We start from the raw sequence: 121896 nt of genomic DNA on the forward strand, positions 1-121896 counted from the left end.
AAACCCAAAAATATAATAGCTGAAAACTTCCCTAACATGGAAGCACAACAAATACCATACAAAATAAACCCAAGGAGGAACACTGTGAGACACATACTAATCAAGCTGACCAAAATTAAAGAAAAAGAGAAAATATTGAAATCAGCTAGGGAAAAGAAACAAATAACATACAAGGGAACCCTGATAAGGTTATTGGCAGATTTTTCAGCAGAAACTGCAGGCAGGAAGGGTGTGGCATAATATACTTAACATGATGAAAGGAAAAAAAACTACAACCAAGATTACTTTACCCAACAAGGCTCTTGTTCAGATTTGAAGGAGAAATCAAAAGCTTTACAGATAAGCAAAAGCTAAGAGATTTCAGCAACACTAAACCAGCTTTACAACAAATACTAAAGGAACTTCTCTAGATAGAAAAGAAAAGGCCACAACCAGAAACAAAAATACCACAAATGACAAGGCTCACCAGTAAAGGCATATATACAGTAAAGATACGAAATATTCCATGCATAATTATGCTACCAAAATCGGAAATCGTGAGGAGAGTACAAATGCAGGACAATGGAGATGCACTTGCAATTAAGAGACCAACAACTTAAAACAATCATATATATATATATATATATATATATATATATATATACACACACACACACACATATATATATATATATATACAGACTCCTATATCAAAACTTCAGGGTAACTGCAAATACCTACAATTGATACATAAACAAATTTAAAAAATCAACTCAAATACAACACTAAAGATAGTCATCGAACCACAAGAGGAAAGAACAAGAGAAGAGGGGAAGAAAAAAGAGCAACAAAAACAAATCCAAAACAGTTAATAAAATGGCAATAGGAACAAACATATCAAAATTACTTTAAATGTTAATGGACTAAACGCCCCAACCGAAAGACACAGGCTGGCTGAATGGATACAAAAACAAGACCCATATATATACTGTCTCGAAGAGACCCACCTCACTTCTAGGGACACATACAAATTGAAAGTGAGAGGAAGGAAGAAAATATTCCACACAAACTGGAATCAAAAAAAGCTGGAGTAGCAATACACATATCAGACAAAATAGACCTTAAAATGAATATTTTAAGAGACAAGGAAGGACATTACATAATGATCAAAGGATCAATCCAAGAAGAAGATATAACAATTTAAAATATTTATGCAGCCAACATAGGATCACCACAATGTATAAGACAACTGCTAACAACCTTAAAAGGAGAAATCAATAATAACACAATAATAATGGGGGATTTGTATGGTTGATGTCAGAGAATGTTTTGCCCATGTTCTCTTCTAGATGTTTGATGGTGTCTTGTCTTATGTTTAAGTCTTTAAGCTGTTTTGAGTTTATTTTTGTGCATGGTGTGTGGGCATGTTCCAGTTTTGTTGACTGACATACGGCCATCTAGTTCTACCTGTACCACCTGCTGAAGAGACTGTCTTTTTCCCATTTTATATTCTTGCCTCCTTTATCAAAGATTAATTGACCATAGGTCTGGGTTTATTTCTGGGTTTGCTACTCTGTTCCATTGGTCTGTATGTCTGTTTTTGTACCAGTCCTATACTGTCTTGATTACTGTAGCTTTGTAATATTATCTGAAGTCTAGGAGAGCTCTTCCTCCTGCTTGGTTTTTGTTCCTCAGGATTTCTTTAGCAATTCTGGGTCTTCTATGATTCCACATAAATTTTTGGATTGTCTGTTCTAGTTCTGTGAAAAATGTCATGGGTCTTTGATAGGGCTTGCATTGAATCTGTAGATTGCTCTGTGAAGTATGGCCATTTTAACATTAATTCTTTCAATCCAGGAGTATGTAATATCTTTCCATTTCTCTGAATCCTCTTTAATTTCCTTCACTAAAATTTTTTAGTTCTCAGCATATAAGTTTTTCATCTCTGGTCAGGTTTATTCCTAGGTATTTAATTTTGGGGAGTGTAATTTTAAGACTTTACATCTAAAAAAATCAGAATATATATTCATTTCAAGTGCACTTAGAACATTCTCTGGGACTGACCATATACTGTGGCACAAAACTAACCTCAACAAATTTAAGAGTATAGAAATTATTTCAGATATCTTCTCTGACCACAATGGCATGAAACTGGAAATCAACCACAGGAAAAAAATAAAATAAAATAAAAAACTACATGGAGACTAAGTAACATCCTACTAAAAAACTAAAGGGTCAATGAGGAAATCCAAAAGGAGATTAAAAAATACCTCCAGACAAATTATAATGAAAACACAATCAATCAAAATCTATGGGATGTGGCAAAAGAAGTGCTTAGAGGGAAGTTCATCACAATACAGGACTTCCTCAAAAAGAAGAAAAATCTCAAATTGACAACTTAACCCACCACCTAAAAGGATTAGAAAAATAAGAACAAACTTTTAGGTTTTCCTAAAGCCAGCAGAAGGAAGGAAATCATAAAGATCAGGGAGGAATTCAATAAAATAGAGATTCAAAAACCAATACCAAAAAAAAAAAAAAAAAAAAATCAATAAAGCCAAGAGCTGGTTCTTTGAAAGGGAAAACAAAATTGACACCCTCTGGCCAGATTCACCAAGAAGAGGAATGAAAGAACTCAAATAAAATAAGAAATGAAAAATGAGAAATCTCAACAGATACTGCAGAAATACAAAAATACCATAAGAGAATACTCTGAACAATTATATGATAACAAATCTGACAACCTAGAAGAAATGGACAGCTTTCTAGAGACATACAGCCCACCCAAACTGAATCAGGAAGAAATAGATCAATTGAACAGACCAATCACTAGAAATTAAATTGAGTGTCATTAAAAAAAACTCCCTACAAACAAAAATCCAGGACCAGATGGTTTCACAGGTGAATTCTACCAAACATACAAAAAAGAACTTAGAGATCTTTCTTAAACTTTTCCAAAAGGTTGAAGAAGGAATAATCCCAGACTCACAGACTTTAAAAAATTTATGGTTACCAAAAGGGACAGTTTTCGGGGTGAGGACAGTAGATGGACTGGGAGTTTGGGATTGGCATATGCCCACTGAGGTATACGGAATGAAGTCTGGCCAAAGGGGACTTGCTGTATAGCACAGAGAACTCCACCCAATGTTCTGTGATAATCTATGCAGTAAAAGAATCTAAAAGAGAATGTATGTACATATATGTGTAAGTGGATCACTTTGTTGTACAGCATAAATTATCATAAAATTGTAAATCCCCCTATTGGTTGCTCTGAAAAGACATCTTCGCATTGTTCCCGTGTCTGGCTCTCTATTGGCTCTCTCTAAGGTCTGGCTCTCTCTAAGGTCTCCTCTGCCACCTTGGACTCTGGCAGCTTTATTGTCAGAGTCCTTGGACTCCTGCTCCTTTTCAATCTGCTGCATTGTATCACCAGCATGCCCCATCATGTCAGATGCAGCCATGGACACCAGCTCCGAGATCACCACCAAGGACTTAAAAAAGGAGGATGTTGCAGATGAGGTGGAGAATGAGAGAGAGGCACATGCTAATGGGAATGCTAATGAGGAAAATGGTGAGCAGGAGGCTGACAATGAGGTAGAGGAATAAGGTGGGGAGGAAGAGGAGGAGGAGGAAGGTGATGGTGAAGAAGAGGATGGAGATAAGGATGAGGAGGCTGAGGCAGCTACAGACAAACGGGCAGCTGAAGATGATGAGGATGACAATGTTGACACCAAAAAGCAAAAGACTGATGAGGATGACCAGATAGCAAAAAAGGAAAAGCTAAAAAAAAAAAAAAAAAAAAAAAAAAAGCCACTGCGACCCATTCACCCTCCACTTCCCATCTCAGAAGAATCCTAACCCTGGTCACCTTCAAGTAGAGAGTCCTGCCTGCCCACCCACTGCAGGCAGTGTCACCTGCAGATGACATACGCTCTCTACCACCTGACCAAAACTACATGTGAATTTGCAACAGGGGAGGAAAAAAAAAACCCAAACTTACAAGGCTGTACTTTTTTTCTTAAAGTACTTTAGAAAGGAAAATTTGTATTTTTTATTTGCATTTTATATTTTTGTACATATTGTTAGGGGTCAGCCATTTTTAATGATCTCAGATGACCAAACCAGCCTTTGGAGCATTTGCTGCCCTACTTCTAACTTTTCTTGTGGTGTGACTATGTTCATTATTATCTCAAAGGAGAAAAAAAAAAAAAACTTGTAAAAAAGCAAAAACAACAAAAATCTTATTCTGAGCATTCCAGTAAATTTTTTTGTGTATGTACTTAGCTGTATTATAAGAGGCTGGTTTGCATGACATGCTTAAAAAGACCAAAGATAAAAAGTTTCATTTTTTTTCCTTTTTTGTCTCTGAAGTTGATGTTTATTTATTTATTTATTTATTTTTGGCTAGTTTGATATGCGTGAAACAATGTTGTCCAACAATAAACTGGAATTTTATTTTGCTTGAGTTGTTCTAACAAAAACAAACAACCCTAAAAAACTTGCCAATTAACTATACTTCAATAAACCTTAAAAAAAAATCTATTGCATTTCTGTATACTAACAATGAAATAATAGAAACAGAATGTAAAAAAAAAACTCTACCTTTTAAAATGGCACCCCCAAAATAAAATATCTAGAAATAAAACTAAGGTGAAAATTTTATACTTCTGAGAACTATAAAATATTAATTGAGGAAATTAAAGAGGATTCAAAGAAATGGTAACATACCCCATGCTCCTGGTTTGAAGAATTTACTTTTTAAAATGGCTGTACTACCCAAAACAGTCTATAGATTGGCATAACACTCCCAGACTTCAGACAATATTACAAAACTACAGTAATCAAGACTGTGTGGGACTGGTATAGACAGATCAATGGAACAGAACAGAAAACCCAGAAATGAACTCAGATACCTATTATTAATCTTTGACAAAGGAGGCAAGAATATAAAATGAGAAAATGATGGTCTTTTCAGCAAGCAGTGCTAGCAAAACTGGACAGTTGCATGTAAATCAATGAAACTAGAACACACCCTCACACATTCACAAAAATAAACATAAAAAAACATAAAAACTCCTAGAAGAGAACATATGCAAAACATTATCAGGCAAAACATTCTTTGACATCAACTCTAAAAATGCTTTCTTAGGTCAGTCTCCCAAGGCAATAGAAATAAAAACAAAAATAAACAAATGGTACCTAATCAAACTTAAAGGTTTTTGCACAGCAAAAGATACAATGAAAAAAATGAAAATAACAATCTACAGAATGGGAGAATATAGCTGTAGACAATGCAACCAATAAGGGCTTAATCTCCAAATTATACAAACAAGTCATATAACTCAATAAAAAGAATAATCCAATCAAAAATGGGGAGAAGACCTCAATAATTATTTCTTCAAAGAAGATATACTATGGATGGCCAGCAAGAACATGAAAAAAATGCTCATCACCAATTTTTGAAGAAATGCAAATCAAAACTACAATGAGGTATCACACACTAGTCAGAATGGCCATCATCAAAAACTCTACAATGAGAAATCCTGGAAAGAATGTGGAGAAAAGGGGACTCTCCTACACTTTGAGGGGAATGTAAACTGATGCAGCCACTACTGAGAACAGTATGAAGTTTCTTTAAAAAATTGAAAACAGAGTTACAATATGATCCAGCAATACCACTCCTGGGCATATAAGAGAAAACTATAATTTGAAAAGACACGTGCACCCCAATATTCATTGTAGCACTATTTACAATAGCCAAAACATGGAAGCAACCTAAATATCCACTGACAGATGAATGGATAAAGAATACATGGTACATATATACAATTAAACATTACTCAGCCATAAAAAAAAAGAATGAAATAACGTCATTTGCAGTAACATGGATGGAACTAGACATCATACTACGTGAGGTAATTCAGAAAGAGAAAGACAAATATCATATGATATCACTTAAATGTGTAATCTATGTTGTACATCTATGCAATGGAATATTACTCAGCCATTAAAAAGAGTGAAATAATGCCATTTGTAGCAACATGGATGGACCTAGAAATTATCATACTAAGTGAAGTTAGACTGTGAAAGACAAATATCATGGTATCTCTTACATGCAGAATCTAAGAAAAGGACACAAATGAACTTATTTTCAGAAGATAAAAAGAAAACAAATTTAGGGTTACAAAAGGGCACAAATGGGGGCAGAGGGATGGACTGGGGGTCTGGGATTATCATATCCACACTGAGTTATATAGAATGGCCAATGGGAACTGCTGTATAGGAGAGAACTCTACCCTTTATTCTGTGATATTCTATATGGAAGAAGAATCTGAAAGAGAATGGATGTATGTATATGTATCACTGAATCACTTTGTGTACAGTATAAATTAACAGAACATTATAAATCAGCTATATTTCAAAAAAATTCTTAAAAGTGAAAAATAAAATATGACACAAATATGACACTGTTTCCTGTTACATAATGGAAAAAGACTCACAGACATAGAAAACAAATTTATGGTTGCAAAAGAGGAAAGGTGTGGGGAAGTGAGGGATAAATTAGGAGTCTATATTAGCAGATATAAATTACCATATATAAAACAGGTAAATAACAAGGTCCTACTGTATAGTACAGGGAATTATATTCAATATGCTGTAATAAACCATAATGGAAAAGAATATATAAAAAAGTATATATATATATATGTATATATATATATATATGTATGCATAACTGAATCACTTTGCTGTACATTATAAACTAACAAAACACTATAAATCAACTATATTTCAAATAAAAACGTAACTAAAATAAGGTGGCATTTCATTCAGCATCTTCTTCTGTCATTGTTCGCTGTTGTCGAGAACATTTTAAAAGCAACATCTACCAGTTGAGAAGGATTCATTCCAAACACATCATCTAATTTTTACAACTTTCTTCTGAAAGTTATCTGAGTCACTTTGTCCAAAAAAGGTCAAATTTACCATTTCCTTACTTTCAAGTGCCCCTGGATCTGCATCAGTATAACTTGCATAGGCCTGAGAGACCATCACCAAAAATTCAGAAGAGCCTTCATTTGGTTTTTGCTGAATTTCTTGACTTTTTTTTCATACTCTTTTGCTTTTGTACCTCTTTTCAAAGCCCTGCCAAGATGCATTGACGGTAGAGCTTTATTAAGGGCATTCCTCCTTGATGGGGTCCTGATTTGTTTAAACTGTGGGTACTGCCAAATGGGCTTCAGCTGTATTATTTGGCCCTGTTAGCTGGAGCTGGTACACTTCTTCCCTGGCCTATCAATGACCATTTTCCTTTCATCTCTTGTAAGCATATCCTCCCTATAAGGAGGGCTGTGATCTTTAATTCAGTAAGTCTGAGGTGAAGAAAGGATTATGCATCCAGAGAAACCCAGCTAGATGGCCATTTGCATGAACGCCTGCCACAGGATATGGGCACAAAGGAAATTGCCCTGCTCCAGAAGTGGCTACAGGTTCAACTTGAGTGCCTTATTAGGTCTAAAATGACAATATCTAAGTCTTTGTGCCCCAGGAGCTAACACAGGTCTTTCTAATTAATTCTTAAAAGCCGGGGTTAGACCACTTCTTGATTCCCAGTGTCAGGAATTGGGGCTGGGTAGAAACAGGAAGTGGTGGATGTAATGACTAGAGTAGCCGGGTGGAGGCTGAAGCAACATACCCTCACCCTCATTCCTTTTCATCCTGTGTGATAGATTTCCCTTGGTTTCTTTTATCTTAATGTGACACCTGTCTTTTTTCCACCCTCATGTCATAGCACAAATGCTTGCACATAGAGGCACATAGAGGATTTCATCATTCTTCCCTTCCTCACAAGATGGCTATAGAGCCATTCAAAGACCACAGTAAAACCATAAATAGCAAGTGATCAAATCAAACCATTAAAAGGATGCCCTTTTCTCTTGGCATCAACTAAGTGGGCTTAATTCTGGGAAGGGGCTTTGGGTGATTTGTAGGAACCAAGAGGAAACTTTCTCTTCTCCTGGGACTGTCCAACTTGCAGGCAAGTGAAGACAGGTTGTTGTTGTTCCTCTCCTCCATTTAACATCAGACTGTTAACAGAGAAATGGTACCAAGACAAAAAGAAATGAAGAAACCAAAGAACAAACAAAAAACTCTAAATAGACCCTTAAAGTTTGGTCTTGAGGTTTTACATATCCCAAAAACAATCAACTCAACCCCAATGCAATGTGACCCCTTGGAGAGCTGTTGCACCCAGACCATTTTTGGAGACCAAAAATGATATACTTAACAGAGTAAGGGTGATAATATATGGTGCACAGGGTCCCAAGATAATCCTGCCTATGTGGAGATCCTATCAGGTACTGTGGCCACACATTCTTACAATAAAGTATCTTCTCCTCAGACATGGATTCACAGCTGTAATCAAATCACTTATCCAAAATGCACTTCAGGGAGTTCCTGTTGTGGTGCAGTGGAAATGAATCCGACTACTATCCATGAAGGTGTGGGTTTGATCCCTGACTTCACTCAGTGGGTCGGGGATCCAACATTGCTGTGGTGTAGGTCACAGACGTGGCTTGGATTCTGCCGCTGAGGCTGTGGCATAGGCTGGCAGCTGCATCAGAAGTAAGAGAGGCTACAATTCTATTGTCTGCAAAAAGGACACCACACCAAAAACCTATAGCCTAATCGACCCTGGCTTGGGAACTTCCATATGCCTCAGATGCAGCCCTAAAAAGCAAAACAAAACAAAAACGAAAACACAAAAGCAAGAAACACTCAGAGGACTTTAGAAAGTTAAAACATTCCCCATTTTTTAAAGACAGAAATATCAAACAAAACACAAACGGCACACATAAATGCCCAAAGAAACAAAGGAACCAATTTACAGATGGGGTAAAAGTCCAGGAACTATTTCCCGTCTTCAGCAGTCACCTCACTCAAATACAAAACAAACTGACTTATTCCCGAGGAAAAAGCTCCAAAGAGAGGAATGAGTTTCTGGCTAAACGCACTATAGTGACTTACCCAACTGTATTGAGCCCATCATTTCCTAGATGACCATTCTGTGCTCCAACTGCCAAGCCCTGGGGCAATCAGTCCCACCTCAGGGGAATCTTGAAGGGAAGCTTCTCAAGACAAGGGGTCCGGGAAGCTACTAGGGTCTTACCTGAAAATTCCCTGAGGCCAGCTGACCACCAGCAGCACGGATCCTAGCTGATTTTGTCAAAATTTGTCAAAGTCCAAGCTCATACTGCTCACCACACAACAGGCCAATAAATCAAGAGATGAGTTGTTGGGACAAGGAATAGTGACTTTATTTGGAAAGCCAGCAGAGTGAGAAGATGGTGGGCTAGCGCCCCAAAGAACCATCTTCCCTGAGTTAGAAATCAGGCTTCTTTTGCTCTAAAAGGGGAGGGGTTAAAGGCCTAGTTCCCGCCTTACTCCAGAAACCACATGTTAATTTCTTCCTGCAGCCATTCACAGGTGGACCTGATCAGGGTGTTTGAGCTAAACAAAGGCATTTTAGCTTAATTCTCATTACCTGGGTGGCAGGGTTCCCAGAGATGGGCCATTACATAAAATTTAAGTTTATAGGCAACATCCCATTAGTGATTAACTTGTAATAGAAAGCAAGTCTCTTCCTTATCAAGATGAGAAAAGACCTATGAAAGAAAAAGCCAAAGATAAAGCCAGAATTGTTCCATTCCGTTATATAAAAATTTAAAACAAATATACCAAAAGATATTAACAGAAAAAATAAAAGCCAGAACATTTTAGAATATGGCTATTTGATGAAAGTTTAATATCCTGAGTATATACAGAGCTCTTGGAGTTTTGAAAAACCAAGATATTTTTCAAATTTCAGTTGATTCCTAATTAATTCTATACAGAAGATCACTTCATGCAGATACCTTGATGTACATTATGCAAATAATGTAACTTGGAAGAACATCAGGAAATCACAGTACTCAAAGCTCAGCTTTCTATGGATGTTTTTTGGGAATCAGGGGAGGGGAGGATTAATTTTAATGGCCCCTATGTTTGGTTATGCCTTCTTTACACATTTTCCACACTAATATTAATTAAGACTAGGTTATACTGAGCAGAAATTTGGAACCTAAGTGGCCCATCTGTCTCAGAGTGCATATTCAATTTTATTTTTCTAAAGAGAAACTTGGCCAAGCTCTAGAGTACTCCCTCAGAAACTCAGGATTATTAGACATCTAAATTTTCCCAAAAGATATCGCTCCTACACTTACTCAGTGTCCTCTATTGTCTTACTACTTTTTCCCCCTAGATCTCGGGAATAGAACTCCAGGTGTAGGATATCCAGTTCTGAACTCCCAGATACCTAACATCTATCAGCCATGGGTTTGGCTGGGGCAAATAGTATTCAGAAAGGAATATTAAGAATTTGTTTTTTACCACTTCCTCAGACCCTTTAAAATGTACCTCAGAATTAAGTCAGGCAAGCACGCAGAAAAGACCACCTGTGCAATATCTCTTTCTATACCCCTAGGATTTCCCTTTGGTTTGGAGCCTTTGATCAGCATTGCTGAACACTCTACAAAACTGCCTCATGAAAGTTATCATGTCAGCTGTGAGAATGTTGTTGATTAGGTAACACAATAGCCTCTTTATGTGGACTCTCAAGAGTTATTTCATTCTGGGAATTCCTGTCGTGGTGCAGTGGTTAACGAATCCGACTAGGAACCATGAGGTTGCGGGTTCGGTCCCTGCCCTTGCTCAGCGGGTTGAGGGTCCAGCGTTACCGTGAGCTGTGGTGTAGGTTGCAGACACGGTTCGGATCCTGCGTTGCTGTGGCTCTGGCGTAGGCCGGTGGCAACAGCTCCGATTCAACCCCTAGCCTGGGAACCTCCATATGCCGCGGGAGCGGCCCAAGAAATAGCAAAAAGACAAAAAATAAATAAATAAATAAAAATAAAAATAAATAAATGAAAAGAGTTATTTCATTCTGGCCTTAGCATTGGATATCTGTGCTTCTCCTGAACAGTTAGTTCATTTGCTGCTATCGTATGGACACTGTGGGCTGGGTTTTCAAATTTGCTACTAAAAAACAAGAGCTAAATTTGTGCTCCATTAGGGCACTTTGGTCTTTGTTATTCTACGTTAGCCTCATTCTTGGCCCCCTTTTCTTTCTCATCTACTTCAAATGATGTTATCTGGCTGTATTTTGTCTAACTTTATAAATCATCTTACATCCTTTTCTGGAACAAGGCAGTGTGGTGGTCATAAGTGTTTCTTCAGACCACATCATCAAGGATAGCAACAGAGGCATACCTGGAGTAGCTCATAAAATGCCCCAAGAGCAAACGTTCAAGTTTACAGTTCTCCATTTAACTCTTCAAAACACAAGGCTGAGAGTTTTTCTCACCCCTTTACCTTGTTTCTTCTTTCTCAGCCCATATCGTTTCCTCTCACTTTTTTTTATTTACCAAAAATTCTAGTGGTATCTGTGATCTTCCTTTCCTAACTGCCAGATCTGTTTTCCTTTTGGGGATTACATCTGTGAGGACCAAATGCCTGGCCACAGCCTCCAGATGTTGGTAAACATTTGCCCTTGTAATCTTTTCTGTGGATATTTGCTTCTCTGATGGCAACTGGCTCCAGCAAGTGGCTTCATTTTACACCATAAATCAGATGCTCTCCCTTCACTAGAATGTGGTCTTAATGGTCTTCTTTTCCCTGTATCCCTGAGGATGCTGGAGGATTCAGGAAAATTCTTCTCTTTCCTGTGGCTTTAGTTTTCCTGGCCCTTCAGAAAAATTTGAGATAATGTAACAACCTGATATGATCTTGACTGAAAGGAGAGTCAGGTGTGCCCCATGCTTAACCCCACCGAACAGAGGCCTTGAGAGAAATAGCAGTGCTGCCTTTGGAGGTGTTCTAATCCAGGAATTCCCATTCTGCAATCTACTTCAGAGTAAGCCATGACCCTTGGCAGAGAAGAGACTAACGAAGGAATAGGGGACTTGGAGAAGGTGACTAGACCACTCAAGAGAGGAGATAACACTATTTCCCTCCTTTCTCCCTTTCCCATATATTTTAAAAGGAGACAATGTTAAAAAGGCTTCTTTCATACAAAGGTCAGAAAAGGCCTCTCTGAGGAGATAATATTTAAGCTCTGGAAAACTCATACATAGTTAAAGAATTCTTGAGGTAAGGTGTCTTCTTAAAATGGTTGGGCCAATAGGAGAATCAAGTCATAATTATTCATTTTCAGCTTTCAATTTTGTCTTAATAAAATGCCTATTGATTTCCTCTATCCATATGTAATTAAAAGCTTGCCTTTCTCTTGGTAATCTGTAAGCAGCATTCTTTGTATAATAGGATAATAACCCTTTGTCTAATTTTGCAAATACTTTCCCCAGTACCCATTTGTCTTCTATTTTGACTGCTTCTAATTTTTTACATAAAATGTTCAAGCTCAACATTTATTAGACACTTTAATTACCCTCTTTCCTTCAAACCATGATGCATTTCTGATACCTGTGAAAGGGAGGGGAAAGGAGAGACATTTGGGTAAGGGGAGCTTCAGAGTGCATGAAACCTTGAGAAAGTCTCCACCAGCCATTGAGGAACCCTGAAGCAAAGATCACCCATTCAGAGGAGTCCTGCATCAGAGAGGAATTACTTGGCTAAAAAATCCCCATCATGCTCATTGTGGGTGGGGGGCAGACCAGGGAGATTAAGATCTCAGCCTGAAAAATGAGGCAGTTGCAGAGGTGCCATATCCATAGACTGTGTGCTCTGACTTTCTTCACAATGGATTCTCCTGAAGGGAGAGATGAACAGGGAGATAGGCACCTTCATAGCCACCACAATTCACCCCTGGTGTTGTACACGAATCCACACTCCCGTATTTTCAGGGGATTTGTCCTCCATGATTTCCATGGGCCACTTTTATAAAGATAAATTTTCAAAAGAGGGTTAATAGGCCAAACTATAGTCCTTGTGTCTGAAATTAGCCTTTGGTCCACAACTCCAATTGCCTTCATCTCCCTCCTCCACTACCAGTTCCAAATCCATTTTGCTCTTAGCCACACAGCTCTTGGTGGCTCATCTGGAGTTTTGATCCAAAGGCTCCTTCTGGAAGGGTGTGAGCTCTTGGTAATCACACTCTTATTAGGCTGGGGTTGATGCATTATTAGTTCATTCACAGTTATGGTAGGATCAGGGAATACTGAGTAAAACCCAACCTACCTGAGTTCCACACACATTCTTTCTACCCTCCATCATGCGAAAGCAGCCCTACCTCTAATGCTGATCAGGATCCTTTGTCCCTTCCAAAATATTGACTCCTTTTCTCACATGCTGTTTCACACAGTGGGTTTCTGAGGGGAGATCTGAGAGCACCTCCATGGCCACCACACAGAATAATAAGAGAAATAGTCACACTCAACAGTAATAAAGAAATCCAGAAAATTACAACGAAATTCATGGGCTACATCAAAGGACTGGATGAAAAAACTGGGAAAAGAGTCTCACATACAGGAGGGTTCATAACTTAGTGAACACAGAATTCTACATAAGCAAGGGCTGCACTGGTGGCATATGGAAGTTCGCAGGCTAGGGGTTGAATCAGAGCTACAACTGCCAGCCTATGCCACAGCCACAGCCACAGCCACAGCAATGTGGAATCCGAGCTGCATCTGTGACCTACATCACAGCTCACGGCAATGCCAGATCCTTAACCCACTGAGTGAGGCCAGGGATCAAACCCACATCCCCATGGGTCCTAGTGGGGTTTGTTAACCACTGAGCCATGAAGGGAACTCCCACAACTTAATTTTGATTTAATCTCTGATACTGAAAGAATAGCTTAAACACAGACACTAAAGAAGAAAGCAAAATGCATAGGATCGTGATACTCATTTTTAAAAAAGAAGTATTTCTCTTGGTTAAAGGAAGTGCCATAAGTAAATTAAAAGGCAAATTGAAAAGATGTTTTTAAGATAACTACAACTACTTTTAATATCCTTATATCAAAAACTTACAATTTTATTTTTTTAAAACAAGATTTTCTCCAACATATGGCTGGTTTATGGTTTATAATTCCATGCAGTACATCACTCCATTTCATTACTTGGACTCCATTACATAAATAGTTTAACTTGGAGGGTACACCAGGAAGCAATAGTGCTCAAACCTGGTCATTCTATGGGAGCTTTATTGAGTTTTTCTTTTTCCTTTTCCTTTTTTTTTTTTTTTTTTTGTTTTTTTTTTTAATGTGCTGCACTGGGCTTTTAGTTACACCTTCCTTAAACATTTCACAGAATGAAATTATTGAGTCTGTGCTATATGGAGCAGAAACATGGGCCCTCAATGGCCCATCTGTTTGTGATTAAAGGCAAATTCCAAGTTTGCTCCTAAGGAGCATCTTGGCCCGATTTTTACTCCCCCCATGGCTCATCCCTGTGTGGCCCAATGATGGTTTAAATTTTCACTCTGAATCAACCAAGCAGCATAGCTGTGTGCCAAATATTTCCAGAGAGATTTTACAGTTTCCTATTTATTCTGTTGACTATAATTTTTAGTCTTACAACTTCCACCCTGTTTTATAGTATTACTCTTTATTGTTGTGATTTATTTTTCTCTGTTCTAACATATTGCAGTCATCAGTTTGTTTGTTTGTTTGTTTTCTTTTCTACTGATTTAAACCTTTGGTACCTTGCTTCTACCAGACCAGTCATTATCTTTAATTCTTTCCTTGGAGTTCTAATTTTATCTGAGTGCGGACATGTATAAGGAACAAGCATACTATTGGAACAAAAATTAAAATTGACCATCACTTCCCGCCTGAAGCATGTGTACACTTCATTTCTGGCAAGGTGCTAGCTTTGAAAATACCAATGGAGTTAAAAGGGGTGGTTAGAAAGAAGACACCAGAAGATCGGTAAGCTTCTCTCTCAGCATTCTGGTCATCTTTAAAATACCAGGGGAGATGTGTGGTGATAACAGAAATAGGAATGTTACTGGCACTGGCTGTGCCCTCTAGCTTTTTCTTTCAAGTTCAACTTCCTTTATTATTTATTTTCATTAATTTATTTTTGAATACACAATATAGTTGGATGGCTCAAAAATAAAAAAATATTAAAAGTAAAGTTTTATTTTCCCTCCACAGTCCCTTTCTTATCTGCCTAATTCTAATGACTTCTACTTTCCCACTTTGACTAGATTTTTGAGATATTCTTATAAAGCTCTTTATACATCACAAGGATATATATACTCTCATTTCTTTAAAGCATATGTACTATATTATCCAGGTTTCTGTACTTTTTTTTTTTTTTGTCTTTTTGCCTTTTCTAGGGCTGCTCCCATGGCACATGGAGGTTCCCAGGCTAGAGGCTCAATCAAAGCTGTGGCCACCAGCCTACGCCAGAGCCACAGCAACACGGGATCCAAGCCGCATCTGCAACCTACACCACAGCTCACGGCAATGCCAGATCCTTAACCCACTGAGCAAGGCCAGGGATCAAACCCGCAACTTCATGGTTCCTAGTTGGATTTGTTAACCACTGAGCCATGACAGGAACTCCTGTACTTTTTTTTTTTTTCACTTAGCAAAATTCCTTGGAGATATTTCCCTATCAATATATAGTTTTCCCATTCCTGGCTACCACTGCATAGGGTTATATTGCATCTTGTCATATATTTAAAAGCAATTAATATTTCCATTTCTGTGAATAATTTGCCACTATACAGAACTAAATAAGCCACTATACAGAACTAAAAGAAAAAAAAAACTATTGTAAAAGTGATGAAAAACAAAAGGGATAGCAAAAGGATAAATATGAAGTTGTTAAAAAAGGACCTCAAAATCATAAAATGTGGGGGGAGAAAGTGAGAAAATCTAGATTATTTTTTTCTAGAATGTGTTTGAGCCTATATAACTATCAGGTTAAAGCAAGCAGATATAAGAAGGGGTTAACATACTTGAAAAACAGGGCAACCACAAATCAAAACCAAAGCATACATACACAAAAACTAAAAAGAAGACACAAGCATAAAATAAAAGGAAATCATCCAACCAAAATAAGAAAGGAACAAAAGAGAAACATAGAATCAACTGGAAAACAAGGTTTAAATTGTCAATAAATACAAATTTATCGATAATTACCATAAGCATCAATGGACCAAAAGATATAGAGTGGCAGACTGGACTAAAAAAAAAACAAGAGCCTGCAATACTTGCCTGCAAGAGACTCACCTTAGGGCAAAGGACTCATATAAATTGCAAGTGAGGGGATGGAAAAAGGTATTTGATGCAAGAGAAAAAGGCAGGAAGGCAGAAGTTGCAATACTCATATCAGACAAAATAGACTTTAAAATGAAGGCCATAAAAAAAGACAATGAAGGACACTATTTAATGATAAAAGGATCTATTCAAGAAGAAGATATGACACTTGTCAATATATATGAATCTTTGGGAATCAGAGAGAATTATGATAGGCAGAATCCTAAGATAACTCCCAATATTCATACTTCTGGTAAAACTATACACCCTGTATAATCCCCTCTCATCGAGTATAGAAGGGACTAAGAAATAGGGTGTGATTAGGTTACTAATCAGTTGACTTTGAGGGTTTTTTTAAAAAAGAGATTATCCCCAAGTCTAGCCTAACCAAGTGAGCTCTAAAAGAATGATTGAGCCTTTCCTAAAGGGAGGATTCAAAATGAGAGTCCCCTGCTGATCTTAAGAAAGAAAATACCACTGTTGTGAACAACTATGTATGGGGCTATACGGCAAGGAACTGAGAGCAACATCTAGGTGGTGAGAGCAGTCTCCAGCCTACAGCCACCGAGAGGGCAGGATTTCAGTACTATAATCACCAGGAGTTGAATTCTTCCAAAAATCAGTGAACTTGGAAGGGCACCCTGCAACTTAAATGAGATCGTAACCCAACCCAATGCCTTGAGTTCAGCCTGGTGAGACCTTGAGTGGAGGACTCACCTAATTCATACCCAGACTCTTGACGCATGGAAACTGTGAGGTAGCTTGTATGTGTTGTTCTAAGATGCTAAGTATGTGATAATTTCTATGCAGCAGCTGAAAACAAATCAATGACTGTTATACGTCTCCAATGCTAAAAGTATCTATTGTATTTATCAAGTCTCTGTCTCACCAGTCCATGTGGAACTGTAGGAGTGAGGTAGATACTCACAGTTTAATGTATGTCTCCATACAAGAGGGGGCCACACCCAAGGTGAAGCATCTGAATCTCCTGGAGATCATAAATCTTGTATTTTCAGTCTGTTGCCATGTTTTGATGAGAATTTGGAGTCTTGAAAGGGGTTTAAGTGTATTCTGCATGTGGAAGGAACATAAATAAACAGGGCCAGTGATCAGACTAAGGTAGACTGATTGCATTAATGGTCCCAGTTAATAGCTGCTGCCGTATTTAGTATGCCCTGTAATCTTATAGTCTCTCCTACTCTGATTTATGGCTCAGTCAGTTTAGTTGGATTTACCAAAGATATTTTAGCAAGTGTGTAACAAAGGTGGCTTGAAAGAAGATATACATTTTCTTATAACTTTTTGTGTTTATGCCATGCTACAAGAACATGCCCATGCCAGCCCAATTAAATGAAACAAACTTGAAGGAAACCAAGTTTTCCCACCACACCAATTGAGACAGTAGTTAGGCAACGTAACTACACATGAGGAAATTTAGCTGAGGTGAGGAAAAAACTTCTAATCAAACCCAGCCTAAATAGTTGATCCAAGGTGAGCTTTAAAAATGCTCATCATTTTGGGGGGTAATTTGTTACACAGAAGAATTGTAACTATAGATAAATGACACATCAAGAAGTAAGCTACTTAGCATAATATAGTTGAATGACACATCTTCCACTGCATTTAAAAATTTTTTGGCACTTGGCATTTCATACAAAATAGACTATTTCTCACAAAATAGGCTTGTGAGTCACTCTGATGCAGAATTAGTAGACATGAGAGATCCAAGCTCTTTTAAGAAAGACCTCACATGCCTAATTCATGATTTTCAGCTGTCAAGATATAGGACCAAAACCACTGTTATGTCTTATTAGAAATTCCATGTACAGTCAATAAAGAATTTGTCTGTTTCAATGACCCTGACTATTTGGCTCAGCCTGGAGGCTGTTGATCTCAACATTCAGATCCTGGAACACAGAAAGGAAGCAATTTTAACTATTCATTTTAATTTTTCAATACTTTTCAGAGATAAGGAATCACTGCAGATAAATTAGGCCATAACTCTATTTACTTATGAAATGTGTTTGTTCTTCTTTAGGTTTGTCTAAGATAGCTCTGTGTTACACATTCACCTGAAAAAAGAACCCTGAACTTCATTATCTATATCCATGACAGAACCTTTGGACACTTTGTACTGATATAGACATGAACACGCATTAGTATACATATCTAGTTAACGTTTTACTATCTGCTGTAGCCAATAAAATTTGTTTCAGAGGCTTACCACAAATTTATATACACAAAAATTTGGCAAATGGCACAGAAAATTCCTGAGATGGCACATCTACCCTGCTCTTGCCCTAGTAAGAGTTGGCCTTTGTCACTAGAAAAAAAATCAAAACTAAACTCTTGGTTTTATCCTTAATATATATTCTTTGCTCAGCCTTCTCAAACTCAGTAAAATAGATCAAAAATATACCCAGGAAGCAAGGCCATGCTCTGGAAATTATTTTCATTCCTCCTTTCCCCACATTTCCAAATAATCAGCAGATCCTGTCAATTCTATGTATAAAATATTTCTCGAAGACAAATAGTTCTATCCATTTTTTCTTCCTCATCTTACTCTCAAAAGTTGCTCTTCTTTCCTCTGCATTAACTCCTTTCCCTTCTATCAATTCTTAATATTTTAATTAGAGTGCTATTTTTAAGAATTTTTATTTTGAGATAATTTCAGACTTGTAAAACATTTTAAATATATAGCACAACTATTACCCTATACTCACACTTACCAAATGTTAACATTTTATCATACTTGATTTTTTATTTCTATCTGTATATCTATCCATTTCTCTATCTATACAATTTATTTTCTAAAACAGCTGATAATTTCAGCTCAGCATCATACACCTGCATTTGATTGTAGTGTCTCTTTAGTCATTTTAAATCTGGAGTTCCTTGGTCCAGCTTCATAAGCTTCATATTTTTGAACAATAAGGCCAGTAATTTTGTATAACGTCTCTCAGTTTGCTTTTATCAGATATTTCTTCTTGTTTAGATTTGAGACATGATTTTAGGCAGGAACATCACAGTATTGGTGGTTCTTTCTGATGCATCATATCAAGAGGCATGTGGTATCAACTTGTTCCATTACTGGTGATGGAAACTTTGATTGTTTGGTGAAAGTAGTGTTTTCCAGGTTTCTGCACAATAAAGTTACTGTTTTTCCCTATGTATTTATTATAATATGTAGATCAAAGCAGGACATTGAAGAGGCATTTACACACCCATGTTCACCGCTCCATTATTTACAATAGCCAAGAGGTAGAAGCAACCCAAATGTTTATCAGTGGATGAATGGATAAAGAAAATGTGATACACAAAAATAAACTCAAAATGGATTAAAGACCTAAATATAAAACTAAATACTATGAAACTCTTAGAGGGAAAACATAGGCAGAATACTCTTTGACATAAATTGTAGAAATATCTTTTTTGATCCACATCCTATGAAAATAAAAACAAAAATAAACAAAACAGACCTAATTAAACTTAAAAATTTTTGCACAGCAAAGGAAACCATAAAAAAAATGGAAAGACAACCCTCAGAATGGGAGAAAATATTTGCAAATAAAGCAAATGACAAGGGATTAATCTTCAAAATACACAAACCTTTCATAAAGCTTTACACCAAAAAAAACAAAGAACCCAATTAAAAAAGGGTCAGAAGATCTAAACAAACATTTCTCCACAGAACATATGAAGATGGCCAAAAAGCACATGAAAAGATGCTCAACATCACTAATTATTAGAGAAATGTAAATCAAAACTGCAATGAGGTATCTCCTCACACCAGTCAGAATGGCCATCATCAAAAAGTCTACAAACAAAAATGCTGAGGAGGGTGTGGAGAAAAAGGAACATTCCTACACTGTTGGTGAGAATATGAATTGGTGCAACTACTATGCAGAACAGTATGGAGGTTCCTCAAAAAACTAAAAATATAACTACCATATCATACAGCAATCTCACTCCTGGACAGCTATCCAGAGAAAACCATAATTTGAAAATATCCACCCCAATGTTCACTGCAGCATTATTTACAATAGCCTAGGCATGGAAGCAACCTAATGTCCATCAACAGAGGAACAGATAAAGAAGATGTGGTACATATACACACTGGAATATTACTCAGCCACAAAGAACATGAAATAATGCCATTTCCAGCAACATGGATGGACCTAGAAATTATCATACTAAGTGAAGTGAGACAGAGAAAGACATCTATCATATGAGATCACTAATATATGGATTCTTAAAAAAAAGATACAAAAGAACTTACAAAATAGAAACAGACTCAAAGATTTTGACACCAAATTTATGGTTATCAAAGGTGAAACATGGGGAGAATGATAAATTAGGGTGTTGAGACTGACATATATACAATACTATATATAAAATAGGTAACAAGGACCTATAGTATAGCACAGGGAAATCTACTTAATACTCTATAATAACCTATATGGGAAAATAATCTGAAAATGAATGGATATATGTTTATGTATAACTGATTTACTTTGCTTTACACCTGAAACTAACACAACTTTATAAGCCAATTATACTCCAATAAAATAAAATTTTAAAAATGAAAATGTGATACAGTTATACAATGAAATATGCCACCTTAAAAAAGGAAGGAAATCCTGTCATATGCTACAACATGGATGACTGAAAGAAGCCAGTCATAAAAGAACAGATACTGCATGATTCTACTTCATATGCAGTAACTAAAGTAGTCAAAAATCACAGAAAGTAGAAAGGTGGTTGCTAAGGACTGGGATAAGTGGGAAGAGAAATTAGTGTTTAATGAGTATACAGTTTCAATTTTGCAAGATGAAAGTTCTAGAGATCTGTTGCACAACAATGTGAATACAGTGTACTTAACTGTACACTTTAAAATGGTTAAGATGGTAAATTCAACATTATGTGCGGTTTTTTTACAACAGTAAGAAGAAAAAAAGATGGCCAGAACACTATGTAAAAAACATTCCTTTTTAGTGGTAATCAAAGAAATATTAATTAGAACCAGTATCAGCAATGAATATTACTATTTTTGTCATCTATGCCAACTTGTCTTTGCATAGATTAGGGTGTAAATTGGTGTTACCTTCTTAAAAGCATTTTAGAAATAAATGCATTAAACATGGGCAAATAAGAGGATATGCTGAAGTCCTAGCTCTCTGTAGCTAGGAAGTGAATTTATTTGGAAATAGGGTTGTTGTAGATGCACTAGTTAAGAACTCACACTGAAATAGCGTCTGCCCTTAATGCAATTTGACTGGTGTCCTTATGAGAAGAAGAGCCACAGAGCCACAGACACACAGGGAGAAATGCCATGTGATGACAGAGATGGAAGGCTTCACTGCAATCCAGGGCATGCCAAAGATGGCCAGCAAACCACTGGAAATTAGGAAGAGGTCAGGGAGGATTCTCCCCTAAGGTTATAGAGGGAGCATGGCCCTACTGATATGTTGATTTCAGACTGCTAGCCTCCAGAGCTGTGAGACAATGCATTCTGTTTTAACGCACCCAAAGCATGATACTTTATTACAGCAGCCTTAGGAAACTAATACAGTAATTACTCCCTGCGATGTAATGCACTAACACATTACATAGCAGGGAGATATTTGGAAACTATGTAAATATCCTATTTTACTATAGAGAGATGTGTGTGTTTACATACAGACACCTATACATTTTCTGGCTTTGTTTACTAGGATGACTTAGAAGCAACAACAGCCTAGAATGTTTAGTACCCAGGTGTTGGTTTCTACTTAATTTATGATTCTTGTGTTAAGCAGTTATTTCTATGGTAGCTGCAAAATGATTTTTCTAATTCTCATATTTTCTACATTAGTGGGTATTCTACTGTAAGTAAGCACACATTAATTCATGCATGCATGCATTCATTTACATCAGTATAGATTCAGGGACTCTTATCTATAGTTTATAATACATTAATAATTTTGTTAACCCTATAACCCTATATTTGGCCAGTGTGAGCCCCTTCTAGCCGACGCCTAAATTCTTTTTTTTTTTGTTTTGGTCTTTTTAGGGCCTCACCCGTGGCATATGGAGGTTCCCAGGCTAGGGATCTAATTAGAGCTATAGCTACCAGCCTATGCCACAGCCACGGCAACACAGGATCCAAGCTGCGTCTGCAACCTATACCACAGCTCATGGCAACGCCGGATCCTTAACCCACTGATCGAGGCCGGGGATTGAACCCGCGTCCTCATGGATGCTAGTTGGGTTCATTAACCATTGAGCCACAGTGGGAACTCCCTGAATTCTTTTGATAAACCTCCACTATTCTTTGGGCATTAAAAATTTTACTGGCATAAGAAGATGTTCTGGGTCCATGCTCATGCAATTTCACCTGACAAAATTTTCCAAGTGGGACTGGCATGGGATCATTCTTCCAATTTTATCTCAAACGTGCAGTGTTTTCTCTTAAAATAGAACTATTTTGATCATTTAATCTAAACAGCTCCTTACCCCATCCCTTATTACAACACCCCTTTAACCTTCACAGCCTTTACTTATTGACATTAGATTAATTCACCCAACAAATATTTATTTAGCACCAACTAGTGCTAGACAGTGTACTAGACTTTGTTTATTGTCTTTCATAACACATTATGTCTGTTTTGTTTACCAGGCATAATTCAATGCCCAGAACATAACAGGCTCTAAATAAATATCCACTGAATGCATGGGTGAAATGACCTCATACCAAAGCCAATAAGATATTCTGAGAAGGTTTTGGGGGTGGGAAGGATCAAGGGTATATTATTCTATTAGACCAGTTTTTCTCAATCTTGCCTCATTGTTTTATCACTTAATTTGCTTTAGGCACACACATGGACCCCCTAAATTTAGGTAATAAAAAGAAGCTTTTCATATAAAAGTTATTAAATTTATTGTTTATAAAATTACTCATGTAAGTCCACAATACTTTACTGGAAACTCCTGGGGCCAAGTTTATTTTAATAATCAATTGCTTTAGGATTCTATTAAGTCCAATTAATATAACATTCTATTATGTAACATATTCAATAGGGAAAGGGCAATACTTTGTAATAAATGTCAAGCTTTCTAAAGGAAAACCTCATATCAAGTAGAATTAAACATCTTCATTTTTGTTCAGGTCAAGTTCTACCATTAAATGGACTTTCTATGAAGCCATGATAAAAACTGAGATCTTTGGATCTGTAAATTGCAGATAAAGGACTGACTATGAATTGAAAATCATTTTTTTTCTATAAAAATGCAACGCAATATTTCTTCAAAATTTGTGTATTTGGCTTATTATATCTAGGCAGTTTCTTTCTTGTTTATTTTGTTGTTGCTGCTGTTGTTTTTTATGGCCACACCCACAGCATATGGAAGTTCCCAGACCAGGGACTGAATTTGAGCCACAGCTGTGACCTACGCCACAGCTATGGCAACACCAGAGCCTTTAACCCAGTACTCTGGGCCAGGGACTCAACCTACACCTCTGTGGTAACTCAAGCTGCTGCAGTCAGATTCTTAACCCATTTTGCCACAGTGGGGACTCCTCTTTCTTATTTTTATTTCCACTGAATTAAAAATTCTGACAAATAACGTCACTGGAGATGACAGAACTACTTATTTGCATAAATATGTCCTTCATTTCCATATATAGCTATTAGCCTACAGGCACTGATAGCTTGTTTTGTTCAGTCCACACCTGTGGGACAATGCTTGTGTTTATCACACCATTTCCTCTTCCTGAGTACACAGAAGACTATACTTTCCAGTGCCCATGGCAATTATGTTTGGGTAATATGATATTACCAGCCAATAGAGTACAGATGAAAATGGTAGAAGTCATTTCAAAGCCCATCTCTTAGGAACATCCCACATGACCTTTCAGCTTTAATTTCCTTTTCCATAGAAATTGTGGACATCATGTGCTCCAAATTATATAGCATCCAAGAGGGGGGAAAGCTGACATAATTGCGCTGCACTGTGCTATGAGTGATTATTGTGGTAAGCCACTGTGATCTCAGGGATATATCTGTCACATCAACACAGCTCACAAAATAATTTTTCCCTAAATGAAAATAAATTCTCTCACAGCATCAGATTCCTGAGATAGAGGGGGAAAAAAAAAAAAGGAAGGAAGAAAAAGAAAAAACCATCAAGCATTTCTTCCTTATATAGGAGTCTCATGTATATCACAAGTTGACTTGTAGGCTGTGAATCAATGACTTCATCTCACTTCAGACTGAGATGTCAGCTAATAAGTGCAAGTGATAATAACTCTTTATTGACACTGTATGTCAATAATACTATGTAAAATAGTAGTGTGCCTTGATCAAGGCATTTTGCTAACAGCTTATTCAGCTTTTTCTGAGTTTCTCACCTTAAGTAAGTGTCCACTGCATCTCTGAGCCTCTCTGTCCCAGGCTTTTCTCCAAAGCACCAGGATCTCACCCAATCTACTCACAGCCAGAGCCCACAAGTGCAGGGGAGTTAACGGCCCCTGAAGCAATTCTCACCTACAGACGGTGAGTGAATGAAAGTCTAAGCCTCCTGTCTCTTGGAGGGAAAATTCTGAAGTATATGGTACACAGTTCCCTAAAGGACCCCCAGTAAGACTGAGTTCTACTTTCCAGAATAACAGACAGATCAATGACTTTTCACTGTCTTACTGTCTTTCCCTCTAACCTCTTGACTCTTTCTGCTTCTATACTCTGGTTCCTGGGATAACCTCCCCCCAAAATAACCTGTTTTAAGGGGGAACAAAACTAATTCAATACTTCTGTGGTACTGCTAACTTTCATGAATTTATCTATAAAAGCAATCGATTTCATTCCCAATTGATTTAATAGGGAGAAATTGCATATTATTTGAACATCATGCAAAAACAAACAACAGACTTGTTACTGAGGTCCTAGGGAAGAAATTTCAGATCCAATAAAATCCACTTTTAAGACTGGCACTTTTCTACTTGGGCTTCTTTTACATAAAATCCTCACCCAAAATCATGTATTCTAGTACATGGAGACATATATTCTATATTTGCAATGGGAGCCTTAAACATTCGGTCATGGCATTATTTTGAATTAAAGTATCTGTACCTACTGGTATAGTGTGCTTATTTTTATCACTTTTTTTTCTTCAGTGATCCATTTTTGAATGATTGATCCACATTCATGATTGGGAATGTAAAGCTGCTATAGTCGTCAGTGGGATCCTCTGGAAACCAGATGCTGAAATGAAGATGGAAGTGTAAAGGTTTATTGGGGGCAATAGATAAGAGGAGATGGAAGCAGGATTGGGCAAGGAAAATCTTAAACCCATGATGGCCATCAGACATCTCTGAAAGGAAAGGAGGTGGAGAGGAAGCAGGACTGGGCAAGGAGGTCGTCCAACCACAATGCAAATCTGACAAAGTCACGGCTAACCCAATAGCAAGCTCCAGAGTAAAGATTTCTCGTTAGAGGAGTCCCAGGCCCTAGTACTCAGTCCATGCTCAGTCATGGCTGGAGTGTGCTGCCCAGGAAGAGTGTTCCTCTGCTGAGAGGCAAAGGCAGATCCTAAAGGTGCTAACAACTGGACGCTGTCAGTTAACCACTCTCCTTGCCACTGAATAGTAAATTCTTTCCTGAAAAATGATCCAAGCAGCATGCCGCCATGGCTGCCACAATTTTAGCAAAGATAAACACCAATATGAAAACTCTATGGTAAATTACTTAGGATGAACTTCAGCCTATTAATGGAATGCAAAGTGAGATGATCTAACCACAGAAATTGTTGCAGCCCATGTACAACCTTTGAAAATGTGAGATTTATTAATAAAGTGGTAAGGTTTCAATAAAAATGTAAGTAATATTGCATTTTCATTTTGCAAAATGTGAACAAAATACCATCCCTGTCTTTCTCTGTCCATCAAATTCTGGCAGACACTCACCTTACATAACCTACCCTCTTGCCAGCCATTGATGGAATAACTGTAACAGAATGCAGATGATTCATACTCAGGTGACATACCAGGGACCAGATTTCTCAACAATTTTCATGGCATCAATGACTACCAACACCCAGATAACTTACCATCATATCACCGGTCCAGACCTCTACTCTGAGCCTCAAATTCATGTATCCAATGGTCTACTTCTCTTGGTCTTCTCAAAGGCCCCTCAAGTTCACCATACATACAACTGAATACATACTGTTGTCTTCAATCCCAGTTCTTATCTGGTATTTCTACTACAATGGACAGCGCCACCTTCTGCTCCCTAACCTCCATTAGAATTAGCCCTTTCTAAAAAATGTAATTGTAATGCATACATGTAAGGATAACTTGATCCCCTTGCTGTACAGCAGGGAAAGAAAAAAAAAAAAAAAGACACACACACACACACACACACACACACACAAAGAATTAGCCCTTTCTTTTCCTTGACACCATTTCCAAAGTATCCAATGTACCAAAAAAAAAAAAAAAAAAAAAAATGCTGTTTTTCCTCTTCTAAACAGCTCTTGAATCTGTCTTTTCTCTCCATCTCTTCTATCACTAATCAAAGTTATTTCTCCAACTGTGTCTATAATTGCCTCATAACTGGTCTATTCACAGACACTCTGCCCACCTCCTCTACCTTTTCTATTATAGCTGAATTGATTGCATAAAAATGTAAACTATGATCACATCACTCTTTCATTCTTAAAATGCTTTTGACTTCATGCACGGTTTGGTCCCATCTACCTCTTGGGTCTCACCTTTCACCACACTTTCCCAACACCCCCTTGCTATCCTCCATACTCTGGCTGTACTGGACTTTCTGATAGAACCACATACTCATCAGGAAGTCTTCTCCCAAAAGGACTTAGAAATGCTCTTCTGCCTCAAATATTCTTTCTTATTCTACTTCATCTTATCAATTTCTCATCCTTTTGCTATCAGAGCAAGCATCCTTAGGAAAACTTCTCTGACCCTGCTGACCAGATCAAGTATCTCTGTGATAAGCTTTTATAGCACCAATTCTACAGCACCCTCATAGCATTTATCACAATTACAATTTGATATTTATTTGTATAACTAGCTGATTAATGTCTGTATTTCCTACTAGAAAGTAAACTGGATGAGGGCAGAGTCTGTGTTTTGTTTGCTCCACTACAGTGTCCTCAGAACATATAACATGATGTGATACAGATTAACATATTGGGCATATGGTAAATGAGCAGCTAGCAGAGTGCAACATTGGAAATGCCAAAATGTAAATTTGTGAAACTGCTCCATCTTAGAATAATTTTCTTGAAAGTTTTTATCCATCCCCTCAATTGAGTATCATCATGAAAATGGGAAGCAATAGCTAAAATCTTGGTCCATTGATCCTAAAGGTTACACACCCCAACTACATGTTGTATCTGTACTTAAAGTACTCTAAGTACTCTCTTAGCCTCAAAATTTAGCCTTACACTTTTTTTTTTTTTTTTTTTTTTGGTCTTTTTAGGGCCACACCCACAGCATATGGAAGTTCCCAGGCTAGGAGTCTCATCGGAGCTGTAGCCACTGGTCTACACCACAGCCACAGCCACAGCCAAGCCAGATCCAAGCTGCTTCTGCAACCTACACCACAGCCCACAGCAACACCAGATCCTTAACCCACGGAGCGAGACCAAGGATTGAACCTGCAACCTCATGGTTCCTAGTCAGATTCTTTTCCGCTGTGCCATGACAGGAACTCCAGTCTTAACATTTTTACCTAATCTTTTCTATCATCGGTGTAGACCTACAGATGTGAACTATCCCCCCTAAAGAGGCTGCAATTTATTGGGTGGCCATAGCTTGGAGAAAAGAAAAGTCACAAACTCTTAGGGGTTATCTGGAATTTAGAGCTGACTTTTCTTGAGTTCCTGAAAGTGCAGCAACCCCTGCAACTGCTTACCAAAAAAGTGTTTTTTAGGGCAACGGCTTACCAAAAAAGTGTCCTAATTTATGTTCACCAGTGAGACCCCAAACTCCTCATGTACTCATTTACCTGCTATGAGGGTGCTTAGTTGGGAGAGAAACCCTCAGCATGAGATGGAATTCCCACTTTTTTTTTTTTTTTAACCCATAAAGTAAGGATTATTATGGTAGCAACAACCACTGGGAAAACTCTTTGGCCCTTCTTCCCCAATCAGAAACGAAGTCAGAGGCAAGATCACATTTTAGAGGGAACTGCAAGCCAGTGCTTCTTATCCCCATTCAATTCTTCAGTATGGTCAGTGATTCAATTAATCAATATGTGAAAACTGACACTAACGCCAACCACCTTTTCCAATCCTCACAGTAGTCTCTTTCCTAGCACAGATGAGTAAAGTTCCCAGCCCCTGATCTACAGTTCCTAATTCATAGATTCTGTATTATTTTTTTTTTTGTTGCTATTTAGGTCCGCACCTGTGGCATATGGACGTTCCCAGGCTAGGGGTCCAATCTGAGCTACAGCTGCCAGCCTACATCACAGCCATAGCAATGCCAGATCTGAGCCGTGTCTGCAACCTACACCACAGCTCACGGCAATGCTGGATCCTTAACCCACTGAGCAAGGCCAGGGATTGAACCCACGACCTCATGGTTACTGATCGGATTTGTTTCCACTGTGCCACGACGGGAACTTCAATCCTGGATTACTTTGTTCCTGCTCCTTTAACTACCAGAACAGCTTGATTTCACCTGGTAGGAGCAACAGTTTGTTAACTCTCTGCTTTGTGCCCCAGTCTAGTTGTCTGGAGTTGTGGCTACCTTCCCTTCCTCCTCACATGTGACCCTGACCCAATATACTTACAACCTCAAGCGGACTGGTCCAGAAGAACAGCAAGTAGCAATGCCCTAGTTGTCCTGGAAAGGAATATGAGATAAATCTTTAAGAAATCAAAGAAACTACATCCTCTGTTAAGTTCCAGGAAGGAGTGTGGTTGGGAGGGGGAGTCTCAATGTCAAGAACATGACAAAGTTTTCCCCCTAAGTTTTTTCCCTAAGTGGAAGACAAAATTGTTGCACCCAATACTAACAGAGAATCTTCTTAGATTCTGGAATCAGATTTAGAGCACATTTGCGTATCCTCTGATCAACTCATAGGTGACACAGAAATCTGACAGAGAGAAGGTTTTCCAGATAGTCTAGTCTGCAACAAAAGCACCCTGCTAGTTGGTCTGATGGCCACATAGATCCAACACTGTCCAAGATGCATGAGGCTGACCAACATGGTATAAGGAAACTCTGCTAAGCTTTGAAAGTCGTATTACCACAGGGGAGCCTGGGGTTTGGGAGCTAATTCCTGTCACCCTCAGCAGGTAACTATTCTCTTTTAAAGTAACAACTCCTGGTGTGCTTCTAAAACCAAATATCTGATTATAGATTCAGGTTAAGTATGCAGTCTAGGTGGCCATTCATGAACTGAGGATCATCAGATCCACAATCTAAAGAGCCCAAAACACACCAAGAAGTGGTATATAAATGAATAAATTTTAAGTCTCAGAGAGTTATGCCTCCTGCTTGGTTTTTGCTCTTCAGAATTGCTTTGGCAATTCTGGATCTTTTGTGGTTCCATAGAAATTTCTGGATTGTTTGTTCCAGTTCTGTGAAAAATGTCATGGGTAATTTGATAGGAATTGCATTGAATCTGTAGATTGCTTTGGGTAGTATGGCCATATTTACAATATTAATTTTTCCAACCCAGGAGCATGGAATATCATTCCATTTCTTTACATCTTCTTTAATTTCTTTGATTAATGTTTTATAGTTCTCGTCATGTAAGTCTTTTACCTCCTTGGTCAGGTGTATTCCCAGGTATTTGATTTTTTGGGGTGCAATTTTAAACGGTATTATATTTTTGTATTCCTGTTCTAACATTTTATTGTTAGTATATAGAAATGAGACTGATTTCTGAATGTTAATCTTATATACAAACAACTTATACAACTCAACAGCAAAGATGCCAACAACCCAATTGAAAATGGGCAAAAGACCTGAATAGACATTTCTCCAAGGAAGATATACAGATGACAATCATGCACATGAAAAAATGCTCAACATCACTGATTATTAGAGAAATGCAAATCAAAACTAGCACAAGATACCACCTCACACCCATCAGGATGGCCATCATTAATAAGTCTACAAATAATAAGTGCTGAAGAGGGTGTGGAGAAAGGGGAACCCTCATGCGCTGTTAGTGGGAATGTATGCTGGTACAACCACTATGGAGAGCAGTATGGAGGTACCTTAGAAATCTATACATAGAACTACCATATGACCCAGCACTCCCCCTCTTGGGCATATATCTGGACAAAACTTTCCTTGAAAAAGACGCAGGTACCCATATGTTCATTGCAGCACTATTCACAATAGCTAAGATATGGAAACAACCCAAATGTCCATCAACAGATGATTGGATTAGGAAGATGTAGTGTATATATACACAATGGAATACCACTCAGCCATTAAAAAGAATGACATAATGCCATTTGCAGCAACATGGATGGAACTAGAGACTCTTATACTGAGTGAAGTAAGTCAGAAAGAGAAAGACAAATACCATATGATATCACTTCTCTCTGGAACCTCATATATGGCACAAATGAAGCTTTCCACAGAAAAGAAAATCATGGACTTGGAGAATAGACTGGTGGTTGCCAAGGGGGAGGGGAAGGGGTGGGGGAAGCCTGGGGTTAACAGATGTAGACTATTGCCTTTGGAATGGATTAGCAATGGATCCTGCTGTGTAGCACTGGGAACTATGTCTGGTCACTTATGATGGAGCAAGGTAATAGGAGAAAAAAGAATGTATACATGTATGAGTAACTGGGTCACCAAGCTGTAAAGTAGAAAATTAACAACACTATAAACCAGCTATAAAGAAAAAAATTAAAATCATTATATAAAAAAAAATAATAAAAAAATAAAAATAAAAGAACAAGCTTTGAAAGTTTCCATCGTGGCTCAGTGGAAATGAATCTGACTAGCATCCATGAGGATGCAGGTTTGATCCCTGGCCTCGCTCAGTGGGTTAAGGATCTGGTGTCACTGTGAGCTGTGATGTAGGTTGCAGATGTGGCTTGGATCCTGCATTGCTGTGGCTGTGGTATAGGCCGGCAGCTGCAGGTCTGATTCAACCCCAGGCCTGGGAACTTCCATATGCCGTGTGTGTGGCCCTAAAAAGACCAAAAAAAAAAAAAAAAAAAAAAAGAAGCAGCAGCTTTGTAAGCCACAAGGATAAAACTATTTGGTAATGGGGTTGCTCACTTGGAGGTCAGCATAGACATTTTATACATTATATGATGTGCTTAATAAAATCTTAATAAAGAATGACCACATGAATTTGTTCCTTTCAATAAAAGATTCCCACTAAAGAGCAGGTAATCAAATACCTTCTGAAGTAAGTTTTGCCAGACACCAGGCTTCATTAATAATATTTATTTTAAAGATCACTTTTTATTGTAACAAATATAAAGTCATCAATGTTTTACAAATTGTCAAAAATGCCTTAAGTACAAAAAAAAATACATTAGTAAAATGAATGTTATACTGTATTATTTAGTATATACTTAATACTGTCAACATGCATACCATATGTCAGAAAAGCTCATGCATTACTGGAAGAGAGAAAAAATAAGATATAAGTGCTATATTGTCTGATTACAAATTCATTGCTTCAGTCAGTTTTCTTTCTTCAGGGATACCATTTACCTGCAATGTGTAAGAATGAATATGGATATGAGTTAGGTATGAACACTTTTAGGTTTTGAGAAAAAAAATTATGGCAAAGCATAATTTTCCATCTTCTTAACATTATTATAATTATGTTGCATTATTTCTCCACATTTGGTTTTTTTAAAAAAAGGAAATTCTCTATTAGTCATCCCTTCCTTGGGTCAAAGTTACAATGTTCTGTATTTCTCAAAAGGCATGGCCTGAGAATTCCTCCCACAACAAACAAAAAGAATGAGTTTGACTGCAGGACAAATGACTGTACCTTTTAATGTGGCTCTTTAGAAAATGTCGTGTGGGTTGGAAGGGCAGAGAAAATGAGAAAACCTGAAGGGGCATCAAAACTAATGGCGTGGGTCTGGTCCAAAAGGTAGGACTACCGTCCACTTTTAACTGCTCTATTATCTCAGCAAGTGCTGAAGTCCAGGATTATAACACCAACACCTGGTTCATTTCTTAAACTTCTGATGATCTTTTAAAAGAAAACAACTAAGTAAAACAAACTTCAAAATATACCCTCCCTTGACAGATTCCTTATAGGAAGCTGCAAATTCTTTGTGATACTAGGACAACCAGGATGGAGGAAGAGAAAAGCTGTGGTGCCCGTGGAAAGACATACAGAGCAGAGGATCCATGCATATGCAGAGAGAATAGAGTAACTTACACACGGAGAAACAAACTTTATTTTTTCATTCAAATGAATAGGATGGGAATAAGGAATGTAAACCTGCCCGTTTAGCTCTTCCCTCCAGGAGGCACGACTCTATTTGGTCTTTACATTTATTTATCTGAGACAGAAACACAACAATCTATCATAATTATATAAAAAAAAAAAATGCTAGGGTGGTCTCCCTCCCTTTAGCACTTAGGTACTTGGGGACTCACCAAAAACAAGGACAAGAAGAAAACAACCAAGAAGAGATAGTGCACTTTAGGCAATAATCTACTCTAAATTATAGAAAAGTATAAGAAGACAAGAAGGTAATTGGCTACAATGTTAACTAAAAAGGAGATCAAAGCTTTCCTGACTCAAGCAAAATGCTTCCTCCCCAAAACCTGTTTCAGAAAAATAACTTAGAAAATTATGTTGAACAGCCTAAAATCCCCCTAGGGAAATTTGGCTCTTATAACATTTGCTCAGGCATAAATTGTCCTTGTATTTGGAAATGCTGCCTATTACTAAAATGTAGCAAGCTAACAAGCCTACTTGCTAAAAATTTATACAAATATCAAGTAAATCTCCTTAATATCATCTACTTAGGTTTCTTTATTTCCCCCAACGAAAGGAGGAAGAAATAAAATCTTGATCTTTTTAAATCTTCAAAAGAAATATTTACTATTTTTCTAGCTATTGTCTTGCTTCACTCCTTGTCTGAAATAACTAGGAATCAAAGGAAAAACATCTCAGGAGAGATGGAAGTCTATGAGATTAGTGAGAAAGAAGTTCTAGCATTTCTACCACAGAAATTTTCTTTAAAAGTTTTTCCTCTTCAAAAAAAAAAAAAAAAAAATCATGAAATCAGTGGTAGTAGGGATTCATTTATTTCTTTGCTCTTTAGATAACACAAGTATTTATTCCTTCATCAGTCTCCTGAAGGCTCACACCGTAAAAACACCACAGCATCAATATATTGAACAATCTTGTTGAAACGTGTTTGCATTTAATTAAAACAAGCAATCTAAATTGTGGGGAAAGTTCTTATAAATGTTATTTCATAATTAAAATCTGATGAACAACTTCATGATACTTGCCTCAAATCTTTGAAAAGTTGTCAAACGAAAATCGCCTTAAATTCCCGAAAGCAGTAATAGAGAAGATAATTTTTTGAATGAAAACATGCAATAATTTTCTATACGTGCCTAAAGTTTTTAAGAGACTTAATAGCTTCCCGACCACAATACCACTATTCATACTCAGAATTCCACATCCAACTTACATTTTTAAAACTTCTCTTGCTTGTCCAAGAGAGCTACAAAGGCATTACTGGTTGCTCGGCAATTAGAACTAGGAATCAACCACTAATTGGAAGACAATCATGAATAAGTTATCTACTTGGTACTGAGATGAATGAAATAATTGGCTGTGGAAATTTTTTAGGGACACTTGAAAGAAATAAACTTAAAGAAAGCAAGTCTTAGGGAAATAGAATAGTACAGGGAGAATTGTCCACCATCTTGTTGTCACTAGTCATGTTATAACAGCTTTTTAAAGCAGCATTAAAACCAGGCCAACCCTTTCTCATTTATCCCCCTGAAGCCTCAGTGATTCGTCACAATGGTTTCCTTTTGTCAGAGTCAGTTTCAAGCTGCTCACTTACTGAGACAAATCCTGGAAGCATCCAAGCTGAGAATCTTTCATACCCAGAGGAAGAATAGAGAACTTTGCTGAAGGAAGGGGACTTTATTCAGTCTTCCTTAATTAGGCAGGACCTCCGTGGATGCTTTTGCTCTAAGATCATTTACCCTGTGTTTATCACTCTGATGCCAATCTAAGCAATAATCTAAGCTATTATTCTGAGGTTCTAACTCTGATGAAGGGATGACATAACTGCTTTGCCTTACTTGGTGAAGATAAGTTTCCTAAATTATACAGTATTGGAATTATCTTTTAACCTATTAGTTTCATCCATAAACATCAGATTATTACTTTCAGTACTCACCTGTAGTCTGCGGTTGGGGAATCTGAGTCTGGTGTGGCAAGTTCCTAGGAATGATTAACATTTTTTAGTAAAACTGTATTCGTCCACACACATGTAAATAGAAAGCAGATATGAAGTTGGGATGAAAACCTTTATCGCTAGAAAAGACCCCAGAAATCATCTAATCCAGCACAAACCTGCCCCCCCCAACACCATTCACAAGTTCATAAATGATGAAACTAAGGTCTGAGGAAGGAATAATAACAATATTTGATAATATGCATGGAGTTCCTCCTACATGCTATACTTTATCTGACAACAACATTAGACAGTAGATAATATTTTTCCCACCTCACAGATGAGGAAAGGGACTTAGAGTTCTGAGGCTACAGAACCAGCAAGTGGTGGATAAAGATGTAAACACAATGGCTCCAGGGCTTGTGGCTGTAGCCTGTACACTTTGAGATCCGGGTCTAGAACACATGCACCTTCACAGAACAACCGTCACTGACTTGCTAAACCTGGGATCCTCCATCCTCATTCCAGGGAATGACACTATCTATCTGCCCAGCTGCACTAGTCAAAACTCTGATGTCATCATCGACCTTGCCCCCTCTTTCACGTCCCACATCCAATCACTTGGGAAGTCTTCACAATTTCTTCCTCTCCCAATCCTCCCCATCTCCACTGCTATCTTGTTCGAAGTCTTCATCATTTCCCACTTGGATCTCTGCAACTGATCTGAACTGTTTCCTCATTCCCATTCTTGCTCCCTTATAATTCTTATTCTGTATACTGTGCACATTGCTGTCTGAGGGCCTTCTGAGACACTAATCTGATCATGTGGTTCCAATGAACACACTTCAGTACTTTTCTACACTAACCTGAAAATTAAATTTCAAGTTTCTTAGATGACCTAGAAGGCCACCGACATATCTGTTTCCTACACGGAGCCCTCCCTGAACTGCTTGAACAAGAACCACCACCACCATCTACTACTAGCATCTCTTGCACCCAACCAGCTCCCCTTTATTCTCGCAAACTCAACACAAAATTTGTTACAGTAGACTCGTATAACTCGTATAATTAAAAAATATTCTACAAGGAATGTTAATTAAAATAGTTAAGCTATTATTTTTAATTAAAAAATAGCATTTCAAGTACCACCTCTTCTATGCCTCTGCATGCTCTAAGCACCCCTTCCCCATTTAGGAACCACTGACCATGCTTTCATCCACATGCTGGTACTATATTTCTCCCACAGAATGTTAAATTGCCCCAAAGTGCCTTCACAGTAAGAACCTTCCTATTTTATTCAGCATGTCGAGCCATATCATGTAAAATAATTTTTGAAAGCACACATGAAAAAATGAAGATACTTAAGAATTCGCACATGATGTACCTATTTATTAACACTCACAGACACACATGCAGCTTCAAATTTTGTGTGAAAAATAGTTTAACAAAAAGTGTACAATTTCAATTCTGTGTGGAAGAAACTCTAGGAGTCAGCTCCTTGCTATAGAGTAAGGCTTGATCTAAGCCAGGGATTTTCAAGGTTTTTTGTTTCTCTTTGGCAGTGGAATTCCTTTTCATTGAAATCCTAAGCAGAACTCTTGATGTACAAAAGAGATAAATGTGAGGTTGCCTGAGTTGAAACAAGGGAGCCAGGAATCCCGCCTGCTTTGTTTCCTTTGACTCACATGCTGGCCCCTAAGGCATTTCTAAGAAACCTCCAAGAAACAAGAGTTTGAAAACCATTGATTTGAATCATCTCAGCCAGGCAAATATTATGTTCCAAATACAACGATCTAAAAAGGAAAACAGTACACACTAGTTAAATACTGTTTAAACACTTAAACTAATCCATAGGAATGTTAATGACTTTGAGTGATTTTTCTTTTTAATTTCAGTTACATTTAAAATATATGGTTAAGGAAATAAAATCAACTCTAATTTAATTTGAGGAAGTTAGTTAAAAATTTATCTTAATAATTACATTCTCTTTTTTGCTATTACTAAAAGCAGACTACTTATCCTTGTGTCATCTCAGGGAGTATTTTTCTTGTTTTATTTATTCTTTCAGTATTTCACACAACATATTTATAGTGCTTTTGATCATAAAAGTAAAAGATTAATTTACAAACCACAAAAAAGAAAATTAAGTTATAGATTCAACGTGAGAAAATAAACATCTTTACTAGCAAAGTCAAGATGCGATTTCATGTGCATTTGGGAAGCGGATATGAGTTTTGTTTTAACTTTTCAGGTACAACTACTTTGGGTCTATTCAACATGAGAAACAAACACAGCACACCTTACACACGCACACACACATGCCACGCTGTTCCTCATTTCCTATCATCTCTAGCTGGATCTAGCCTGTCAGCGGATTAAATCGATACATTTTACAAAATAAAGATACTACAGAGGACAAAGAAAGTCCTTCAAATGCCCTAGACAAAGACAACCAAATTCAAGATCAGGGATTGGAGGAAGGAGCTGGAATCCCTTCTCCTGCTGGCCAGTCCACTTTAGCTTTCTGTGGAACAGTTTTAAAACCACTAATCAATCTATGCCCTCCTATTTCTTCTCTACACTTCATTTTTTTCTTCCTTTGCCACAACGGCTACACTTTCCAAATAGCAATGAGGTTGGTTGAGAAGGTGCCACGCACACACCCCCGCAAGAAATCTGGAAGGGAGGTATGACCAATTGTGTGTGTTATACTGGTTTAGGGACATGAAAGATCTGCAGTGCATGTCCGAGTTGGTTAAGTGTGTGTTCCTTGCAATTTCAATTGAAGCTCAGATGAGTTACATACAAGTACAAAGTGTGCAGAAAGGGACTCAACAAAAAATATGTGGAGATTCAACATCCTGAATCTCCGAGGTTTGCACAGATTAACTGATTTTGTGGTTGCCCAAACTTGTAGCTACATATGTGAGCCTGTGTATGTTAAAGTGTTAGTATATCTATGATGGGCACATATGAATTATGTATTTCATTTAAAAGTTGAAGGGAGGGATCTCACTCATAAGAGTGCTGCTTCAGCCGTACCCGGAAAAAAGCCTACAACTAACTTTGCTATAGTAGAACAGAGAATGCAGTAAGAAAATGGAAACATTTCCTTCTTCGGTGAAAGCAGGCTGCTAAAGGCAATTAGAGGAGAGTGAGGGTTGACTTCAAATAAAAGTCCTATAATCCTTCAAAGAAAGGACCTTTATAAAGTCATAAAACTATTTAGGATAATTAAGTTATTAATGGACTAACTGAAAGTTTATTATGTGTAAACTGCATTACATAGAAAAAAAGACTTATGAAAACTGTAATTCTGTAAATTATTAGCATTAATTATTTTCTAATTTTACTACATTAATTACAGGCATTTAAATAGAAAATTATGTAAATTAGCCATTGCAAGAACTCTATCCTTTAAGAAAGCAAAGGTAATAACTTACAAATTTATAAATAAGTGATTTTGGGGGAGTACACAATTATTTATTATTTGTACAATCATGCTAAGGTAATTTGACATTCTTAGATATCCTGTAGAGTAATTCTATGAGTAAGGTTGATGATTATCAACTCATTATATGCTTACTTGCTTGAAAACTCAAAAGCAAAGAAAGGTTAAGTGATTTGTATAAAGCCAGAGAATCTGTGCCAGAGTTGAAAACAAATGACATTTGTTTAGTTATGTGGCATACAAAACACCTCTCTTTTGAATTACTATTGATCCAACAATAAGAAATAGCAATATCTTTTTGGAATTTCTCAATTATCAGTAAAATTGATATTACCCAAACCTTGAATTTTCTGCTCACAATTTTTTTCTACAAAAATGCTGATTTGAACCCTACGACTACTTTTACTAAAGAACTAGACCATTATTTGGGTCAGAAAAGGAAGGAAGGACATGAAGAAATTGAAAACATCATGATAGTTTCAAAGTTCAAAATCTAATTTTAATTAAAATCAATGTAAAATATACATGGAATATAAAGAAGAAAGATATTTATTTATTTTAGTTCCCCCCTCACACACACTTTTATAAAGCCAAAAGCAAGCTGATCACAGTTTTAAACTAAAGGAGTCCAAAGCTCTAGAACCAAAATTCATCAGAGATATTCCATCTATCACTTTCAGTGTATACTCACTGACTTTAAAAAAAAAAAAGTCAATGGCTCCAAAATATCTTTGGCTGCTTAACACCTCGTCAATGGGAAATCATTATCTTGATCCCCTGAAATATTCTCTTCAACTGATATTAACTTTTCTTGAAATGATTTTTTATTTATGGAATTTTACCATGAAGTTGGCTCTCACTATTACCCAAGGGGAGACAAATGGAAAAATACTTTAGATAAAAGCTAAAATGATTAGTTACTGAATATCTATAATTAGAAGACTTAATTTCTGCTTTTATACTTGTTAATTTGCAAAAGATTAAATACAACCCATCTCCTGTTTAGAGGGAGACCCAATCACCCTGGATTAAGTGTTAGGTTTAGTATAATGAATAAGGAAAATTTCTTGGATAGCCAATTAAAACCTTCCTAGAAAATGTTTGGGTACTTTCCCCTATTATTCTTTATATAAATTCCTCTATGAAGGTACCTCCCAATCAGGAAAAATCCATTAACACTGACGTTGGTTTAAGAAAAGAATGATGAGGAGGCAGATCTATCCCCAAAAGACCACATAAGCCATCACAAATTTAAGAATAAATTATTTTATTTTTTGGAAAATTGAGTATTTGGAATCCTCTTTTAATGTTTCTCATAAAGTTGCAAAATACTATAATTTCCAGGTAGTTTTTAGCTTTTCAAGGTTTACCATTTCTCTATCCCATTCAGACATTATCTTCCAATCAGCACTAATCGCTCACTTCTCCACATCATAATCGTGGGCAGTTTAAGGAAGTGTGAAAGTCTAGAGGCTGAGAAGCATGAACCAACCCACAAACAGCCCAACACTCTAGATGCCCCTTTTCACATATTCTGCACAGACCCCTCAGGGGGAATTAGGAAAAACCGGTCCCCTTTTGAAACTCTGTATGAAGGAAAGTAACAATACTTTTCCCACCTTCATCCCCAACAGAAAGATCAGAAATTCTGAATCCTAAAACCTAGGTTTTGTAAGTATTTAAATCTGGGATTCCCAATTTTTGTCTCCTACCACAACATAATATAAACATCCACCAGCTTCCAAACCCCAAAAAGTAGGGTCCTGGGATCGATACTATGAAAGCCTCACAGGGGGATGTGACCTGCAACCTGGTTTGGGAACAACCAAGCTAGTTTATCTCCCAATATTCATTTTAGGACCTAATATACATGTATGTGTAACTGGGTCACCATGCTGTAGAGTAGGAAAAAAAAATAATCTATTGGGGAAATAAATTTAAAAAAAGAAGAAAAAAAATAAATAAAATTCTATGCCTTGGAACTTGATTTTCTTAATATAAATCATTATGAATTCTTATCTCTGAGGTATAGCAGTCAAGTCAATAATATGTATAAATTTTAAGTCAATCCCCTTTTAAATATTTATTTATTTATTTACCTACTTACCACCCCTGTGACAAGTGGAAGTTCCAGGCCAGGGATGGAACCTGTACCACAGCAAGACTGCTGTGACAACATCATATCCTTAACCCACTATGTCATAAGAGAACACATGTAATGTATTTTTGATGGTTGGTAAGTTTTTGGTCAAAAACATAACCTCTGATCACAACAATGATGCTTTGGACAAAGCACATTTACTTTTAAGAGTTTGCCAAGATGGAGGTGGAGGGAATAGAAGAGACTGGGAATTTGGGGTTAATAGATGCAAACTATAGCCTTTGGAATGGATAGGCAATGGGATCCTGCTGTACAGCACTTGGAATTATGTCTTGTCACTTGTGATGGAGCATGCTAATGTGAGAAAAAAGAATGTATACATGTATGTGTGACTGGGTCACCTTGCTGTGCAGCAGAAAATTGACAGAACACTGAAATCAGCTATAATGGAAAAAAATAAAAATCATTATAAAAAATAATAAAAACACCTATATGGGTTAAAAAAAAAGAATTACTTTAGAAGTTAATTTTTAGCAATGAATTACAAGTCAGGGGACTGCCTACAGAGGAAAAAAAATATTCCTATTAATGGTAACATATATTCACTGAGCCACAAAGATGTATAAAAAGATACAGATGCAGAAAGCCTGACTATAGTATGGGATGGGCGACATTATGAATGGCGACATTATGGCTACTGTTCCTCAAGACTCTCAATGTCAGAGTTCCCTAGTGGCCTAGCGGGTTAAAGATCCAGTGATATCACTGAAATGGCTCCAAGGTCACTGCTGTGGCTCAGGTCTGATCCCTGGCTCAGGAACTTCTGTATGCCAGGGGCATGAAAAAAAAAAAAAAAAAAAAAAGATAGAGACTGTCAAGGTCACGAGAAACAAGGAAGGTCTAAGAAAATTGCATAGGGCAGAGGAGACTAAGGAGATATGCCAATTATTGCATCCTAGACAGAATCCTGGAGAAGAAAAAGGACATTAAGGGAAAAACTAGTAAAACATGAAAAAACAAAAACAACCAGTCTAAAGTCTGGTTAATAGTAAAGCAATCATGTTGCTTTCTTAGTTGTGACAAATGTACTATGGCACTATAAAATGTTACATAGGGCAGGGGATCTCTGAAACTCTGGATTATTTTTGCAACTTTTCCATACTTTGAAAATTACTCCAAAATGAAGTTTATTGAACAATATATACATTAGCAGAGATCAAACTACATTTATCTTGTATTTCTGCACTATCATCATTTTAAAAGCCTGTCTATATTGTCTCTCTAATCTGAAAAGTAGGGGGAACACTGAATGTGATGAAATCCCTCCTTTCTAACAGGTGTTGTGTCTCCTGGACCTGCTCCAGCTTTCCTTCCCACTGCCTGTTCAATCACCTTGCCTGTAACCGGAATCAGGAATCCTTCAAAGTCAATGACCACATTATCTATCCCTGATTTGATATCAAGAAAGGTAAATAATCTAATCTCGGTTTTGACCTAATTTAGCTTTGCCTCTTATCCATATCTCAGTTTTATTATCTGCAAATGATTAAACATTTTTTTCACTCTCAAATTTAAGATGCCAGTCTGGAGTCCTAGGAAGCCTTAGACCAAATAGAAAAGATTACTGTGTAATTGATAAATAACTGCAGTAGCCTCTGTTACACAACTGTTACAAATTCTCTAAATCACAATGTTATCAGGTTCACTATACCTCAGGGACTGACTCCTTTAAAAGACCCAAACAAGTTTCTCTGCAGCTTTGAATGTTCCTGAGTCTTGCTTAGAAGCCAGCATAAACGTATATCCCTATGCCTGAATATTTCTGATGCTGAGTCTGAAGAATAAACAAAACATGATGTAGCTAGCCACAGTATTTATGAATGACAAATTCAGTACCGTTTGTATGAATGTATGAAGATGGAACGCATGCCCTTTTATGAAGAGTTACTTAATAAATACTAGGCAGCATTATTCAAAGATACACCTGGTTATCAAGTACTGTGATGCCTAATCATATATAATATCTCATTTTAACATTGAGAATTCAGTTCAATCCAAATGACCAAAACATTTATATATGTGTGTGTACTTGGTGCTGAAATAAACCTTTAAAAACCGGTAAGGAGTAAAAGCTGAATTTGTTTGAAGGACAGCTGTGATGAACCTGACACAATAAATTCACTATTTTCTGGCATGGTTAGAAAATGAGGTTAATCACATATTCTGGCTTATAGGGAGTTACCATAGAGACCATGCACATATTATCCATTTCCAAGAATAAAAGAAAGATATACACACTCAACATTGAAACTACACTGAATGTAATTTAATTCTCCTCTGATGAGTCAGATGTACTTGACGATCTTGCAGTGCCTCAGAATAATCATTGTGAACATCATCAATTATCTATGTACCCTATTTAAATAGAAGTGTTAGTTAATGGACTTTTTCCATTAGCAGAAATCTGAATATTATACAGGTTTTTCTGGACTTAAAAATACATATATGGTCAAATTGTTGTAAGTTCAATAAAACAAATAGATCTGATTCATTTGCAAATAGATCTGATCAACATAATGACAGTCTTGATAGGGTTATGAAAGGATCAGGAAGATGCTTTTGGTTATAAACTAGATAGGAAATTTTATTTTCCTTGTGTATTAGTAGTAACAACACTGCAAAATCTTTTTCTTTTTTTCTTTTGTCTTTTTAGGGCCATATCATGGCATATGGAAGTTCCCAGGCTAGGGGTAGAATCAGAGCTGTAGCTGCCTGCCTACACCACAGCCACAGCAAAGCCAAACCTGAGCCACGTCTGTGACCTATGCCACTGTTCATGGAAACCTGGGTCCTTAACCCACTGAGCAAGGCCAGGGATGGAACCTGAGTCCTCATGGATACTAGTCCGGGTTCATTACCACTGAGCCACAATGGGAACTCCACAACACTGCAAAATCTTAATCACAGAGAATCAAATGTTAAGGAGTTCTTCTCAACATAATATGATTAGAAAGCATATCTGAAAAAATGACCCAGATTTTTTTCCTCCCTTAAACTTCAACAACGATAAAGTTTTACTGACTTAAAAACATATTCGAGTTTCCTTATTCATTACAATGAACATTTCTCCCTTCTAAAATTCAATAGCATTGTTATTTTGTCAATAGAAGCATTTCCCAAACTGTGTTTTTTTAAATAGAGTTACCTCTTCTGACCTTTTCCCATGGCTCAGAAAGCGTATCAACACACTAAAGGCTCTGAGAACTCATGTAGTTTAAAAACACACAAAAAAACAAAAAATCCTGCTTCTCAAATGTATTTGACCATTTCATTTTTGAAGATATATATCAACATTTGAAGAAGGTATATCAACATTTAACTAGCACTCTTGGGTAAAGAATATAAGAAACAGTAGCCTTAAAGAATTCTTTAATTTTTTTCATTTTGAAAATGAAGGATAACGCTGTTCATCATTTTCACCTAAAAAAAAGACAGGAGAGATTGCTAAATTGTAAACTATTACAATATTCTAGAATTTTTCCTAATTTTTCTCATTAGGATCTAATAATCCTGATAAAGTATGTTTCATGATAATCCAGTAACCATCAGAGAACACAGAGATCCATCAGTTCAGTTTTGTAAGAGTTTAACATTTACATCCCTGATAGAATCTTAATGTTTCCAAAACTCAAAATTTCCCCCACTGCTAACAGAAAGTGAATCAATTACTCGCACACACACATACCTTGGCAATAACAAGTAGATATTGTTAGAGGACTCCAGGAAAATATTCATAAAACTTTTAGATTGCCAAAGTGTTTTGGACAAATTTATAGTCTGATTGTCTATACTACTCATATTAATTATTTAATCTTCAAGTTACCACATGAACTTTACACAATTGCAAAATAAGCATCTGCAATGGGAAAACTTTTGCACCCAAGATGATTCCTCAAGAAATCTTTAACCAGGAAGAGGTTACTTTGTTATCATACCCTAATGTTTATGTACATACACGTTGGTGTCTGTGTATGTGGGGGGGGAGGTGTGAGAGGGTTTTCTGTATATCCACTCTATTGACAAAAGTAAACTCAAAAAGAGGAGGATCTCAAAAACAACGGTGTGACTTCCTTGGGATGTTAAATTTAAACCCGTTTTAACATACGTTTGGAAAAAAATTAAGAGCCATGTTCTTAGAAATAAATGACAGTTTTACCTACAATTTCCTTACACCAAAACTGAGCTTCTAGACATATAAATATTCTCAAGAGCAGGGGGGCAATTTTCTCCTTCAATCTCCCCCATCCCTACCCCTTACAAAAACCTCTTCTAAGCTTTCTGACCACAGTCCTTGTAGCACTACAGACAAGGTTTGCACTACGTTGTTTATAGCCAAAATTGGAACTACTCATTTTGATATATAAGCAAATCACACACACAAAAAAAAAACCCTAAAAACTCTGAGGCAGAAAATTCAAACAGATCTCTGGTAGTAACATGAAAAAAAAAAAATAAGTTAACAGAACCAAATAATTCTAATAATAACTCTAAAAAGTAATTAATTTTGTATGCTTTAGGATATGCCTCAATTTTCACAATTAACTCAGCTTTGAGCAAACATAGGTTAGTTTATTAGTAATGCCAATTTCTTAAATATTAAGGTAAATGTCATCTTGTTTGGATTAGTGAAGGAAAAACGGCATTTCCTGAAAGTAATTCCATTTGGATCAGCATAGTGGTGCTGGGATACACTATCAGTGTTCTTTGGGTATTTTCTCTTCCAGTGACAAACAAATAAACAAATGCAACAATAATGAAGAGCTTTGGTCTTTATAGACATTAAGTAGATACATTCATGCATTAATAATTATGATTCCAAGTGGATACTCACTGCTGCGTTTGCATCAACGGCATATTAGTGCTCTCATAATTGTCTGCATGTAGAGGAGGCATGATTTCCCCAGTTACTGGGTGAAACACAGGGAGTGTTGACAGCGGCCACGCTATCTCTCTATTCTTGGACATGTCACGGAGTTCTTTGGTAGATTTCTGAATAGCACTATGATGAACCAGTTGGATGCTAGGTCAAAAAGAAATAAAACAACAAATATTTAAAATGTGCATTAGTTCCATGGGTCATCAGTTTGAAAAAATTATGAAATCATTTTTTCTTTTTAAAATAAGGCATTAAGACATTATTGCACTTTGTGCATTCTACAAGTTATTTCAGAAAAAGATACATTTCACATATTTTTAACATAACAAAACCAAAAATAACCCAATTTTTAAGTAAATGTATCTCTTGTTAAACTAAGCTATAAAGCATTGTGCTAATATTACAGACCTAGGTAGCAAACTACTATTCTATTTAATTTCTACGACTAAGATAAAACTACCATAGCTTTTATATTGTTGTTTCTGATGGGGCATTTATAAATACTCACATAAGTTTCATTTTATGGTAGGTTATTACTGTAGATTCAGGAAAACGTGTATGAAAGGTCTTTTCATCTGTTCTCTGGTTTATAGAAATGCAGATTGGGAAATCACATAATATAAATGGCAAGTTAATATTCTGAATCTGAAATATTTTAGGTTTAATTTTTATCTCTATAATCTTAGTTTTCATTCCTTTTTATTTTTAAGTTTCTACCCCTCCTAAATAACTCTATTTAGAAAGCAGCTTTCACATTCATGAAATCAACTATGAAAGATGATGAGTGGGGATAAAAAGCATGACACACATGTATGGAGCATGATGAGCAACGGAGACGTGGGGAAAAAAATGAAAAAGAAAATAACAGGAAAGAAGACACTTACTCTGGTGTTTGCATGTTTCTCTTTTCCCTAGAAACAAAACAAAATTTATGAATTAAATAATAGCATTGATATTTGGAACATTAAGACTATATGCTCATGGATCTTGCATGATGTGGAAATGCTGACACTGTTACTATTAAAGGCAACCAGGCAGCACCTGCCACCAGGTTTACAAGATGACTTGGATGAGGACACACACAGAGATGGAATACTGATGAGAAACACATAGAAAAAGTGGGGAAAAAATGGAGATTAAGAATCAAGCTCTTAGAAATAAATTCTATGACATAATGAAATACGGCTACATGTAAAAATGGAAGGAATTGTTACTTGCTGCTTTATTCATTTTTTATCCTTCGCTTTCTTACCCTGACTTCCAGATAATCTCGGGAGACTATTTTAATTGACACAGAGGTCCAGAAAGTACTAACTATTCATGAAAATTCATTATTCAAATTATCATCTTATTTTCATTAATTTACTCCTAAGTTTTTATGTATCTATATAGATTTTTCATCGTTTAGATTGTATCACCGTGTTTGACAGCAGAACAATTTCAAGAAGAATTCTGACCATCATTTCTGATCAAACTGACTGAGACAATTTACTTAAAGTGCAATTACCACGTCAATAGCTTCTGCAGTCTCTGCTTACACAAGACGGCTTGTATAACCAAAATATCTAGCCTCAGTTATTCTTGGGACTATTTTGCTAGCATGAATTTACATCTAGTCTCAATAATTGTTGGATAAAGTAACTGTATCCTCTAATTTAATTTACTAGACTCAAAACTATTTTAATTCATTTTAAAGGCATAAAGTACTGTAGTTGAACTTGAACACAATTTCAATTCATTTATAAAGTGTTTTATGAACTAAATGAAACTTGGCTTTTAATGGAATCTTGTATGTTGTTATCTTAGTAGCTCTATAATTTTTTATTAGTGTTTTAAAGTACTCACACGCCTTCCCGTCGGCAGCACATGATATAAGCAAGTATTAGAAAAAGGACCAATGCTACTGCCGAGGGCACAGCCAGTGTAATTAGGAAATCCGTGTAATAGTCTCTGCTTTTCAAAGAATCGGAAGGGGGTTTGTACTCTCCACCATCAGGTAAAATCCCTTCTCCACGAATCACTTCCTGATAGGTGGACACTTGCTTTGTTTTATCAACCTGATGCAAAAGAAGACAATTACACATCAAATTAATGGCTGCAAACATTATGAGTTTAAGATCTAGACATAGCAAGAAAGTCTTTGACAAATTTCTAAAAAGCAATCTTTTCCAATTACTTTTCACCTTGAACTTGCAATTATTTATGGAAGCTAGGAAGAAGTAATGAATAAAAGTAATAAAGAGTTTATATTGGCCTACTTTCTAGGTCCTTCTCACAACCTATACACATACATAAATGTATACCTACATAATAAATGTGTGTGCATGTATGTGTGTAGTTCTTTTTTAGTTTACTCCCTCCAAAGCACAAGCCCTTTATACTACCATGTATATTTTCTGTTTCCTAGTGACAAACCACTAGTGCAGATGTTAAAAAACCGTGAACTAGCTGGTGACCAGTAGGTAGTCTGGTTTCTAAGTTAGTGAAAGATAAAAAAAAGAGAGACAAGGACAATTTCTAAATGATTACAACCCTGATCTTTCTGCTGTCCAACTGATGGAAGTAGCTTTTAGGAGCTAGTTTAAGGAACACATAACCCATCCAATGCTATAGTGTTATTAAATTCTATCCCAGGCTCAAAATTGTATCATACTTGTACTATATTGATTTACCTCCACATTAATTGAACTGCTTTCACAGCGTTGCATTTAATTACGCTAAGGCTTTTACTGAAGGGCACCAGAAAAATAGCTTTGTGAAATTTGTTACTACATTTGTTCCCCTCTTTTAAAAATATGTTGGGGAGAATTATCTATGGCATTTCTCAAATTCTCTCCCATAAAACTCCACAGGAAGAATTTTGCTACCCATATAGTGCTACTAAAAAAATTTATTTGCTGCCAAGAAATTGATGCTCTACCTCCTTCAAGAATGAGAACTAAATAACAGATGAATTTCCTGATTTAATCTGGGACATTAGGAGGCTGTTGTCAAATTTGACCTTAGGCTTATGTTTCGATCAAGTTTAGGTCCTAATTTTTCATTTCTTTTATATTTTATGTTTATTATCTGACCCTTTTATTTGAGCCTCCTGAAATCTTCTGTGCTTAAGATGTAACCTATAAATAAATACATGTAAAAGAAAAAACAAAAATTCCCAAGCTTTCTATTTATGAAGTCTTACCACAGAAACTAAAATATTCAAAGCATGAGTCATTTTTAAACCTTTAGAAATTAGGTAATATTCCTAACCATGATCATTGTACAGCACAGGTTAAATGCCACTGTCAGGGCCCACTGTCTACTGGCTCTGAAGAGAGGTGTCTATTTAAGCTACAACTGCAGCCATTCAGTCTTTTGCACCCTTGTACGATTAGCACTGTGAGTGAAAATACTGAGATTTGTTGATTAAATATTTATCTATAATGCAAATAAATCATAGATAGCATCTGAATAATTTTACTTTATGGAAGACAGAGAAAAGGCATTATTTTCCTAAGACACAAGAGACGTGGCCAAGGGCCACAGGTGCTAAGTGTTGCAGTGTGAGCAGTATGTTCCTGGTCCCAGATCTGGGAAAGGTGCCTGCAGCTGGTTTGCTAAACATGAAGTGACACTTGTGTTTATGTGTCAATAACTTTGTTCAAATGTCAACTTTAAACTTAGACCTAATTCACTCACCACCAATCATCAAGAGTTGACAGAAGTTAAATCTAAAGGTCACTAATGAAATAAAACAACTTTCCTATCTTTCAGAAAGGATTAAAAATATGAGAGAAATTTTATATAAAATATATATCTTACATATATATGAAATCTTACCCACATTTTCCTAAGCCTTTAAGCAGGCTAATAATTAAGAAGTGATTTCAAAAGAAATGTTTAACTTTAGGGGCTGTAGATAAGATTCTAACTTTTCTCTCCTTTTCCTTTTATTCCCTGATCTACAATTTGAGTTTCTAGGGCACTAAGCATAGCACACTATTGCTTTATTTTCAAATGTATTATTGTACTCCGGTCTTTCCTTCCAAAGTGGGATGGGGCAGCATTTCTGAGGCTTCCTGCACATGTTACACTGACCCCAAAGCCTATCTTGACTTAGCAGCCACCTGGATGTCGCAGGGGATCATTTGGACCACCTGCCAAGCTAATCTGGCCCCAACAACTAATCAAGGGTAGACCTGAGTACAAAAGCAGTAGTACTATTTCTTAAATGGATGCACTGTCAATGAGTTTGCCAAATCCTTCAAGTCAAGGGAAGTCAATTGCAGTTAACAAAGTAAACCCAGGATTTGTTCCTAAGAGCAATTCAGGTTTTAGTCAAATATTCCTAAACATTCCAGCCACATCACTTCTAATTACATTTGCAAAAACAAAATAAAAACTTACCAATGAAATTTTGCACCAGTCAATGTAAAACTGAGTACGAAATTTTTTATCACATGTTATTACAGGCTCCATCTCTTGACTGCATCTCAATTGATTCTGTGGATTTTCAACTTCTCGTAAACAAGAAGAAAATGGGACGTCGGCACCAACCATAACATAAACGCTGCAAAAATGTGAAACTCTCAGGTTATCCTTTAAGAAAATTGGAAACACTGAAAAACAATCTACCCTGAAAGCAGGATTTATCCTTTTGAATTGAGAGATTACCTAGAATCATCCTTAAGGTAGGGGCCTAGGCTTTAAAAGCAGTGATTCATGTAGGGCCTTCTTTTCATTCTTTCCTTTATTCAACCAATATTTGCTGAGTACTTTGATGTAGTACCACTCTCTTGATTCTCTGCTAATTTCTAAAAATTTTTTCACTCTATGTAATTCAGAATAATCATGCATCATGTTTTGATTACAATATGTGATAGACCACTTACATTCAAAAATTATTCTCAAAGAAAATTGTTTAGAAAACATTATCACTAAAAGAATTATCAGTAGCAAATCTTCATTTAATTTTTTTTCATTAAAAGAATTTTTTTTTGTCTTTTGTCTTTTTAGGGCCACACCTGAGGCATAATGGAGATTCTCAGGCTAGGGATCAAATCAGAGCTATAGCTGCTGGCCTCTACCACAGCCACAACAATGCCAAATCTGAGCGATGTCTGCAACCTACACCACAGCTCATGGCAACGCTGGATCCTTTAACCCACTGAGCAAGGCCAGGGATCAAGCCCATGTCCTCATGAATACTAGTTGGGTTCGTTACCACTGAGCCACAGTGGGAACTCCTGATTTAATTTTTAATAAGACTGTGATATTATATTCTAGAGGTGTGGAGCTTTAGGAAGGCTCATCAATTCTACCTAGGAGTTCTGTCATCTTTTCTACTGCATAGACCCCCTACTATTAGGTCTCTCATTATAAGGTCTCTCAATCTTTCATCTAAGAAGTTAATATAAGAGAAAAAGTATTGTTTGGTGGTACAAGTTAGGCAAACAATTTATTTCCTTGTTGTGTATCTTAGCAACTGGGGGAAAGAACTCTACTTAATTGGCTAGTAAGAGGTTCACAATAAAAGACAGTGCTAATAGCATTTAAATAATCTTGGAAGAGCTTGAGAAGGTAGAAATTTTGTAGGTTTTTCAAAATAAAAGGGAAAATCAGGAAATTACTCTAAATAATATTACTTCCTTTCCCAATGACAATACCATAGCCACTTATAAAATGGAATAAACCCATTAAAATCCTCAGCTGTCTTCTTTGCAGAAATTGACAAATGATCCTAAAAATCATAGGGAAATTCAAGGGACCCAAAATAGCCACATGCACAAAAAAATTTTTGATGAATAAAAACAAAGTTGGAAGACTCACAATTACCAATTTCAAAACTTACTACAAAGCAATAGTAATCAAGAAAATTCAGTACTAGCATAAAGCTAGGCATGTAGATCAATGAAATAGAATTCAAAGTCCAGAAATAAAACCTTTAGTAAGCTGATTTTGTCACAAGGGCCAAGACAATTCAGTAGGGAAAAAAATGATCTTTACAACAAATGGGTATACTGGGATAACTAAGATATCCAAATGCAGAAGAAGGAAGTTGGTCCCCTACCTCACACCATATAAAAATTCACTCAAATCAGACTTAAATGTAAGGGCTAAAACTACTGAACTCTGAGAAAAAAAAACAGGCATAAATTTTCATGACCTTCGATTAGGCAATGGTTTCTTAGATATGACAGCAGAAGTTTCATCACTAACAGAAAAAAAAAAAAAATAACCTGGACTTAAACTTTGTGCTTCAAAGGACATCATTAAGAATGTGCAGGAGTTCGCTTTGTGGCACAGCAGAAATGAATCCAACCAGTATCCATGAGGATGCAGGTTCAATCCCTGGCCTCAATCAATGGGTCAGCGATCTGGTGCTGCTGTGAGCTGTAGTGCAGGTCACAGATGCAATTCAGATTCCACATTGCTGTGGGGTAAGCCAGCAGCTGTAGCTCCAATTGGACCCCTAACCTGAGAACTTCCACATGCCACAGGTGTGGCCTTAAAAAGCAAAAACAAACAAACAAACAAACTAAAAAAACGTGTAAAGGCAACCCACAGAAAGAAAAAAAAATTGTAAATCATATCTAATAAGGGACTTGTTTATACCTATAACATATAAAGGACTCTTGAAACTCAATAACAAAAAGATAATCCAATTTTAAAACAGCAAAGGATCTGAATAGATATTTCTCCAAATAACATATACAAACATCTAATAAGTGCATGAAAAGATGCTCAACATCAATAGCTATCAGTAAAATAGAAGTCAAAACCACAATGAGACCACTTCATACCTATTAAGATGGCTATAATGAAAAAAGGTAGATAATAGGAAGTGCTGGTGAGGATGCAGAGAAACTGGAACTCTCCTCCTCTCCTTGTGGGAATGTAAAGTGGTGCAACTGCTTTTTAAATAATTTGGCAGCTCCTCAAAAGGTTAAATACAGAATTACCATATGACCCAGAAATTCCATCCCTAAATTTATGCTCCAACAGAAATTTAAATATATACCTATAAAAAAACCTTATACATACATGTTCATAGCAACATTATTCATAATAGTCAAAAAGTGGAAACAACTCAAATGTTCATCAAATGATGAATGGATAAAAGGTGGAATAGCCATATAGTAGAATATTACTCAGCCATTAAAAAGAATGAAGTACTGTATATGCAACAACGTGGAAGAAAACTTGAAGACACGATGGTAAGTAAAAGAAGCTGGTCACAAAAGACCACACATTGCATGATTCCACTAATATGAAATGTCCAAAAAAGGCAAATTTATAGAGACAGCAAGTAAATAAATTGTGGTTGCCTAGGGCTGGGGGTTTTGATGGTGGTGACTGTTATGGGTATGGGAAGGGAGTGTTGGGAGGATAAAAATGATCTAAATTTTACTGAGGTAATTATTGCACAACTTTGTCCATAAAATAAAATCCACTGAGTTATATATACTTTAAATTAGTTAACTGTATGGGTATGTATTCATATCTCAATAAAGCTGTTATTTTAAAAATGAAATGAGGGAGTTCCATTGTGGCGCACTGGAAATGAATCCAACTAGGAACCATGAGATTGTGAGTTTGATCCCTGGCTTCACTCAGTGGGTTAAGGATCCAGTGTTGCCATGAGCTGTGGTGTAGGTTGCAGATGTGGCTTGGATCTAATGTTGGCTGTGGCACAGGCCAGTGGCTACAGCTCATATTAGACTCCTAGCCTAGGAAACTCCATGTGCTGCCAGTGTGGCCCTAAAAAGACCAAAAAAAAAAAAAAAAAAAAAAAAAAAAAAAAAAAAAGACATGAACAAAAGTATGGCACAAAAATTCAAAGCTATGTTAATGTAAATATGAAGTCATACCCTGAATTGACAACTGTGTCCCAGAGTATGATTACACAAACCCATTTTGTTGCTCTCTGTGTAGAATTTATATTTGGACTTACGATTCACTTGAAAGATTTTTTCTTTTATCTTTCTTTTTTTTTTTTTTTTTTGCCTTTTGTTTTTTTAGGGTCGCACCCGCAGCATATGGAGGTTCCCAGGCTAGGGGTCAAATCAGAGCTATCTATGGCTGCCCGCCTAGCCTATACCAAAGCCACAGCCATGCAGGATCCCAGCCTCATCTGTGACCTACACCACAGCTCACGGCAACGCTGGATCTTTAACCCAATGAGTGAGGCCAGGAATTGAACCCACAACCTCATGGTTCCTAGTCGGATTCCTTTCCGCTGCGCCACCACAGGAACTTCTGAAAGAAGATTTTTTTAAAAACTATCTTTGAAAGACAAATAGTATCTATTGGACTGAAATTAAAATTCAAGTTAAAAATAAAAAGTTCAGAAAAAGTAGCTATCAGAAACCACTGGTAAAGAATTTAGAAGATTAGTGAATAAAAATAAATTCCATTTACAACAATTTATTACTTTTAAGCCTCATATAAAGGCAATTTCTATCCTCTTATAAACTGCCTAGCAAAGACCATATTTTCCTTGATAATTTTGAAATAAATTTATAAATACAGAAATAAATATTTTTAAAACTGTTAAAAGTTCTCCTCCTTTTACATAACATTGATTTGCATTTATAATTAGTAAGATTTTAAATTAATTCGCTTCAAGATAACATAAATGGGTATAAACATAGGTTTTCGGTGCTTTGAAATGTTTATTTTTCCCCCTCAAATTATAAAAGCAATATAAAAACATTACCTAAAACTTGGGATATAAAAACAATTAATTTCTATTACCAAGATCACGATTTTCATTTTCCAATGTACTTTGCGTAATATTTTTAAAGTGCATATATTTTAACCTAATTGCAATCATCTCTAAAATATAATTTCATATCCTGCTTTTTCACTTAATGTGTCATAAGCATTTCTCATATTGTACAGTCTTTGTAATTATAGTTTTATAGCAATATAATTTTTTAAGTGCACATGATTTATTTAGTACTTATTTCAGAATTGGACATGTAAGCTGCTTTCAATTTTTTGATGTTATAAATAATATTGTAAAGACCATCTCTACGAGTATTCTTTAATGTTACTATCTTAAAAGAGATGCCTAGAAGTGGAAACATTTTTATGACAGTTGACACATACTGCCAAATTACTTTCATCTCTACATGGATGATTCAGAAGCTTCACAAACTTAATATGTTCCGAACTGAGCTCATCATCACCCCACCCCACCTCCACCTGTTGCTCCTTCTATCTTCTTCTCTCTCAGTGATTGGCATGGCCAGATGCTTAAGCACCATCATCTCTAACTCTTGTCCTTTTCCCTACATGTTCAATCTATCATCAGTCTCTGACATTTACCCTGAAAGAACTCTCATACACACCTGTCCACTTTTTGTTCCATCCCACTGCTACCACCCCGGTTTTAGTCACTGTCACTTTCCACATGGAGTGAAGTGAAGCAACAGCCCCTTGACCATTCTCCTTGAACCCAGTCTCTCTCACTGTCCTTAGGAAGCCCACTAGCAGAATGAATGATACCAGTTTAAAAACAGAAGCAACTGTATATTTCCAAGTTGCTAAGAGAGTAGTTCTTTTTTTTTTTTTTTTTTTTTTTTAAGGGCTGCACCCGCAGCATATGTTTGTAGGTTCCCAGGCCAGGGGTCTAATTGGAGTTGCAGCTGCTGGCCTACACCACAACTGCAGCAACGCCAGATCTGAGCCATGTCTGTGACCTACACCACAGCTCACAGCAACGCTGGATCCTTCACCCACTGAGTGAGGCCGGGGGTTGAACCTGCATAATCATGGATTCTAGTCAGATTCGTTTCCACTGAGCCATGATGGGAACTCTGAGAATAGTTCTTAAAAGTTCTCATTACAAGAAAAAAAATGTAAATGTGTGATGCTATGGGTGTTAAGTTACTATGATCATTTCACTAAATATGCTTATATCAAATCATTATGCTATACACCTTAAACTTATCCAATGTTACACTGTCAATTATAAAACTGGGAAAATAAATAAGTTAATATGTAAAATATATAAGACTACTCAAGAGAAGTAGATAATGGATTTGCCCTGTAGGTCAAAAAAATGCACGTTTGTTATTTCTTTTGTAGAGTAAAGTTTCAACATGTTGGCTTTTAAAAATATAACTTTGAGGCATTCCCGTTCTGGCGCAGCAGAAAAGAATCCGATGAGTATTCATGAGAATGCAGATTTGATCCCCAGCCTTGCTCGAACACCAGGTCAAGGATCCAGTATTGCCGTGAGCTGTAGTATACGTCACAAACGTGGTCTGAATCCTGTGTTGCTGTGGCATGCACCAGCAGCTGTAGGTCCGAATTGACCCCTAGCCTGGGAACTTTCATATGATGCGGGTGCAGCCCTAAAAAGCAAATAATAATAATAATAATAATACAATTAAATTAAAATTTAAAACTATGTATATATATATATATAATGTCTACGAGACCATGTATAACACTAATAATTCTATGCTATACATGCAAAAATTACATTTTTCACAACCAGCTGTTTTCCTAGATCTTTGACATGGAGCTATTTTGAATGGCTAACTTTTTGAAATGCACAAATTAAAAATTTTTATGAAATGAAAGGAAGATTATCTTTACCTTTATGACCTCATCTACATGCTTTTAAACTTTCAAATATACTTAAATAGATGGGATAGGAGCATATTACCAAGTACAAGGCTCTCAAGCAATGTTAATGAAACATGGTGACTCAAATTGTTAGGGATTGATACACTGAAAAAAACCCTTTTCCTTATGAAGTATTGTTTCTTCGTGCCAATTTGAACAACTCAATTTCCCTTGAGGTAAAGACCATTTACTGAGGCCTTTACACATACAATGTGGAGAACTAAGTTATAGGTAAAAAAAACTGCTTTTTTCAGCAATAGCCAGATAAATAGATCCAATGATTGTATTTTTACATAATCATCCAAGTAATGAAGGTAGTTGTGTATACATGATATAAAGGACCATTTAGAGAAGAAGATGTCCACATTTGTTACCTGTTGCCTGAGAACTTTTAAGCTCTTAAAAGAAAAGGCATCATGATTCCTACCTCTGTCCCCCACCTCACTTCTTTGTTCCGTGCACATCAGTCAATCGAAAAATAAGAATAAAGACTAAATAAAACTAAATAAAGAATCTAGTTCAGAATAAAAATTAAAGAATAATGGTCGCTTCTAGACCCTAGTTTTACTGCTTGTTACTCCTGTTTACTGGAGAAGGGATGAATTATTTTATCACAGAAGGAACTGGCACACAAGATTCAGCTTCTCCTGGGTTGTTTTTTTTTTTTTTTTTTTTTTTTTTTGCAGGAGGATTTTCCTGCTTGAAGAAGGGAGGCATTTGGTTTGCATCTATTAACCCCAAATTTCCCAATCCATCCCACTCCCTCCCCCTACCTCTTGGCAACCATAAATCTATTCTCCACGTCCATGATTTTCTTTTCTGTGGATAAGCGATGAGATCCTGCTGTACAGCACCGGGAAGTATGTCTAGTCACTTATGATGGAGCATGATAATGTGAGAAAAAAGAATGTATACGTATGTGTAACTGGGTTACCTTGCTGTACAGCAGAAAATTGACAGAACACTGTAAACCAGCTATAATGGAAAAAATAAAAGTTATTATAAATGAAAGATAAAAAATTAAAAATAAATTAAAAAAAGAAGGGAGGCATTTGGGTCTGGTCTACTCTCTTAGCCATGTGGTGGAACTTAGCAGGATTACTTGCTAAAATGAAAATTTTAATTTAAACTATTTTCAGCCAAGATAAAATCCAAACAACTTTTCCTGGTGTACAAGGCCTTACAGGGTCTGGCCTTTGCCTTTTTGATCATTATCATTTCTGGAACCCTGACCCCATTTCCTCACAAAATAGGTTTCCAGATCGACTAGGCGTCCTCCTACCCAAGCTGTTCCCTCTGCCTAGACCCTTACTTTCTCATTTGTTGAACAGGCTAATTTGTACTTATTTAAAACTCGTATTAGGGAGTTCCTGGCATGGCACAGCAGAAACGAATCCAACTAGGAACCCTAGGTTCAATACCTTGCCTTGCTCAGTGGGTTAAGGATCCGGCATTGCCCTGAGCTGTGGTGTAGGTCACAAACACAGCTCGGATCTGGCGTTGCTGTGGCTCTGGCGCAGGCCGGCAGCTGCAGCTCCAATTAGACCCCTAGCCTGGGAACTTCCTTATGCTGCTGCCAGTGCAGCCCTAAAAAGAAAAAAGAAAAAAAAGAAAAAGAAAAGAAATCTCAGATCAGGCTTCATCTCCTCTAGGAACCCTTTCACAGGAATCAGAAGTAGGGGAGCAGCTCTCTCCATTAATATCTCAACTATGATTCGTACAACACTGTTTTCTAATTATCTGATAACTTGCCTAGTTCCTAATAGATGTGAGCATAGACATTAGTCTTTAAATCACTGAATCCCAGAGACAAATACAATATTCTCCCATAAAAAATAATAAATGCTAAACTATGAAGAAAAAATGCATCTATGCACAGGATAGATATTAGAATAGATATTAAAGACATAGTTGCATTGATTTTGAAATTTATTTCTATATTTATAAACATAGACTTATACTGGCTTCCAATTTTTATTTTACTAAAGGCTTTTTTCAAAAATTCTAATCTCATATCACCATCCTGCCCTAAAAGAAGGAGCAGTTGCATCAAAAATATAGGAGGTATATTACTTAAGAATAAAAGACTGTCTTGTAAATCACCAAACATGGGGACAAATTCAGTGGAGCACTATAAACTGGCCTAGGACCATGACCTTGCATCACAGCAGCCTTTGGCAGCCTTTGACTTAACATTCCCTTCCTCAAGTGTAACTTCTCCCTGAGCCCTTTACGGGGCAAAAGCAGACAATTAATTAGAGGGAGTACGTTGTGAGATTGTCTAGAGAATAAACTAGGATTCTCTGTTGCTGATTGAGGCTAGATCCACAGGCTTTGGTAACCAGAGGAAACAGTGGTAGGTTTGACAATCTCTTATGAAAAGTGAGTATATTCTTTAATCCTCACACCCCATCATTCCCTTCATAACCACCATTTACACTGCATCACTCACCCTGGGTTGGCAACTATGCCATGCCCAGAATGAAATATGAGCCTGTTCCTCTTTCCACCAGGTTTATCCCAGGCTAAATGCATCCACAAGTCCTTAGCATCTGGCTCAGTGTCAGGAGCAAAAGCAGCACCAAGACCACACCCAGAGAGAGCACAGTTACCCTGAGGTTACGGGTCTGGAAAGTGAAAGGGAATCTCTTCAGGAGGCTCAGCCTTCCTTGCAGGAACTTACTCACTTCAAATCTTTTTAATTAGTTTCTGTTAGATTTAGAAGTTTGAAAGTTGCCAGTGAGGTCTGCAGAGATTTAAAAAAAAAGGGAGTTCCCATTGTGGTACAGCGGAAACGGATCTGACTAGGAACCATGAGGTTGCATGTTTGATCCCTGGCTTTGAGTGGGTTAAGGATCCTGAGTTGCCATGAGCTGTGGTGTAGGTAACAGATGTGGCTCAGATCCCACATTGCTGTGGCTCTGGCGTAAGCCAGCAGCTACAGCTCCAATTAGACCCCTAGCCATATGCCTCGGGTGCAGCCCTAAAAACACACACACACAAAATGCACATGAAGAAGGATGAGGAGCTGGGACCCTGCAGAGGGGGTTCCTGAGGACTGACATTTAGTGTCACTTTGGGCTATGGAAAGGCTGTAGGTTTGCTCTGAGGGTCTACTACTGATCATCCACTGTTGCTTTGACCAATACAGAAAATTCTGCAGTCAGTAAACTGTGGTTGCCATGTGTTATAGCAAATAATTTCATGGAGGTTTTTTTTTTGTTTTGTTTTGTTTTGTTTTGTTTTTTTTTAAATCACAGACTGAGACTTATGCTAAGTATTAAGCAGAAAACAAGTTCACAAGTTACTAGGTGCTTAATTTATACTTCTGAAGTGTACTTCAAAATAAAATTTTAGAAAAGAAGGGGATGCAATTCCTTTGCTATCTCTGACCCTACTTGATCTTTTCAGTATTTCACTCTTAAAGTGATTTATAGTCCACGTAATTTTCAAAAGAAAGAACAGAGATGAAAAGTTTAGTAAGTGAACTAATAAGAATCATGATACACCATGAAAAAGAAAGGAAGACATCCCAGTACAGTGGATTAAAGGATCTGGTGTTGCCACAGCTATGGCATAGGTCGCAGCTGAGGCTTGGATTCAATCCCTGGCCCAAGAAATTTTCATATGCTGTGAGTGTGGCCAAAAAAAAAAAAACAAAAAACAAAAAAAAAGGAAAGGAAGGCACAAGAGATGAGTTAAGCACTGGATTTCTAAATTTAAGGTAATAGAGTTTTTAAAAACCCCAATTTTTGTTACCATGATATTATATAACAACCAAAGAAAATATGTAAAATCACTCCCAGGGACAAATTTTTCTTCTGGAATTATACTTACGCAAGATCTTATTTCACTGGTGCTCATATAGGGACACTGAAGTAGTAGAGTTGGCATGGAGTACAATTTATAGAAATTCTATTTTAAAAGACTTATCGTACGAATACTTCGTAAAGGTTATGGCTTAACATTAAATTAAAACTCATGGAAAGCATTTCAAGTTGGGAAGGGATCTGAGACAACAGGGTCCAAATAAATGCCACGGGACTGACTCTCTCAAATATCTGACAGCACATGGCTCCCGCTAGCAGGTGCTGGGGGTCAGTCAGCTAATGACTGAATTCTCAAACAAGTACTTGTAGGACAAAAAATTCTGTTCCTAATTTAGAGTCACATGCTCAGGCCCAGCCCTAGGCTCAAAAGATCCAGAATCACTAGGGGGAATCAGAGGCCAGGAACTTGGGTATATCTACTGGCAATTCTCAGGCTCAACATAGCTGGGCAGCACTGTCTTAGGCCAGAGTTTGGTTTAGAGAGTTTTTTGTTCAATTCAGTCTGGTTGTTTCTAAAAGTGCCTCCATAGGTGAAGCCTACACTACTGATTAGAGAAGGGGTGGGTCCAAAAGAGAGCACAACTATGGAAAATTCTACCATTGCCTGGCTTTTCAGGTCGCTTCCTCCAGTATCTTTTGGTCTTTGTTTCTACAATCACTGTGGAATGCATTACTTTAGGAAAGTGTCTAAAAGACTCAGTATTTGGAGAGTGTCTTCGGGGGGATACCCCTGTTCATCCCCTTCTATGGTCCTACTTTACTTACTCATTGGGAAAGAGAACCATCTTGTACCTCTGAAGTAAAACTTTAAGCTCCAGAATCACCTTCTCCTGGAAAAAGCCAACCAGCCAATAGGCAAGAGATAAAGCAACTATTTTCCTCAAAGCACTTTTTTTTTTTTTTTTTTTTGGTCTTTTTAGGGTTGTACCCGCAGCATATGGAGGTTCCTAGGCTAGGGGTCTAATCAGAGCTGTAACTGCCAGCCACAGCCACAGCCACAGCCACAGCAATGGGGGATCCAAGCCGAGTTTGCGACCTACACACAGCTCACGGCAACACGGGATCCTTAACCCAATGAGAGAGGCCAGGGATCGAACCTGCAACCTCATGGTTCCTTGTCGGATTCGTTTCCGCTGCACCACGATGGGAACTTCTGTCAAAGCACTTCTATGTGTGCTTGACTGACTTCAAAATCCATTACTGTACCATACAAGGTACAATTTAATTCTGAAATCTGTAAGTTGGACTTTACAGCTCACTGCTTATCCCTTATCCCCCCACTGCCTACTCCCTCATACCTCATCAACATCTATTTGCGATCTTTTCCTTTATTTCCAACAAAGCTCTCCTTTAAAACTGTCCTTAAATTTGATTCCTATTAATCCAGGTATTCTAGTTAATTCCAGGTATGATCTGTATAAAAATTTTACCAAGAATATGGATAAAAGAGGAGTTAGAAAAGGATGCGCTACACAAAGTGTGATTTATTTCATATCACATACTTTTATAGAATTGGCTTAAAAGAAGGAAGATCTGCCTCAGTTTATAGATTAAAAATTAAACAGCAAAATTTCATTCGACATTGACATTCGATCTGCCAAATTTACCCAGGCATAAGGAGTGTTTCATAACCTCTATGAGGGTGTAAGTCTTATTCTGTATCTATGAGGCTTGAATATAGACAAGTCCCTTTCAAATGTACTACCCTATTTAATCATTATAACAACCCTGATGGAGAGCATAGTCCCTGACGGAGCAGATGAAGTTGAGGCTCAGAGGAGTGCAGTAGTTTGCCCAATGTCACCCAGCTTGTGAGTGACAAGCCAGGCTTTAGGAATGGGTTTCAAATCCACCCCAGCCATCAATCACCGCCACTTGGTGGAAAGAATGTAAAAGGCGAAGAAATAGTTTCCTAGAATAAAGTTACAGCAGTCTGCATGTCCTTCTGCAGCTGATAACTGGCGCATCAATTTCCTTTGAAATTCAGGGCCTTAAATAATCGGCTTCTCTAAGGAAGGTACGAAAGACTTTAGTGCTGTAATTTATGGTGCTGATCCTGATCTACAATTAGATTTCAGAGGACCTGGAACATCAGATATAAAGAACCATTAATGTAACCTCTTTGTCAATATAGAAAATTGCTAGTTTTTTCCTACCTTTACAATACCTATTTCTTATTAAAAAGAAAAATGCAATAGGCCGTCTTCCATCTACAATAAGTTTGATAAGATCATCATATTTAAAAATCCATATTTAAGGCAACAAGAAAAAGGTCTGCTTACCCCTCCTTCATGTCATTAATGGGAAGCGGAACCCTGCCGCCCCTGTCTAGGGCCGACGTGATGTTGATGGCGTTCAGACGCTCAGGCTGCCACACATTTTTCACCGCCCCAAGAAAGTCTCCGAGAACCTCGCTGGCCAACATTTCTTCTACATTCATATTTTTAATGAAGAATTCTGCTTGGTATGGTAACGGGAAGTCTAATTTTGGGGGAAAGGGTATGCATATCTTTAATGAAGTAGTCTTTTGAAAAGGAAACAAAAGCAATGTAAGGCTTGTCGCTTTCGGTTGCTTTTAAGATTTGCACTGCCCTGGTTTGGGGGAGCAATATTATTACTGGCTTTAAAGGCTTTCTATATAACAGAGGACTCATCTAAAAACATGACATATATTTGACCCAGAATTTTGTCTACAATGTAATAAAATCCAAGGGACAGCAGGGCAATTCACAATTATAGGGTGAATAAAAAAAGAAAAAGCCAAATCTGTCTCTAGCTTGCCAGTGGCCTGCCAGCCTCCTAGCCCTACTAATGTACCCAGGTAGAAGGAGCATTTCCCAAAGTTATAAAAATATTTTGTATCTGCAGTCTTTTAAAGTTGACAAATCTTTTTCAAATACAGCATTTCATTTAGTCATTTCCATCCTAGGTAGTGCTGCTATTTCCATTTGAACAGAGGAGGAAGCTGAGGCACAGAGCAACATGTTTTCCAAATAGAGAAGACATGACAGAATATCTGTAACTTGCTTGTAGGTTGCTTACAAATAATAGGAAATATCATATTTTAAGTCTGCAGTATAACTGATCTTTCTGGAGTAGGCTAAAAATATTATATCTTACTAAAATAATTATTAATTGCATTTTCAATAACAACTTTGAAATCATAGCAATTTCACTCTTCGGATCACTCCATAATTAAATATTCTACAGAAATAATACTTTAAATTTCTCAGAAATTCCATATCTCACATCGTTAGACATTGAGTTAGCTTCTTTCCTCCCCAATGTTTCATTAATAATTTCCCTCTAAAGATGCCAAGATTAATACTTTAAACCAACCCACTGTCCTACGCCACAGCTGTGGCAACACCAGATCCTTAACCCATTGCACCAGGGGTTGTTGAACCACCACCTCCACAGAGACAGGCCAGATCATTAACCCAGTGCACCACAACAGGAACTCCTGTCAGAGATATTTCTACGAATCAATATTCATCTCTGCTTACTTCTACCTGCACCTCAGCAGCAACCTGAACTGCTGCAGAGATAATGCTGGATCCTTAACCTGCTGTGCCACAGTGAGAACTCCAATCAATATAAGAAACTTCAAATAAACATAGTTTATTTCAGATTCTCTAATGTTACTCAAATTACAAGCTATCGTTTTCAGAGTTTCTGTTGTGGCTCAGTGGTAACAAACCTAACTAAGATCCATAAGGATGCAGGTTTGATCCCTGGCCTCACTCAGTGGGTTAAGGATCCAGCGTTGCCATGAGCCGTGGTGTTGGTTGTAGATATAGCTTGAATCTTGCGTTGCTGTGACTGTGGTGCAGGCCTGCAGCTGTTGCTCGGACTCAGACCCTAGCCTGGGAATTTCCATTGCCATGGGTACGGCCCTAAAAAGCAAAAAAAACAAAAAACAAGCTATCACTTCCTATATTCTGGTTGTTCTACTAGGACAAAGAATAGCTTTCTTTTTTGTTTAAAAATATTTCTGTAACAATAAAGGCTACTTTTTTGAAGATTTACCATGAGGCAAGCCAAGTTAAAGGAAGGAGTGAATGACCATACCTAATACAATCAGAAAGTGAACTGGTACTTGTATTGTTCTCCAAACTTTCAGAAGCAAAAGTGGGTATTTAGATCATTTGAACTTGACTTGTATGATTTTTTTTTTCTTTTTAGGGCCACACCTGGGGCATATGGAAGTTCCCAGGCTAGGGGCCAAAATGGAGCTGCAGCTACTGGACTATACCACAGCCACAGCAATGCCAGATCCAAGCTGCATGCATGACCTACACCACAGCTTGTAGCAATGCCAGAGATTGAACCCACGTCCTCATGGACAGTAGCCAGGTTCCCAATCCACTGAGCCACAAGGAGAATTCCCCTCATATGATTTTTATCTAAGCTAAGAGACTGTGTATGTAAAGTACTCAATGGAGCCCCAATACAGTGTAAGAACTTAGAAAATATTAAACTTTAGCAATTCTTATAATAATATATAGAGGTTAATTACCTGGATTTTGCTCTTACAGGGTAAAAAACATTTCTGGACAAAGAGTTAAAGTCCCCAACAGCAATTAGATTACTTATACCCTCTGACTTACTAAAAATTCATATACTATCTTAAAGTATTTCACTCTAACATAATCAACAAAAAATTGAAATCACACAATAACAAATCTTGACCTCACTTATTATGAAGCTTTATCAATATTAAAGGACATCTGATGTCAGGTGTGAAGACAGGGAGGTAATTCTGGCTTAGAGTTTGCAGGAGGGTTTCCTGGAGTGTAATGCCTCCCTCTAAAGAATAAGTTTTTCAACACCCTAATCACAGAAGGCTCTTTACTCATCTCCACTGTAATTTATTCTGCTTATGATTTTGTTAGATTTGTTTGATATATAGCCATCTGCAATCTTCTAAAATATGATATGTTTATTCTCTTTTATGTAGATAAGTTTCCTGTTTTATACAGATAAACAGTAGCTTCATCATGCTACATTTTCTCCCACACTGAGAAAGAGTCATGCAGAAAAATGTCATGAACAGTTTCTTGGCAATAAATAATATTTGTAAATAATACCAAATATAGTTTTTGAGTGTGCTAGAAGTCTATCGCCTGTTAATTCCATTCACTGTTTTTAGATCCACTTTTTAAAAAAAGTGTGCAATACTTTTTCTTATTACCAATGCTACTCCTTGGAGAACTACGATTTGGTTTTCCCTCATCCATGGGACCTTCCTTAGGGGCTCCTTTCTGAGACCCGCTGCTGCCAACACCCCTGCAAGGCTCCAGGTCACACAGCTGCCTGCTGTCTACCGGGCCAAGTGCTGCTGCCAGCCCTCCCAGAGATGAGTCACAGTAGCTTTCTAACTTTGGGGAAATCCCATGCCTGCTATATTTGGACATCACAGAGGCCAAGGGAACAGTAGGCCAACACATTGGTGGCAGGCCTCTGAGGCACTAAACTCAATTTAGAGAATCACTCTATGTACTCTCCTTGAGCGTCATGCTGTGTGATTCTACATGACTAATTTCTCATTAGGTCTCCCACAGCAGGAGACAGCTGGGCAAGGAGTTGGACTGAGCATGGTTATCCTGATAGTCAACTCTTGTAACTTTTCCTAACCTCATCTGGGAGAAATAGCATGTACGTCGGCATGCTCAATGAGATGCATCCTAGTGTCCATAAGCATTCCATCTAGTCGAGCAAGGAAAAATGCCTGTCATTTAGATTGCTGGTTTTCAGGGACCCCTATGTAAAAGAGGGCTTTGAAAGCCATGTATTTATCCTCCCTCAACTCTGATTGAGATAAACAGCCCCTAATGCCAACTTTCAATTCTGCATTAGGCTAGTAGTCTTCCATTAGTATCTGCTTGAATATGGGTCCTGACACAGCAGCATCACCTGTTGGATGCCTGTATACTCTGTATCCACGGGACTGAGACCAGACTTAAGGAGGAGGTTCAAACTGTAGACCAGATTATCTTTTAGTTTGTAGGGACCCTCACACCTGACAAAAGGTTCTGAGTCCCTCTGGGGGCATAACAGTGAGGTTAGCGGTCTAAGTCCACTGTAATGTAAGTAGGCAACTGTACTGATGAATTCCCAAGGAGAAAGAGACCTTTGCAATCCTCTGTTCATTAAGGGTATTCTGATTCTACAAGGACAGCTTGGACTGGATGCAAGTATCCAATTACAATTGGAGTCAAGAATAAAAATCTCCTTGATCCAAACATGAATACCTAAGAAAAGTCCCTAGGAAATGGAAAAATGAATAGAGGGTCTTCTGTCCAGGCAAAAGGAACTGGTCCTTCCACTTTCTTTTCATATATAAAAGTCATTTTAAATTTTAAACTAGCATACTTGTTGTCTACAACTGATCCAGCTAAAATGCTGGGGGAAAACTCATGTTATGGGGTTCAAAATCTTCAGGCAATCTTCCCAAATATGCACTGTATTATCAACTTTACAGAAATACTTTCATTCATATAGTGGGTTTTTTGTTTTGTTTTGTGTTTTTGTCTTTTTAGATCTGCACCTGTGGCAATGGAAGTTCCCCATCTAGGGGTCAAATTGGAGCTGCAGCTGCCGACCTACACCACAGCCACAGCAATGCCAGATCTGAGCTGCATCTGCGACTGACACCATAGCTCAAGGCAACGCCTGATCGTGAACCCACTGGGTGAGGCCAGGAGTCGAACCCACGTCTTCATGAATACTAGTCGGGTTTGTTACTGCTGAGCCACGGCAAGAACATCATTCTTTCACACAGTGTAAAGGTAATTTTTAACTCAGCCTTTGCTGAATTACTACAAATTCTAAATTAGTAGGCCCTGATAAAAGGTACTGTGTTTGCTCATTTGTTTTTAATTTTACTAGTAAATAGAAGTAAGCATTTTCCTATCCAAGATACAATTATTTTACTATTTTGGAGGGGGAAATGCTTTATCAGTTCTTCTTCTGTCACTCTTATAAATGATAACTGGTATAGTATCCTATGATTTATAGATTTTAATCACAAAGATTATGGTGGTGTGTTTTTTTCCCCAATCAAATGTCAAACTAGGATCAGAATACTTGAGAATGGAATTCTTGGCATATTTCTGTGTCCCTAAGCTCCTAGGTGTCACTTACAGTTTGTCCATGTGTAACTAAATTACTGATGGACTCCAGCAATAATGGATGCATGATTAGCTATTTTGAAAGGAGATTGTGACCCAAAGCACCAAAGCACAGTTTATTTCTGTCCATCAACAACTCTTTTTTTTTTTTAATGGCCACACCGTGGCATATGGAAGTTCCTGGGCCAGGGATTGAACCCACACCTCCACAGTGACCCAGCCACTGCAGTCGGATTCTTAACCCAGTGTGTCATGGTGAGAACTTCAACAAATCTTTATTATCACATACAACTGGACTATTAGCTATGGCAGGTTTTGAAGTAAAATAATACCAATCGTGCATGTATTCTATAATCAGCCCTATGTGGAGCACATTTTGAGCTTTAACTGATGGCCACCTTATCTCAGACTTATGAAAAAAATGGTATTCTTCATCCTAGTTTACAGATGATTTAACCAAAACCTGGAAAAATAAGTGGTCTACATATTTGACTCCCTACCTTGAGATCCTCAGCACCATAACACATTATGATGTTTTATAACAAATTAAATATTGCTTAGTTTTCTCTCCTACATTTTACTATTTCATTAGTTCTAGTAGGTCTGTGGTGCTTTAAAATCCTTAACTATATTTTACATAAATATAAAATGTAATAAAATACTTCTTGCACATAAGGAAACAATCAACATATGTTTCCATATACCTACCTTCTGCTGACATTATATTAATTATCAAATTATGCCTCGCAGTCTCAAAGGTACGCCTATTGTAGGCAGTTATCTGTTAGAAAAAGAAAATCATATTAAAGAAGTGAAATGTTATTTGGAAAATGAAGTTTATTAAGGACAAAATGAAAACAAACTGTCATTCTCTCCATTTTCATTACTTGTTTATATACTTACAAAATATTCCTTCTCTGGGCAATAAGAACTCGGAGCTTTTAGCAATATTATGGGAAAATAGATAATTAGTCAGATCTACTTAACATGCTAAAACAACACGTTAAAATCAGAAAAACCCTTTTATAGAAGACTGTTAAGTGCTAGTAGCAATGCAGATGCATCATCAGCAAATGGATTAACCATTATGAGTTACTTACCAGCGCTATTCTAAAATTTCCAAAAAAACCCTCAAAATGATATATTTGTGTACTTTTAAATGGAGCTTAAGGAGCACACTTTAAAACAAGTACATTTCTGTGTTGTTTGCATCCAGTACTAACTGCACACCAGCCAGTCAAAAAATGTCCCAAATAACCCTTCAAAAATCCTCTCTCTCAATGGGAGTAGGGAGCAGTAGGGATCACAGTCTACGAAGCTTATGGCACATGCTCAAAAACACAAATCAATCCTTTCACAGAGTCAAATATTAGTAAATGTTTGCAGAGCCAATGAACTTACATCAAAGTCAACTCAGAAACAGCCACTGCAAACAACAAACAAAGCAAAGGCCAACAGCAGGATATGGCTTCAAAAATCAAGGAATAATTAACTTTATAGCAGATATTAAATCATTCAGACAGTCCTATAGTACCTCAAAAATACTAAAAAAAACCCCAAAAAACAAAACCCAAATGACGTGTAAAAGTCTCAGCATCCCAGCACAGCTCCTGGCAGTAAATGCAGCTTTAGTTGACACTGAGACAAAAGAGTAAGAGAAAACTGACTCAAACTAAAAAGAAATATTTTGCATATTTTAATACAAGTATCAAATACTTTAACAGCATCATAAATAAGCTTTAATTAAAACGCATCACACTCAGCAGGAATATGAGAGAACAGTGGAAAGAATTTTTGAATAAAAAATTCCAAACCTTTAACAATATTTAAAAGTACATACTCTGAAAAATTCTGAAAAGCATATTATTCCACAAAGTTAAAAGAACTTCTCTCTCCACGATTTGTCAAATTTCTTTTGGATTTAATGACTTCTTTGCTGCTTTCTGCTGAGACACATGATCAATTAGGTTCAGACTGAACACAAAAATTAAGACTAGTCATTAAAATAAACTAGTTCACAAGGAAGCAAAGGAAGGAATACAAAAAATATTTGGGAATCCTCATAATTTTAAAAGTCTACCCTGCAAAAAATTTAATTATACACTTAATGAAAAAAAAACTAGACACTGTTTGTTACAATATCTCAAAGCTAATATTCAGAAAGATTAGACATTTTCAAATTAATGGTAATATTTTTATGGCTAGCATTCCAACAATTACCACAAATTTAATTATTGTAAATTTCATAAATTCTAATAAGTTTTATTTTTAAATCACAGGCTACACAAGAGAGTGAAGAACACTTCATAAATCAGGAGGAAGAATTTTATTATCTGATTTTATATTTAATGTTTAATTTTAACAGCTATAATAGAATGCAATCCTTCTCTCACATCTAATGAGATATTTAAACACTATAATATCCCCAATCAAATTTTACTTATTATGATGATGGGAAGGCCTTCATAGCAAATACTATGCATGTGTGCACTTTTTTGATCCCCTATTTCTAAAACAGTAGCCGGTCTATTTTAGATGCTTAATAAATATCTACTGAATAAAGTAATTATTGAACTTATATAATTCAATATTAGTCTAAGATGTGCAAAATCTTATGACTATATAACTAATGGAATTTTTTTTTTTTTGTCTTTTTTAGGGCTGTAGCCAGAGCATATGGAAGTTCCCAGGCTAAGGGTCTAATCAGAGCTGTAGCTGCCAGCTTATGCCACCACCACAATAATGCAGGATCCAAGCCTTGTCTGCAACCTACACCACAGCTCACAGCAATGTCAGATCCTTAACCCACTGAGCAAGGCCAGGGATCGAACCCACAACTTCCTGGATACTAGCCAGATTTGTTACGTCTGAGCCATGATGGAAACTCCCTGGAATATTTTTAAATACTGAAAATATTGTATTTGGATGTAGAAATGAGTTATTTATAGATAATCACTATTTGTGTTAGGTGAAAGATAGGCTAAGTTTTTAACCATCGTTTTAGTATATTATCTGATACATATCCACAATATTATATGTTGGTAGTAAGGTATAATAAACCATTGAGTCCTTACTCAGCACATGTGTTTCTCTCCTATCCTACCCCCTTGCCTCTCTCAACCAGAACAGCCACTTTGGATTTTATCTTTATGATCCCTTTCATTTAAAACATAGTTTTATTATAAACACATGCATGCTTAAAACACATTGTTCAGTTTGCTGGGTTTTGAGCACCATAAAAATGGTAAACTGTTTGCAGTCTTCTGGAACTCGTATTTTTATTCAACATGAGGTTAAAAACATTTATTCGTGTTGCCAGGCAAGCTTAAGCTCATCGTTGCCGTAAATGTTCAGTGTGTGAATGCTCCACCATTTATTTATCCAGTCTCTTGCTGATGGACTTATGGGTCTCAATGGCTTTGTGGGTTTCCAGTGTTTTGCTACACAAACATTGCTCAATGAACACCACAGTGCATTGCCTTTGGGTGGATATTTGCAGGTTTTTCTTTTAGATGTATTCCTAGAAGTGGGACTGAAGGGTACAACTGATACTCAGCTTTGTGAAATATTGAGTTTTCCAAAGTGGTTATGCTAATTTCCACAAACACTGAGATGGACTTTACTGAAGGTAAAATTCTCAATGTGGTATTAATTTGAATATTCTTCCTACTGATGAGTGTAAGCTTCTATACTTAAATAGCATTTTGGTCTCCTCTTTAGTGAAAGGTCTGTCCATGTCTTTTTCTTTTTGAAATTGTAGGAGTCCTTTGTTATATTTTATATACTTCTCATTAGTCAGCCTCATATATTTAAAATATCATCTTCTGGCTTGTGAGTAGTCTTTTTAATGTTTTCTTTTGATGAGCCGAAGTTCACAAATCTTTTCTTTTAAATAAAAAATATTTAGGAATTATTTAAGATATCCTTCTCTAGGCTCAAACTTAGATACTCCTCTACATTTTTATATAATAGTTTAAAATTTTGCTAAATCCTTAACCTACCTAGAATTGAATTTTGTATTTCCTGTGAAGTAAGAATCTAATTTTATGGTTGCCATATGGTTGAGCACCAGTCAATAAATAGACCACCTTTTGCCTAATCTATGATCTTTGGAACCATCTCTTTAGACATATGTCATTGTTCTTTAGGTGTATGGATCGGTTTCTGGGCTATTTTATCCATTGGTTAATTTCTCTATTCCTCTATCAATACAACCTTATGATTAATTACTACAGAATGGAGTTCCCATTGTGGCTCAGTGGTTAACGAATCTGACTAGGAAACATGAGGTTGCGGGTTCTGATCCCTGGCCTTGTTCAGTGGGTTAAGGATCTGGTGTTGCTATGAGCTGTGGTGTAGGTCGCAGACCTGGCTCAGATCCTGCATTACTATGACTCTGGTGTAGGCCAGGAGCTACAGTTCCAATTGGACCCCTAGCCTAGGAACCTCCATATGCCGTGGGAGCAGGCCTAGAAAAGGCAAAAAGACAAAAAAAAAAAAAAAAAAAAAAAATTACTACAGATTTATAATAAATCTTTTCTGGAAAGGAAAGAAACCTTCCCTGCTTTTTTTCTTCTTTAAGAGCACCTTAATTTTTCTTAGCCATTATCTTCTTTATAAATTTTAGGATTACTTGCCAACCTTTATGAAATAACCTGTTGAGATTTATATTGGAATTATGTTAAATCCACAGATCATGAAAGTAATGCCTTCATGATTTTGAATCTTCCTATCCCTGAATGAACTATTTATATAGGAATTCTTTGATATTAGATTCATTTCAAGTACATTATAATTTTTGTTGCTATTAAAAATAGTAGCTTTTAAAAATATGTATTTTCTCAATACTTGCTATTCTTGTGTAGAAATGTAACTGCATTTTTTACATTGATCCTGTAGCTTACTGCTAGGCTTTCTTTTTTTTTTTTTTCAGGGCCACAAATGTGGCATATGGAAGTTCCAGGCTCAGAGTTGAATTGGAGCTGAAGCTGCGGGTCTACACCACAGCCACAGTAATGCAGAATCCGAGCTGCATCTGCAGCTTACACCACAGCTCATGGCAATGCTGGATCCTTAACCCACTGAGTGAAGCCAGGGATCGAACCCACATCCTCATGGGTGCTAGTTGGGTTTGTCCAGAGCCACAATGGGAACTCCACCTAGACTTTCTTAATATTCTAATAGCCTATAGACTCTTTACATCGTTGACTATTTCATTTCTTCCTTTCAAATACTTAGGTATTTCTTTTTCTTTCTTTACTGCACTGGATAGGACTTCTAATATATTCTGTGATAGATTTGATAGAGGGGTTGTTCTTGTTTTGTTTCTGAATTTAAATGGAATTCCTCTAGTGTTTTCCCATCAAAAAAATGATGGATGTTTGCTATTACTTTTGGTAAATAACCTATCATATTAAGAAGTTCAGTGCTGAGAGTTCCCTGGTGGTCTAGCGGTTAGGACTGGCCACTTTCACCGCTGCAGTCCAGTTTCAATCCTGGTCTGGGAACTGAGATCCCACATCAAGCCATTGCATGCTGTGGCCAAAAAAAAGAAATCATTAAGAAGTTCAGTTCTATTTCTAGTTTGCTAAGATTTATTTTTTCTTATTAATAATAGGTGTTGGATTTTATTAAATGCTTTCTCTGTGTCTATCAAGGTAATTGTGCTGTTTTTCTTTTTTAATACATCAATGTGGTTTCATACATTTACACATTTATTTTATAACTTTAATGAATATTTAAAAAATAATTTTGGCAATAATTCAAAATAAACTTTTTCTTGTATCTACCTACATATATCTCTATTTTATATCTACACTGCCTTAAGAAAGCAGATTTATAGGTAGAAATTATTGAAAAGTCATGTTAATACAAACTCCAGTTCAAATGAAGAAACACTTTCTTCTTTTGGCTAACATGAAAACTCATATCCATGGCCCATGGCTGATTAAAACTGGGGAAAAATCCAAAGCAGGTACTCCTCTGACAATCTGTCCAGGCAGAAAACATGCCACCCAGGACCTGTACAAACTCCTGGCAATTCCACTAGCAGTTCCTATGCTAGTGCCCTGATCATTACCAGGAAGTCCTTATGGAATTGAAGAGTTAAACTCTAATTTAAATTAGAAGGCAACTGGGCTTAAAACTACAGAAGGACTCTCCTGCCATTAATTTCCATTATAATTCTGCTTTTGTTAGGTATAGCAAAGAGTAAAACACTTTTAGCTTTTATAGCCATTCATTAAAGTAATATATTAATTCTCATTAAAGTTTCAATATCATCATTGTTTTTGTTATTGTTTTGAATTTCTAATACTGTCTAGACATGATATTAGATACTAGTAAAAGTCTGATTAATTATAACACCACTATGACTTCCAAAATAAAGATCAAACCTATCATCATGGCTCACAGAGCCCTGAAAGATCTGCTCCCCTGCCCCCAACATCAAGCCTCCATTCCCATCATGTGCCCTCTGGAGTACATCCTGTCTTCCAGTCACACTTGTAGTTCTCTAAGACCATGAGGATTTGTTTATGCCTCCAAGATTTTGATGTGTTGTATCTTCTGCCTAAAATAGTCTTCCTTCTACTCTGTAGATTCTTATTTACTCTCTTACAATTCTGCATCAAAAGCACCTTCTTATTATAACAGTTATGTCAGTGTTGGCTAAGTCTGAGTTTCCATTCTAGTGCTTCAACCTCTGAATTGTAAGGCACGGCAGGACACAGCCACTATTCATCTTTCTACCACTGGCACCTTTCATAATGCTTAGCACACAGTAGGGGGTCATAAGTTATCTGCTTAATGACTGTATTCAAATGAACATAATTTTGAAACTGGAATGTGGGGGAAATAAGTGTTTTAAGTTTATATTCATTTTATTAAGTAGAATTCATAACAATCCATTTTTTAATGTCTTTTAATTTTTTTCACTAATTTAGACTGTCCCTTTTTATATAAAAGCTGAAACAAAAAACTCTGTAAATGAATGTAAAGGAATGGTACATTTGCAAATGTTACTGGGTATGTTTCCAAGGATAGAATACTGAAAAACACTGCCAGGTAATTTTTTTTTTTTTTTTTTTTGTTTAGGGCTGCAACCGTGGCATAAGGACGTTCCTAAGCTAGGGGTCAAATCAGAGCTGCAGGTGCTGGCCTACGCCACAGACATAGCAACACCAGATCTGAGCCATGTCTGCGACCTCACTGCAGCTCACAGCAATGTCAGATCCTTAACCCACTGAGCTGGGCCAGGGAATGAACCCACACCCACATGGATACTAGTCAGATTCATTACCACTGAGCCACAATGGGAACTCCCTTTTTTTGTTTTTCTGGCCATGTAATTTTAGTTACAACATGTGAAACACAAATTACAAAAAGAAAAATATATATACACAATTTTGCTCTAAGTAAATTACCTCAATGATTGTTGGTTTCCCCACATTTTCAGCTGTTGGAGACCCATATAGAACTCCATCACTATAAGGTGTCCTTTGGATATATCGAAGCCATCCAGGACGGTCTGGGTAACCCATTAAATTTGTATTAAATGTTATTGGATCATTACTTATCTCACCTAGGTAAGAAACACAGAAGTAAGGTGTAATTACTACAGTTAATTTCATATGTTGCTTTTATAGTTTCAATAAAAAAGTCTATCTAAAAATTTTTTTCTTGGAGTTCCCGTCGTGGCTCCATGGTTAACAAATCTGACTAGGAACCATGAGGTGGCAGGTTTAATCCCTTGCCTCACTCAGTGGGTTAAGGATCCGGTGTTGCTATGAGCTGTGGTGTAGGTCGCAGATGCAGCTTGGATCCTAAGTTGCTGTGGCTCTGGCATAGGCTGGTGGCTACAGCTTGGATTAGACCACTAGCCTGAGAAGCTCTATATGCCATGAGTGCGACCCTAGAAAAGACACACACACACACAAATGTTTTTTCTTACATTTGTAGCAAATTAAATACACATCAAAAAAAAAAAATCCATGTGGAAATTTAGATTAGGACATCATGAAAAGAAATGATCTTTTTGATTGTTTAGTTTGTCTAAGGGATCTGATGCAGCAAAAAAAGCATATTCATACAATTTTGGGGAAATTTTTCTTTTTTTCTTTCTTTCTTTCTTTTTTTCTTTTTTGGTCACATAGCAGTGGAAAAGTTCTGCCAATGAAATAACTAGCTTTCATGAAACTCTGAACCACTATCAAACAAATCTTAAGGGATGTCTCCAAATTACAAAAGTACCATCAAAACAAAATTACGTAATTTTAAAACACTAGAGGATGAGCTGGAAAAGATGGTATTACAAATCCAAAAGAAGTGTAATAATATGACATTAATAATAAACAGTAGTATTGGTGTGTGCCTGGCCCTTTTGTGCCTGGACTCTACAGGCACTACTGCATCTGATTTTCAAACATACCAACAAAAGTAGTTCTACTATTAGCCCTAATTTTATTGATGAAACGTGTAATTTTCCATGTTAATTCTTCATGGTCATATTAAGTGGTAAAACTAGGATTTAATCTTGGCCAACCCCAGAAACTATACTCTTAATTACATGTTTTCTTCTTCTCTCAACTATATGTTAAAGCTGCTGCTCAAAAGGTTTAGCTATCGAGTTTTGCAAACACAGAATGCCTCATGAGAAATCATTTTTTAAATAACTGATGAAAAGACTGCCTTTAAAAAAAAAATGCTGGTAAGAACATGCTTAACTTATATTTTATGAGTATTTTCAGGTATTCTATTTATTATATAATCCATAAAAATAGTATTTATACTAATTTTAATGCTATGATTTTCAGGAAATTCATTTTTATTTGTTACTTAAATAAGAAACATAATAACATATTTTCTCTGCTATTCTTTCTGTATCTTCATTAATTTGATGGCATTTGAGACAATCCAACATAATATAATTTAAACCAATATTAAATTAAATAAGACTTCATAGTTGGTATTACTTTGAAGAAAAATTAATCTCCATTATATTACTATGAAATTATATAAAATTATATCATATTGCAAAAGCTAGAGAACTCTTTAATATCATATTTCATTCTCTTCTACAATATGTATCATTTTCCAAAAATCAATGTACTGTGTATGACTCTAAGACTTAATATAGAAAATCATTAATTGTACAGTTATAACTATTTCTTTGAGAATGTAGGTAAATCATTTGTAAGAAGCACAAAACTCAAGACTAGAAAATCAAAAATGTGCTTTCTTTAAAATTCAAAAATGAATTATTTCCTTCCATAATTAAATTTCTAATCTTAAAATGGGAACTATCCTACAACAACCAATTTATCACATATCTAAACCATTTCAAATAATGTTAATAATATCTGGTTATATATCATCTAGATTATGCATGCTGAACCCAAAGGAAAATTTAGTAAATCAACTACTTTTTTTTTCTCCCACCAACGACATACCTGGTTTTGGGTAAGGTGGAAATTCCCCTTTAAAATACTCTCTTTCCAAAACATGAACAAAGAGGACACCTGCAGATGGGTAGACATTCCGATCAGAGTGCACCTTGGAGAAAATAGTGTACACTGAAAACAAAGAAGGAAGATAAGAGATAGACAAATAATGAGGTTTGCTTCTGATACTTCACTTACACAGTAGAGAAGGCTTCACTATGTAGAACATTCTGGGAAAACTGAAGCAACATGCAAGACACTGTTAAGAAGTTTGTTTTAAAGGGGAATGGTTTTAGGACAAAACATAGAACATCTCTCAACTTGGGGTGTTTACAGACTTTTCAAATGCCATGTTATCAGAATTAGGCACATTTACTACTTTAAATTATATTAAATAATAGACACCCGTAATATCTTTTTGGTAGTTTCACAGAGATTATTACCGACAAAATCTATCATGAGAACTGAGCAACTATACAATTTTTTCCCTCTTTTCGAAACAAAGTACAAAGAGTAATTTTTAAATGGTAAAAATCTCCACTGTATTGTTTGCTAGACAAAGCATATCAGACTACATAACACCATTGCTACATGTAAGGGGATTTTCATACAGACTTATAAAAATGCATTGGATACTCTTCGAGTATTATTCCTCATCTCTCTCCTAGAAATGATTAATTCCACTTTACCTGATCTTGACATTTAATAATTCACACATATAATCTAGTCTATTATGCTACCTCCTAAATAAGCAATAATAATTACATAGTAAAATTCAGTGCAAATCATTTCTTTAAGTGAAATGGGGCAGATTTCATGATTTACTGGTTACTTAAGATATATGATGATGTGAGTACATTAAAATGATCAAATTGGTTTGATTAGCTTCAACTTATCATTTTTTTTTCCTCTGCTATCATCATCTCCACCAACACATCACTGCCATTACCCTTGTCACCTCTACAATCCTTTGGTTTTCTATCTTCCTGCTTGGCTATGGCTGCAATTTTTAAACAGATAAACTCTATCAGGCAAGTTCTTTCTCTTAGTCACTGATGGATTTGCAAATGTAGTAATTAACCTTAAGAACCCAAGGCTGCTCACTCCGGGCTCACAACTAACTAAAAGCCCTGGATGGCAAAATCACTGACAGTAAATTTTTCAGCATAAAAATAGGAACTCCCACAAAACGTTTTTTTATCTGTAAAAACGTGTCCCTGCAGTTCAGTTCTGTGGATGGCTGCCAAAAATAAGGAACTAAACTAAAATATTTGGCTTGTAGCTTCATGTACCCATAGCTTTACTACTAAAAACAACTTCAAAGGCTATGTAACACAGGGAAAGAAGCGGCAAGTTAGCTTTAAACCAGGTATGTAGGTAAACTCGTTCTTTCCTGACTTGTTTTGAACCAGCATTCTTAAGCCAGTCTTCCCATGGCATTTAAAGTACCCAACCCCTACCCAAGAACAACTCACTCACCTGTGAAAATGGTCTCATTCCAACAAAACAAGAATGAATGAATCATAGAAAAACAGTGAGGATGAGACTGGAGATTCACCAGCTGGATTCCATGGCATCTGTTGAATGCTAGGTGCCATGGAGAATGCGAAGATGAAAGAGACCCAACCCATGCCTTTCCTGAGTTCACCATCTGGCTTGGGAGCCCAGCGCCCACCTAACTAGGTATGGCTTCAGAGACAAACTGTTCTGGCAATACTCAGAAAGATGGTGAGGAGCAATGGAGGCTGAGGAGATCTGGAAAAGGTTTATGTAAGAAGGAGAATTCAATACGGCTTTCAAAGTACTAGCAAGATTCTGAAACTCAGAGACGGGCAATTCCAGTGATGAAATCTGGAACCATCGTGGGGAACTGTGCGGCTCTTTCAAGAAAGGGAGCTAAGCCAGTGATGCCAGATCCAGGAGTATATGTGAGTTACGGGAGGGAAAACTCAGAAGAAGAGTCAAATTTGGGAGAGCTGTGAACTCTTGCTGAGAAGTTACTTCATTCTAAACAGAAAGGTGTTTTAATTCTAGATCACAATCCTACATCCAAAGTACAGGAATATTGTGCATAATCTAAAGAAATCCCTTCAGAGTTTATCTAATTTATTCTTTCTAGAGATTAAAAACACCTTGGAGTCCAGCACTGAACCTTTGTTGTTTTCTCCGCAGCTGAAAGGTGTCTGGCATATGTGAAGAATTTGATAAATGCCTGTTGAATGGATGAACACATTCTAATACAAAGCACTGTAGGGGAACAGTTCTCATGTTTGTGTAGTAAATATATATAACACTTCAATTTCAGTTTTGTAACTTTAAATTAATTCTCATATGTGTGTAGCCGTTTTTGGGTTACCATCCTCCATTTATATTATAAACTACTAGCAGTCTCCCTTAGTTTTTGCTTCCGTAAGATGGTAAAAGATGGCTTATAAATCAAAAAGAAAGGTTGTTCATATTAAATAATATTGGAATAATTTCTATTTTCTGTATGGCCCATGGCAGAGCCTGAAATGAACCAAAGAAGGGTACCTGTCACTGCTTAGCACCTCACTTCAAGGACTAGCACAGAACATCTTACTTTCTGCTTTCATTAAAAAAAAAAATTCCTACAATCTCCAGAGCCAAGCCACAATATACCATGGCCCTCCTGGGTTTGAAGATGACATACACATTTCCTTATTCAGTGTACTCAATTGCCTTTCTGCAATCTGCTGACCTGCATACTTGCTGGTCAGTTACCTTGGCAACTCTGCAGTAAAGCCTGCTTCACTTTAAGTATAGTATGCCATTCACTTTGAGAAAACATGATACAGATGTACGACACATTCATCATCTAGAAATGGAAAATGACTAAGCCACTATGTTTTGTTTGTGAAAATAATACTTCCTTTCTGTGGTATCAGTTTAAATTATAGGCACCCATACAATATTTTAGAGAAGTGCCCCCTTTACCTTATCTTTCCCATTTGTCACTTGCAAAACAAATAGCTCTTCAACAGAGGCTATTTGGGCAGCATTTACACCTAGCTTCCTTTTGGAAACAACAAATGACACATAGAATTCAAAGTTATAGGTTCTTTTTCCAAATATGAGCTATATAAATAATACTGATAGAGTATGTGCTAATACCAACAAATACTGTTACTAAACAGTGAACACATGTTGCACTCACACATGTCTAGGCAGTACTCACAAACAGTAAGAATGAAGCATATTGTTTTCCCTAAAAGCAAGTCTTGAAAATCCTATGTAAACACTCTAAGAATCTCTGAGTTATACATCCTTGAACAATCTCTGAACATTATCTGAAATATACAAGCATACAGTGCCATGCTAATCAAGCTGAGGTCACAGGGTCTGGCCGCTCTCTGTATCGCATGGCTCTGCAATTGTCTACGGCTGCAAATCCATTACCTCTGCAAACACATGCCACTGGATACAAATGAAACTGGAAACCAGTGTGTGGCTAAATCCATGCAAATCCATCACCATTAATGGGCAAAACAATTAAGCCAAAAGTCCAACCCACAGGGGGTCAAAAACATCATCTTCAAGCCACAAGGGTAGCTAGATTTGCAAAGATTAAAAACTGAAGACAGGTAGTCATAAATAATGGAATGGTTTAAGGAAAAATTACATATGTGAGTTGAGAAGATCAAAAGTGCATGTGGGCAAGTGGCCGGGGTAATATTTCACCCTCCCTACTTGCAGCTCCAATATCCCTTGTTAACGTGCTACCAAAATCTTTTCATAAAACCGTTCTCTGTATGTTTTAGTCATAAGGTCTCGAAACTACAAACCATTTCAACAATGTATATTATGCAACAGCAGAGAGCCAAGAACCAAGTAACAGACGGTGATGGTAGCAGCAATAAAGTGGGACCTCATGCTAGCTAAATAGCATTCTGTCTCCCTTTATTAATAGTCCATTTGAAATTTTCTCCCTATGGGAGCAACAATGAACTAAAAATATGAGGGGGCACATTTGTGTGCTTATTTACAATTACTTAAAAACAAAAGAAAATCTGGATATATTTATTAAATATCAAATTTTGAAAGGAATATGGTGGTGCATTGCTAGTGACTCTACAGCATGTCACTTCGCAATTATCACAATGATTATTTTTAATGGCATAGGCACACGCACAAGCACACAAAAAGTCCCTCCTCTACACCAACAAGAATAAGTACATGACTATAAAGATAAACTGGCTGCAAGTCTCAGCTAGATTAAAGCTGTCTCTCCGCTGAAATCTTTAAGAAGTCATAAAGTATTGTCAATATTCATGTCAAGGTGACCTTTATTAGATATCTTTCATGTGTATCTCTTGTTCATAGATGCTTTATTAAGAAATTAATCACCTTAAAAGGTCCACATATCATATTCTCTATTTTTTGTGGCTTAAGAAAAAACAGTAAAAATATCAGTTTATAGCATATTTTAAACAGTTGATAGGAAGGAAACATTTTAAAGAGCTGAGTTTTCTAAAGCACTTGGTGGTCGATCCTTTTTCATTATGGTATAAGATCATCATTTGGCACATCAATTATTTCACTCTGCTCTATTATACAATGACACCCTTATGGACTGTTTGGTTGCCTTGTCATTTACCAATCACAGGAGCGCTAGTGGGTCACCGTCTGCTAATGCTTTTTAAGGTTGTGTGTTTTATAGATTTTCTGTTTCCTCATCCATAGACAAGTTGTCAGCTGTCATTTCTCATTGCTATCAGTGTGTTTCCTCTAACAGCTTCTCCATCCCTTCTAATTTGCTGCTATTAATCTGCTGCAGGTTTAGAAACCATACTACCAAATGAGGTGGGACTGCGAGTTAAAGAACAAATTTGTACTGTCTTAACGCACGGAGGTCTCTGCTAAGATGTGAAAAACAGGAGCCTGCATTTGCCACATCTATTTTGGCTACCCAGAGGCTCTTTTGTGGCATACTGCCTGATTCTTAGTTGACACAGTATACTCCTGAAAAGATGATCTTACTATAATTGGGAGACAGCCACTATTTGAGGAGATGGCACAGCATAAACTCTATGTATTAAATGCATTCAGAAATAAATAAGTGTACACAGAAAGTCTTAATTCAAACCACATGTTAGGACTTAATGTGTTGTGTAAAATAATTTCTTACACATTTGACATCTGGGAAATATACTGTGTAATTTAAAGAGATCTATTAAGTGATCTATTAACCTTAGCAATAGCTAAATATCAGCCTAAGACTATAATGCACTAAAGTAAGTAATTTATTAAGAAATTGAAGCTTATTTCTAAAAGCATTTCAATTTGGTAATTTGCCTCTCATGTTCAGAGAGTTTTAAGATGTAAGCTACTCATTGGGAAGCACGACAAGGGTGCTTTAACCGAGTGCAAATCTGTTAAAACAAGATAGTGCATATTTTCCAACTGTTCACAGTATTTCATTGCTTTAATAGTGAGTATTATCTGAAAAAAAAAACTTGGATAAGAATGATGAATAAGATTTTTAAATCTGCTTCAGATACAAAGAAAATACTGAATAGCTACTTATCTGGTACAGCTTTTAAAATAAACTTTTGTCTAAGCAATTAGATATCACAATTCCTCAAAATCCTATTTACAGAAGAGACACTGTTTCTCTGCTAAAGTTAAGAACTGGAATATTATTAAAAAGAATATTACACCAAAAATACAATTGCTGAAAACTTATTTTACTATATAATAATCTCTGATAATTAAAAACTATAAATACTGACAAAAAAATAAGAATTGCCTTTTCTTTAAAAGTTTTAATAGCTAAAAATCTCTTTAAGAGGCTCAGAGCCCCTGTATACACAATACTCCAAGAACCTACTACCGATTAATCAGAATTGATTATAAGAAATGAATCCCATTTGCTATGTCTGCATCAAGAGAACTCATTTCAGGGTTTTCAGAGCCATTTAGGGTTTCCTTCCTAATTTACTTTTCAATGTGTTGTTTCTATAGCCTAATTGAAATTTAATTACTAAACAAGATAATGTCTGTAGAAAAATATTTTGAGAGGCATCAATATCTAGCCAGGTATACAACCTGTTTTGTTTTGGTTTTTTTCCCCTCATGAAAATTCACCTTGCGTTTTTATCAGTTCAGCTTTATAAATCTTGGCTTAGAATCAAAAAATCTTCTCAGCAGGCTGCCCTTCACCGTTGAGTTTACTCAACATCAAAGTACTGAAGGCCATTCACTTGGCCATGGTCAGCTATTGTTTTTATTTCAGTCACAGACAGTCCACGCCTGGGCTGTAGAATTCATCATGGGGAAGCATTAAATTGCCTTTTAAAACTTCATTTCTCTAAGAGATAGGACTACTTTTCTTTACTTGACGTAGAAAAGAAACCACCACTTGATCTTTTCTACAAAAAGCAGGACAATTTCTTCATGAGGTCCCCTCCAACCCCCAAACTGAAGCCACCTACTAAAACTGTTTTTCTAAACTGGAGTTAAATATTTTGATTTTTCCATAGAATGATCACATGTGTTTGTTTTGTTTTGTTGGCTTTTTCTTAAATGTCAGTTGGAAAGTGGTTGCAAACCATTTTTAATTGGTAATCAATAAATTCAGTCTCAGAGAATGCTGCAACTGAAAAGGGCTTTAGATGTCATCCTGTTGGGGCATGCCAAATAATTTTCTCTGCTAAGGTCATTGCATTACTTCCTGCTTGGACAAGGCCTCAGCATTCTACTCAAGCCTGACAGATAATACCAACTGGAGTTGGCATGCATTTGTTCCCCAGGAGAGTTAAGTCATTTGTTTCATAGATAACAAAACTGAACTCAGAGAAACTGAGTGACAAGTTCAAGCCTCCAGGACTAGTAAGAGGAAGAGCCAGGACTTGAACCAGGGGTGTCATGAATTTTGTTGATTGAATAACATAAAGTTATAATTTGGTAGCTGTCCATTAGATTATTACAACCCACCACTGAAAAAACTCATTTTGTTTTCTAACACTGTAACTTTCATAATTCTATCTCCTTTTTATGATAAAGTAGAGTTTGACCAAATAATCTATCATTTCTAATTACATGCACTACTGGAAGAAGTTAACAATCACAATTTCAAGAAAAACATCAACCTGAAGTTTCTTTTGTTTAAAGAAAGAAACAAACCGAAATTTTAGAAGGAGACATTTCAGCCTTCATGACCAGACCTATCAGCTCTGATAGGTCATCTTTTGAAGTACTGAAACTTTATGATCTTCCTTCCTCACTTTGCTACCTTTCAGAAGCAAAGAAGAATGCATATTTTCAGCTTCAGGGGCACTTCCTGTTCCTTTCCAACCATAGAGGAAAAGAAGTTATCTAGAGAGATATTTGTATCTTCGAGCCATGCACTCCCTTGACTATCAGTCAGTAAACTAGGAAGGAGCCTTCTTTAAGGTGGCAGAAGACAATTCTATCAAATTGTTCAGAGTACATATTACTTCATTCCCATGAATGTCCAATTAAAGTTTAATGTTTAAGTTGAAAATAATCAGGAAATTAGAACATGATGATTATTTTGACTTTCTCTTTATTTCTTGGGGAAAAAAAGCAATAGAAGTTTATCAGTAAACCTATGGCTGACCCACTTGAGAACTCAGTAAGCAAGGAAGGAGCATATGAAGATGTTTATCTAAGTGAACTAGATAACTAAGTAATATGAAGGCTTATTCTCTTTTTATTTATATTATTCTAGAGGTAAATTTTAAATTCCTCTATCCCCACCCCAGTAAAAAGAGAAGGGAATTCATGCTCAGAGTGCTCCTTATGATTTTTGTGATCAATTAACACATGTCAAGGTAGTATGATGCCACAAATGTTGACATTCCAAATGCCTCAAAATCCTATTTACAGAAGAGGCACCAACCCACTGCTAAAGTTAAGAATTGGAATGTTATTTTCAAAGAAAGTTACATAAAAATATAATTGCTAAAGTTATTTTACTATGTAAATGCTCTTATAACATTTTGTGCTCTCTTGAAATTGTCAAAAAGAGAAGGCTGAATTTCATGGTTAAGAATACTTCGCAGAACATTTGATATCGGAGAGAACATTTTCAATCTTCTTTCTATTAAGCTACTAGAAACAATTCTCACCACACAGTTGATGAATTACTCTCTGTATAAGATACTTTAATAATGCAGAACTATAATGATAGGATTTAAACTGGAGGAGGAGACCTGGAAGGGAGAAGTGGCTAAAGAATGACTTCAGGAGAAACTGAGGAAATAAGAGCGCATGATCATCTGAACTGGTTATTTCAGTAGATTCAAGATGTATTGATCATTTCTATTTTGAAAACTACAGTTATTGCCCAAGTTTCAAGGAGAAAATCAGTTTGAGTTCCTGTGTAAGTATTAAGTATGAAATAGGAAGAGATAAGTATCTCTTGAGAACACTGTGTTAAAGGCCTTGGAATAGTACATTTCACTAAGAAAAGCACCACAGCAAATGACTCAACTGGGTTTAAGAGCTGGTTAGAGACTACCTGATGGCAAATCAAAGAGGAACAGAGGGATATACTTAAAGAGTACAGAAGTTCAAGGGATCAAAGTTAAAGAAAAGAAATTGAAGAAAAGGGAAAGGAAGACTTCAACTTAGTGCAAAATGGTACAAAGTCCAGAGGAAGAGTCTTTCGTGACCACGTGTGAGACAGCAGGAAAGCAGGGTAGGTCTCAGGTCCTTGGGAGATGACAGAACAAAAGTATACTGCAGATGGCAACACTGAGGGTCATCTGGGCCATCACTAGAAAGATTAGAAAACAGGAATCATGGATGTGCCAAAGGAGCTAAAGGTTCTCCGCCTGATTAAGAAGCAAGCCAGATGAGGTAGTCAGGGGTGATTCCCTTGAAGGAAACAGAGAAAAATCCCTTGAGAATATCTAAGAAGAGTCTGGGGACAGGACTATGGAACCATGCGCTTTGACAGGAGAACAATGTGCTTGATATGAAGTGCATCTAGTGCCTTTTAAAAGAAATGTTTGTGATCTTTTCATAAGAAGTTACTGTTATAAAACTGTTTTCTTATAGATATCAGAGGTGAAAAATCCCTTAAAAAAGCAAAGGTGTTTGTGGGTTTGTTTCAAAGACAGCAGAGCAGGAGAGATGCTGGGAGCCTTGGTCCTACTATGAAACAGATCTGGAAATAGAAGATTTCAGCTGGGGAATAATTTGGTGCTAACTGGGAAAAAATGGAGTGATCCCAACTCAGAAATGTAAAAGAACATGAGGTAAGACAGGAATCACTTCTACAAGAGACCTAGAAATTTTTATCTGGCAGTAAGGCCATTTTATTACCCCCCAAAAAATTATTGTTCTTTTCAAAATATTTTAAAATTGTTATTTTAATAGATATGTTTACCCCAAAGTTATGGAAAGTAGGCTACTGTCCTGCTAATATTCATGACCACATATAGCCAAAAGAGTGTGCGTGCACATGTGCAGGCGTGTGTGTGGGGGGGGGGGGAGGGATGTTTAAGAGGGACTGTAAAGACAAATAATCCAGAAATATTAAGTAAAAAGCTCACAATGATAATTAATATTTTTAAAACAACTAATCTTTTGGTTATTAAGTAAGTCTTTTTCTCCCATATAAAATGCATTATTTCAAAGGTCCTGACATATTGCTAATGGACACATTAAAGATAGGGAAGAAAAATTTAGAAGGACAATCAATCATCCAAGGGTCAGGCCATCTTTTCCACAGAAAACAAGTGCCATCTAATTATTTAATAGCAAAACATATCAATTTGGTTTTGCAACAAAAATTATTCAAAAAAATCATCCACAATTAGGCAAAATATTTTATGACCATTTTTCTAAGGTTACATAAATACTGTTTTTAAATGATTTATGTTAAATGTACTTCTTAATGTTTTTCAATGTTAGAAATAAATTGTTATAATAACCACACTGGGACAATTTTTATAAGTGGCAAGCTAGTGACTGGGTAAGGGGCAATGATAGGTTAAAAACAAGAATTATTTTTAGTTTTTTTTTAAAAAAGGCAAAACCAGAGCAAAGGAAAAAAAAAAAAAAACAACTTGGAGAATAATGGATTAAGAACACAGAGGATCATAAGTTTTAGAAGAAAACAAAATTTGATTTTTTTCAGATTGACTTATCAAAAAAAAAAAAAATCCACACATGACTGCAAAAGCAAAAGCAGTACTGGAAGCAGACATTTAAGTGACTCCCCAAAAGGGATTTAGATTTACAACCTAAACTCACCATCTTTCTTCCCAGCAGTCATTTTTCTGCTGATAATAAAACTGTTGGCCTGTTTGGTCTTCCAGTTAACTGTTCCATTTATGCCATCAGCACAGCTTAATAAAAAAGCTTTTCAGAATAAAACAAATGTACAGAAAATGAAATTAATATCAAATTAAAATGACTATCACAGATCACCTACTATGGATTAACTGGAATCAGATTTGATCCAATCCAGTTAGCTAATTAATACCATTTAATAAGTATTTGTTGCATGTCAATACAAGGAATAGAGATACACGGTATGACACAGTTCCTGCCCTCCAAGGAGCTTACAATCTATAGGGATTGATAATTCATGTACAGAAATATACATGTAATATATAACATAATGTATTAATATATAATAACTACACGTATATACACAGGCTAGAAAGCATAAATGCTATAATAACACTGAGAGGGATAGCAATTTTCCTTGGCTAGGAATGTTGTGAGAAGTTTAAAATGTCTTTTAAATTCGCAATTGAGTTTTGGAAACATTATACTGGCAGCAATGAAGGGAACTGTGGTTAAGGGATACTAAATAAGGGGCTGTCTCTGGAGGGTAGGGTAGCAGCCAGTCAATAAATCAGGGGGTGAAGTAAAAGGAAAGGAAAGCTGAGGCCAGTTACAAGACATCATGGAAAGAATACTGACAATACTTTTCAAATTGCTGGATGTGGGCTAAAAAAAAGAATCAAAGATGGCTTTGAATTTTTGATCCAGAATAACACAGAATAGTGATATATTAGGAACCCCCAAAAGAAGTTCATTTTGGGAGAAAGATAATAAATTAAATTCGGGACACATTAAATTTGGGGTACCAGTTGGATATCTAGGTGAAACCATCTAAGAGGAAGATGGAACTAGAGCTCTGGTTCCTAAGAGAGTCTAATGCAGGCTTCAGATGAAAAGTTGAAGTTCGACCCCAGAGAAATGATTGTTGATGCCAAAGCCCCAGTGTAACTAAGGGATACTGATCGCAGGTAACATGCATAGACTTTCAGGTACAAAATGATCTGGAGAAGATACACATTCATGTTCTTGACCTGTTTGTCTATCCTATATCCCGTCATCCAAACTACCAATCTTATTGCTTACTCTCCCATTTTCATCCCTACCTTTGCCTTAATATTTGGGTACCTTTTCTTAACTACAACATTGGGTCTCCATCTCATTCTCCCTTCCACTAGCCACCTCAGGTATGCTCCCTCTGGGTCGAGCTCGGTCCCCAAACCCCCGGGGTATACCCCATAGTTTTATCTTAGCATCTGGAGCTGAAATATAGCAAGAAGGAATGCACAAAAAGTGGGAGGGACAACAAAGGCAGAAGAACATGTTAAATTCATTTATGTAGTAAAAAGAGGGTGATTCAGCAGAGAAGAAATAAGAGACAAGGCAGGCAGAAAAGTTAGACTGAACCTGAAGTGTCATATATACATCAGTGGAAGAGATGTCAAAAAGGAGAGGGTGATCAACATCCTCACTTAACTGCCAAAAAGGTTAAAGAGGATGAGAGTTTAGGAAAGACTGCAAAAAAGTCAGAAGTTACTGGTGATGCCTTGAAAGTGGAATTCCAGTAAAGTGGTAAAAGTGGAAGTCAGCTGGCAAAAGGTCAAGATGTAGATGCAATAAATACAGTCAATCTTTCAAGAACACTGGCCAGAATAGAGAAGCAAAGAGATAAAATGATATGGCAAACAGAAGAGTAGCAAGGTAGAGAGAAAGGTTGGTTATTTTAGTGTGAGGAAACAGATTTTGTTTACAAGCGGAGGAAAAGACACAAGGAGAGAGAAAGAGACTATGTATAAAGAAAAGAAGCATAACTGATAAAACAACCCCAGGAAAACTAGAATGGATGGGACCAAGCATTAAAGAAAATACTCCACGAATCAGAACGGACAAGCGAAGGGACAGTTTGTTGGGGTACAGGAAATTTAATGTTGAAAGGGCTCCCCACCGTAGTAAATCAGAGGTGAAATGCTTTCCTCCTTTTCAAACTGAAGGTTGAGTAAAATCCTGAACTTAAACTAAAATTTGAGAAATATCAAGTCCTTTTCCAAAATGAAAAAAGAACAATTCAAAACTCAAGTTATTAAAAATAAACAAACAGGAGTTCCCATCATGGCTCAGTGGTTAACAAACCTGACTAGTATCCATGAGGACGCGGGTTTGATCCCTGGCCTCGCTCAGTGGGTTATGGATCTGGCGTTGCCGTGAGCTGTGGTAGATGTCACAGATGCAGCTCAGATCCCACATTGCTGTGGCCGTGGTGTAGGCTGGCAGCTACAGCTCCAATTCAACCCCTATCCTGGGAACATCCATATGCCACAGGTGCACCCCTAAGAAGACAAAAGACAAAAATAAATAAACAAGCATACAAACAATCAAACAAAACCTCGAGTGATTGTTTCAGTGATACCTGGGAGGGGAAATCAAAGGCCTAAACACCCCAAGTGAATAAATGACTTGGTTGGTATTCAATTTTTAAAATATGGAAACTTAATTATACTAATTTTATATCTACTAAAAGACCAATCTTATGGATGATTTGCCTAATAAATGGTTGATTCACTTAATAACTGAAATTACATCCTTTTAAATCTAGATTGAAAAAAACAATAGTCATTTCCTAAATAATTTAAGCTAAAAAAGGGGAAAAAATGTTCAGTCTCTTGTGGCAAAATATCCCACCCCCCAGGGGTTTTCCTAATTGCTGGGTTCTAAAGGCAACATGCTGGTTACAGAAGAATCACCTACATAGCTCTCTAAAAACACCTCTTCTCTCATACCCCAAAAATACATACATAAAAATTTTAACACACATATTCATGACTCTACCACAGAGAATCTAGGTAGACACAATTTCATGAGGTGATTACCACACACAAAAACAACCTCAAGAAGATCAACAGAAGACCTAGAAAACCCAATGGGTATATAGGATATTCAAATGCGCCAGTGTAGGGCTAGCCTTATACCAGAAAACTTCACTCCTCCTATCTCCAACTGGCCCAGAGATGGCAGCCAATTTGCAAGAGCATGTAAGTCACTACTGGACAGTGGGAAATCCCAACCTAGAAAGACAGGAAGCAGGTGGCTAAATTCTTCTGTACTTTTTTTCAAAGAGCAATGTATATATGTGAGCCTGATAGGCAACATTTACATTTAAATCCATCACATTACCTGGGTTCAGGAAAGATGCTTTCAACAACAACAACAACAAAAAAGAGCAAATCTATTAACATGTCTGTAGAAAGGCTTGAACCTACAGCAGAATGGAGTAAATCCCACAGGTAAGCATGCATTCTTTGGAACTCTTCACTTTGCCATGATTGAGGAGTTACCATAAAGAAGTAATGGTCTCAGCGTCCAGGCTGCACACCTTTTGTTCCTTCCTTTAGTCTAGCCCCATGGTTCTCAGACCAGGTTGTGCAAAAGAATTATTGCTCTGAGTTGTATACACAAAACCACACATATTATACTTTATGGGTGATTTAAAGGATTTACTAGCATAACTTGTCTATGGAATTTTTTGTCTTTCACTTTGGCTTTTAGAACCTCACTAAATCAGCATAAAATTTAAAGCCACTGCACATCCTTACCAGGTGAATCAACATATCACAGCTCATACTTTCTAGGTCCTTGATAAGGGTGGTCTAGTTTGCTTTTACAAATTTCAACATTCAAAAGACAAATCTCACTGATGCCTCAACTGTTAAAAAACACAGGCAGGGTAAAATAGTTTAAACACATAACACAGATACAGCTCTATTTTAATGCTGGCGTTGCTTTGCGCATACTCACTTTTTTAAAGTTCACACTGATCCATCTAAAGTCCTGCTTTGATGAGAGAAGATTTTTTATTTAGATTTATAAAAAAGACAACTTTTTATGGCCTTACTCATCAGGCAATGTCAATAAAGGCAAGACACAACACCATGGATAATGCGTCTACTTAAACATTCAAGTCCCACACCTTCAGGGAGAAATCTTGTAACATTGAAATATCCATATATAATTGTATGTCCAAGATCATGGATCCACTCAGCTAACTTCTTGAATAGAAATAACTGTAATTTGGAGTTCCCATTGTGGCTCAGCAGGTTAAGAACCAGAGAGTGTCCATGAGGACACCAGTTCGATCCCTGGTCTCACTCAGTGGGTTAAGGCTCCGGCATTTCTGTGAGCGGTAGTATAGGTCTCAGGAGTGGCTTGGGTCCTGCATTTCTGTGGCTATGGTGTAGACTGGAAGCTGCAGGTCCAATTCAACCCCTAGCCTGGGAACTTCCATATGTCACAGGTGCAGCGGTGAAAAGAAAAAAAGAAGAAAATTATTGTAATCTATATGATGACAAATGCAGAATACTCACTGAAAAAAAGCTAGTATATAAATGTTTTATTTTCATTAGAAAAGGACAATACCATTTTTTTCTGTAAGAACAGATTTCCTTAGGATGGGAAAATATGACTCAATTTATAAAATATTCATTCCGTACATAACTTTTCAAGGTTAAATCTAGTGTGGAAAAAAAAGCCAACCTGTAGAGACTGGCTCTTGGACCTCTTCCAAAGAGAACAGACGATTCTCAGGAATCTTGAAAGGATCATGATAATCTAGGCTACAGTAGTACCTGGATGGGAGTTTCACTCTAATTCATAAACACAAAAGCACACATGTAAGAATAACATGCATCTTGTGTTCACAGAGCCCAAACTAAGAAGACATTCACAAAATTAGCCAGCATATCAAGGTATAATACAATTTAACCAATTCCTCAATGCTCCCTCTCAAAAATCATCCAATCCTGAGTTAATCCAATGATGTCTGGCATGCCCTTAAATTCCCTAGAAACCATTTGATACTTAAAGTTTGTCTTAAGGTCCCATGATTCATCCAGAATCTTGTAGCAGCATGACTACATCTTATCTGGCGTGGGGCAAACACTCTCTGAAAAGACATTACTCTTTCCTAAACCTGAATAATTTGCTGACTGGGAGAAGTGGGGTTTGCTCTTTAATAAAAGCAATTGAAGAGCTGTGAATAGTGACTGATTGCTGATGAGCTAATCAGAATATCAAGGGATAGAAATAAGTAATAACTTAGTCCGACATCACTGTCCAAGTAAACAGCAGGATATGTCAAATGAAATGTAATCTGATTAACACACTCACCTTAGAACCGAACTGTCAAATCTTCTCTGTCCACTGTTTGATCTGTCTCTTTCCCTATCTCACTCAAAAGGGACACTTTGTTTTCATAAATGGGATAGACAGCTCATGTCCCTACATCTCTTCCCTTCGTTCATCATTCTCTGTCATCATGGTGCTTCCTTGCCCGCTACATGTTCTCTTCCCTTTTTTTTTTTTTTGCAACTATCCTTCATACTGTTTAAATTGTCTCCTATACTGAAATCTTGTATAGGATATTTCTGTCTCTAAAAAACATTAGTTGACATTATCATTAGCTACCACGTTTTGAGTGCTAAATGCAAAGTACTATCATAAAGGTTTTATATATAACTATTCTAATCCTTACATCATCAACTATGTGAAACAGGTATTATTAGTTCCATTTTACTATGAGGATAAGAAGTCTAAGGAAATTTTGTAACTTATCCTAGGTCATGTTTAGTATGTGGTAGAGTTGAATTTTGAACCCATTTCTTGGCTGACTGCAGAGGGTCTGTCATCTATGTATTAATACTACACCCAAATGGATAAATGGGAAAGCAATTTGTAAGCTACATGTTTTTTGTGTAATTTGAGATGACATTATTATTGTCACTAGTCGGTCCTTTTCAACTTATTTTTCCTTTTAGAAAAAAGTAAGTTTCCCCTGACCGTTGGATTAGAAATAGCTGGCAATGAGGCAATGGCCACGGAAATTAATCCTATGTGTTATGTACACATGCACAAACAAACGATTCATTAAAAGAGGAAAGCCAAAAGTTTAGTTACAACCTACGGAGAAAAAAATAGCTTTACTGAAGAGGACTGTCAGGAAAAGATATTCCTAAGAGAAGTGTGTAACAGCAAGGCTCTAAACCAAGAATGCCAGAATAAGAAGCCTCTAAACTTTAAGAGAGAAGAGCCTGGCAGGGCAAAACATAGGTAATTATTTAATATAAAGTTATTGGAATTTTATAATTTCAGCACAAGCTCGGTAAGATTTTAGACATTAGAGTGAAATAAAAATTGGAACGGATAAAGGTAGTCTTTTAACTCAGAGTCTCTGGAGACAGAGTGCCTGGGTTCAAAATCCCAGTGTTTGTCCACTTGGGAAGTTATTCCATTTCTCTCTACCTCAGTTTCTCCATCTGGTAGGGAGAGAACACTGTCCAGTTCATAAAGACATTGTGAATATTAAATGAGATAGTACACTTTAAACCCTTGGGAAAGTGCTTAACACATAGCGATGCACTAAAAAAAAAATAGGAGCTATTATTTATTCTTCACTTAATATGAAGGAAATTTTAGATTTCTTTAAATGTGATTCAAAAAGATGTTCAAATGATAAAAAATACTGTCCTAGAGTTGGCATCATGGAATATAGGGCTGTTTCGGTTTTTTTTCTTCACGGTCATGAGACACATGAGAAATGATATTTCTACGGCAGAGGCTGCTCACCAGTGGAGGGAAAAGCCCAGAATCTCCAATCACCCCAAATTCCACACGGCCTCCTGGCCGGGCCGACACAAGGCTAAAAAGATAGCGTCTTAGCAAGTCTTCGTTCCCAGGCCTGGCTAAGGCTTCCTGGTTGAGAGCTGCAGCTTAACCCTTTCGAGGAAAGCCAGATGTAACAAGAAGCAAATTACACTGATAGCATACTCGCTGACTCTCATAAACTCTGGGGTATTTATTCTGAGAAAAGAATGCAACAAATGCAAAAACTGCATGGGCACCAGCATCAACTTTGCATTACACATCAAAATTGGAGGAAAAATTAAGTGTTCAGTAAAAGAGATGTTGGTATGATAGACTAGTTCATAGAAAAGGGAGGGTTATCCAGTTCTCTTTGTAGTTTTACTTCTTTGCTCAAATAGCCTGACAAAGGCACATACTAGGTTTTCACTGCCCGGAAACGGTACTGTGTTCCATCTCAGAAACACTAGATAAATAAGGAGCACCAGTGAGACCCTTAAAAAATGGGCTATGTAATTTATGCACCATCACAAACTAATGTCCTCATCTACAAAATGTTAGACTGTTTTGAAATTAATAAAATCAGTAAAAGGTAGAACACAAAATACTACATGGACTGTAAAATCTATCCTGATTGTGCAATCTAATGGGAAAGGACTAAAAGGCAAAAGCCGTAAGAGCTACTGGGTTAGGGAAGTAAAACAGAAGGGAAAACTGTTTGAAATTAAAAATATAATAATAATAGAGTAACAGGCATTTACTTGCAACTGTCACTATTTTTCTTTATTATAGAAGCCACACTGTAATACATTCAAATAGTATAACCAGGAGGGTATAAAATGGAAAAGTTTCCTCTCAGATTATTTATTGTCATTCTTCCAATGCCACTGCCGCGGGTATTGGCTCTTTATAATCTTTGCATCTTTCCACATTCTCTGCATATGCAAACATATGTTTGTATACATCCACATAGAAACATGCACACGCCGTGCTGTTCTTTACAGAATATGATTACATTTTCCCCCTAAGCATATACATTGAACACATTTACATGAAATCACATTTTAAGACTGCACAGCTTTATGCTGTGTGCTCAATCATAATTTATTTATCGTCACCTTAACCTCAGCCTGTCCAAATTAGGACTCCTGACCTTTCCTTTCAAGTCTGGTCCTCTCTGGCATTCTTCATCCGGAGAATGGTATCACCACGCTTAAGAATATGACAGAAAACTAGAAATCATCTTTGACATCTTCTGCCACTCTCCCCCCACCCGAAATTCAATCCATGATCCAGTCCTACTGCTGTTTGCGCCCTCAAAATATCCCTCCCATTTTCATCTGCCCAGCACCACCCTAGCCCCGGAGTTCATCATCTCTACTCTGGGTTACTAAAGTCTCCTTCCAACTACTGCGGCAATCTGTTCTGACCCCTTCAATCCCTTCATCACAAAGCAGCCAAAGTGCTCTTTTTGAAATGCAAATCTGATCAAGTCCAGCTTAAACCCCTCCAACGACTTCCTGCAGGTTTTAGGATGAAGATTACACTCTTTAAAAAAAGTAGTCTAACGGATCCTGCAAAATTTGCTCCCTGACCCCCTTTCATATCTAGCTTCCTTTCATAAGGAGCTTCCCCTTTTCTCTGGACTCCAACCCCACTGGACTTTTTCCAGCATCTTCTATTTGCCAGGGCAGTTTGCCCCAGGGCTTCTACAGATTTCTTCCTTTGACCTCCAGTATACCTTTTCTCTTCACCTCACTAACATTTTACTCATTCTTCAGATCTGAGTACCTACTTCCCTACTCCCCCACACCTGCCCCGACTCTGGCCAGATCCTCTGCTTAGATATTCTAGTTGTGTTTGTAGCACTTATCATAGTTCTAAGGGCACATTTATATGTGTGATTAATTGATTAATCTTTGTCAACCCCATTAGCGTAATGGGTCTCAAAACCAGTCAATATCGAAAAAAAAGATGAATAAAAGAACTATTAGTAAGATGCCCATTATTTTTTCCTAGTTTTTCATTATTACTGTCGGCATTACAATAAACATCCTTATAATTTTATTTTTCATCACTTAAAAGAGGATATTTAGAAGGTGAACTCCTAGAAGTAAAATGACTAGATTAAAAAAATCGCATACATTTCCAATTTTGATAAGCGCATGTAGCAACCTGTTCTGTTTCCACTTCTGCAATACTGGTCTTTGATTAGCATCAACTCTCTAACTATAGAAACTGAAAGATGTTAAGAGTGCTACATTGATTAACTATTTCAGAGGAGAGAAAAGCCAATGTTATTTTACCGCACACCGAGAAACACCAATTTGCTAAGAAAAAAAAAAAAAAAATGAAAAACCTAGGGGCTAATTTTTTTTCTTCTGCATTCCAAGGTAAAAGATCAACTTTCCTTCTATGTCTATTGCTGAAGAAATCAGGAACTAAAATACTTCACTTCAACTGCTATAGGAAAATTAACTGTGATCTCTCCTTTCAAATTCATAGTGAACCCCAAATCTCCATAATAATCAAAGTGGTGACCAGATGAATGAGTGAAAAGCTAGAGAAAGGGAAAGAACTTACATTGGGGCTGCCTAACTCCTAAACATTTTTGAAATGAAGGGCTTCATTTGTCAGAAAAGAAAAAGTCTGCCTTCCATGTCACAACAGATGCCCTGGCGATTCCCGTGGTACAGAATGCCGAAGAGCTATTCTAAAAATCTGATTCGTCCAAGGCAATTAAGTAGAAAAGAAGACATGATAAAGATGGGTGCATTTAAGCGATAAAACACATTTAAACTCCTACTGCATAAATATGGCCTAGAAATCCTTAGATGAAGATAAAAAAATTAAAATTTTACCAAAGTCACCCAGAAAGAAAACAGCACTTCAGCTTTTACTAACATGTTGATTTTTGCAAGACTGTAACATTAATAAACATGCCAGCAACTCATGCTTCGAGGCTATTTATTCCTAAAATACCTCCTTAAAGTTTAAAATTTAAACACTGGGGATTATTTACTTTCCAAACCCAGGAGCAGGAGCGAGTACTGCATTCAAGGAATTGCAAGTAGCCGCCTGCAGATCAGGTGAGTGAGCGTTGACAATATTTGAGCATTTCTCTCTTGGAAATATGAGCTCAGCTCAGGAACGCCTGTGGCATCTTCAACAACTGGGAACCCAGCCATCACAACTTGCCCGGTACATTATTACAATCCCACAAAAGTACATGACACTTTTATAAAAGACAGAGAAAATAAGAAGAGGAGAAACTTGTACAGCATTCAAAATACACTTCACACAGTCAGGGATGGAGTGACCATATTTCTGAGCTAACAATTTGAGGGAGGAGAAAGTTCTGGGTGTGGAGAGAAGAGGCAGGAGTAAAAGAAGCAGGAAGAAGTTGGTTATAAAGATGACTGAAGAATGTTCTCTGCTTTCTTCACTTTTCTCATCAGAGTCCCCTTAGTTTTCAAGGCTCAGGAGTGAAAACATAGTTTCTGAGGAGTTCGATGCATTATATCACCTTTTAGAAGTAGGGTACTGTGTGCATACTCCACAAACTAATTTTGAAAAAATCACATTTTCAAAGTAGAGATGGTAATCAAAATAAACAATAGGCAGACAGAGAAGAAAGAAAAATCTGCCCCAAGCCATGTTTGAGCCGCTAAGATCATGCCCCTGAGGAAGGGAGAAACCAGGCTAACTTGAAGAGAAGTTAAAAGAGCACAGGGTCAGCAGCTACTTTTGATTGAAGGGTTTTCTTTTCTATTGAAAAGCTAAAAATTGTAACTGTATTGCAAGGACATATAAGGGGGACTGCAGAAGGGAGAATGGCCCACATTTTTCCCCGGTAAGAGGCTCCAGCAGCCAAAGGCTGAGCTCTCCTGGACCAGTGGCCAGCAGCAGTCTGCTCCCCCATTAACTCAGAGCGCCTCCAGCATCTGCAGCCACTCTGCCTGAGAAGCCTGTTCTCAGCAAGCAAGAAACACCAGGCAAGGACCAACTCTAGGAAGCAAGTTAAAGCCTGGATACTTTGCAAGGTGGCAAAAAATCTTTACTTCTCAGATTTTTATGTTTGAATTGGAATGAGAGGGGAAGGAATGTGTTCAATTGTCCTGTTGCAGCTATTTTCAAGTTGTAAGAAATCAACCTGCCACACACAGGACTATTCTTTTCAGACAGTTTATTGGAAAAAATAAAATGTTTCTAACACTAATATTTTTGCTGTCTTCCACTAAAATGTTATCACGGCCTTGAAATTAAATACTCATTGCAAGAAAGGTGAATATTTCTGATACTTTAAAAGAATAGACCAAGTAAAGGTGTTAAGTTTATGCTCTTTCTGAATTGCACCATTAGGTCTCAAGTTGAAATCCATTGCTGCCTTTCACCCACTGAAGCTAGTTTTGCTTCCCGAAGCAAACAGAAGAGAGTTTATGTCTTCAAGCTAAACATTTCCAGACCCTTTGAGGATACCTCCTATGACAGGATTGCCAGACCCCTCACCATCCCTGCGGACCGTTCTGGAAGTTATCTAATTTGTCAACGTCTCTCTTTAAATGTGACAGCCAGAAATGGACACAATACTACAGATGTGGTTAATTAGAGCAGGGTACTATTAATTTTTGTGACATATGGACACTATACTCTTACCGGAATCTAAATTTGATTTTTTTCTTTCCTTTTTTCTTTTTTAATTTTTTATTTTACTGCAGCCATATCATGCTGCTGGTTCATATCAACTGTTTTTTCTCTCAAAAATTGCCACCGTATAAAGTCACCTCTTTCCTTAGAATCATGAATTATGATGCATTTACTCCTAGAAAATATCTTTTTGGACAGCACTGTAGCCTACTTAAAACAGGTTAACTCTAAATTCTGTTATTTATTTGTAACAGTTATCCTTTTTTCAAGTAACCCACGGATTTGTAAAGCAAGCATCTTAGATCTTCACCAAAGTTATTCACAAAAATATTGATGAAGAGAAGACCCAGGGCAAAGGCTTGTGATCCTTTACCAGGGACTCTGCTCCCAAACCCAAACCCAAACCCAGTAACTCACACACCTGGCGGGTGCTGGTTCAGCCCGCCTCACACTCTCAAAGCAATTCCGCTAGTCTACAAAGCACAGCATCTCACACACCAGAGCATCCTAAAGCCTTGACAAATACTTAGCTGAAAGCAAGATTCACTTATCTTTCAAAGCAAAGTATAAAAAATCTACACATTAAAATAACAGTCATGTAAAAATATATATGCACGTGGAACAAAGACGAGAAGAGAAGGGACATCAATGGAAATGTCTGTTCCAGCGTCAGACTGTGGAGTGTTTTTCATTCAATACTGTCTTTAGTATAGTCACATTGCTTAAAAAATACAAGATGACCAGAATTTCACTTTGAGAGAATTTTCACTGGAAGCAGTTCAGAAGCAGTTCATGTGAAACAACTTTAAGAGCATTGAGACTCTGATCCTACCAACCTGAAAACCCCAATCGGAAAAATAGTCACTTGAAAAGACTTGTTGATCTTTAAAAACACCAGTTTCTTGTTTTGAATTTTGCATGGCTGCTTTGGCTTAATATTACTAGAAATCAGGGAGACAGCTAACTGGAGAACTGGATCTGGAAGTTTAGAAAAAGCCTGGATGTCGTGTGTGTGTGTGTGTGTGTGTGTGTCTGTGTGTGTGCGTCTGTGTGTGTGTGCACGCCTATGCGTCTATCTGTCCATGTTTGTCTTTCTGCCTGTCCATGTGTGTCTGTCTTTTTGTCATGTCTGGCTCTATCTCTGCAAGAGAGGTTGGAAAGGATAGAAGGAAAAAAAAAATCATGTTAATATTTCTCTGAAGCTTTGGACTGAAACAGAGCTCCAGCCCAAGAATCTCTAACGGACACATAAGCCCATGTCATCTGGCCACCTAGAGTCCTCTTTTAAACTTAAAGTAGGAAATAAGATCAACAGCAGAATTTACACTTGGGTGTTTAGAATGGAGATAAAGGTAAGTTTTAAGAAAAGGGGTCAGATGGAGTAAGTGGGGACAATAAAAAAGAAAAATAAACAAAGAAGCTGGTGATTTTGGAGAAAATGTGTTCCATAAATATTGTACTTATTACAATCCTAAACAATCTGAATATTTGGTTGAGAATTTTTTAACATGTCAGGGTTTCTTCACTGCTTAAACATTTTGTTTGGAGCCCGGTTTTTATCAGTAAAAATCAATGCCAGAAACAGGATATGTGTTATCTTTCTCTCTCATCAGTCTTTTCTGGTGCTGTCCCTCACTAATTTTCAATGTCTGAAAGACAAGTGAAAATTTCATTTTGCTTGGAAATACAATTTGTTCACCATACTAGAATCTAAACTAAATATATCACATAATCAAGTTTTTAGATTTATGGCAAACTCTTAAGTGGCTAAAATGATCAAGTACTAAGTCCAGTTAATATCTGACAACTGAAAACTTTATTTTCTTAAAAATAAATTTTTCCTACTATACTAAAATTTAAAAGAAATACATGTGGTAAATCAGCAGATTCATAGATCCATAGCAAATTGTCATTTAAAATAGATAAAATGTTCAACCAGAAAGTCCAGTTATTATCTGACAAGTGAAAATGCCACTTTTTTGAGCTATAATTTTCCCACCACCCTAGAAATTAAGTGAAATGTATAAGGTAAGTCAACAGCTTCACAGATACCATGGTAAATTGTCTTAAATAAGTAAAATGTCCAGTTAGAAACTCTAGCTATTATTTGACAAGTGAAAATCCCATTTTATTTTGAAATACAATTTTCCCACCACACTAGAAGTTAAATACAGGTGGTAAATCAGCAGCTTTATAGATCCACAGCAAATTCTCATAATAATGGATTAAAATGTTCAAATACAATGCCCAGTTATTATTTGATAAGCTAAATAATGTACATTAGCACCTCTTTTTGCTTTGTGTGTAACCTTGTGCAAAACAAATAAGAAACGGTCAACTCCGGGACCAAATATCCAAGAAAATTCAAGATTCACTTATGATATCAAATGTCAAAAAAGTATTTAAAATTCTCATCTATTAATTTGGGGGGGGTGGTTTTAATGTTTTAGGTAATACAAAAATGTTATCTCAAGTATTTAATCTGTTGACATTGTATTTTTGTTTTTATTTTATTTTGTTGTTTCAGATTTTAAAGTTTTATCAAAACTACCTATCAACTGACATTGTTTTTTCTTAGAAAAATCTATTTCTAAGCAAAGTAAAAATTACTTCTTATGTAGAATAACACAAAGAAATGTACCAAATGTTTACTACGTGAATTTTAGGATAGTGAGATAAGAGAAAACTCTCAATTCTTTGGTTTTAAATATTTATGCACTAATGTTGTTCACCTAACATTTTGATTAGAAAAAGTAATATTATTTCTTTTTTAAAAAGAATTATATATATATGCATATATATATATACATTTGCATTATATATATCTGCAGACATATATGTCATTTTGATAGTTAAGACTCCTTGGATAAAAAATAATGGAGGAAATTAATTTGATACTATTTTTAATTTTTTAGAAATTACCATGTGTAACTCTATGAAAAATACCTATCACTTAGGCACATATACAAGCATAGAGAAAGTACAGTCCGTAATGTTTACTGGGGTCATGGCAGGCTGAAGACGCTACACGTGATCTTGATTTTCTTTATTTTTTCCCCAGTTTTCTGGAGTTTTTTCCCCTGAATTTTGTACAATGAAAAGGAATTACTTTTATTCTGATAAGAGTAATAATACTAAATCTGTTTTTGTTCTTTCTGTGTACCTTCCCACCTCAAAAATCCTGGCTAACAATTTGATAGAAAATTCAACTAGGTTCAAACTTATTCAAACTTTAAAAGTCTTAGGATAGATTTTTAAACCTAAGTTTTCTCTATCATCTGTACTGTTTTTAATCTCATTTTTTTGAAAAAAGAATGTCTATCAGTTAACAAACAACTAGATGAAGTAACGTCCTTGGATTAAAAAAAATGCTAAGAATTTGACAGTCCGGCGGTCACCAGACAGTGCTCTGGCAAAGACAGGAATTTCTGAAATTATTCTATATTGCAGAAAAGAGTAAACATCCTAAACATTAAAAGGCACTAGGCACTTCTAAACAATATAATTATGATCACCCAACTTCCTAGAAAAATTATACTTCAGTGTTGGAAATCTGCACTTCACTTATTCATATATTTTATGGTCAACATCTATTTCTGATAAAAAACAGAATCTCAGTAAATGTGCTCCAGTTTATTTAGGCCAGAAAGGCTCACTTAAGGTGAGATGCCTGCCATCCTATTATCCACAATGGGTCAAATTCTCTTTTATCCTCTACGTATAAAATAATCTGCAGCTAGTGTTATTGAAATATGCTCAAATTTAGCCTTCAAATACAAATGTGTCTCATCTGTGTTCTTATCAGAAACCTCACTCAGTTGTAGACAATTGGTTTTTCACTTAAAACTTCTTTTACTAAGATAAATAGCAGATTGTCCCTTTTCTCAGTGCCTAACACTTTGAGGCGATTAGGAAGTCCACGTTAAGCGTTTGTTTGTTTGTTTGTTTAAAGCATCCTTCCTCATCTGTATTTGAGAGTGGTAACCCACTGCAATTTTCTCATTTTCTCTAACGTAAAATATATGTTTATATGTATAAATATACACAAATATTTGTGGCCGGCAACACACTTTAAAGGATTAAACGTGAGGACCGTGACTAAATGTATTCATTCACCCTACAGGATTCAGAAAAATATAACATTGCAGAGAGATCTAGGTCTCTGCGTAAACCTCGTAATCACCAAGAGGCCGTAGCCGGGAGGCTCCGAAGCCCGCCAAATACATTGGAGGCATCCACAGCTGTTTTTAATTGTTTTTGCTTTCTTCAAATAGTGCACTTGGTAGGGTCCCTGGCCCCCAACCGGGGTTAACCCTAACCTGAAAGCCCTATTTAGCTCCTAATTTATCATGATTCCGTTTCCCCACTCCGTAAAACCTAAGGAAAACGAGATTTCCATCGCCGAAAAATTCGCTTAGGAAAAGGGGAAAATTAGGCGTTTCAAAATGCACATTTTTTGTGTTCTCTCCAGATCACATTCAAGAAAAGGGGAAAAAAAGATGTGTCTCTGTAGAAGGGGGCGCAGCTTGACACCCATTTTCTATGGCTCGTCTACCGGCCGCAGAACCCCATTATTGGGGTAACGCCCCCCCCCCAAATGGGCAACGACCCCCTGCTCTTTGAGGAAGAGATCAGGAGAGGTCCACCAGCAGGGCTGCTGGAGAGCGGAGGGGGCGAGTGGGAATGGAAATTGGAGACGGAATTCCAGCGCCTCTGGGCAGGGAGGGGCCCGCGGGGGCGCGGAGAAAAAAGGCCAGGGGTCAAGCCTGGTAAGGGCCGCAAAGGGCCCAGGAAGTGGGGTATGGGGAGTCCTGATGGAGGGGTACCTTGGGGACTCCACAGAAGGGGGGCTGGTGCCCAGAAAAGGCACCTGGGTACCCAAAACCCGGGAGGGGGATGGGGAGGCGAAGGCCTGTTGGCCCCAGGACCTCCCATCGCGCGCACACCACTAACCTGTCAGCAAGAAGGTGCCAGTGGTCGCGGGGCTCATCCTGGGTGTCCCCCGACCCTGTCCCGTCCAAGCACAAGGGTCTCCCAGCTCCCACCACCGGGGCAATTGCTTTCTTGGCCTGGCTAGGCCGGCCGTCCTCGATTCTCCCCTCCCCTCCCTTTCTTCTTTCCTCCCAGCTTGGCCAGTTCAGCATCAGCATCCTGCACCCCCTCCTTAATCCCGTACTCCCTCTAGCGGCGGGCCGGTGTAGCGTGGCCATCGCCCCCACCCCCTTTTCCCCCATCCCCCTATCCCCTCCGCCCCCGCTCCCCCCTCTCCGCCCCCCTAACCCGCGGAGCACGCTGGGATTTGGCGCCCCCCTCCTCGGTTCTGCCTATATAAGGCTCACAGTCGGCACTCCCGGTACACGCGCTTCAACTTCGGTTGGTGTGTGTCGAAGAAACCTGACTACGACCTGAGGAGACCAGCGAAGAGGGACCACCGAGCCTCGCGAAAGGTCCGCTGAGCGGGCTCGCGTCCGGAGCCACTCCGGGCTGCTGAGCACCCAGCGGAGCCCACGCCTGGCGCAGGTGTGGGACCCCGTCCTTCCTGTCTTCGCAGAGGAGTCCTCGCGTGGTGAGTATGCGGTGAGGATGTTTCTTTTTTTTTAAGATCACATTCATTCCCTGTTATTATCAGGAGCTGCGGGAGATAAAGTAGCGCCCGAAAGTCTCCACGCACACCTTGTCACGCCTTCACTGGCTGTGCCCCAAAACTGCTTGGAGAAACCAAGCCTTCAGGGCTTTGATTCCCAGAACCCAAGTCCAGATGCGGGCTGTAGACAGATATGAGCTGCGGACAAACATGAGCTGCAGACGGACATGAGCTACAGACCAATTTGCAAACGTGCCGCAAAGTGGTATGCGCTACAAACTAATTGGCGCTTCAATTCGCTACAAACTGATAAGCGCTTCAAATGCGCTGCAGACTGATGAGCGCTGCAGATGCGCTACAGACTGATAGGCGCTTCAAATGAGCTACAAGCTGATGGGCGCTTCAATGTGCTGCCAACTGATGGGCACTTCATTGCGTGAAAACCAGTATCAACTGCGGTGATATATGAACTGCAGACTAATGAATGATTTGCGCTTTAAATGCGCTACAATATCTGAGCTGCAGAAGATTAGCACTACAAATATGATATTACCACTACAACAGCGCTTCATTGCGCTGTAGGACACAGGAACCACAGAGGTACATGAGCTACGGAACGATTTACACCTAAAATGCGCTACAAAATAGTAACAGCTGCAGAGGTACGCGAGCTGCGCTGTTTTGCGCTACAAAGAAACCAGCTGAAGCGAACATGAGCTGAAGAGTAAGATTACTCTTCTTAGAGGAACCCCACCCTTTGTCTCTAACACACCTTTTGGAATGGCTCCCACTATGTTTTTCTACAGGATGGTTCTCTGCGTGATGGTGCTGTTAGACAAAATGGAGCCCTGGGCAAAAATTAGTGTTTAACATTCTGCCCACACCACTCCTGCTATGGTAGTGAAGTGGAGGGACGCTGACTTGAGCGCAAAAGGGAATCTTTTGGTGGTGGCAGAGCAGGCTGCCTTGCCTAGTAGCGCTTGATTGAAGTGGCAGTGTAGTTGTAGTGGTGGCCCGAACTGGCGTCCAGCAACAGTTTGTGGCTGTTGGTTTGCTTAGTCTTGGAAGGGGAGGAGGTTGGATCTGCGGGTGATTGCTCTTGTTGCATGAAATGAATCTGGCTGTTGGAGGCTGGTGGGAGGGGTTCTGGGAGGGGGGATCCTGGGAGAGGCGTGCAGCCAGTCTCAGACATGCCCCGCCCATTCTAGCGAGCCTTCTCTGCAGTATCTGCTCTGAGCAGGTTTAGCGCCTCCCAGCGCCTACTTAGAGTGCGCCTCCTTTGCAGCGCGCCTTCCCAGAGCGCGCCTTCCCAGAGCGCGCCTTCCCAGAGCGCGCCTTCCCAGAGCGCGCCTTCTAGACCCTGCCTCCCCAGGCCCCGCCTCCCCCTAAGCCTGCCTCCTCTGAGGTAGTTCCCGTAGACCCTGCCTCCCACATGCCCCCCCTTCTTGGGTGGCTCCCCCAAACCCCACCTCTCTCTGAGCCTGCCCTCTTTGCGGTGGCTTACCCAGGCCCCGCCTCTTAAAGCTTGGCCCCTCCCTGAGCCAGCCTCTTCAGAACTGGCCTAGGGCCCCACCTCTCCAGAGCCTGCCTGCGCCTGCGCAGTGTGAGCCGCCCGCCCCCCGCACCACCAACCAATCAGGTCCCCTTCCTTTGCGCCTATGCGCCTTTACTGCCTAGCCTGGCTGCACAGCCCCACCCACCTGCGGGTTCTCCCTGCGTTTCTCCCTGCGCTGGATTTGATTTCTATCCGTTAGTGTCTAACAAAAATAAGAATAACAAATAAGAATAATTGACAGCAATAGCAATACATGGCATTGTATAATCAGTTTTCATATGTGAAATAACATAATCCCACAACCTAAAACTCATCATAGTGGGTTATGAAAGATGCCTCTAAATTGACATGGCTGGTGCCTCCAAAAGCAATCTAGCTAAATATTTTTATTATAAACAAAAGATATTTAAAATCTTAAATATCTTAAATTAGCGTTCTTAAATTTTAATTTTTTTTAGTCTTAAATTTTAGTTTTTTAAGATTAAAATCTATAAGTTTTTTGACACACTAGTGACCTTTGTGGTGGGACCTACTGGAATTAGATGTTTTGGTGGATGCAAAATAAAGAACTTGAATTTTGTTTCACAGGAGTTTTAAGTGGCTTTATTGGTGCTGCTGGCTTAGCCTCTGAGTGAGAATGAGGTGTTTATTTGGATTTTTTTCTTGGAACTCTAGGGGATTAGCTCTGGCTAATTTGCCTGCATATTTATTAATTGTGCCTGGCACATGGTAGGCATTCATTAAATATGTGTTAAATGACCAGAGTAGATTGGTTTATTTGGTGTCTTCTTTGCTGTCTCTAGGTGTTTTCTAGTTTTGCTCCTGGCTCTTTCCTATGGTGCTTTGCTGTCCTGGATTGTCCAAGACACTGCTTACTTTACTCATTTACATTTAACAGGATCTTAAAAAAAAAATGTGCATTTTTAAACTCCACTAATGTAAGCTGTAATTGTAATTCAAAACAACCAAATTAATTCAAAACATTCAAAATAATTAGCTTTTTTATAAACTAAAAAAGCAAAAGCTAATTATTTCAATTTGGGGCAAGTGGATTATTTAATGGTATATAAGTGTCACATTTAAAATTTGTAATGTAACAAACTGGTTACATTATAAAAATATAGATTGACAGTTTTTAGCTGGCATTTTAAAATATCTATATAAAACAAATTTATAACTTACTGCTAGTTAGATATTTATGTTTCTAATTAAATGAAGAAACTTTAAAACCTGGGTCTGTATATTAAAAACCATGAGCCAGGATTTTGTTACGGGGGGTGGGGCGGGATTTGAAAGCCTTGGCTGCTAAAAATCTATCACACGCCACTAACCACCTTTGACCTCAGTCCTCAACAAGTATACAATCTACAGATAACATGTTCTTATTTATCATAATTACAGCTTTCAATAAGTCCCCAAGCCCCTTTTACACACCTTGCCACTCTGACCCCTCTTCTCTTTGGAAATTCTGTGTCTGAATTTTAAAGAAGTTCAAAACAAAATGTATTGGAAATGTACATATTAAGAGAATTTGCATTTCATAAATAGTACTCATAGTTCTCAAAAAGAAAGGTGGACATTTACAAATGTAAAACAATTAAGCATTGTTTAATGCGATGTTATTTCCTAGTGGGATGTTTACTGTGTGGTGGGTTTGGGCTATTTTTCTCTATGGTGTGTTTGGGAGGGGGGAAATAGAAATTTTCAGAAGTCATTGTGAAGTCAAAGATTAATCAAATGTATTTAATTCTTAAATAAATATGAACTCTTTTTCATGTGTAGCGATGACAATTGTTCCAGGTGGCTTAGCTTTATGCTGTGTCCTTGCAGGTTTCAGGAATGGGGCCTCTTGACCCTGCCTCCCCAATCCAGCCCCTACCTAGGGGTCGTTTAAGGAGCCACAGTCTTATAATTCAAATGAAGTCACAAAGCTCCTATTCCCATGTTAACTAGTGCTCTAGTTGCTGTTTAAACATGTGTAAACTTTACTGTTAACTTGCCTGCCCACTATCCTATCACTTTTAATGGTTAAACTTACTCTCTTTGGGGCAGAGAGTCCCACCTCAAAATTACAAACCCTGGGGGGTAGCGGCGTGAGGCCTGATATTGGTAAAAGTTAGGGGCCTCAAACTGGTGACCTTGCAGACCAGATAAGACCCTGAATTTATTTGCTCTTCACTGGATTTAAAAATTCCATAAGAATTGAAAGTGAGAGGAGGGGCATATGCACCCCCAAGTTAATTAGTTGCAGTCCCTCCCTGTTGCCCCATGTCAGTCTCCTCTCACCTTTACATTACCTTCCCATCACTAAAAGAATTTGAATTTTAACCTCTTACTGATCTTCTGTTTCCATAAACAATACTGTGATTATTTGCTGATTTCCTAATGTATTGTTATTTCTGTCCTATCATTGTGTTTTGCAGATATTACAACCGTCAGACCTGGGCCTCAGTAAAGCCCACCCCAGTGACTGTGATTGACATGTAGGTTGTTCACCTTCCTGACCTGGGTCAGGCTGTTCCAGGCCATGCTGTGAATGCTTTTTCAGAAGTTTTCTCTAAGATTTGAAAGTATTAATGCCTTGATGACAGAAGTGGCACCTGAGTCACCTGACTTGTGCTTATTAGTTGCTTTTTAATGGGACATTGAAACTCTTAATTTAAAAAATAAAGATTGCATTGTTTTGTGACCTCATATTCTGAGTGTCACATGTACAGTTATCTGGAATCTGAAAGCATTTGGAAGTGAAACAATGTCACAGGCTATGATGTGTTAATTACATGTTCTAATTTTTTCTAAACTTGAATATTTTATCTTGAATTTCAACTATTAATTGTTTTTGTAGCCTAACTAAGCAATAGTTTAAAACTATTAAATGGCACAGTAATTCTGTACCTTAAGGACTCTGCTTGCTATACAGCCACTCTTTGAAGAGGCCGTACCAAAAGCACAGGGCATAAGGGAAAATGGCTATGGGTGGAGGGTTTGGGGCAAGGGAGGGGCCTAAAGAATTAGGAGGGGGAACCTCCATGTGCCATGGGGGTGGCCCTAGAAAAGGCAAAAAAAAAAAAAAAGACAAAGAATTAGGAGGTGTCTTAGGAAAGGAGGAAGGGATATGAAGCCAGGCCTCAGGTTTGATTATGATCACCTCTTTTTTCCCTTACACCCCTTGTAAAATATTAGCTATTTTTCACCTACCTTCCCTGAAAAACACATGTTTATCTTTGTGGCTTTATTTTACATAATTAAGTTGGTATCCATTTTGCCTTGATACGTCAAAGAGGAACAGGTGGCCAAGACTGCCAAGTTAAAATGTAGTGAATAGGTGGTCTGCCTGCTTTACATATTATGTTTTTAAACTTTTGAGAACTTTCCTAGAGTTTTCCAAATATGAGAATTTGATGCCTATTTAAAAAAATCATTGAAGTGTTAAAATAATTACTCTAAATGCATTTAACTGTTTCCAGGAAGTACACAGGCACTATGGACTGATTTATTATCATATCCATAATTAGGACATTTAATCCCTCCTGCCCCCTCCAATGCATACACAGCCACTCACCCCGTGGAAGTGCAGCCCTATCCCACCCTAAATTACACACTTTCAGGTAGGGCTGTGCTAACAAGTCTTGTTTAGAAACCAGCGATTACAGACTTGTGACCTGCAAATCTAATGAGTCACTGGATTTATTTGACGGAAGTATTTTTTTTAATTAATATCTTTAGTGGACATACATACTACCATAGTTACCATAGTTGCAGCCCCTCCCTAATTCAATCTCAGCCTCTTTACACACAAAGTTAAAGTTTGTTTTCTATTAATAGCCTTAATATCAGCTAACAGTTATTGAATACTGACTGTGTGCTTTGCCTGCATTACTTAATTATATCCTTATTATAAGTTTGAGGTGTGCTAGTATTGGGCCTCTTTGGATGTCCCATTTTATAGTCCAGCTACTCCTAGGAAGCATCAATTAATATTTGTTGATTGACTGAATAATAAGGAGGGAAACTAATATACACATGTTGCTACTCAGTGCCATTTCTGTCCCAAAGGGAATTCTCTTTGGTAAATCAATTATGGTCAGAAAAGTAATTTAGACAATCTGGTGGGTTTGTGGCAGTTGTTGTTTGTTTTGATAACCAATTACCTTCTCTGTAGAGGTGGCAAAGGGTTATGACAGTTGGTCAGAGTGCCCCCTCCCCTCAGGTTGATGAATACCGACATTGTGATTTTAATTTCCCCCTTCTTTTTCTTGGTTCTCTTCTGGCTGGAATAGTAGTTATTTTTCAGATAACTTCTGTAATAACAGTTATAATTTTGGCTTTATTTTGTGTAACTTTTCTGGTTTAATCTTTGCCTTGAAAGTGTCTTGCCCTGCTGTCATTATAAAACATTGTTTGGAGTATCTGTGTTCTTCGTTAGTCAGTAAAGGTATGGTGGTATTGATATAGTGGTGTATTCTTGAATCATAATGAACTGGTGATTCTTGAGGGGGAAAGGTCATATGGACATCAAAAAGTAGGGTGCTTTTTATTACCTACTGTCCTAATTGATTATCTTTTTTTTTTTTTTTGCAGGGTTTTTGTCTGTTTATTGATTATTGGTGTAAGCAAGTAGAGGAAAGATGTTACTTTAAATACTCATGTATTTAAAGTTCTTTAGTAAATACTTTAAATGCTAAAATGCTAAATTTTGTGCTGCTTTGAATGTGTATGTTGAATTTATGCTTTTATCCTCATTTACAGAAACAAAAAGCTTCTGAAAACCAAAAGGCGAAAGGGCGGAAGAGGAGGCCAGGAGCCAGGCCTCCATCCCCACAGGAGTGAAGCTACACCTGGGAGGTCTCCTCCCACCCCATCTCTCACCCTGGGGCCCGACTGCCCACCACCTCCTCCTCCTCCTCCCCCCAACGACCCATCCTCCTCCAACTCCTCCTCCCCTTGCGGAGGCCAGAGGGGCCAGTACAACCCCAATCTGGCAGAGCGAAGGCGGGACGATCTCTCCGAAGAGATCAACAACCTCAGAGAGAAGGTCATGAAGCAGTCCGAGGAGAACAACAACCTGCAGAACCAGGTGCAGAAACTCACAGAGGAGAACACCTCCCTCCGTGAGCAAGTGGAGCCCGCCCCTGAGGAAGAGGAAGACGACATTGAGCTGTGCGGTGCTGCAGCTGCTGCTGCCCCAGCCACGCCCATCGAGGAAGAGTGCTCAGAAGACCTTCCTGAGAAATTTGACGGCAACCCAGACGCGCTGGTTCCTTTCATGGCCCAGTGCCAGCTCTTCATGGAAAAGAGCACCCGAGATTTCTCCGTCGATCGCGTCCGCGTCTGCTTCGTGACAAGCATGATGACCGGCCGTGCTGCCCGCTGGGCCTCCGCCAAGCTAGAGCGATCCCACTACCTGATGCACAACTACCCAGCCTTCATGACCGAAATGAAGCACGTCTTTGAAGACCCTCAGCGCCGCGAGGCTGCCAAACGCAAAATCAGACGTCTGCGCCAAGGCATGGGGTCAGTCATCGACTATTCCAACGCGTTCCAGATGATTGCACAGGATCTGGATTGGAACGAGCCTGCACTGATTGATCAGTACCACGAGGGCCTCAGTGACCACATTCAGGCAGAGCTGTCCCGCCTTGAAGTCGCCAAGTCGCTGTCCGCCCTGATCGGCCAGTGCATCCACATCGAGAGACGGCTGGCCAGGGCTGCCGCCGCGCGCAAGCCACGCTCCCCACCACGTGCGCTGGTGATGCCTCATGTCAGCAACCACCACCAGGTGGATCCCACCGAGCCCGTGGGAGGTGCCCGCATGCGCCTGACCCAAGAAGAAAAAGAAAGACGCAGAAAGCTGAACCTGTGCCTCTACTGTGGGAATGGAGGTCACTACGCCGACAACTGTCCTGCCAAGGCCTCGAAGGCTTCGCCGGCGGGAAACTCCCCGGCCCCGCTGTAGAGGGACCTTCAGCGACCGGGCCGGAATTAATAAGGTCCCCACAAGATGATGCTGCTTCATCTCCACACTTGCAAGTGATGCTCCAGATTCATCTTCCTGGCAGACACACCCTGTTCGTCCGAGCCATGATCGATTCTGGTGCTTCCGGCAACTTCATTGATCACGAATACGTCGCTCAGAATGGCATTCCTCTGAGGGTCAAGGACTGGCCAATACTTGTAGAAGCGATTGATGGACGTCCCATAGCATCGGGCCCCGTTGTCCACGAAACACACGACCTGATAGTCGACTTGGGAGATCACCGTGAGGTGCTGTCATTCGATGTGACTCAGTCTCCATTTTTCCCCATCGTCCTAGGGGTGCGCTGGCTGAGCACACACGATCCCAACATCACGTGGAGCACCCGATCGATCGTCTTCGACTCTGAATATTGCCGATACCACTGCCGGATGTATTCTCCAATACCACCACCGCTCCCACCACCAGCACAACCGTCATTCTATTACCCGGTGGAAGGGTACAGAGTTTACCAGCCAGTGAGGTATTACTACGTCCAGAATGTGTACACTCCAGTAGACGAAAACGTCTACCCAGACCACCGTCTGGTTGACCCCAACATAGAAATGATCCCTGGAGCACACAGTATTCCCAGCGGACACGTGTACTCACTGTCAGAACCTGAAATGGCAGCTCTGCGAGATTTCGTGGCCAGAAATGTGAAAGATGGGCTGATTACTCCAACCATCGCACCCAATGGAGCCCAAGTTCTCCAGGTGAAAAGGGGGTGGAAACTGCAAGTTTCTTACGACTGCCGAGCTCCCAACAATTTCACCATTCAGAACCAGTACCCTCGTCTCTCCATTCCAAATTTAGATGATCAAGCTCACCTGGCGACATACACCGAATACGTACCTCAAATACCAGGATATCCAACCTACCCCGCGTATGCCACGTACCCGACCTACCCAGTAGGATTCGCCTGGTACCCCGTGGGGCGAGACGGACATGGACGATCGCTCTATGTCCCTGTGATGATCACCTGGAACCCGCATTGGTACCGCCAGCCGCCGGTGCCCCAGTATCCGCCGCCGCAGCCGCCGCCGCCACCGCCGCCGCCGCCGCCACCACCGTCTTACAGCGCCATGTAAATACTTGTCATGTCCTTCCGGATCTCTGCCCTCAAAATGAACTCCTGTTCAGCTTCTCAATCAGTGACTGTGTGCTAAATTGGGCTACTGCATCTTTAAGCCAACCTGAGGCACAGGTTTTTTCTGAAATGGCTTAGAAAGGTCAGGGCCACCGTGGACTGGCACACATTCTAAAGCACCAACAGCCTCTGCTGTTTAATGGGAGCGACAAAATATGTACCAACAAATTACCTATGCTTTCCACCTTAACTGCCAATCTAATTAAAATTCGTAATAAGTTTACTTCCCAGCAAACCCTGGAAGCCTGGGTTTACCTGCTGAAACCTCTGTCACCAACTCAATTATGGGCTGCCAGATTCCTCATTTAACAGTTACTGAGAAGCTGATGCAAATACAGGAAATACTGTTTTCTTTATGGAGGGGGAGATGAGGAGGAGGAGGAGGACATGACCCTTCTTGCAGTTTCGGTACTCTCTTTACATCATTGGAGAACCGAGGCCTTATTAAGGAAGCCAAAATTATTGGTGCAGTGTGAATGGCTTCCGTGATCTTTTTGCTGCACCCTTTTGAAACTTCACCATCTTCAGACTCCACTCTCATGACTCAAGGAGCGGCAATTTGACTGGTTCCCCTAGGAGCAGGCAAAACCCCTGCTGCAGAAACACCTCAGGCCTCAGAAGGAAATGCTGTGAGATGGATGTTTGCATGTTGAGTGTGCCTTCACATCCTGGTGCAAATCGCATGTACCCAATAACTCTGACTTTGTCACAACACCTTACCATCATCATGCCAGCAGTGGCTTCCACAAAATGTTAAACCTGGTAACCAGAGACTATTGGTGACTCCAGGTATGTTAGATGTTTGTGAAATGTGATCACCTCTCAACCAAGTGTGAGGGCTAATATCAAAAGGACTCCTAAATCCCGTACCCAACTCTTAAAAAAGAGACTCCAAGTTAATGTTACCAACTTGACCTGGAACTTCAGAATGGATTTTCATGAACGTTGTTAATGGCTGGAAGAGCATTACCTGAAGTCTCGGGAGCATCTATCCATGTCTCTGCCTCCATATACATCTGGGCATTTCATCATCAATCCCCTCACAAAACTGTAGCACTAGGATGCTTAGGAAGGGGAAGTGACTTTAGCACCCTCTAGGGAATGGAGCCAATAATAAGCTGCCAATGAATGAAAGGCCTCGGAAAGCAACTCAAAGCAACAGACAACACAAGAGTTGTCTTCAACTTGGTGACACCAGCCGGTGTCTCCTGGACACTTTGAGCTAACCTGGGACTGCCTGACTTCCTTTAGCCTGATCCCTTGCTACTACCTTGAACTGTTTGTCTAACCTCTCTCTTTCTGTTTACTACTGCCGTTAACCCTGCTGCAGGATTTGTGTCATCCTTCCTGCCAGGTTGCTGAGACTCCATTTTGCTGCCATGCACAGAGAAGAAAGAGGCAAGCTTCTTGAAGCATGTGTTTCAAAACACAGTCTTTAATTGCCAAAACACAGTTTGAGCAGTAGAAAACAACATGGTGTATATTTCAAATTGCCTGTCATGAAGAGGAGCCTAATGGTGAAGTTTCACTTTCCATCAACATCATCTTTCACACATTCATTATCACCCACCCTTATTCCTGCATGTTTAAATACTTAAAATTTAGCTATAGGTTGATAGTGTCTTTTAACAGTGTTTTAAAGTGGTGACTCTGCTTTCAAAAATTATTTCCATTGAACTACAAAATACTATCCAACTCATTATTAAACTAATTAAAATTGATAAGTAACATACTGTAAAATATCTCTCTACTGTGAACTTCTCTTACAACACTGTGAATGAGAGGCTCCTCAGAACTGGAGTATTTGTATAATAGTTCATCCTGTTCATCTACAAACTTCTATTTTAACATCTATAATTTCAATTTTTTGATTGGGCCTTTAAAAATCACATAAAAAGATATACAAATTCAAAGAAGATACCTAATTGGCTATTTAATCCAAAGTAACTTTTCCCTTTTTTTTTCAATGGAATCAGAAAGCTTGTCAGTCACTCATGTGTTTTAGAGTAATTACTTTTTAAATGGTGCATTTGTGCTTCTGGACTTTTTGAAGCGTCACGTCAGTTTACCTCAGATATCCATCCATCCTCCATACATTTGAATTCAAGTTGTTTTGTGTCAAATTTACAGTTGTCATTTCAATTTTCAAGCTGCAGAGGGCCTAGAAATGGGCTATTGTCTGCAGCCTGGGCATACACACACGAACATTTGCCATCACTGCAAGCTGAAGTCTGGAGATGTCTGCCAACAACAACAACGTTCAGGGGGAGCAGGATGGTGTGGGTTGACAGCTCACGGATGAAGCCCCTGACACACTTTTGGCTGTTTTGCAAAGCTTGTGGAAAACTTTTTGGCAGTGTGTACTATGCTCTATAGCTATATATAGTATCTATAAGTGTAGGTGTTAAGGATAAGTAAATCTCAAATTTATTCTATAGTATCAGAATTTTATTAAGTTTCCTTTCACTCATTTGATTTATTTCATTGCTGTTGATCAACTTTATTTTAATTAAATACTTTAATTTTTTTTTGGTATTTTCCAACAAAATGCCTCTATTCATAAGAAAGGGAAAAGGAAAGGAACTGAATCTCTAAAGAAGGTGGAAAGGGAGCAAAATAAAAACATAATTTAAATAAATCAAAACATCAAAATTATTACGCAAAGTCAATAGTCTACCTTTTGAAACAAATTGGCAAAATCGATTGACTTTTGGCCCAAATTTTCAGTGTGAATTAAAAAAATCAAGGAAAAAGATATAAGCTCCCATTGTTACACAGCCTCGGAGAGAATTATGCTAGATTGTTGAGACAGGAAGTTTACATATGTTTATGAAGGGTCAGTTTAGGTTGAGCAATGAGGTATTTGTATTAGGTCTTGGAAAATGGAGAATTAGTTGGATTAAATCATGTGAGCTCACACAGTGAACTTGCAGGTGCACAAAGTAAGAGGGCACATCTGTATAGTGCAGTCTGGATTTCTGTTTGAGTTTACAGGTACCTCTTGGACTCCTGAATTGATCCAGTTGTCATCCACCACAGACGTCTAACATCAGATGGAATCCCAAGATTGGCAACAGAGAACATTCTGCTGGAAAGACCTGGGCAGAAGTGAAGGAACACCTGCAGAGATGAAGTGCTAGATGGGAACCACGCTACGTTTTCATCAAAAGAATGCGTGTCACTTGGGACTGAAAGTTCTTTGTTGTTTCAGATTGTAGAGTGCTATCAAATTGGTCTGTGGAAAATTGCATTGTTCTTATTTCTTTGTGTAATCTTAAACTTAAGTAATTGGGGATATATATAATCTTAAGTATTTTAGAGAGGGTGGGACTATTAAGTAATCTTAAGTGGGTGGGATTAGTTCAAAAGCATGATATTATGTATTAGATATCTCTATAAGTGGACACGTGTACTTACTTGTGATCCTTTACCCTATGATTGCTACCCCTAGAGATTTCAAATAAACTTGGAGGGAACTGCAGGGAGATCAATCTTTTTAGGGCTATCAGACGTGGATAAAAACCTAGTGGGAGAAAGTTCAGTTGATTGGATAAGTAGTTTAATAGAAGTTCTTTGCCCTGGATATTAACTCCAGGAATTAAGATTGTAAGCAAAGCCTTTAGCGAGTTAGGATGGATAGATGCCCTTTGAGCAATTGTTGCTGGAGTGAGGTTGATGATGGTAAATGGTAAAGATTCATGGAAGTTCTAGGAAAGTGATAAGAACTGTTGCTTATGCCCCTGACAGTAGCCCTCTTTCTTATCCCTGCCCCTTCTCCCTAACTCTGCACCTCCTACCTAGCCCTGCCCCATCTCCATACGCTTCCTCATTTTATTGCTGTATTCGCTTTACTCTGTATTTCTCTCTATTACTAATACTGTATTGATGTTATAATAAAAATTCAATAAAGATTTAGTGGTTAAGTGCAAACTATGTCTTGATCATTTCAGTGTTCACTGGCATCAAGGGAACAGGGTTTCGGGGGTGGGGAGTGGACAGGGTTAGGGAGGAGGGAAGGGGGGAGGGAAAGGAGGGGGGAGGGAAAGGAGGGAAGGGGGAGGGAAAGGAGGGGGGGAGGGAAAGGAGGGAAGGGGGGAGGGAGAGGAAAGGGTGGAGGAGTGAGAGATGGGAGAGAAAGGAGAAGGGGGAGAGTGAAGAAAAATGGAGGGATAAAAAGGAAGGAGGGGTCTAGAAGATGGGGTTGGGGATGGGAAGAGGGGGTGGGATGGAAGGGCAGGGGTATTTGGGGAAGTAGTGAGGGTGATGTAATAAATACATAAATCAAGCAACCCAGTACCCATTATTTACCCATAATACTTGAGATAATCAACAAAATCTTTCCCACTGCAAAACTTTAAAATATAAGTCACACAGTTAACAGCAAATCTATTGATAGATTAAACTTTTTTATGATGCAAAACTTTAGTATATAAATTAAAGCCACACAATTAATAGTTATATTTACATAATAAAGCTTTATTTTTATATCAAATGCAGTCAGGTACGACATCCAGGGGAAATTAGCAAACATATTTTTAAGACCAATTAACTCTAAAACAATATAGCAGTGATTGTGAAAGTTATCTAAAGAAAAGCAAGGTTCATGAGGCACTCATCCTATTGAATTTCAAAAGGTAACGTTAGAGCTGTAGAATAATAGGTTGCATATAGAAAACCCAAAGTAAACTTATATTGGTAATCATTTCACAATATATTTAAGTCAAACTATTATGCTGCACACCTTAAACTTATCTATAACAATTATATCTCAATAAAACTGGAAGGGAAAATATATTGCTGGCTTCCACCCCTCAGAAAAGTAAATCCTAAAAAAGAAACTAAGTTGTATGCCAATCTCAAAGGGCTGCTGGGTTCATGTGATTTGGTGATGACATAAATACAATGGTTTATGGGGAATTATACATAGGAGACAGAGACTACATGGAAAGATCTGGGGCTTAATGACCCCTAGCCTGGGAACTTCCATATACAGCAGGTGCATGCCCCCCCCAAAAAAGATGGAAACACAATCTAAAAATTCTCACCCTGGAAGTAGGCTAACCTGACTAGTTAGTTGCCCATCTAGCCCAGAGTTGACAAGGTTCTGCAGTGTGCTGGGTGGTGGGTGGAAATGGTGAAAATGATAGTGGGACACAATGAAATGCCTGCTATGATTAGGGGAGGGGTACTTATAAATGTGATATTAAAGCTATTAACCAAGTCACCTTGAAAGGAAATTGAAATATCCTGTATTTCCCTTTTTTGTTACACCTCGATTCCTCCCCTTCCTGATCCACACCTCTCTTCATAAACCACATGATTAAACACAGCATAAGGGAAACAATAAAAGTTGCTGACCCTCAAGATTGTGTTAGAGTGAGCAACTGCATCAAAAGGCTAGTCCAGCAGATGAAACAATTTTATACAGCAATGGCAAAATTTGTTGAAACTCATACCAGTTTTACAATAAGGATCCAACATTGTCACTGCCGCTGGTCGCTGCTGTGGTATGGGTTGGATCCCTGGCCCCAGGAACTTCCACACACCAGGGTCCCAGCCAAAAAAATGCAAAAACCAAACAACAAACAAAAAAAGTAAGGCCAATAGTTTTGAATTCATAAAGAACTACACAACATGATGAGAAAATATTTGGTACACTTCTATAAAATATGTGATAACTTATTACCCAAGCATCTAATATTTTCCTGGAGAAATTGAGTATGTTTGTGTATACACACACACACACACACACACACATATATATACATATATATATGTATATACACACACACACATATATCTATACATACATATGTATATATATATATATATACACCCAACCTCTTCCCTTTACTCATATCCCGGCTTCTTTAAATATGTAAAGAAATTGCCATTGTGGCTCAGGGAAACGAATCTAACTAGTATCCATGAGGATGCAGTTTCAATACCTGGCCTCGATCAGAGGGTGAAGGATCCGGTGTTACAGTGAACTATGGTGTAGGTTGCAGATGCAGCTCGGATCCCATGTCACTGTGGCTGTAGGCCAGCGTAGGCCAGGGGCTGCAGTTCCGATTTGACCCTGAGCCTGGGAATGTCTACACGCCGCGCAAGTACAGCTCTGAAAAAGCTAACTAAATATATATATAGAGAGAGAGAGAAAAAAATATATATAGGTGGATAAATAATAAATGTATGTGTGAGAGTGTGTGTTACGGCTTCTTTGAATATATGTAGAAAAGAATCTAGATGGATAAATAATAAATATTTAAATAAATAAATATTTTGAAAATTAAAAAATGTGTGTGTTCAATAATTATTGATTTCTTTTAATGTGCCAGACAGTAAACTAGGCTTTAAAGGACACAATATGGGACACAGACTTTGCACTGAGATACCTAATGCAATTAATGCAAAATTCTCCAGCCAGAGAATAGATAGAACCCCAACTATCTTAGGCACCATAGTTAGTCAAGTTATTTGTGACCAGGAACAATTTAATCATCATTTACTACAAAGTCTCTTTCTTAATCTTTGGCACTTGATTTTTTTTCCAGGATGCCCTACATTTCTCAATTGTTTGTTTTTATTACAGTTTAAATGGGAATTACAAAGGATCAACAAGAAAAAGGGAAGCTAATGGCTCTTTCCTCCAAAATTAACATTCCAAGAAACCCTTTTTTGAACACAATAAACCTCCCTAATTCTATTCCCAGATAATCCCTAGAGATAGATGACACATGTACTTCAGAAATCTTGCTCCCTGGAAAATCAGGGTGATTTACAGAATAATATTTTGTTCCAGGACAGTACAGATCATTAATTACTCTGTAAGATCGTTAATTGCTGTTTATGCATAATCTTAGAGTCCTAACATAAGAAAGTCTCTGAATTAAAATTATCAGTTAAGTAACTTTGTATTATTGGCTAATTCTTCTCAAGCAGTGGATATTATAAGCCAAAAAAGAAATAGGTGTAAATTATACCCGAGACACCCCTCATGAAACTTTGTTATCGATAAAATTCTTTTCAAAATAATAAAAACATTTTTTCTGTTCTAAGAGGTTTCAACATTAAGTTGAAAAAAAGTTTTTTTTATTAAGTTCAATAAAAAGCACAGCATTCTACCTTCTAAATTAACTTTAAGACCATGTATTTTTCATTTTATAACTTTGAGTCACCTGAGTACCGCCTCAAGTTTCAACACTGCCTACAGTTCTTAAGATTAGTCACAAGTAGGGTGATGGCTTCTTACCAGCTTTAGGATCACAAGACTGATATATCAAATTGTCAATTTTGTCAGATCAACACTGAAAGTATGCCCAATTCTGAGAACTAATTTTAAACCTTATTACTAGGTGGTAAGCCTCAACATAATCAATGCTGAGTTTCAGACAGTGTTTACTGATCACCTCTCTCCTCTATTGAACCTAACTTGAGAATTAAAACTGAAAGTTAGATGTGCATCATTTTTTTTCTTTTTAATAATTTTTGTGGAGATGTAATTGACATGACATTATATTCCAAGTGTACAATATAATGATTGAAAATACATATACATATTGTGAAAGGATCAACATAATATCAAAATAATAAGTTCAGTTAAGGTCCATCACCACATATTTTTTTTCTCTTGTGGTGAGGACTTTTAATATTTACCCTCTTAGCAACTTTCAAATATATAATACATTATTAGAGAAATGCAAATCAAAACTATATGAGGTACCACCTCAGACCAGTCAGAATGACCATCATTAATAAGTCTACAAATAACAAATACTAGAGAGGGTGTGGAGAAAAGGGAACCCTCCTGCACTGTTGGTGGGAGTGTAAACTGGTACAACCGCTATGGAAAACAGTATGGAGGCACCTCAGAAAACCAAATAGAGAACTACCATATGACACAGCAGTCCCACTCTTGGGTGTACAAAACTCTACTTGAAAAAGACACATGCACCTGTATGTTCATTGCAGCACTATTCACAGTAGCCAAGACACAGAAACAACCTAAATGTCCATTAGCAGATGAATGGATTAAGAAGATGTGGTATATGTACACAATGGAATGCTACACAGCCATAAAAAAGAACAAAGTAATGCCATTTGCACAACATGGATGGAACTAGAGACTCTCATACTGAGTGAAGTAAGTCAGAAAGAAAAAGACAAATACCATATGATTTCACTTACATCTGGAATCTAATATATGGCACAAATGAACTTTCCACAGAAAAGAAACTCATGGACATGAAGCACAGACTTGTGGTTGCAAGAGGGAGGGGGAAGGAGGGGGATGGACTGGGAATCTGGGGTTAATAGATGGAAACTATTGCCTTTGGAATGGATAAGCAATGAGATCCTGCTGTATAGCACTGGGAACTCTATCTAGTCACTTGTGATGGAGCTTGATGGAGGATAATTTGGGAAAAAGAATGTATACATGTATGTGTGACTAGGTCACTTTGCTATACAGTAGAAATTGACAGAACACTATAAAACAACTATAATGGAAAAAATAAAAATCACTAAAAATATAGAATACATTATTATTAACTGTAGAAAATATGCTATACATTATATCCTCAGGACTAATTTTTTTTGTTTAATAACTGGAAGTTTGTAACTTTCAACTGCCTTCACCCAACCTCCATCTCTCACATCTAGTTATAACCAATCTGTTATCTATGATTTTTTTCTTAGCTTCTACAAGTAAGATTATATGATCTTTTTGAGTCCAACTTATTTCTCTTAGCATAATGACTTTGCTTCATCCCTAAATGGCAAGATTTCATATTTTTATGATTCAATAATATTCCATTGTATATGTGTGGGTATATGTGTATGTGGGTGGGTTATAATGTTTTTTCTTTTATCCATTCACCCATTAATGGACAATAAAGTTGTTTCTTTCATGGCTATACTGCACTAAGCATGGATGTGGAGATATCTTTGTTAGTGGTATCATTTCCTTTGGATAAATGCCAGAAGTAGATCATATGGTAGTTCTATTTTAACTTTTTAAGGAATCTAAATAATGCTCTCCACAGTGGTTGTACCAATTTACATTCTCACCAACATTACACAATGTTTACTTTCCCCACATCCTCACCTTGTTAAAAACGTCTATACAGATCCTCTGCAGATTTTTAAATTGGATTGTTTTTCTGTCATTGAATGTATGAGGTCTTTGTTTTGGAAATTAATCCTTTTCAGGTATATATGACTTACAAATATTTTCTCACATTTGGTGGGTTGCCTATTCCTTTTGTTCATTGTTTTCCGTACTATGCAGAAGTATTTTAGCTTGATGTAGTCCCATTTATTTATTTTTGCCTTTGTTGCCTATGCTTTTGGTATCAAATCCCCCCCCAAAAAAAAAAAAAAAAATCATTGCCAAGACAGAGATCAAGTTATTACCACCTATTTTAGTCTAGGAGTTTTATGGTTTCTGCTCCTATATTCATGTCTTGAATCCACTTGAGGTGATTTTTGTGTATGGTGTAAGATAGTGGTCCAGTTTTCCAATATCATTTATTGAAGAAACCATCCTTTTCTCACGGTATGTTCTTGGCTCCTTTGCGGTACATTAACTATACACACACACACACACACACACACACATGCATAGTTAACTTATATAGTTTATTTTTGGATGCTCTATTCTGTTTCTTTGATCTATTTGTCTGTTTTCATACCAATACCATACTGTTTTGATTACTACAGCTTTGTAATATAGTTTGCCATCAGGAAGTGACATGCCTCTAGCTTTGTTCTTCTTTCTCAATATTGATTTGGCTATTCATAGTCTTTTGTGGTTTCATATAAACTTTTATTTTATTCCCACCAACAGTGCAGGAGGGTTCCCTTTTCTCCACACCCTCTCTAGCATTTGTTATTTGTGGAC

General features: G+C 37.7%; 3 protein-coding genes across 13 annotated transcripts; 2 read left to right on the top strand and 1 right to left on the bottom strand.

Moving 5' to 3' along the window:
• LOC100738575 (prothymosin alpha-like) lies at nt 2907-3837 on the top strand. The gene is given in 1 exon segment (XM_021063958.1): nt 2907-3837. A coding segment is annotated over 1 exon segment (414 nt). The 5' UTR covers nt 2907-3423.
• On the bottom strand, nt 31656-102846 carry SGCE (sarcoglycan, epsilon). Of its 8 annotated transcripts, XM_021101973.1 has the most exons (13): nt 102647-102844; nt 86381-86488; nt 76145-76267; nt 74120-74277; nt 67404-67476; nt 61845-62043; nt 49499-49661; nt 46955-47166; nt 45994-46020; nt 45065-45253; nt 34625-34668; nt 33717-33751; nt 31656-31943 (listed from the first exon to the last, which is right to left on the bottom strand). In XM_021101973.1, exons 1-13 carry the CDS (start codon nt 102681-102683, stop codon nt 31893-31895), a joined length of 1419 nt encoding a protein of 472 aa, XP_020957632.1. In that variant the 5' UTR covers nt 102684-102844; the 3' UTR covers nt 31656-31892. The 8 variants fall into 8 exon arrangements, with proteins under 8 accessions (XP_020957632.1, XP_020957633.1, XP_020957636.1 ...); XM_021101974.1 differs by lacking the exon at nt 45994-46020 and having other exon boundaries at nt 102647-102846; XM_021101977.1 differs by lacking the exon at nt 86381-86488.
• Nucleotides 103063-115925, top strand: PEG10 (paternally expressed 10). Of its 4 annotated transcripts, none has more exon segments than NM_001127224.2 (2): nt 103063-103270; nt 109582-115925. In NM_001127224.2, coding segments are annotated over 2 exon segments (2361 nt in total). In that variant the 5' UTR covers nt 103063-103265; the 3' UTR covers nt 111937-115925.

Source organism: Sus scrofa, chromosome 9 (genome assembly GCF_000003025.6).
Source record: "Sus scrofa isolate TJ Tabasco breed Duroc chromosome 9, Sscrofa11.1, whole genome shotgun sequence".
NCBI classification, from domain to species: domain Eukaryota; kingdom Metazoa; phylum Chordata; class Mammalia; order Artiodactyla; family Suidae; genus Sus; species Sus scrofa.

Coding starts and splice junctions, on each gene's coding strand:
- SGCE (XM_021101973.1), bottom strand. CDS start 102,683: ATGAGCCCCGCGACCACTGGCACCTTCTTGCTGACAG. Junction 45,254..45,993: donor AGAAACATGCAAACACCAGA/GTAAGTGTCTTC, acceptor TTTTTGACCTAG/CATCCAACTGGTTCATCATA. Junction 31,944..33,716: donor CAACTTTTCAAAGATTTGAG/GCAAGTATCATG, acceptor TACACATTGCAG/GTAAATGGTATCCCTGAAGA.